We start from the raw sequence: 131,513 nt of genomic DNA on the forward strand, positions 1-131,513 counted from the left end.
GAGCTTTACATTGGAGAAACTAAACAGCTGCTCCATAAGAGGATGTACCAACACCGGCGGGAGAGTTCCTCTGGACCCCAGTCCGCTGTGCATCTCCATCTTAAAGCCACTAACCACTCCTTTGAAGATAGTGAAGTTCAGATCTTAGCCAGAGAAAAGAAATGGTTTGAGAGAGGAGTTAAAGAAGCTATTTTTGTTAGGAAAGAGAATCCTTCCTTAAACAGAAATGGGGGCCTGAGACATAATCTCTCCCCCATCTACAACTCCATCCTCAGACCCAGAACAATGAGAACAATAGCAGGGTCATTAAGGGCTGAATAGGGTAGTTTCAGCTGAAACTTAAGACAATAGCTGTTTACAGTTTCAGTGTAGTTAGCCCCTCCCCTCAGATAGATTTAAAGGCAGTGGCCACCAGCATTCTGACCAGAACTGAAGAAGCGGCTTGGATGAGCAGCGAAACGTCTTCACTCCTACAAGATTTGTCCAGTTGACAGATTTAACTTCGTTGTTTGCGATGGAACAGACCTGGACGACTGAGGGTCTACACAGACATGTTCTACTGGAAGACTTTAACCCCCCTGTGAGCATTTAAGTAACACCTGGAGAGAGGTGATAGGGAAGAATGGCCTCCCTGATCTGGTGTTCTATTAATGGACTTCTGTGCTAGTCATGGTTTGTCTATAATGAACAACTATGTTTGAGCACAAGGGTGTTCATCAGTGCATGGGGCACTAGGACATCCTGGGGCCGAGGTCCACGATCAAATTTGTTGTCATGTCGTCTGACGCTCGGCCAAGTGTCTTGAACTCAGGTGGTTCATGGGAGTTTGCCCAACCAGCAGTGGTAGGTAGAGACATGCACATCCCATAAAAAAGAGTTTGCCCAAGCATGTGCTTTGTGGATCTGGAGAAGGTATTCAACCCTGGCTAAGGGCTGTCCAGTCTCTGTATGACAGGAGCTGTGTTCACACTGCTGGTAGTAAGTCAGACCTGTTGGACTCCTCAAGGGTTGCCTTTTGTCTCTGTTTGTTTTCATTGTTTTTATTTCTAGGCACAGTCAGGGGCCAGAGGGGGTCTGGTTTGGGGACCACAGGAGGAGAAGGAGCAGAGACAAAAGGCAAAAGGCGATTTACCGGTCAAAAGGATTTTTCCTCTGTGGGTGGTGGCTGGACTCTTCCTTAGAGATAGGGTGAGGAGCTCAGTGACACGTGTGGAGCTTCTAGGAGAGCCACTGCTCTGTCACATCAAGAAGAGCCAGTTGAGGTGGCTCATGCATCTGTTCCGGATGTCTCCTAGACAGCTCCCTGCAGAGGTGTTTTGGGCATGTCTCACCAGGAGGGGGCCTTGGGAAAGACCCAGGACATGCTGGAGGGACTATGTCTCTTGGGGTCCTGCCAGAGGAGCTGGAGGAAGTGTCTGGGGTGTGGAAAGTGTGGGAGTCCCTGGTTTGATTGCTGTCCCTACAACCTGGCCTCAGATAAGTGGAAGAAAACGGATGGAAATGGATGAAAAGCCTTTATTAAGTAAGCACAACTTTATCTGCATAGTGAGTGTAAAAGTGTGTCTTTGTGAAAATGAGATCAGCTGCTCTCATTTGAATAATGAATGAGTCATGTGGTTTGTAGTTGCCTTGTGGATACAGCATTGTATTATCACTCACTTTGTTTGCAAACTATCCCAGCTGTCGCACTGTTGGGAAGATTGGACAAGAATGCAATTTACTAAAAAACCCAAATCTTGATGCTGCATGTATTTTCTTCAGCAAAAGCCCTCGTCCAAAATTCCCGGAGGTTCACCACTGGCACCTGGCATCCATAACCAAGTAAAGGTTTTTGTAATCAGTACTGAAATATTATGGCTGTTCATTACTTTTACGTGAGACATCCCTTTCCTATATTACATCATTAAATAATTAGTTACCCTAGTAATATTTTCCCTATGGATTATAATGTCATTGACTTAGTGTTTGATAAAATATCAGCTTGTTTTTCTCTGATGCACATAAAAAGCACAATGCACAAAAAGCTGGTGGGCCTTTGAAGGATGTGTTGATGTCACCTGGGAAATCTAAATTTTACATGCAGTCCACGGGCTCAGCTGGAGCATTCACAAATAAGAGGCCTGATGCTTTGAAGCCCTCACCAGCCTAATTGCCGCCCATGTCACTAACATACCCCAATTAGACTAGAGCCCCTGCACTTGTTAGAGGGTGAATAGTAATAATATACTTATAAACAATTTACTCAGGCACTGTCTAAATGAATGAGTTGCTTTTATATGTACATTTGCTTTTGCACAAATTGTAAACATCTGCAACTTCTGATTATATGTTTTGTTATACGTAAAAAAAAATAGCACTGCCAAATACAAAATATAAAAGGCTACTGGAATCACTACTGTATATGGTTAGGACATAATAACTTACTATGGTCTGAAGAATTATTGATTTGAATGTTGAGATGTTCTGGTTGGTTCTCCCCACTCAGTCTTTAGGCTCTGATGGATTTACTGCTATTTTAAGCCTGTCCTAGACCACACAAACCTAATTACTTATTTTATTAACCCTTGTACAGATAATTAATGCACACAGAAATGTTCCAATGTCAGGCCTATTCTACTGTATATATCTTTATTCACCATGACCACGCTTACATACCCAGTGAGGTCCTGGAAGATGTATTTATATAAAATAAGCTTATGTCAGACCAATTGCAGAATGTTGGCCACTGCTCTGTCAATTTGCTCCAAGTCTGATGGAGGAATGAATTAATAAGTAACAAAAATATAAGGCAGTTTGAGTAACGTTGAAGTGAAACTTATTATTGCTATTGGGAGTTGTAGTACTTCAAGAAGTATAGATGTTTTTGTTATATGTTTTATTCCTGACGACTGTACAACTGTTGTAGTTACTCCATGATTTTAGTATAAACAGAAAGACCATTAATAGCTATTTTCTGCTTAAGTAGACCCTGATTTCTCTATATATTTTTTAATATTTTAAGTGACTTGACTGACTTGAATCTTCTTCTGCTTGAGTAATGCAATGAGAGAGGATAAAAAAAACTATATTCAAAGAGAGAGAGAGAGAGATGTGTGAGGTGAGGGACCAGTGTGCCAAATCCGATTCAAATCACTGCTAAAATGTATTTACACAGTACTTTTCACTTCTGTAGCACTGAAACACGAATATGGTAATCAGAGAAGCCTTTGAAAACACTAGCACTAAATCCACTCTCATCACTGTTCACTTCTGTTACACTTGCTTCATCACAAACCTTGGCCCAGTGCCCTTTTGTCCTGGTCTCACCTCATCTTGCCCTTCTGCCCCTCCCCAGGTGGCCCAACTGCCCCTGTCTGTGAGTGACGGCCGCTGGCACCACATCTGCATCACGTGGACCACCCGGGACGGCTTCTGGGAGGCGTACCAGGACGGGGAGCGCCTGGGTACCGGGGACAACCTGGCCCCCTGGCATCCAATTAAACCAGGAGGGGTCATCATCCTGGGCCAAGAGCAGGTGAGCATGCGTTAAGAGCATGTGACAGGTTTTTAGAGTTTTCTCATTTTATTTGGCTTGGTGGGATAGTTCCGAGGTTAAGTATTTATCATAGTTTGTTCTGTTAAGTAGTGGTTAATGGGAAAAAGGCTGAGAAGAAAAATACAAAAATACAGGAAGTACCAAGGAGTTAACTGAGTACGTCTGTTGTAGAATAAATTGTAGTTGCCCAAGAGTTAAAGAGAGGAGGCATGACATTAAGTTTGTTTGGGATCCAGAACCCAGGACAAGAACCCTCAAGACATTGTGATAGTATTGTCCACTCCAGCCCAATCCAGTCTGGCTTTGCTTCCACTTTGCTTTTATACATCTAATGACATAGGTAAGGCAGTGAATGCTGTTAGTCCAGCACAGCAGCGCAACTTCTCTATGTCATTCATCCAAAATGCTTGGACAATTTATGAACAAGGAAGGCATTTTTTATTTTGTTTAATGATTGTTTAATGTTTGTTTAAACCTTCATTTAACAAAATAAAAAAGTATTATCATCTATTTTCAATTGTCTAAAAAATAGGCAATATATATAAATATAATCATGTTAACTACCAGTCAAATGAGAAGTCTAACCTGTCAGATGCACATCACTTTAACCACAGTTGCTTTCACCCTATTACCTCATTTATCTAGCTCTAAACAGCACCAGAACGCCCTTGGGTGCAGGTTTAGTGGGTCATTTTAGCAATTAGCTCATTGACAGCACCATGTATACACTTATGAAACGTACAGTGAAATATACCCAGAGGTATGCCATCAGTTTGTACCACATCTGCTTCGGAGTTTTATGGGGCTGTCACAAACTCATTTTCACTCAGGTAAAAGTTTGTGCTAATTAATAGTCAGTGTTGTTAGGCAGTTTGATGGGAATGAAATTGATTTATTTTAATTTGCAAACTCCTCCCTGAACAGGGAACAGGTGTTTTTTTGGGGGGAAGTGGGAATTAGACTGACAGGTAGAGGAAGTGTGGAAGTGTGAGGGTGCGAGAGGAGTGAGGGGTAACTGAAAGTGAGCAACTGCCACCTGCAGCGTTTCATGATGAAGTCTCACAGATAGGTACTGAAACAAAGCACTTTACTTTTGATTTTGGCATGATACAAGTAGGGATAGTAGACCAAAGATATGAATTGGAGCATGGGTGGCAGTTTAGTTTGTATGCATTAACCCATGGACTAAAAGGTCACTGGTATAATAATGTGGCTGTTTATAGAACACTTCTTTGATGTAAAGCACTTTAAAAGAAGAAGAAGAAGAATATCTGATTCGGCTCAGAGGAAAAACAGACAGTACTCAACAATAACAACAATACATGTACACAATAGATGTACCATGTATTGTGACAACATTGTGCAAAAAAGTATGTATATTTACAGAGTGCCCTATTCAGTTCGTTTGATAAGCTCTGCTTAAAGAGTTCCACAGTAGGGTCCTCTGTATTAATCCACACCACGCTGAAGTTTATCAGCAGAAGAAATGATACGAGGGAAACGGAGTTTGAGTGTGTGTATACGAGTCCAGACGTGCTGGAGTAGGTGGAGCGAACGTGTGTTGGCTGCAGAGTCTCCTACCACATTAGCAGTATCATTCATGTAGCAGTGGTCCGTTGGACATTGACAATTGAAACCTTGCTGTCCGGTAAAATCCAATCCAAACAACCTGGCCTGTACAAGACATTCCAGTTTTCAGCATTTCATTAACATTATTGCAATGAATACATTCTAGATGTACATCACAATGGTACCATAATGAATTCATAAATGCATAGTATTAATGTCATTAACTACTCAAATAAAGCAAGTGTTTGTAAACGTATAGTCCTTCAATGAATGAATGAAGTTTTCGAGTTGCTATGGTAACGGAGCTTACAGGCAGTATGTTAGAATGTACAGAGAGTGTAAATGTATATAATCATATTTTATTCATAGATTTTATACGCTAGGTTACATATGTACCTTCTTTGGTAGAGGGTCCACCACCTGCTTGTCTCCATAGAAAATGTATTGCTTTGCCGGTAATGTTCCACAGAATGGCATTTAACTTATCAAACTCCATGGAAACAAGCTGGTGATGTTCACAATAAGAATACATGTTGTTCAATGTACTTTTGTGCACCACCTATAAATGATCAGATGTAACATGTAAAAAACATGTGTGGAATATTCTAGGCAAAAGAATTATATTTCCATGTAATTCAGGTGGCGGGTGGCAGACCCTCCACTAAAAAAGTTACACAGTACACACATAGTGTAAAAGTGGGGTATAAATTAAGACCATTATAGACCTATGCCTGTGTAATCCCTCAGTCGTCCAGGTAAGGCCCATAGTCTAAACAAAGAAAAACATAGGAATTGCCACTATGCTAATAGGTGTGAGAGTACTCATTAGGGGCCTGAAGGATTATGACTCAGGCACAGTACATTTAGTGTAGCTCATTAGACCTAGCCTATAAACAGAAACCGTAAGCAGTAGGTGTTAGTGTCAGTGTAGTTAGCTCCTCCCTACAGGTAGATATAAGGCAGTGTCCACTAGTAATCTGACCAGAACTGAAGAAATGGCTTGGGGCTTTGATGAGCAACAAAACGTCTTCACTCCTACAACTTTTGTCCGGTGGACAGATTTGAATTATAGACCTTTTTGCTATGGATCAGACCTGGACAATAGAAGGATTACACAAGAACTATGGGCAACCCCTTATAGACCTATATAGTTATCAATATTATTACACAGTACAGAAAATTATTCATACATAAACTGTACAAAATTGAATCGTGGAATGTTAATATTAAGTTGGCATAAATTCTTTGGTTCAGTTTAAGAGGTTTGTCTATGCCGCTATGTAAGGTAAAGAAATACTACAAACTCTTGTATAAACCTGACATTGAACATGTCCAAAATTATCTTTTCAAAGTTTATTCAAGAAGCTGTGTGAAAATGTGCTTATTGATAGCATGACTCACCAGAACCCTGTCAGAACTGAAGGAGCTACATGGATGAGTGGCAGAACTTATTCCCTCTAATAAAAAAATAAATAAATTTAAAAAAAAACTTTGGTCCAAAATTTTCTTTTGCTATGGAACTTATGGGATGACTGAGGGACAATGCAGCCAGTCTACCTGTAATTATAAATATGAATGTTTTGCTACTGCTAAATGAGCTAAAATGTCTCTTCTTGTCACCACCATCTCTGTAGGACATCGTCGGAGGCCGCTTCGATGCCACCCAGGCGTTTGTGGGTGAGCTCAGTCAGTTCAACATGTGGGACCGGGTGCTGCGGCCGGTGGACATTGTGGGCCTGGCCAACTGCTCTGCGTACATGCCCGGGAAATGTGGTGCCCTGGGTGGATGCCAACGTGGAGGTGTTCGGGGGCGCCAGTAAAGCTCCTCTGGAAATCTGCGAAGACCGGGCATTTGACTCATAGAAAAACACCAATGAGACCAAGAAGCTAGCTTGTGTCGCCAAGTTGGGAATGCAAAACACAGTGATTTTCCTGTTTACTGCTGCTGCTAAACTGAAAAGGGTGCAACATTTGTATTATTTTTACATGGTCCAACAGGCAACGTCTTAAGAGAAAACGCGCAGTTGCATCAGAGTACTGTACATGCTGTCATTTCCTCTTCTCCGGATTTGCTTTCATAGAATCCTTATTTGAAAAAAAAAAGATTCTCTCATTCTTTCTACTGACAACACTGCACTGTATTCAAAGCAGGCACGAGCTGGAGCAAAGGGCTTTGAAGTGCCGTGGATCACTATTCCTGAGTTACATTCTCTGCTAATACATACTGCGAGCTTTGGTCCTGTTTGAAGAAGCTATACACAGCGCCCAGAAAGGAGTTCAGCCTGGACTAGACCTGGTTATTCTGGATTTTGTCTGAAGATAAAATAGAAGTCATCTGAAATATGACAATGCATGGTAGTCTGGCCGGTATAGACGTTATGTAAGATTTCACTGTTTTGCTATGGTGACGTGGTTGGAGAGATTATAAAGCCGTGTGTTATTCTGGAAAATCTACGCTTAATACCTCTCTCTCTCTGCCCCTTGAGCAGCTGCCACGTCAAAAACAGATTTTTTTTTTTTACCCGTTAACAGGTTAACACTGAAATAAATGCCCGGCAATGGTTGTGTAGTAACCACTCAAACTGCAAATAATGGACTAGTAATGGAGCGATGCAATGGTGAGCCGTTTGTGCATTTGAGATGGGATTGATTTAGAAATTATACTTTTATGTTTACAGTATTACTAAGCGATTTTGGAATTATCTTAAAGCTACGCTATGCAACTTTTCAGGTCACCATGGGGATGTTATTGTCTTGCCTGGAAACTTCCATAGAATGAAATTAAACATGCATATATATCTTGCATTAATTTAATTACAGATATGTTTATAGCTCAACAGTCCCTTACGTGAGCAGGGTTGCCTCTCCACAGAGCTTACCTTTAACTTCAACTGTGAAACATTCTAAGCAAAGCAAAGCATCTCCATGGAGACAAGCAAGTGGTGGATCCTCATCCAGAAATGTTACATAGTGTATATTTAAAGGTAAATCATATTGGACAAAACTGCCATGAGGTACTTCTTACATTCATTCTCATTTCAAGCAATCTACCACTGAAGCATTATTGTAAATCTAAATATATATATTTTTTGCTATATAAAAAATGTCAGCAACTAGGCCTAGTAACAACACACATTTTCATATATTTTTATTTTTGCATACAAACATGAAAGCCATTCTAAGGAGCATTTTAAAAAGTGAATTGACCAGGTGGGAGACTGGGCTGAATGTTTTATAAAAGTGCACATCAAAATGATTTGCTGTGTCATCCTGTGTCATGTCTTTTAAATTTACAACTGAGACATTTTCTTTCCTGAGATGACTGTATGTGTTGCTTTCTCTGCTCTATTAATTGGTGGCGCAATATTGTTAAAAAAAAATATAAACAATTATGACAAAATAGTTGCTTTGTCTCACTGGTGAATGGCCTTTTTGTGAGCACCATATGTGCTTTTGCTTGTGGACAATGGGAACATTTGGTGAGCTTTTCGAGCCCTAAAAAGATCACAGACGAAGAGGGACATAATGAAATAATGTGTTTGTGTTTCAAAGCCACCTACATGTGCGCTGACCATTCACAGTATGTTTTGCACCTCTCTGCCATGTGGTTGAATGTCTTTTTGCAGCCTAATAAAAAGTTGTACATAAAAGCAAAAAGTTTACTTATTTAACATTTTAATGCTTTTGTTCAAGGCCATTTTCCCCATCACATTTATATGAAAGAGGAGAGATAACGTGTTTTTAATAGTATTCTGTGTGAGTGTATTTTGTAGCGTTGAAGCATATTGCAGTAGTGCCTGTCTCTCATCTGTGCAGTGCTGTCATCAGTGACCCAATCCTCTGAACTGGCTGAGCTCCAGGTGCAAATGAAAATATCTGAGGATTATCAGGGCCACAGCCACAGGAGGGTGGGAGAATGGCTTCTTCATACTGATTGCATTGTGACACAGCAGAGGGTATTTTTACAATTATACCCGGCTATTGTGTGACTATGACCAAAAGAAATCTGACATTAACATGATTAGTTAAGGCAGTTTTACACTAGAGCTATCATCAATGCCAATGTGCATTTAGGCCAGAGTTTGACTTATTGTTTAGACATCACTCTAAGCGTCCCTGTGTAGCTTTGATTCCCCCAGAGTAAAAATGGGAAAATTATCAGATTACTTTCGCAAAGCATATGAGTTTGCAAACACAAGTCCCTTGAGTGGGGAGTAATGACGGAGAAACAAAAATGTTTTTGATAAATGTTTTTTACAAAATTTCCCCAGGGGGAAAAAATTATCTGTACAAACCTTATATAAATGGTCTAGTTTTATTTGATACAACACAAGCTGGGGAACTGGGGTTGGACTTACAACTCTGTGGAACCATGAGTGAACATTATTCAACACAGTAACACCAGGGCTGATCTATGTGTTTAAGGGTGAAGAGACAATATAACTATCTGTGTTAATGATCTTTTTAAAATGAGTCACTTTTTTGGCTTTGGTTAATTACATGTGTGCTTGTGCTCGTTCCATATGCTCCTCTACAGATGTCAAGATATATATCAGTTGATAACTGTAATTATTCATTTCACAGTATAACAAAATATTGTGAAAATATTAGAAAAGCAAAAAAGTAATTTGTACTCAAGCTATATTCCTAAAAAGTAAAACCATGTAAAGTCCTTACTGTTTATGTCCCATTAACGTGTCACATTTTGAACATTTAGTTTAGTACATCTTCTCACATATAGGATCAATAATCATGAATAACTGTAAATGTGTGATGTTTCTTCTTACATTCATTGTAACACTAAGGGTTGTTACTACATCCATACGCTGTACCCACTGAGCATACACTTTCCCATAAGAGGTCTCTCGTTGGTGCGCTCTGAGATTGACAGTGACGCGCACCTGACTAAAGCCTTGTTCTGGGGCTTATGACAAACTGTCCCACATCCCTCCTGCTTTAATTACACTCCCGGAGGTAGGAGCAGCACTGATGGAAGACAAATTACCTTCAGAAGGTGTAGCGCGGCACTAATGAAATCTAACTGAGAGGGGAATTGAACAGAAAAGCGTCATCCAGGAGTGTTACTGATATCATCCGTCTCTATGACAGCCCTAGGATTCCACACAACACTTTCTGCGGGCTAGAGGAGTACATTTTCCGCAGTTATTGAGTTTTCCTCCTGTCCGTGATGAAGTTTGAAAGGTAGATTTGTGAGAAGTCAAATCCCAGAGGGCTTAGTGAAGACGCAATCTCTGCAGTAATGATAACACTACATCACCACAAACAAATTACAGATGCACCGCTGTTGTCCATGCTTTCTCATTGTCCCTAACAAGACAGAGTGCCTATAACTAATCATTTGTCAGCTAATTGGATTGCGGTCCATATATCTCGTTCTGGTTGAGTTTTTGGAGAGCGCCCGCGGTTGGGGAGAATCCATAATTCAAATGAAATGGTAGAGTGTTTCTGACTGTGATCGGCAGGGGGTGGGAGCGGTTGGATTTGGAAGAATAGAGTAAAAATTAAAGTGTCATTCTGCCCCTAGCACACTCCGAACTGAGTCGCTATGGAGCTTCTATCATCTTTGACACTCAGACAGACAGGGGGTTATGGGAGGGGTGCAGTCTTTCTCAGTAATTAAAGGATGCATAGAAATAGTCTTCACATTAAGGGAACTATCTCGAAGGCGAAGAAGTGTTTTTCTTTTTTTTTTTTTTGGTCACACACTGTTATTCTGAGCCATGAGCCATCACCTCCCTCTTCTCCACATCTCTGCGGTTAGAAAGCCACGCATCAAAGTCTTCCATAGAGCTGCACACTGCTACGAGGTTTTAAATGACAACTTCTTTCCATATCATACAGCGCAGGATTCTTAAGACATTGTTTTGATATACTTTGAAAAGAAAAAGTGAAACAAATATTTTCTGTAAACCAAATAAGATATAGAAATTATACAACACTATGACATAACAACAACAAAGTGTCTTTGTAATTCAAAATTGCCTTTAGTGAATGAATAGCCCTGCAATTACATTAAATATTAAAATTAGGATCCACACATTTTACACCTACAGAAAATAAGCTAAGTTAGAACCCACATTTTGTTAGTTTGTTAAAATTGTAATTTACTTAACAGCTCAGAGCAAAAGTTGTTTCGTTCTGGGTGTGTTTACTATATTAGAGTGAATATATGCAGCAGATCAACATAAGTCTCAAGGTCATACAATTATTCAAATGTTGAGGCCTTAGAAAGAAAATATGATTATTAATGTTTGGCTGTGGAATGTGATCTGTGCCGAAAGGTTACTGGCGAGGACCACTTCCATTTTGTTCTCTTATAAACAAATCAGTGCTTTCTAAATCAAGATTAAGCACAGTTAGGCCACACTTTATTATCTGATGTAACGGGCCTGGCCTCCCAAAGTCACCTCATAATAAACTAGACATGTGACTTCCAATGATGTCTTTATCTTGGTGGAATCTAATCAGATCCGTGGCTCTCCATACACCCAGAGGGACTGTGGATAAGTACATTATCCAGATTGATTCCGACCCAGCCAACATCATCAGCAGCAGTAGCAGTATAGTCCATGCCTCCTCCCATGGGCCCAGGCCACCATCACCAGAGTAACAGTGTGATTAAGGGGCGTCATGTGACTATGCAAACGGGATCAACCCACATCTTTTGTGCATGTTAATCCTCACTATTTATAGATGCACCAATACACTTTCTGTTGACAGAGGGCAAGCAATATGTGCAGTTTTTTTCTTTCTTTTTGCTGATTCAAACATGGTGAAATAAATTACAAATGATTCACCAAGGGTATATATTGTTTTGGTTTTGGTCCCCGTTTGAGCCCAGTTTAATCCTGATGAAGACTGTTTAGTCCTGATGTGGACTTGGTTTAGTCCTGGTCAAGTCCAGGTTTAATCCCAGTGGGGACTAAAACACACACACATCCTGAGTGTGTCCATCCTTCTGGGGGCCACAAATCAGGTCTCCATGACCTGGTAAATGCTTTGTTATGAGATCAACATTAGATAAACAGCATGATTTAAAGTTAAAGGTATGTTCTTCAATTAAGTTAACACTACTTTTAAAAAATCTGAATACAAAAACAATTATTGTTTTCTTACAGCAGTCTTAGTGGATTTAGGAAATATAACGTCTGAACATCTGTAATTTGTTGAAACATTTCAAGGTCACATTTTCAAAGTCTGAATTGGCCACAGGTAAAACATTTTACTGCAGCCAGTCTAATTACCAGAGAATAAATATGATGGTGTTTTAAGTTTAATTTCTAGGAGCAAAAAAACAAACAACAAAAAACCATAAGGCAGAAGGTAGCTTTTCATGGGAGAAATTGGTGCTGTGGATAAATGCTTGTGAAAGACTATTGAATCAATACAATTCCTATGAATGGATTTAGACTGTTGCGGGTGAGTAAACTTTGGCTTGTCGATGTCATTATGAGACTATGCAACTTGTCACTTTCATCACATTGTTTTAATCATTTTGAAATTTAAATTTGTATTCATGTGTAGGTCCCAGTATGAGATATTTATTTCCTGGCACTATAAAAACATGGTAGGTAGTAGAAAACAAATGCTTTGCTGAAGCTAAGAACCGACTGCTGGCTTAAGTTTGTATTTTCACAACGGAATTGTCAAAATACAGCTATTTGTATTTAAGAAAGCACACTCTGAATCCAAAGCACCATGTCTTTTGTTGAGAGATGCGACCTGCAGGTTGAGGAGATAGACAGTGGAGCATGAATGAGCAGCATGATTGGTCCTACACTAGTCTACTGCAGGACTAAGCTTTGTCTCTGATCCTCTGACTCTGAAGACCCCAAAAGATCACCCATGGCAACGAGAAGCTGCAGCAGACAAATAACCAGGTCTGTACGCGGAAACAGTGTCTTGAATGCTTATGAAACGATAAGAGATCAGCAGCCTCACGGCCAAGGTCAGCACTGTAGCCATATCCGCCGGTTCGCTCCCCGTGTGCCCAATTGCATGCTGGGTAAGGCCAAACCAGATGCAAATATGGTCTTGGCATGAGCTTAACTGTTCAAAAGTGGACCGCTTACCATGGAAATGTAAGTGCGCCTGACTGAGCCCATGCAAATCCATGTTCTTGCAGTGGAAAAAGATCTGGTTAGGAATAAGGGGTAGGAGTATATTACTGTGGTATTCAAGGTAACAAAAATAAAGTAAGTAAAGTCGCCTTATGTTTCATTTTTATTTAGTCCAATAATATAGTAAGTCTCCCTCTAAAAACACTTTCATCCTCTGGTGTATGTCAGCACAATGCAATCCACAAAGCTGTGTTTTTTAAGTTCATACACCTCCACTTCATTTCAGTGCTCAAATTTCCTTCACTGTGCAGTTGAGATTATTGCCTTTGTTTTTAGCTTCATACAAACTACCAGCAGATGCAGTCCCAGCAACTCTGGAGTTTTGCATAGATATCTTTCGAGACAATTTAAATACAAAATTACAAAAAGTGAAAAGAAAGGTTGATCCTATTTAAATATGTCACTTTTATCTATTTAATAATTTTATGTTGATCTAAAGCAAAAAAAAAAGACAAAAATGTTACTTTAAAGAGGGGATATTTAGTCTTGAATTGTGTGAAGTGCCTTTGAATGTCACAAAAAGTGCTATACAAGTGTCATGTGTTTTTTTACTATTTCTATAGGGTGGTAACTGCTAACATAACATATTGAGATCACCATGTTACTTTTTATTGTTTTGAAAATTATATTCATTACTCAACATTTCACATTCATCTAAACACTGGACGAAATCTTAAAGCTAATAGTAAGGAGGGTTTGAATCACAGTCTGTATAAATAAATGGATGTAGCAAACCTGCTAGTCGCCGTGTTCCAAATACGAAGTGATCATTGGTGCACTTCCGGCTCCATCGACTTTGGCCCCAATTCACGTTACATAGAAAAAATGTCACCCCTCTCTCTGTAACGGCTGCAGTGAGCCTCGTCATGTTGGTCTTGTTTATATTAACCCGCTCTGCATGATCCTGGTATTTTTATTTTGCTATTGTGCCTGTAAATCAATATATGAACATTAACAGATGAATCAAGCGCCTTCTTTCTCCGTTGTCACCCCTGCAGTGTTGCCAAACGCCTGCTCTATGCTAAACCAGTGGTGCAGGTGGAAAGAGGCATTACCTTCATCAGCCTCTGGATTGGCTCTTCGGTTGCTATGATACTCACAGTCGGAGTTCCAGATATGGAACTCGACTCCAAATTTGCCCCCTATAACTGCTAGCCTCGACAAGTTTCATTTGACTAGAGCTGAACACTGTGGGTGACGTCACACTCCCTTAGTCCACATCTTTATACGGTCTATAGTGCAAGTCATAGACTGTATATATAAATGGACATAGCTAACCTGTCCAAATAGGAAGTGATTATGGGCGCTCTTCTGGCCCACTTTACATTAGAAAACTATCGCCCTTCGCTCTGTAAATGCTGCTGTCCCGCCCTTCATTTTGGTCTTAATTGTTTGCATTAACCTGATCTACATGATCCTGGTATTTTTATTCCACTATTGTACCTTAAATCAAGATATAAACATTAATAAGGGACAAATCAGCTGCCTTCTTTCCCCGAGGCCGCTCCTGCTAGCGTTCGCAACAGAGTAACACCAGTGCAAGTGGAAAGAGGCGTTACCTTCAACAGCCACACTCCTGATTGGCTCTTTGGTTGCTATGTTACTTGTGGCCAGAATTCCAAATGTGGAATTCGGCTCCAAATTTTCCTCTATAACTGAGCTTCATTTGACTGGAGCTAAACACTATGAGTGACATCACACTCACTCAGTCCACTTCTTTATACAGTCTATGGATTGAATAGGGCCTCAGAGAAATCGTAAATATGCATAAATGGCATCTAAAACCCATAAATATGCATAAATGGCATCTAAAACCCATTCAAACATGTTTTAGATGAGAAAACAACATTATAACATGGTAGAAAAACAAACAAACAAACAAACAAAAAACGATCTTGTATAATATCCCACTTTTAAACTTAAAATAGTTCAATGGAAAAGCTGAAAGAGGTGGTGACATATTTTAATAGGGTTGGCATTTCATTTTGGGAGTGTAGTCTTTGAGCTATTACCAAGATACAAATGTTATTTTACTATTGTACTAGAGAAAATACCACAACAAGGTGTTCAAAGTAGTTTAAAAAGCCTTAACAAAAATATAGGCCCTTTCATACAGAATACTCCAGATGCTTTAAAATGCCATGACCAATCAGCAGTGGTTTGTTCCAGGTGGGGGGGCGGTGATGTGCTATTGATATGCACAGTCAGGAGAACAGTGCTTTTCTTGGTGCAGGCTTGTTCAGTGCCAAGAGCCCAGTGCCACCTGAGCTACAGCAGCCATGATTGATCACGAAAAGGAGAGGAGGCAGTATCATGATGCCAAAGTCCCTCATAAGTTTCAAGGTCGATCGCATTAAGCACAATAAATTTAGCATAAGTGAAAACAGGCTTCACAAGACAAGCAATTTCTCACCGAGCAAGGTGCATCATCACAGTGAAGAGAAAGTGGAGTGGACAGGATGGATGATATATACAGAAAAAGGTCCTGCGGAAGATTTTGTCATTTGATTTTTATTTTAACACTGCAGGGTAATAAAACATCTTTTGCAAAACCAATTTCTAAAATGTGTCACAGTCCAATCCAGTACTCATTATATTAAAGAGGCTGTACCCGATTAAAGTCAAATTTGTTTTGGCTCAGTATTGTAAAAGCAGTTCTTGGGTCAAAATGAGACCACTGTGTGCTCTTATCGATTGTGACCCACATCGAAATAACGCAACTCCAGCTACACTTTTGATGAGGAAACAAAATGATAACCTGGCTAAAAATAAAAATAAAACTGATCTTACATATACCCATTTAAGATTTGCAGGTGACTCGAGAACGGCATTCGTGACTTTATGTGTATTTATTCTCCCTACCCAGTTGATCACAGAGGATTTGTTGTCATGGTTATGGATGATTCAATCGCACACAACCATTGTACTTATGGTAGCAGTACAAGGCCATATGTTTTCAAGAATATATTTGAAAGTGTAGCCTCCTGACACATATTACAAAAGGTAAGTCATCAACGACCATCTGCCTCTTATACAACACATATATTGGAAAATGAGTGCAGCATTAAACTGGCCTCAGGTGGAGGGGACATTAAGGGCCACTACCTCGACTTGTCTCATTATGATCAGGCCTGAAGAGATTAAGTAGAACAAAATGCAACAGTCAGACATTCTCCTAAAGGAAGCCCATGTTTGAAAAGATTTCACTGCAGCCAATTAATATTCTAATACAATGTCAGCGACTCAGCAATGCAAATATGGACTGTGTTCAAACTGTCAAAGAAAATGTGGACTCTGTAAGTTTTGTTCAACTCATTCCTAGATTTGTTTCAGTTTAAGCAATCTCCTCTTTTCTTTTAGTCCTGAAGCTCAATAACCAGTAAGATGAATTCTAAGATATTTGTTCACAAACTCCGATGAATCCATCTCAGGAGTTATCTGGTTAAGTGAGCTCCTGCTGTTGCGATTACCAGGTTAACCAGAACACAGGTTTTGGACCAGCAGGGGAGGCCAGAGTAGCCAGAGAGGACTGTGTATTGTTTGCCCAAAGCTCTCCATCACAAATAGGGAATTAATGTGTTATATGAAAGTGGCAATTCATGTGTCAGCAACTACACTAATGGGCATTGTCCAAGGGATAAATACTGCCGCAACAGTCTCTTGCGAAATTAAACTAAGATGGATTTTGCAAGTTTTAGTAAAATGTTGCAAAAATATACAAACCTTGAGAATTTATGAAAGAAATTATGATGACAAAAAGTGCAATTAGTGCATGTGTGACTGTAACAGTGTTTGAGAGAAGCATCAGACACTCAAGTCCCTGAGCACGGAGCGTTGTGGAAGAGAATGACACCTCTTCAAGACAAATACCGTGGGCGAGCGCTCTCAACACCACGTACGAGGTTTTACAGCTTCAGAAATGTTTGGTGTGATCAAAAACATCTGGATTCCAAGAGGAGCGGGTGTAAACACAAGATTAAGGGATCAGCTTTGGAGTTAATGCTGCCACCAGGCATCGAGGTGTGTCTCTAAATAGAAAGTGTTTACTGATTAGCCTGCATGCTCCGGGCGAAAACAGTGTACACGCTGTATGAGCATTATGTTTTAAATTAACTTTGATAAATGAGATGTTTCTTTGTTCTCTTTTGTGAAAGGTTTACAGTCTATGGTGGCCTCTGTCTTCCAAAAGTGTTTCAAAGAAGTAGCAGCATGTTCTTAATATTACAAGTGAGCGATGTAAAGAGAGGCAGGAGACCCTGAATGTCTACCACAGGTGAAATATATTTACCAGCGGTATGGGACATGGAGACATGGACACTCAACACATTGTGATTATGTTGTTAAATCTAATCCTGCCATGCTTCCATTGTAGAAAGCATTATAAATTCTGATGACGCATGTCAGATAGAGCCATCTGTAACATAATGTCAACAAGGACAGAGTTGGTGACCTGGCCATCCAAGACTAGGTGCTTTACATTACTGAACAAAGACTTTGGGTTTGGAACTGTATCCTGTCTCCCTGGTTTCAAATGGCTGATATTGACAGGCAGATTAACAATAAACAAGCAGAGGAAATGCCCTGTAAATCTGAGGTCAAAGGAGTTATAGATTCTGTTCAGAATGTGGGAATATTCAACAGGTGATGTATCTGACATTTGAGAGACACATGCAAGAAATTCTTAGTAAATTATTTTGAAGAGAAAGCAGGAGGGACTGACTCAGCAGGCAACCGAGCTTCAGGTATAGTAGTGTTATTTCCCATCAGTGCAGTTTTCTAGTCTCTAATCTAAACCCAGGCCCGGGTGTACAGGGGTGTATTGAAATTTCATTTGTAAAGGTTTGTACCATCTGCTGAGGAAGGATAAATAATGACACTTAATGGAAAAGGATGAATTTTGCACCCTTTGAAACTGAAATGCAGTTTATCCTCAGTGAGTTTGTTCTGGACCTGCTGCTGTCTAAACCACTTTGACATACATTGTTTTAGGCTTCAGCACCACAGGGGATACACATATTTTCCAAATATATATTACTTCCCAATATTATTCCTCCTAGATTTGACTCCTGAGCTCTGGGGTCCAAAAGCTCAGTGGAGCGTGTGGACCGGCTCCCTGTAGTGGGATCATGATCGCGCTGCCTCCTGTTGGTAAATGTTTGTGGTTTCAGTGAGGCGTGCCGGGCCTTTACATGGCAGAGACCTGTTTCTACCCCCAACAACGCCAATGCTCTGCTGATCCAGGGAGAGGTGCCACTTGACATAGAGAGTGTTATTAAATTTTCACACACTGCTGACCACAATATCAACAGGAGCAAGCATCCAAGTGGAGCACCCTGGGGCACGTGTGTGGAGAGTCTGAATAATTCTGTTTGGGGAAATGCTGTCATCACCACACAAGAGATGATAGGAAAAAGAGAGGTAACATTTATTTTACTATTCAAATAACTCCAATGACAATATCTGGACTTTTTGTGTAGTTGTGTCTTTTGCAATTTAATATAGCTTAATAAAAAGTTCTATATTTTTATTTTACTTCTGTTTTAGTGAAGCATATATAAGACCTTATGTAAACCTGGGGTCGTCTAGTGTGGAGTTTTGCTTGTCTATAAAGGATGTTTTTTGGAGAGCTTAAAATGATTTGTTGATGCGAAAAAAAAAAAAAAAAAACTATGATTACAGCCATTCTTGGTATACACCTGCTCTGCTGAAAAAAATGTGTTAACTCTTTCTGCATTCAACACTGTCCTCAATAACGAATGAGGGGCAGCTATTGAGATAAGCATAGAAAAAAATGCAGTTGCAACACCTGACAGTTTTATCTCTAAATCCATAACATAAACTGAGATTAAATAAAAGTGAATGTTGTTATTGATTTGGTTAGATGTGTCATGTTTATTGGCTTATAACGCGATAGGCTTTTTAATACTTTAATACTATCCCTTCACACCCAGAGAAGCCTTATACAACACCATCACACGGTGTAATTGCTGCTGAATCGATAGAAGTGATTCAACATCAGTGGAAAACAGAATGTGGAGTGTAATGTGGCTATATAAGAACTCATTACTCTACCAAGCATGCTATACATCATATTAGACTGTCTTTCTGGGCTTAATGCTGTGGGCGTGAACAGGTGACTCAGCACTTTTAACAATGAGCCTGCAGTTTCTTCTCTATGCAAAATGCCTGGATTTGCGCGAGGTAAAGATAGACTGTCAATTATGATTTACATTTAATTTGTGTTTGAGTGATCTTTGGACTTTTCAGATAAGTGAGGGGCTCTAGATGATTTCAATGTAAAATCTTAAAACTTTATCATCAGAGCAGTTATAGGGACATAACTTCTCTGTTGGTGGGTAAACTGTACCTGCATTCAAGATGTCAGTACTAATGTTCCAGTAGAGCGATAAACTTACCTATCAAGTGTTCATTCAGGGGTTTTTAATGAATCAAAAACCTTGCTGGCTTTCTTTTCTGTATATCTGACCTGTGTGTTGGCATGGTGATAGATATGTTTTATGCAATGCTGTGGAACATTCCGAGCAGTTTCCATGGAGACAATCAGATTTTGGACCCTCAACCAGCAATGTTACAAAGTGCACCTTTAAAATCTAATGACAATGTAATGTCAAATCCCATAAACATATGTATGTTCTGTTTTGCTCTGCACAGCTGACAGATGCTTTTAATTCATATTTCAACAAGTCAGCTAGTTTGAGCCAGAGTGTTCTTTCAAAACATGCATTTGCTTTTCAGCTTAAGGTCTTCAAAATCACCAGACAAATGTGTTATTCATGTTCTGTTGGAAAATAATGAGCGGCATCCCGGGCTTGAAAAACAGCACAGTGCTAATGGCAAAAATGAATACAAAATGACTTGTAGATTTGTTGCATCCTTGGTGTGTTATTATGGCAGTGATGGAAAACAATGATGGAAGCACAGCCTTACCTGTTTAACCATCATTTTGACTTAGAAAACTTGCAAGATGATATGGTGTGCTGTGTATGCGCACTGCCAGAAAAATGTCTGAAAGGGAGATGGCCTTGCTCGAGTAGCTTAAGGAGGCTCTATTGAATACGTCAGCAGCAGCGCACAAAGCTGTTCACAGGCCGTCCTTGGAGAGTTTGTACATCAGAAACAATGAATGATAGGTCACGTGGAGATGGCCAGCTCTAGCAGCGTCACAGATATACACAGCTATGCACAGCTATACAGAAATACGAACATTGCATTTTGTCTCACAATTGGACCGGTAATGAGTGCTCAAGGATATGTTTTATTATCTGTTTGATTAGCAGACTGATAAAAGTTCAGATTAAATTACTGCAGATGGAACTATCATCAAAACAACAATAATACACTGGATACAAGTCTGACAGTGACCATCTCACTGCAACAGCATATTTTCACTCACTTGGTTAAAAAAAAATGTATCAGCAAATGTTTTATCAATAAAAAAAATAAATATAATGTAATGCAGTGGTGATATAGTGTCCACAATGTACACTTCTTTTAATGTATTTAATTTTAGCTAAGTTTCCTGTGGGTCATTCATGAGGCAGGAGATTGTCATGACAGAAAGATAAAACTATCAGTAAGACTTGGATTTCACACTAATTAGATTGTATGTGCCATTCTATAATACTCTGCCATTTCACAGCCCAAGGCCGACATCATTTTTTATATCAGGCTTCCTTTGTTGCTCTGAGTTACAGCGTGTTGCTATCTACCATCTCAACATCCAATGACATTACAAAGCACATATTTCGCCTGACGGTCGTTAGAGGCACAAACAAAATCATTTTAGACTTTTGAATTAAACTATGACATATGTAGATCATCGTTTTACATTTTGTCCAGTTATCTGAAACAGTTATAGCTTAATGACAGAATCATGTGCATTTCATGTTCAAAACTGTGGAATTTCACTGAAAATTAACTGTGACTTTTTTTGTTTTTGTTTGTTTGTTTAATAATCACAACTACAGGGAAGTGGGCGGACATAGGAGTAGTTGAATTTTTGAATTTTCTAAGCACTCAGTACAGGATTACTCAAACATCAAACATACATGAATCAATTGTGAGTAAACAATTGAAGAGGAACCCTGGTTAAAAGCATGAAAGGTCATAAAGGTTCCATAATACATCCCCTTTAAAGCAATATGCACCAACTGGACTACTTTAAAGATTAAACGTCAAATGATTAGTGAAGAGTAAAATCTGAACAATCCTATTTCTTCCCCCACTGACTACTAACATAAAATAAGCCACCACTTGACAGCTAAATCTGTTTTGGGAAGAAAGGGCGCATTTATTACTTAAACGAGGGGGACATCTAGTGGTCAATTATATATTACCCATTTTATGATTTTGATTTTTGGGTACTGACATGAAACAAAAAAACAAAAAAACACAAACAAAAATAAAACAAACTAATAAAATAAATAAATAAATAAATAAATAAATAAATAAATAAAAATAAACATGCATTGAATATTTTAATATTTTTGAACCGACTAACGTGCATATAAAATTAAACTGGCAGTCCCTTTAACTGCTGTTACAAAAGTTACATTTTTTGGTTCCCACGTATCCACGAACGCTCCTAAAGTACAGTTTACCTGACTGTACCGCGTTGGCCTCCAGGGCGCGCCCGTCTCACTGTTCACTCCATGCGTTCACCTTTCCACCTGGCGCACGTGTTTATGAGTGAAGCAAACATGTCCACAACCGAGTCACGGTATTTCAGACTAAAATTATGCCATACTAACCTTTTGGCATCACTCCCTCTCCTCTGACGTCATGCATTACGTGTTTTAGGATCAACCCGCAACTGAACTGAGTGATTTTGTGCGTTGACTCTAATTATTTACTCAGAGCCGTGGTACGAAACCCTTACCGGAAATATTCTACGTTTATACTGGGTGCAACTTGACGCACCCATCTTTCGCTACGTCCACAGGTCCCTCCTCCCCCGACAAGTTTGACAGCTTCGACGCTCATTTGCCAGGACTGCGCCAACAGGCTGACGCACTCTCACCCGCTTTTACCTGTTATTTATTGGATACATGCGGCTTTTGCGTCTCCGCCTGACTATGGGGAACTATCGGAATCCACTATTGTAATCGCGTTCCTTCTGTTTGAAAATTGGAGTTCCTACTGTTGTCTCTCTTTTTTTTTTTACAACTTTTACCTCTGGAAGTCGCAGATAAAAGCTTCAACATGTCAAAAAGCGCCACGGAGGAGGTGAACAAGCTCACGGAAAGTACATACAAGGTGAGCACATAGGCGCCTGTGGGATATAAGGATATATCATGAAATCCACATGAAACTGAATGAGACCACAGCTTTATCTGGAGTTCACGGGTGTTTTTAATTAGGATAGGAACTGCTAATTAGGCAACCTCTAACCAGAAATGTGCCTTCCCCAAATTAGCCAATTTAACAAAAACTCTATGGGCCCTCTTGGGAACTTTTCACAATAGCCTATTTGTTTTGAAAAAGACATCCAAAAATATTCCTGAAGTCTCCTACCTTTTTATCCATAGAGACTGCCCCTGACATGGAATGACAGTTACAGTGTTGAATCACTGGTTTGAGAAGGATAGCCCCACCCTAGGAGTGCCCTTGCTTTATTTTGAGTTACCAACCTGCCTGACCGCCCTTTGTGTAACACTGTGAGGTGATGGCATGTGTGTCGTTTGACGTGGTGGTTATGCCTCATTTAGATGGAAACCTCTGTGCATTGTGGCTTAGTGTTATACATATTATACAGCTTCAATGGAGCACAAAACCTCTTCATAGCCCTTGTTGATTTTAAAATGTTTTTTCTTAATGTTTCATTTTTGGAAGAATAGTCTATGGCCCTAAAATAATCAATGAGGAAGCAAATGGCATAGGTTGACAAAATATTCCAAACTTATTAGCCTGTAGTTGGTGAAGGTATTAGTACATTAGGTCATAGTACTTGTCCCTGACATATTATATTGATATAAAATGTACTGGTCAACAAAAGAACCCCTGCCTTGTGGCTAGGAGACTTACTTGTCTTCTCTGCTGTCCATAACTTTGTTTCAGATTATTTCAGATGATTACATAATATGTGGCCCGTTCATGTTGAATGTTTGTGCCAGTCAATTCTTTCATTTATTATCTACAAAAAGGGGCAAATGTGCAAAGGGGCACTATGTAACGGATCTATCTGCATCTGCCATCACCTGCTTGTCTCCGTGGGTTGTTATATCTTTGCATAGAATGTTCCACAGTATTGCGTTAAACTTGTAATTCACTAATCCTTATCTCATTGGAGACAAGCAGATGATACTACCAGGCCAATATTAGGCCAAGTTACAGGTCTGACCTTTGGAGAGGCGAGCCCAGTCACAGCAAGACTGAATGTTTTTCAATGTAGTATATACACTCACCTAAAGGATTATTAGGAACACCTGTTCAATTTCTCCTTAATGCAATTATCTAATCAACCAATCACATGGCAGTTGCTTCAATGCATTTAGGGGTGTGGTCCTGGTCAAGACAATCTCCTGAACTCCAAACTGAATGTCAGAATGGGAAAGAAAGGTGATTTAAGCAATTTGGAGCGTGGCATGGTTGTTGGTGTCAGACGGCCGGTCTGAGTATTTCACAATCTGCTCAGTTACTGGGATTTTCACGCACAACCATTTCTAGGGTTTACAAAGAATGGTGTGAAAAAGGAAAAACATCCAGTATGTGGCAGTCCTGTGGGCGAAAATGCCTTGTTGATGCTAGAGGTCAGAGGAGAATGGGCCAAGTGATTCAAGCTGATAGAAGAGAAACGTTGACTGAAATAACCACTCGTTACAACCGAGGAATGCAGCAAAGCATTTGTGAAGCCACAACACGCACAACCTTGAGGTGGATGGGCTACAACAGCAGAAGACCCCACCGGGTACCACTCATCTCCACTACAAATAGGAAAAAGAGGCTACAATTTGCTCACCAAAATTGGACAGTTGAAGACTGGAAAAATGTTGCCTGGTCTGATGAGTCTGGATTTCTGTTGAGACATTCAAATGGTAGAGTCAGAATTTGGCATAAACAGAATGAGAACATGGATCCATCATACCTTGTTACCACTGTGCAGGCTGGTGGTGGTGGTGTAATGGTGTGGGGGATGTTTTCTTGGCACACTTTAGATCCCCTAGTGCCAATTGGGCATTGTTTAAATGCCACGGGCTACCTGAACATTGTTTCTGACCATGTCCATCCCTTCATGACCACCATGTACCCATCCTCTGATGGCTACTTCCAGCAGGATAATGCACCATGTCATAAAGCACGAATCATTTCAAATTCGTTTCTTGAACATGACAATGGGTTCACTGTACTACAATGGCCCCCACAGTCACCAGATCTCAACCCAATAGAGCATCTTTGGGATGTGGTGGAACGGGAGCTTCGTGCCCTGGATGTGCATCCCACAAATCTCCATTAACTGCAAGATGCTCCTATCAATATGGGCCAACATTTCTAAAGAATGAATCAGCACCTTGTTGAATCAGTGCCACGTAGAATTAAGGCAGTTCTGAAGGCGAAAGGGGGTCAAACACCGTATTAGTATGGTGCTCCTAATAATCCTTCAGGTGAGTGTAGTATAACACTTTTAATTGAAATGCTACATCAAAAACTTTAATGCCATACTGCGGAACATTTCAGGTAAAGCAATACCATCTCCATGGAGATGAGCAGGTGGCCAATCCTCTACCAGAAAAGTTACATTGCCTTCAAGTGATTGTGTTTTGGATCATTCATTGTTCAAATCCTGTTCATGATTCATTTTGGCTGTAAATGTATTAACCAACAGGAGCAGGTTAGCCTTCGTGACACACCTAGCCACAATAAATGTAGAACTTTTTCAGTTTTCTCAGCAGCCCTCTGTGAGATGGCGACAGCTCCTTGGTATGATGAAAAGCCACCAAAAGACTCCAGGATTAATAATTTAGCTGCTTGTGTGTGTTGTGTGGTAAGATTATACAGGAAGCTTTCAGTGGCCATCACAAGTCTTTGCCGTACAGTGCTTATGAGCTGTCTGGGAGTCACTTACGACTCAGAACCTAACGTAGATCTATGCTGTGATCTGGGCTGGTCTGGGATTGTTTCATACAATACTCTACATTTATCCAGGCTTAGCAATGTCCAAAAGTCTACACTCAGCAATGGCCAGTTAAAACCAACTTTTAAAACTACTGTAAAATTCCCAGTATTTTTATTCCTTAATGTGTAAGGTAACTTTATGGCATTTTATTTCCTTCAACAGAATGTTATGGAACAGTTCAACCCAGGGCTGAGGAATCTGATCAACCTGGGCAAAAACTATGAAAAAGCTGTGGCTGGTAAGACATTAACCTTTCTATTGGGTGATCTGGATGATGGCAAGTAGGTCTGAACAATATAAAATGATGTTAACACTGCAATGGTTCTCTGCATAGTTATATTAATTATTTTTTCTTATATATACAGCTCTTTTTAGAGATTTAAAATTGAATCAAAATCAAATGTAGATGAAAGAAAAAAGTTCATGGTTCAGCCACAATAAAAAGTTACACATTTTCTAGGGCTCTAATAAAAAATAAATAAATAAATAAATAAAAAAAAAGCAAAATTCAATAATACATTTTTGAATCATTGTTACTAAAAGTAAAGCACTTTTCTTTTCAGCCATGATTCTGGCAGGGAAGCTGTATTTTGATGCTGTGTCAAAGATTGGAGAAAATGCTGCAGCATCCCCAGTCTCCAGAGAATTGGGTAAGTTTTATGCTATTAACTGCTTTTCATCATCTTATTTTTAGTGTGCAGTTTGTGTGGTGGGAAATGCAGTTACTGAAAGGTTTTTCTCACAAGTACCAGTAGTATACATAACATTTGTTTCAGATTTATTTTTAAAAGCTGACTTTTTTATTATTATTATTTGTTTGCTGTGATCAGATTAATTTGTATTTTATTTTCTAAGTAAAACACAGGGAGATGTAGCAGTACACCATAAAAATATGTAAAAAGGACATGGTGGTGGTTGGGGGACCCCCAGCTCTGTTTTTTTTTTTCCAGATTATGTTTATGTTGCCTGGTTTCACATGATGTGTACGCCATAACAACTTGTGGAAACAGTTGTTAAACCATTGAGGTGTACACAGACAGACTAGTTTCTCCTGCTTATGTGGAGCCTTTTTTTCATCATTTCTGTTGTGCTCATTTTGAGTTTTATACAAATATTTTGAGCTCTTCTTTAGTGCTGTACAGTGACTGCATGTATTTGGGTGATACTTACTAAATTGAGTTACTGTCTAAAACAAAAGGGAAATGAGTCTTCTTGGGGACTATCATAGGTTACTGTTTAGGATACACCCTAATCCTAACCCTATTGGCAAATGGTTAAATATGTCTTTAAGCGGCTTGTCCCATGTCTAATTTACAATTCCGTCCTGTTTGGCACATTTAGTCGCTGCCACCGGAGGTCTGTTTGATGTAACCATAGTTTGTGGCTCTACTCTCTTGTTGATGGACAAAAACTGCTAATTAATTTCAGCATCAGTGGGAAGTGCCACCTGCCACTGCAGTGTCTACTTCCTGGCTGTGCAGTTCAGAGAAGGGCATGTTTGTTTTTCAAGACTGTTATGTGGGTAGAATAAATGCATTAATCAAGTATTTCTAAATAAAGATGCCTACGATAAACCTATTGTTCTATAGTATCAAGATCAATCATCTGGTCCCTCAGGTCACATATTGATTAATGCAAAAGCAAAAGCAATGTACTGTGTGGATCAGGAGATAAATAGTGTAGTTTAAGTCTGTAGCAGAATGAGTGTAATTTGGGTGGAAGACTGAGACAGCTCCTGGATGTAGTGAGGCAGATCTGGTGAAACGTGAGCTGTGCTGACGTGTAGCCGGCCCGAAACCAGACCCTCAGAGTCAGTGGAGGATGGTGCTCCTCTCCTCCTCCTTTACCTCTGCCTCCCCTGCTCCTGTGTCCCAGTTCAGATATCAACAGGGTTTTCATTCAAACACCTCAGAATCATGACGCTCTTATACAAAGAGCAGCAAAAAAACTCAGGAATCAGGCCTTATAGTGTCAAAGGAGCAGTTTTCAAAAACACTCTACAACCAAAAGGCCAGGCAGTGAAAATAAAGAATCTATTGGTAATTTGGAGCTCAACTGGCAGCAGAGCCACTTTACATAATTCACATTCATGTTTGCATGTTGTGAAGTGTGCGTGTGTCCCAGACCACAGGGACTATACGCCCACAGAGATCCAACACACCTTTATGTTCAGAGCGGGGAGGAAAACAAATTATTACAAACATTTAGAATAAAACATCTATCTAAAACCAAAGAAGCAGTTTTGTTACACTATCAAAAGTTGTCCACTTCTTTGCTATGATAAAATACAGCTGTGTAGTATGACTTGATGTGAGCAGGGTAAGCCAAACAGATCTGTGGCCAGCCTGCTGCTTTTATCAAGGTTCACTTTGTTGACTATTGGCAGTGGCTTCTGAGGTTGTCCACAATGTGACACACTCTCGCGCCTCCACATTACCTGCCCTAGCACAACTGTTGCTTGGCAACTGCAATCACAATAAACATAATGGAATAAAATTAGCAGATTATAAGATTCGACTCAGTTGGTTTTGGCTGTACAGATTGTATTCAGTTTACTAAAGTATGGGAACTTTCCATAGTTCTTGTTTATAGTTTTTGGAAGAACCTGCTATAATAACACGTTTTAATTCACCTGGATTCTTCTGGTTTGTATCTCTTTCAAATAAAGCTGTTTCCCTGAAGTACCAAGGCTTCAAGATTATTATTAATTGTATTGTGAAACAAAGTTCTTGCTCCTGTTTCTCTATCACAGCTATAATCAGAACATGTTGTACTGTTTTGAAAATGTCCAGATCATGTCATTTGCTTATATGTATGGAAATACAAAAGAGATAAATGACTAGACTGAGAAAATGGTTTAAGAACACAAAAATGAGTGCATCAATATCAGGCAAACTGTGCTTGTCTGTTTACTTACTATCATGTACTGTCTTTGGTTTTGTGTTCAGTCGGATGGATGGTCTGTATGGACCCTGTCCACAAGAATTAGTCATGACATTTAGGTTTATCCAAGTACAGTAGCAGTTCTGACACATAGCAGCAAAATGAAAGCACTTTGATTTCTTTTCTCTTGTCACAGATTAATCTAATCTGTGTTACTGTTTTCTGTGGCAGGTGTGGTTCTGATGGAAATCTCTGAGGTTCATCGTAAAGCTCATTATGAGCTGGAAGAAAATGTAAGTTCAGTCTTTATGCCACATCCCTCTCCCTCCACTAGATTTAGTGCACCTGTTGCTTTATTTTCACTTTCTGGACAGGCCTGAACATGTCTCAGAGCACAGCTGGGGCTCACACAGTGTGCAGAGCTCACTGCAAAACAATGCAGAGAATTGTCTGTGTGTATCTATATTTCTATTGTAATGCTTTTATATTTTAAGTTGCTAGAACAATGTCATTTTGTAGGCTAAATAAGACAAGGTTCCCAGTGCTGCTGTAGGAGGTTGTGGCTTCTTAGTGACTCATTGCACAAATTCAAACAGTGAAATAAACAGTTAGATCCTGATGGTATGTGATGATGTTTGTTGAGACAAAGCATGCCTGTGCTCCACGTGGGTCTAATGTACGGCACCACATCTCGACGTGGTGACGGAGCCTCAGCCCCTCACCACACTCACACTTACAAACAGGACAAGGCTGTGGGCTTTCCCACGCTCCAGCACTGACTCATGCAGACTTTCACCTTGGACTTGGCTCTCACTCCCGCACACACATGCTCCATACTCTCCCAATATCACCCTCCTTCTCACTGTTAAAGTGGTTTTGCTGTGAGCTCCTGGAGACAGCAGACAAACTGTAGCCCATTCTGCCCTCTGTTTTGTGCTCACCTCTGTGTCTTTGTGTCTCCCTCACCTGAAGTTTAAAAGGTTTCATCGGGAGATAGTGTCCGAACTGGAGAAGAAAACTGACATGGATGTCAAATACATGACTGTAAGTAGACATACTATTCCTGAGTCAGCAGTCAAAAATTGTATAGCATTACATTGATTTCTCCATGTTTTATTATATTTTGGGGGTTGAGTTTGTATTGTATACTGTGTATTGTATATACAAATACAATACATGATATACTGTGTTGTGTACTGTGCTGGGAAGAATACATTGAATATTGCGTACCTGAATTCAAATGTTCTTTGTAAGGTAGGCTATTCTGTTACATGGTCCAATTGGTGAACTGTATTTTGAATAGTGTAATACACTCACAATATATTATAAAAACACAACCTCACACCGCCTGCTTTATAATATGTTTGTTTGAGTGTTTGTTGTGGATTTATCACTAATTAGAGAGGGAAAATTTGCATGTGCGCTCACCATAAGATCTATGTTTCTATTTTTCTCTCTAATACTGTGCAGTTTGAAGCCTAAATTGTGTTATCCAGTTCTGCAATGTATTCCTTAGATTTTTGTAAAATAATTGTAACTAACTGTGCCGAAATACAATTACTCTATTAAAATTAGCATTCTGAATATATAATTTTGGTACATGTACTTGGTTACTTCCCAACATGGTATATAAGGAGCACAAAATATTACAGGGTAATTTTTAAGACAGAATCCATCCCTGTGAACTGACATTACAGTTTATTTTTCCAGGCCACCTATAAGAGGTATCAAATGGAGCACAAGATGAAGCAGGATTCTCTGGAGAAGTCACAGTCAGACTTGAAGAAACTAAGAAGAAAAAGCCAAGGCAAGAATGCCAACAAGTACGAAAACAAAGAGAGTGAGGTGAGATGAAGGCATATGTTTATATGCTCATATCTCATAGTTTTATAGATTAGCATTTATAGATTAGCATGATATGGGTGCAGGCTAATCCGGAAAGCGGGCTGTGTTTTGTTGGCCGAGATGGCATCTCTCAATCACGCATCATCTTTGACTTTGGTGTATGTTAATTATAGAGTTAAATGTTGTTCTTGTCAACAGAAAAGTCCCTTGGGTGTGCCTATGAGTCTGTCACTGTATTAACAAGGAATGAACTTTGAAACTGAAGGAAGAGGAAACTGGTTTTAAATTGTTTTTGCTTTGAGATGCTTGAGATTTAAAATGCGCCTTTTTATCAGAACAGCTGAGAAAGTGTAATACTGTGTTTGTTTGAAGTAAAGTAGACACATTCCTTAAATATCTTTTTGCAGTAAATAATTATTTTTTGTTGAGTGAGTTGTCACTGAAACATTGTAAGGTGTGTGCCTGTTGAAGTCAGTGTAAAGGAAGTGAGGTTAGATCACTGGGAAGCATATGTCAAGTTACTTGTGGAAATGAATAAGGAAATTACAGATGCATTCAGATGTGTCTCAGATAAAATAGACATTTGGTTGACATTTGCTGATTTAAAATGACTACTGAACCAATATGTAAAAATTCTTGTTTAGTAACTGCACCCTGTATGAATTGCTGCTCATCTTTTTATTATGTATATACCCTTCAGTTTTAAAAGTGGCTGCTGTGTAAATGGTCCTGACCCAACCTGTCCGAGCTGATAAGGCAGTCTCCCTTTGCTTTAGTGCAAACCTATATTTTATAATGGCTGCACCTTGGTGATTAAGCCTTTTAGAGGGAATTCATCACCTTTGTTTCTTTGCATGCTTTGTGTAGCTTTTGTATTGTCTGTTAAGGAAAACACACTGATGTTAAACATGTGGCTAACAAGATAAGCAAAGTTGATTTAATAAATCAAGCTAAATCATTGCATGTGATATTATCAAAAATATTAACTTGGTTCTTTCCTTGGTACATACTGGCAGTGCCTGGAGACCTTGATGACACGTCAGATGGACATGCAGTTGTTCGTTGCTGATGGCTGCAAAGAAGCGTTACTGGAGGAGAAGAGGCGCTTCTGTTTTCTAGTGGACAAACACTGCATGTTCTCCTACCAAACTGCTGCTTTTCATGACAAGGTGAATACAACCCTCGCATGCACTTCAACCTTTTACCTAATGTGTGCTAAACCTTTGTGTTTTCTAATGTTGCTGAAAGGCCAAGGATATCCTCAAAGCAAAGATCAGCTCGTGGCAGGATCAGTGCAATGATGCGACAGACATGCCGGACAGTGTGCTGACCATGATTGAAGCTCTGCGTGCTCCAGTGTCCATCACGCCAATGCCCTCACCTTCCCCCTCACGCCACAGTGTGGTATGTCTCACTTTTCACATTCAAACTTATGTGAAGGACATGTTTAAACATTCATTTTACACTCTCAGAACATATCAGATCCACCGGCTCCCATCAAAAAGGCCCAAACTAGTCCACTAGCAAATCTGTTTGAACAAGGAAGCCAGGAGCCAGGTAATTTTTCAGTGCTATTTTGTTTTTTCATCCACATTAACTCTGTTTAGCAATTTAAAGGAATGTGTTTCATTTGTTGACAGTTTCAGATTATGGTAATGGTGAGGATGCAGGCCTCTCCCGGTCTGTGTCTGTAGCCACAGGTCTGAACCATGTGGTGAAACGGCCTCGAGTACGGACCATCTTCCCACACAACGCTGGCAACAACAGCACCCTGATCAGCTTTGACGAGGGAGACGTTATAGTTCTGCTGATCCCTGAAGAGAAAGACGGATGGATGTACGGAGAGCTGGAGAAGAATGGAATGTTAGTCAGACACTATCACAGTCCTGATCTTTAACTCACTGTGTGAATTAGAAGTCTTTCCTTGTTTGTCTTCACCACTTTAAACATGCTGTCTGTTTAGGAGCTCCTCTGTGGGTCACTAGGTGATTTTTGTGGTTGGGACTGCATTGTCCTGGGAGTTGTCTAGATGTGTTCTCCAGTCTGATTGTTATGCAAGACTTGTACATAAAGAATACAGCTTTACTGATAAGGCAATCAAAGACAAGTGCCTGAGGCTGCAGTGCAGGGGCCTGGAGTGAGGCACAGAGCACTGCCTGCTCCATATCGCTCATATTTGACTCTTTATTATCTTACTCATTATTACGGTCTTATCTTATTGCTGCAGGTGCCAGTAGACTCTGTTTGGGTGTCTCAGTTGTTGCACATGATTGTTTGTAGTTTGTTTTATAGTTTATTTGTAGTTTGTTTGTAGACATGTCAGTAGTTTACTGTGAGTCTCATCCTAAATCTTATTAGGGCATGTCCAACAGTGTGAAGGTTGTATGGAAGAGAAAGCTTTACTGCATGGTAGTCAAGTTATGCTCAGATTTGATGGAAGCTATTTTTCTCCAAAGCTGTCTGTTGTAACATGGTATTTAACCCTCATTTTACGTTACATTTTTTGTGACATTTTAATTAATATTTTGAGGCATTCTGGAATATAGAAGACAAAGAAAAAAATCCCCAAAACAAAATAAAAAAGTGACATTGTCACATGTGTTTTTTGTTGTTGTTTTTTTTAATGTATATGCAGAAACAAATGGCTGTATTTCCCTTTAGACAAACCACATGTTATGGAGAAACGTGTAATTCAAATCAGCGTAATCTAAAATTTTGTAGAGAATGAATTGATTGCAGATATGAGCAATAATAATTTAGTGATGCAAGAAGGAACTTCTTAACATCACCTGTGAATCTGTGTAATTGTTTGCTTGATGGCCAACTTCAGGACAACTCCTTTGACTACCAGTCACCGTGTCTGTCCTCTGTGTTTCCTCAGGAGGGGCTGGTTCCCTTCATCCTACTGCCGTGCACTCACAGAGCCTCTGGTGAACAACAACAGGTAAAGAAACGTGTCCAGTATCCGGGGCTCATGTTGCACCCGACTGTATTGTTGGCATGACTTCCTCCAGTTACTCCCGTTAGACTGATAACCTTTGTAATCCAGGGCAGGACTCTCCTCATCCTAAACTGCAGATTCCTATTGTTGAGTTTCAGATGACATCACAACATTCTATAGGTCAATAAAATGTAATAAAGGTGGGGGCAGGTAAAATTAATATTTGTTAAAATAAAGCTTTTTTTGTAGGGTCTAATCACTAAAAGAAATGATCAGTTTTTTTTTATTTACCTTTTCACATTTCTGTTATGATAATACAATGTAATCGATAGGGAAAACTGGCTCTTGCCTCCCATCTGGTAGTCTGACATTACCACATTCTACAATCTGAAAACCATCAGTTTATATCTTTTTATGTAATGGTAATGAATGTGTAATATAAAATGAGAGTTTAGACTGATCATGGAGTTAGTCAGTCATATGTCTGTCTTCTCTGTAGTGTCTCAGCAGCCCCATACCGAAGTCGAAGTGTTGTCAACCTGCATCATCAAGACACAGAGACAGACGAGGCGACCATGGTGCTGCCCCCAGCCGACTATTGTAATGTGTCATATCAAAACCCAGTCAAAAACAGCATGATGCCATCGGTTAATGCTGTCCCCAGTGACAACCACCAGCCCTCACCCACGCCCTCTGCCACCTCATCCTCCTCGTCTGACCCAAACACGGTTAGTCCTTTACCTAATTTTGATTGTCAGGGATTTTCTGTTTTATAGAATTAAATCTGTTTATAAATGTTGTGAACCTACTTTCAAAAAAAGACTGACAAAATATCTGACAGTGGGGCCAGGCCAGAATATATATATATATATATATATATATATATATATATATATATATATATATATATATATATATATATATATATATATATATATATATATATATATGTATATGTATCACATTAGAGATTTGGCCTGTAACAAACATGAATATGCAAGGCTCATTGTACAAATTGCTTTCCAAATGCATTAATTAAATTAATACCAGTAATTAATGTATTGATTTTCAGTTAAATGAACACAGCAGAAAAACTTTGAACAAGGTTTACCTCTTACCCATTTTAATATAATTTGGTCACATTCGGTGGGCCGGATTAATAAGCCCAAAGGGCTTTGTGTGGCCCCCGGGCTGTATTTTGCCCATGTCTGGTTTAGTGACACAACATTTGTCCTTCCTGGTGTCTTGTCATATGACCACAGGGACGGGGGCAGGGACGTGTCCCTCAGCTCCTGCTGTTAGTGAAGGCACTTGATTGCAAATTGAGGGTTGTATAAGTTTCAATGTCTTGGAAACTTGAGCCTTCTGATGCGCTCTTGTGTCACCCGTCCCAGTGATGGTACATGTTTGGAAAATGATCTTTTCTTGCTTACTCCACACCCAGAACTTATTATGAGTTGATGAGTCATTTATAAAGAGAACTTTTTTTTTTTTTTTTTTTTTTTTTATATACCTTGTGGAATTAAAACTATTTCTGTATAGATATTTTGTCTGAGATACTGACATGGTAATTACTGTAGCTATGAGGCGTTATTTACATAATATGCAAAGAAGCAGCAAAAGCTGCGGTTTTATTTTCAGATGTTTTAAATAAATGTAAATACTTTGAGGAAAAACACCTTTTATGTTTGCTCCATCAGCGGTGCAGAAAACACTGGCTTCACTTTTATAGAAGTGGTGTGGGTTGTTGGTATTTCTGTTTCTCTGCAACTGTGGGCTGTTTGTGTAATAACAACCTTTATGGTTATGCATGGCCACATTAATGTAGGCATTAGAAGTGCAGAATGAATCACACATGTATGCTTTTGTTCTGTGGAAGGGAGAGCTTTAGCATTAAGCACCAAATATGAACTGACTTTTGATGATGACCTTAGACCTCTGTCTCTGATGCTTCAGCACGTTGTCAAATTTGAATCCACTGAGGACTCATTTCAGCCATGCTAATCCGGTGCTTTTAAGGCTCTCTCAAACAGGGTTCAGGGTGGCTGGGAGTAGCACAGGACTCACCACATTTCACAACACTGGGGGTTAATGATGAGTACATTGTTCTTTTTAATGTATTGCTAAGTTCTACCAAATATGTGGAAATGGTCATTAATGCGTACAAAATGGTACTGGCAAGTTCACCAGAAATTCCCAACTTGAGTTCTATTTTAAGGCTTGGGCTGGTTCTGCTTAAAAAAAACAACATAATAATCACTTTTTCACATTCTATATGATCCCATATCTCCACATCACCACACCTGTTCCTGCATACCTTTCATTTCACCACACATCTCTATATCAAGACTACCAAAGGTTGTTTCCACTTGAGCTTAGCTTTCACTTTGTTTGCAATGACTCAAGAGTTTGTTTTTCTACACAAACAAATCTCAGAATAGAGCTGCCTGTGAGAAAAGGGCTGCTGGGCTTCCTTGCTCTGGCTCATGTTCAGCAGAGTGGACAGCAGAGGGGGCGTGTGCCTGTGGATTTCTTTGGTAGTTGGCAACTTAAATCTGTATATTTCTTTTCCAAAACTGTTTTGGTGTATGCAACTTTGGATAGATTTTACTCTGTGTAGAAAGTGCACAGAAAAGAGTGGCATATTGAACAGAATAAAGTTTAGTTTGACTTTTGAGGAAGTGTGGCATCACTAAACAATGTGGGAGTTAAGCCAATTTCTGCCCCAGCAGGTTGGTCTAGAGAGTGAAAGGTGAGAGGTTGCAGACAGGGGAGGTGGGGTTACCCAAGAATGTACTGTCACTCCAAGGAAAAAATGCTCCCTCGCTGGTTTGACTTTTTGTGCTGATAAAGAAGAGGAAGGAGTATGTTTCAGGGATGGGTTAAAGATGTAGCCCACGATGTAGCCCACGATGTAGCCCACGATGTAGCCCACGATGTAGCCCACGATGTAGCCCACGATGTAGCCCACGATGTAGCCCACGATGTAGCCCACGATGTAGCCCACGATGTAGCCCACGATGTAGCCCACGATGTAGCCCACGATATAGCCCACGATATAGCCCACAACTGACTTAAAGAAATGCAATAAATGAATACTGTCCGTATTCATGAACACATGTAGCTAAACATCCCTGCCCTGTTACATGACCTTTTAGCTATATCTAATGGAAAAAGGTCATGTAGCAGTTAGGAAGCACATTCTCTTCTGGGACATAATGGTCAACAGAGACACTTTGGTGCACACATCCCATCTGCACTCACAGCTGCTGTCGACATCTAGTGGTAGCCATGAGAAATTACAGGTTCGAACAATGAAACTGGCCATTGCATGAATAGGAAAAAAAAACTTGGCATTATGTCAAACACTGGAACAAGTGTCATGCTGATGTATAATGATGTTGAAATATCTTTTTATGTCACTATCACCCACCCCTTAATTGATGTATTTTCTACAGCAAGCACAGCCAAATGGCACCTCCAGACCTGCACCTGCTCCTTATCTAGCGTAAGTCATTAATTAATTTCTGCTAAGTCCCCTTTTCCTCTCTGTTCTCATTGTGATGTCATGTTTTCAGAGGAGGAAACCCTTTCGCCACAGTCCGGCTACGTCCCACTGTCACCAATGACCGCTCTGCACCAGTTATTTGATGAGGCTCCACTTTTGTCTCACACGCTGTTCATCCAAGCTGCTGGAACCAGACTTTGTCGTTCAGAAACCTTTGGTCTGACTTAAACTGAATTTGGCCAGCACTGACTTGAAAAATGCCATTGGATTATGGGATATCCTTCTGACTGCAAACTCTTAAAACAATTTTATTACGATACGCTTATATTTAATATGTATTTTATATGTATGTTTAGTCTTTTGTTTGTGGTGGTGATGACATGGAAGTGACCACATTTGTACCTGCACTTGACAAGTTTAATAAATATGGTCATACAATATTTGTGTTGCATTGCATAGAGAATGTTACAGATTCTTATTGTTGCCATAGGACAGTAGATTAATCTACTGTTGAACACTATATTTTATATTTGGGTCCCTTTATTATGTTGGTCATAACGAACTGTCTACTGCACAATGAACTGTTTTATTCAAAGTGATGCACAGAGGTGATCTCCATCCCTAAGTGTCTTATGACAAAAGCTTGGTTTTTGCCATCTTTTTTATTTTTTTGGAGATTGTTATCACGTCTTTGCCTTAAAAACAAACAATTCTTTAATGTAACCTTCTGTATATTTGAATATGATTGTGGATAAATATAGTGCAATTATTTTAGCTTTAATTATTACACATGGTGTTTTATTACCAGGACATGCACCTTTCAGGTCTAAGCCCAATATTGCATATAAGAATAAAGATTTATTTCTGCATTGTCTCCTCCACTTTCTATACATGTATGAAATTGTGATTGAACTGATGGAATTTCACTGAACACATCAATTGTTTTACTCTAAAGTAAGACAAACAATTTGAACAGCATACTTTAATTACAGTGAGTTGTATATAAAATTTTCAATGGCAAGTGCAGTGCTCTAAGAGTTACAATTCTTGCCCTCCCCATATCTAGACAGCTTCATAATATTTCATAATGATGGAAGACACTGACTACAGAAAAAATGCAAACACAGGGACAGACTCTCTGTTGATTGTCTGATTAGAAAAAATTCCACATAATTCACATGCAGTGATTCTGAACACCTCACATGAGGCTCCACTTAGAAATTGCATTCTTAAGAAAATGTCCAACAGTGATTGGCTGTAGAAGTTGAGAGCTTGTCAGATTGTATGTTCCTGAGGTCTGCATTGGCCCTGGAAAAGCACAATCTAGCAGATTATTTGTCAAATGATCAGTGCAAATATGGCCCCCTAGAACAATAAAAATATACAAATATTTACACAATTTATAAATGGTATTCCTGTAAATCCTATCATTCAGGAAAGTCCCTATACAAAGATAATCTTTTGCTATATATGTTAGCCTTTTGAAAATAATTCAGTGGCAAACTGTAATTAAGACAAAACTCAATACAGTAAAGACAGCACAAAATGAAATAAACATTTACCAAAATAATAGGTATATGATGTACAACAAGTGTAATCTGTTCAACCTAAACTAAACTAAACCGACAAACCAATTGGCAACAAGTGGAATTTCTGATAATGATCTGCAGGACATGAAGGCACTGCTAGATGTAATCTCTAGCAAATGAATATACCATAAAATGCTCAAAATGTTATAATTCATTATGATATGTTGTAAATAACATTGGCAGCTAAGCATGGAGATTACAAAATGAAGACACATTGAACTGTGTGGATTGAAACATGAGCAAAAGCGTGTTAGAAATAATTTGGTCCCCCTAACCAAAAGTGGCCCCACAATTGGGGCACCTTCTCTGGCGTAGTGCAAAGCAGAACAGGATCCCCAGGGGAAAGAAGAAGATGGCACACAGGATGCCCAGGCATGTGAAATCATCTTCCAGTACGCCCACTCTGCAACAAATATGGGCAGGTCATCAGGACAATTACAGATACTGCAATCAGACTATCTGAAACCTAAAATGCTGTCAAAGAGACTTACACTTAAAGTAAAACTATACACATAAACAGATGGTACACAGCACCTAATAGTTTGAGGCTATTGCAGCAGCTTTAATCCTTACTGTAAATAAGCACAAAACATGGTCCCATGACTGCAACAAGCTACAAAATCAGCTGGAGGCATTCAAAAGTGTGTCCCTTTGTAACCAATAACTACTTGAGGACTCAAGAGTGTGGAAAACCAATAGTTCCATGGTTTAGAAATAAGATTACAAACTATCAGGGCAAATTGATACAGGATTGTAGTATTACACACATGTATGAAAAAGAAGATATAACAGGAACAGGTCTGGGATGTAAAGGGTGCACTGCCTGAGAGTGTGAATAATGAAGTAATATTTGAGTTCCTGATGACTTCTGATTCCTGATTCAGGGTTGCATTTCCACAAACCTGAATTGATCTTAATGGACCTAGAGGAGGGACTCCACCTGCTTGAAATGCTGTTCCTTTGACTATTATAGTCCACAGCATGGCATAAAACTTAGAAAGTTAAAACTATACATTCTTCATGGAGATATCCATTTCCATGGAATCATGCAAATGTGACATGCCACCTCCAAAAAAGTTATGCAGTGTTACTAAGCTCTCTGGATCTCCATATTTACAATGCCATCATACTGGTATGGCCTCTATTGAAACAAAAACTTGGACTACATTTTCTCTCATTCATCCTTCTACATTAAGATGACAACTACATTTCATTAAACCAATTTAAAATATTCAGTACAAAAATAACAATACAAATACTTACAGTCTACATTTTGCCTAAATGAGCACGTAAAAAGTCACTAGCTTTAATTTTATGACCTATTGCCACCCCGTCATCACATGTCTGCAGATAATATCAGCTGACTGAAAGTTGACTCATAACTCAAAACTTTCAATGTCCATTTTAAACAAAATTGTACTTTATAATTAGGGGAACCCATTTTTTCCCCTTGGTGAGCCAAAATGAATATGCCAAGGGCCAAACACAATAATAGTGAAATTAATGAAAGATTTTCTACAAAGATATATATACATTTATTTTCAAATTTAACTTTAATTACTGAGCTGCAGAATGAAAGATGTTTGGTCTCCATTCCATCTAAAGACACTCACTATTCAATGCACTATTGAATCAACGTGGAGACTAGGGGCCACATTACTGTGAACATGATTCAAACAGTAGACCGAGTTTAAAGTCAACCCCATCTCTGGAAAACAATCACAAAAACAGTAACAGTACCATATGGCATAAAGACAAAACCTAATCGGAAGGTGAGTGAGTGTGTGTTCACCTGCAGGCCGGACAGCCGCCTACCACCACCACTGAAGGCTGAATAATGGCGTAGGTCCCAGTGTAGGGCTGCTGAGACACAGCAGGGGCTGCCTGGGTCGTGGGGTACCCTGAATGGAAAAAAGGAATTATAATACAATTGATTTGGGTACTTGTCACATATATAGCCTCTATCATTTATGTCTATCTCTAACTTCCTCTAAATGCCTTTAGCATCATGCTAAAGGCCATAGGCCTAAAAAGCTTCAGAAAAATACACAATACAAATGCATGCTGTAATTCTAAACCTTGCACTGATTATACTAACTAATATTTAATTGTGGAGTATGTCACAGTGAACTTTGAACCCCTTATCTGTAAATCTTTGGCCATAGCGCATGTGCTGATAAACAATAACGGAACATAGTTCATTCACATGTAGGCTACAGAAATAGTAGGCCTACTGACGAACAGCAGCAAACAGGAAAAGGCCACAATTATAAGAAAAACCGCAGAACTTCCTGATGCAAACATATGTAGGCCTATCTCTGAGGAGTTACGAGTAAAAAAGTCAATAAAACTGAAGCCTGCCATAGGTCACTACCCCCTGTCACATAAAGGAGCCTACTGATTACTGACACGTAGATATATTTAAACAATCACTGGAAACACATTAATTTGTCGTAAACGAAAGTGAGCTCTGTGTGAACTTGTGCCGCAGACGGGACAGGACCCTGAGGCAGGAGGGCACTTGCCTTGGCCCCCCTCGGGATACTGGTACGGCGGAGGGATGGCGGGAGGAATGGCCCCGTAGCTCTGCTGTGGTGGGGGGCCATACTCGTAGACCCCTGGGACAGCGTTATAGGCGGGGGGTCTGTCTTGGAGCAGAGGTTTACTGTCCACCATCTCAGCTGTGCGATGGAAGTTGTCTCCTGATCCAAACTGCACTTAACTGGAAAAATCAACCAACTGACTAGAACACAATGTGAAATTTGGTCTTTGATGCAACAAGTAACGCAGAGACGACAGGAACAAACAACAAACGCAACGAAAATGGAAAACTTCGTCTCTTTCCATGCGCCAACTTTGTCTGTTGCTGCGACGGAAAAAAAACAACCAATCTTCTCCAAATGTCCACTCTCAAGTCCGGAATGTAATTACTGAGTCTATTGGTTAACTTAGCTCCATTTCGCTCCACACAGTTGGTCCTTTGGCACTAGAAACACAGTTTAGAGGCGTCACAACGCCCAGAAACTACGTTGAACTCTGGCTTTTCCTTTCTGTCTGGTTTGTCACAAGAGAAGAATCATGTGACGCTCTGCTGTTGCGCCTCTGCGCAACTAAATGCCTCTTAAAGCGACAGTCCAGAGAAATGGGGCTGTTGCAGCTGCTTTATGCAGCATAGGTTAGGCTGCTGCAGACACGTGTATGGAGCTTAAAGAATACAACATTCATTGTGTTGATGATAAAATGTAGGAGTATAGGCTGTACACACAGAAACAACACAGGCCTACTGAAGGGCCATGTGTTCTGTCTGTGCTCCACTTATTTATAGCTTACATAAGCCTTCACGTTTCATAATAACAGTTATGGTCTACATTATTCCCTGATTTGGGATAATTAAGGGAGGTGACATGAATCTTAAAGAAACTGAAGGACAGTCGAAAATGATCTCGATCTTTCTAAATAGGCTATTGGCCTATTATCTTGGGTCGGCTGCATATGCAAACTTTATGGTTTCTCTTTAGGTCTTGTGGTTGTAATAGAAGTGCCAGTAAAGAGGTCCTGTGCACTATCCAGGGTGCTGAATGCGTGAGGGACTCTGTACATGTTGTTGTAGCCAAGTTGCTGATTAAAAAGCCCAAACTGTAACGAAACAGGTGAAGACAATCTTGCAGTTCAATAATTAATTTGATACTGAATAAATTATTGAAATATGCACGTCAATCAGCGGAGTCGAACGGAAAATGATTCCGGGAGTCGAGTGTTGGACCAATGGGACCAGTGCGTCTCACGCTCCTGTGCCATCTGGACCAATCACACACACGCGTCCTCCATTTCCTGTTGTGGACTCAGAGTTGAACCGAGCATTCCTCTGCTTCAGAGTTAACATCGTTGTGGTAATGTCTGAGTTCTGGACAGTTTCTCTTAGAGGAGTGTGTCCTCGTGAGTGAGGAGGCGTCTCATGTAAGTTATTTTTCTGCTGCTCTGTTTTCCTTCAATAGGCTTTCCTCCAGTGATGTAAACAGCTTAAAGCTGTCCGTATTTATGCTAGCTGTCAGATCAATCAATACACATGTTGGTGTTTTTTCCGTCCTGTGTGTTTTGAACAGAATGTCTTGCCATGGCCCTCAAAGGTAAAGCACGGAGCCAGTCCACCTGGATCATGTCGCGTCTGCTTCTCCCGTGACAACCGCGGCTCGGATTTCTTCAGCCAGGTACGCTGCTTTTACACAGCTTTTACTCTGTGTGGACTGTGGACATCTTCAGCCAGGTACGCTGCTTTTACACAGCTTTTACTCTGTGTGGACTGTGGATTTAACCTGTTCTGTTTATCAGCGCTTGGGCTACTTCAGCTGTGCATCGCAGCCAAGATGAAGTATGACAAAATCAAAATAGCTCATTGGTGGGAAGACACTATCTTAAAGGCCTGTTGGTTTACTTGGTTTGGCCATAATAATTTTTCAGGTCAAAAAAGATCTCAAGACTGGCCTTGAGATCAATAGTGAAGCGTCTTTGGGACTGTAGAGGATTAGTGCAGTATCAGTTGCTGAGTGGAAAGCTCACTAAGAAAAGGAGGGATTACTGCTTCCGGTCAATTTCAAGTTAAAAGCAGCATAAGTTCATCTTAGGTTCATCTCAGGCCAAATACAAAGGACAGTGTTTCAGACAGTATATTTGTCTGCAGTATGTTGATTTAGTAATATACAGTGAAATTTGGTGGATAGGCTATAAGAAGACTTTTCTCTTTCCAGGGATCATCATGCCTATCACTCTGCTCTGGGCGGTGGATGTGTACGGCAGGGTGTACAGCCTGTCCACAGCCAGCGAACGCTGGGAGCGAGCTGATGATATGCTGCTGGAGCTGAAGAGAGTGTCTGCGGGAAAAGGCCGATGTTGGGGCATAGGCTGTGACCATCATGTTTACCTCAATATAATGCCCAGTGAAACCCCCATTCGCTACAGAGAAGAGACCTACGAAAACCAGGTTTAGAGAATCACCATGAACTTTGCATAAATTGTGCATTAATATCAAAACACTTGACACCCTTGTCTTTTAGAGGTGGAACCCTGTGGATGGCTTCACTGATGTGCTATTGCCAACTGACCGCTGGCCTTGGAGTGACGTAACAGGATTGAACCAGCAACCTCTTCACAGCTTCCAGCTCCCGTCTCGTAGCTGGGAATGGGAGGGGGACTGGTATGTCGATCAAAGCTACAGTGGAGAACCCAGTGAAACAGGGGTAAGAACAGTACAGTAATATATATTTAATTGTAAAGTGTATTCCAACCACATAAATAATTTAATCACACATCTTCCCATGTAGGGCTGGGAGTATGCTGTAGACTTTCCAGCTAACTTTTCCCCAGATAAAAAATGGAATTCTTGTGTCCGCCGTAGGCGCTGGATACGTTACAGAAGATACATTGCACCAGGGAGCTGGGCAAAGGTTGGTCTGTTCTTACCATGGCACTCATTATAAAATAAGACAGTAAAATTAGAATTATATGTTTGTAGATTCGTCTGGAAAACCCTAGAAAAACACCACTGCCACTTTGCGACATCAGCTGTGGTGGCTGGGAGATGAGTGACCAGTCTGGAAGGTACCCATACCTCTGGGGAGTGTCACAGCAGGGCCAGGTCTGTCCTAATTATAATATAATACGCAAACTCAATCAGATTGCATTCCTGTTTATAATTGCACAATCACCAGCGTTGTCTGACCACATGGGGGCAGCAATGTTCCATGTAGTCTCTCTGTAAACTATTTGGTGGACTTTTTGTAAACAACTAACATTGCAAAATAAGAGTACCTGTTGTAAGAACCAATTTTTCAATCTATTGCTCAGGTGTGGTTCAGGGAGGGCATTCAACCTCGGGTCCCAGAGGGCACAAGCTGGGAGGAGGTGGAGGTCCCTAAGGAGGTGGCTCAGTTATCAGCCGGCCCTGGAGACCTGCTCTGGGCTGTGCTTTGGGATGGGAACCTCTTGGTCCGGATTGGCCTCAGCCTGGACAGCCCAACTGGTTTGTTTATCTGTTATTTGTTGTATTTTCTTTATTGGCAACGTTTTCATCTTCGTCCTTTTGTGTATATGTATATATGTATATGTGTATAAGCTTGATGACAATGTTTGCTGCTGGTAATGATGGATGGTAATGGTTGTGAATTTTTATGTGAAAAAATTTGCAGGCACATCATGGACTGAAGTTGAATCACCAGTAAAAGAAGTAGAGGTCTTGCATGTATCTGTGGGGGTCAGTGTGGTGTGGGTGGTTACTAAAGACTATAAGGTAAACTGGCAGTGATTACTGGGTTACTGCTATGTTTTGAAAGTTAAAGTAATGTTACTTTTCTGTTCATGTGCAGGTGTGGTTCAGACGAGGGGTGAACTCCCACAATCCTTGTGGTTCAGGCTGGATCAGTATTGGGGGAGAAATGATGATGGTCGATGTTGGCCTCAATGACCAGGTATAGTCTTTTTCTGCCGAACGTTATACTTTTTACCATTATGCTTGTAAACATGTTTACAGTAAATGCCTATTTACCTACCACATGCTATGTATATAAGTACAAAATCAGCAATATAATTACAATTGTATTGGTCAAAACCATCCAAGCATTTCTCTTTTATTAGATGCTTGTTTATTAGAAGCTTGGCTTATGCAGTCATCCCACCGTATGTAATTTCAAGATGAGCTTGTAGCCAGGGTCAATGGAACTCTCTGTATCTCTTGCTCTCACTGCCTTGGACTTTGCTAGCACTGCACTAGCTCAGCTGACACCTCCTGCTCCTGTGCACCTCACACTCTTCAGACCCTCCTGTTCCAGAGCCCTGTAATCTGAGCACCACAGCGTTCCAGCCAATGTCCCGGCAGTTGCATCTCAGGCCCCAGCCTTATATATCTCAGAGTGTATTCCTACTGGCCTGACATATGGGACACTCCCTAATTAGAAGCTGGCCAAGCCGTCATCTTCATGTCCCATATTTCATATTTCAGGGCCTGTGGTTATGGAGAGGGCTTGTGTGAAGTGGCAGGTGCCACTGTTACAGTATATGACCTTATAAAGTAACAGTTGCTTCTGTCCTGCTGCTATGGGGATAGTGATCAGAAACATGTTCATTGTATAGGATAATGGTGAATATGCTGATCTGAGATTTGTTTGTTTTGTTTTTTTTGGCAGGTGTGGGCTGTGGGTGAAGACAGAGGTCTGTATTTTAGGATGGGTGTGACTCCATTTGAGCCTAGTGGAAATGGCTGGATCCCAATTTCAGCCCAATGGGGAAGTAAAAAAGAAGTTGGTCCACAAAGGTTGGTGCACATTGATTTTTTTTTCTCAGAATACACAGCCCATAAATGTATCACCATAAAATTCCCTGAAATATTGTCTTACATCTGACCTGCTCCTTTAGCTGGAGTAGTGACCAGAGCATCCCACTCACAGTGCCATTTAAATCTGCATTCCTGCTTTCAAGGTTTTAACAGAAATAGCATGACTTTGCCTGACAACTGAGAATGCAACTTGTTAACAGATTCGAATATAGTTTTACAGCTGTACAGGCAATGCATTCCCCTGTCTTTAAGATTGAAATGATTACTCTTGCTGCTAGTAATTATTGGTCAGGCAAATATATAGATAGACTGTTACACTGTTAAGCTTTACGATTTAACCTCTACCGGGGTAAAATAACTGTATATGTGTAAGCATTAATCAAAAGTATTATTATATATTAGGTATGCCCCAAGTTTAAGTTGCAGTATTATGGTTATTGAAATTCACAGTTTTACAATTATTGGCATTACTGACACCATGACCAAACAACAGTGAAACCCTGTGTTTTCATTCACATTGTCTAATAGATGATCTTTCCTCTAGTATGTGACCAGCTTTATAAAATCAAACTTTCTGAATGATTAAGTAAAGTTAAAGTGACGTAAACTGCCAGGAAAGAAGCATTATGCACTTACTTTTCAGTAAAACTGTCATTGTGTCCTTAGGGAAGGCATTTCACCCACATTGTTTAGTATGAAAGTGGTAAGTGTGAGTGGGGTTGGAGAGGCCAATGGCACAGATTGGCAGCCTTGCTTCTGTCAGTATACCCCAGGGCAGCTGTGGCTTAAATAGTAGCTTACCAACACCAAGTATGCAATGAATGAATAATGCACAAAATTGTAAAGTGACTTTGAGCGTCTTGAAAAAGGCTATATAAGACTAATCCATTATTATAATATGCCAACCATTTTTGCAGTTTTAAACAATGAGAGTCCTTGTATTTTTAGTCGCTGAAAAGCCAGTTTGTACAGTGATGAATAAAGTTTGTAATCATTTTTCTGTCTTTACACTAGAGATGATCAGCTGACCGAGGCATCCCAAGGCTCTGTTTTGAGCTGCACAGACTCAGACTCAGAGCTGGGTCCAGTAGAAGCACAGAGCAGCACTGTTGACACGCCTGTCCTTGAAGCAGCTCACCCCTCTGTAGTGCCTTTGGGAGGGGAGAACACAACTGAAGATACCCCTCAAACTGCCCCTAGACCGTTTATCCCTGCCAGTGACAGCTTTATCAACAGCCTGGTTTCTGACCGCGACAAAACTTCTACAGCTCAACCCTCTATTTTAGAAGTTCCCCAAGAGGACACTCCTGACCCCTCCCCTGCCCCTGTACTCCTCACTCCAGATCATGCCTCACGTGACCTGCCCTGGAGCAACGTGGACCTGGAGGGGGCAGAAGCCGTGCGCACTGCCCTGGCAGCAGGTAGCACTTTGATGGACAGTAGCACAGGTGTGTTGGCTTTGGAGAATCCTCAAAGAGTTGGAGAAGAAGATGGACCAGTATGGGCTTGGATCTCTGGTGGAGGCTGTGATGTGGAGGCAGAGTCTAAAGTCAGCTGGCTCAGTCCAACAGGTTAGAGATAAGCTAAATGTATAGTAGTACAATTAGACAGTTTTCTTATGGAATGACTACGAATAAACAAATGTGTGCCAATGTACAATTCAATTCAATTCATTTATTTTTGTAATGCCCAAAATCACAACAACAGTTGTCTCGAAGGGCGTTCATGTTTTGGTTGATGGGGGAAACCGGAGTACCCGGAGGAGACCCATCCAGGCACGGGGAGAAACATGCAAAACTCCACACAGAAAGGCCTGGGCGACCCGGGGATCGAACCAAACCTTCTTGCTGTGAGGCATGAGTGTTGCCACTCAGCCACCGTGCTGCCTACACAAAAACAAACAGGAAAATCAGACAAAACAAGAAAAATCGGCCAGGCGAGGAGGAGGGAGGGGGGCGGAGGAAGACCAGGCGAGGAGGAGGAAGACCAGGCGAGGAGGAGGAAGACCAGGCGAGGAGGAGGAGAGCCAGGCGAGCAGGAGGGCCAGGCGGGGAGGAGGAGAGGGTCCAGCTGTCATCGGGGCATCTGAAAGAGTTACACTCCACAGGGGGAGTGGGACAGGGGACAACATGTGAATAGCATTGCTGATGAGAAAATAGGACAAAGCAGAGGATAGTGCTCAGGTTGCGATACTTCCCCCAGCTAGTTATCTCCTACTGAAGCCTAACTTATCCCGGGTTTTAATGTCACTCCCTAACTCCCTCACTAAGTAACCTGGTCATAAGCTATACCGAAGAGGAAGGTTTTAAGCCTGATCTTAAATACAGAGACTGTACAGAATACTCAAAGTACTTGTACACAAGAAGATATCACATTGTAAGTTTGTGAACCTTTGGATCTTTTGTAAGGATACATTTCTCTTTGATTGACCCACAAAATATTTGTATTACAGTCAAAGTAATCCATAAGTTTGGTTTAGTAAATTTGGAAAGAGCATCTACACACTATCTTTAATTGGTAAAAAATCATTTCAATTCCCCTTAGCAGAAAGCAGGATAACCTTAGAAAGTCTACACATTGGAGACAAAACTGAAGATAAGCAGGTGACGCCACCAGGCTAAGTTACAGGTCAGATGTTTTTCAAGGTATTTTAATTCCAAAAACACCTGTACTTTGTGCATTTGCACAACAGATTTATGCCATACTATGGAACATTCCAGGCAAAACAGTAACATCTTCATGGTGACGAGCAGGTGGCAAACCCCCCTGGAGAAAGTTATTTAGTGCACCTTTAATATTCTTGTAATTTCCTGCAGGTATCCTCACCAGCTCCGTGTCACTCACTCCTGTCCAGTCCGCTGCCTGGAGCGAAGAGCATGAACGCAGAGATGCCACCAGCAGAAAGCCCCTGGAGAGAAGCAATGTAAGATTCACACATTTACTTTGATCTACTGTGGCAGCTATCATTTACTATTGTCTCTGTCATTTGATTTCCGCATCAGTCCATATGGGTACGTAAAGGTACTCTGCGCTGGTGGAGGGACTGGAAGCCTCAGCGCTGGGTGGATGTGAGTGTCGCTTTGGAGCAGTCCACCAAGTCTGATGGCAAGAAAGACAGCATTTTCTTTGTCTACTACACACAGTATGATGAGAAGAAGGTTGGTATTACAGAAATGAAGTGAAATGAGTTTGTGTTTCATAAAATGCCAGAAAAAATATTTAATGTTGTTATCTTTTAATAGTAATTTTTAAGCACATCTTCACATAAAAACAGAAAAATGTAATTTGGTATTTTTTCTGGAATTCAATTTTCAGTTACAACTTGAATGTGTATTCAGACAAAAATCTACCAAAAACTATTATCCATGTGAAATATCTTGTACATTCTTTTTGTTTTCAAGTTGTCTTATACATAATCAAGTGTGTGTGTGTGTGTGTGTGTGTGTATCTGTATTTTAGTACCTACAAGTATTTATAAATGAAATCACAGCATTGGTACCAGTCATCAGGGACTGCTACTATGCCTTTGCTGTGTACACTGCCCAAAGAATCAAGCAGAGGTGGCCTTTGGTTCTCGCTGCACAAACTGAAAAGGACCTGAATGACTGGGTAATACACCTGACAAGAGCTCATTAAAAGGTCTCATATAGAATGTATAATTCACTTTTTCTCTCCTTAGTTGTCCCTGTTGTCTGACTGTTGTTGTGAATGTCGAGGGATCAGCGGTCCTCCATCCAGACACGCCCTTTGGTCCACCACCTCAAAAGGAGACATTATGGTTCATGAGCCTTCATTCACACTGGAATCCCCTGCAACAGCACTCTCCTGTGATCTCATGTAAGACTTTCTGGTAGCACTTTATTCATACTAAATGGCATGAATAAAGACTTGATTCATAATGAGCAAATTGTTTATTAAGAATGATTTAGACTAAGTAGTTACTAAGACTGAATCATTCATAGCAGACTATAATGAACTATTTGTTATTATGAGTTACGGTAGGTCTTTTTCATGCATAAAACTCATTTATTTGCATCTATTATAAAGTGTACCCAACTTCTTTCTTCTGGCTGAATCTTTTTCTACTTGCATAAGCTAACCAAAGCTAACGTACTAACACAGCTAATACCAGTGACTAACACACGTGATGTGGATGTTGCTTGTCTCTTGCTTGTCCTGTGGTGCTGCAGGTTCTGGCGACAGGTCCCAGGACACCTACGCTGTGTAGAGTCTAACAGTCTGGGGCTCGTGTGGGGCGTCGGGTGGGACGGCACAGCCTGGGTCTACATGTTTTCAGGTTGGGCTTAATATTAAATGATTAAGGGATGGCTGATTCCAACTTTATTCTTACCAAGAAAAGTTACATTGTGCATCTTTAGGTGGAGGGTCTGCGCCCCTCACCCTTCCCAGCAGAAAATTGACATATTTTAAGTACATTAAGATCACAAGTGTACACAATCTAAGTGAGCTATGTGCTTTTAGGAGACACAGCTGAGATACAGCAGCAGACTGATGTCAGAAATGTGTATGTGTATGAAAATCAAAGATGGAACCCCATGACAGGATACACAGACAAGTACAAGTCTATATTTACATTTTACTATGTTTCTCTTTGAGTTATAATAATGGCCCTTTTTTTTTTTTTTTAAGGGGACTTCCTACAGATCGCCCGATGTGGAGTGATGAAAGTGGGCTAAAGGAATGCACAAAAAGCACAACACACCCTCCCTCTCCGCAGTGGTCCTGGGTAAGAATCACAAAAGGTGTGCATTTAAAAATATTTCCCCCTACATAAAAATAAAGCTGTTATCATTCTTAGGTTTCGGAATGGGCTGTGGACTACAATGTCCCAGGGGGCACAGACAACGAAGGGTGGCAATATGCAGCAGACTTCCCCGTGTATGTAGCCCCACAAGTTGACACTCTAGAAAAAGAACAAGAAATTAATACACAAATTAACTCAACTGTTTTTAGGACATTCCATGGGCACAAAACTATGAAAGACTTTGTCAGGAGACGACGATGGATAAGGTACCCACTGCTCTCCTGTGATTGTATTTGCATCTTCTGGTCTTGTCTGTTTGAGATGCTTTGATTACAGAAAATGTAAGATCACCCTGCGAGCACCATGGCAGCAGGTCCCGCCCATCCCTCTAAGTGACATCTCTCTGATGTCCTGTCTGGCTCAGAGCAGGATGGAGCATGTGCCTGTGTGGGCCATCAGCGAGAAGGGGGACGTCCTGTGTCGACTGGGAGTGAGCCCTCAAAACCCTGCTGTAAAAAAACAGCCTTACAAAATCTAAGCCTTACAAATGTTTTAGGATACTGGAAATGTTTTGTCTCTTCTCCACAGGGAAGCTCCTGGCTGCATGTGGGCACAGACCAGCCATTTAAGTCTGTTTCTATTGGTGGAGCCAATCAGGTGTGGGCTATAGCCAAGGATGGGTCTGTGTTTTACAGAGGATCAGTGTCACCTCAGAACCCTGCTGGTCAGACTTTAATTATAAACTGCTTCTTATTAAGTGTCCACTCACTTAACAATATCTCTGCACCACCTGCAGGAGAATGTTGGTATCACATTCCTTCTCCTCCTCGACAAACTCTTAAACAACTTTCAGTGGGGCGTACATCAGTGTTTGCTGTGGATGAAAACAGTAGGGAGTTACTCATTCAGAGATATTACAAACACATGGCACTTGGCATTAAATAACATTTTGGTTGTATGTAGGTAACCTGTGGTATAGACAGGGTCTGACCCCAAGTTACCCTCAAGGTTCGGCCTGGGAGCTCATCTCCAATAATGTCACTAAAGTCTCTGTGGGCCCTCTGGACCAGGTCAGTCAAAAGTTTGAAAGACATGGTGATAGTGTGCAACTGGAACATTAAACAAATTATGTCTTTTGAATGTTTTCCCTCAGGTGTGGACCATAGCAGAGGGGGTGCCAGGATTTCCTGTGGAGTCTCCTGGGGCTATATGCCACAGAGTCGGGGTTGGACCAATGCAGCCAAAAGGACATTCATGGGACTTTGGTATTGGGGTATGTCACATTCAAATTAGTAATTTACCATCTTTTCTGGGAGGGCAGTTTGACCCAGTGTTAAGATAGTGCTGATTGCATCGGAGTGTGTGTTCCTTTAGGGCGGATGGGAGCACATCACTGTACGAGGAAATTCAGCAGAAGCACCTCGAACACACCCGCCTCCTTCTGGCTCTCCACGGAGCCCTGTTCCGCAGCGCCTCCCAAGACTGGAGAATGGCAGTGCTGTGGGCGTGTAACCACCTACATCTTCCTCCAAGGAAATGGACCAAGTTTTCACTGAGATTGTTGAATTTAGCTTTGTCAGTGAATGAATGTTGAAACTGTTTCCAAAGGCAGAAATCCTGCAAGTGTGCAGCACAAGAGTAGATAAAGAGTCGAATGCATGTGCAGGCTCTCAATGTCTCAGCTATCAGGTGTGATTGGGTTTTGCAATACTTTAGATTTCTTTATTTAAAATCCTGTGGACAGTGTAAAAAGAGCTGAGGCTTTGGCATCACAAAAACACAGCTAAACATGTTCATCTTGCACTATAGGTTTTTTTTTTGATGTTGTGTTATCTCTGATGTTCTGTTATCTGATGTTGTGTTATCTATCATTATTTATTTATTTTATTTATTTATTAATTTTTCATGTATTTGTTTGGGTTTGTTCGTCCATATGTCTTGCCTGTCAATATTAATCCTACAAATAAAATAATTCTTCCTGTGATACAATTTGTAACAAAAACTTTCAATATAATACAAAATTTTATGTCAAAAAATGTCACCAAGATTACCTTAAGCAATAAGAAAATCTCCCACAAATAACTAGTGATTTCTGCAAAGACTGTTGATCCTCTACAGCCAGCCTGTCACTGCTATGGGCATTCATTTTACAAGGGCATTGAATAGCAAAATAAAGATTCAAATTAACATGCCTAAATGTTTGGGTTGTTTTTGGGGGTTGTATGCATGTATGTATTAAATTAAGAGTTTAAACAGATGCCTGAAAACAACCATCTGAAGTCTAATTAGTGAACAATGAGACGTATGAAAAGTCCTTTAGGCTACATACATATGTATCTTATGTTCATTAATATGCACTGTCCCTTTTATAAATAAATAAATCATTAGAACTGCCTCATCCAGTTTAGTCTCATTTTAGACCAGGCTTAGCCCTAATTTGGACATGATGAAGTCCGAGTTTAGGTGCAGGTGGTTGTGTGAAAAGTTTTAAGAACCACAAATCCAGGACACTCCAGTGCTCCTGACGTGGCATTGAAAGATGAGTAAAATGCAAAAGATCACAATGTACAATGAAAGATATCTTAATGTTGAGTACAATTTTTTACTTTATTTTCATATTAAATGTGTAATTATAAACACTTCATTTAATTACACTAAGCAGGAACAATATGAAGTAAAAATATTACAGTTTTAAAATCTATTTAGGACAATTCACATCTGCATTATGTGTCAATTCAACTGTTTTCAGTCTGTGACTGATATGTTTGAATGAAATCAGTTTAAATTACAAAATGAAACCTCATACCTTAAATCAAATACACTGTTCCCATTTACAAACAGAAAAATCAACATTTATATACATCAGTACAGTTTAACATTAAGTTACATTTTTTCAAATGTGCAAGATTAAGCAAAAATGTATACTGTGATCAAATAAACAAGATTTCCTTAAATAATCTTCAAGTTTAACTGAAACGCAAGCAGCTGATTCAACAGAGTTTTGTTGAAATAGGTACAGTGCCTTCTGTTTGAGGAGAAAGAGCCAAAGACAAACTGTAGGAGCTACAGTTTTGATGAGATCCCAGCGTCCCAGTATCATGCAAAATATTTAACACTTGAATTTTCTTCTTTTTTTTTTCAAATTCATATGTATCATATAGGAGTAAAACAGGAGCCCGACAGTGAAATGAAGGCAGTCTGTTGTTGAAGCAAGATAATAAAGCAGCACTGAGTTTTGTTCTTAGTGTCTCTCCCATGATGCCTGAGTTCTTGCACCAAAGAAATGCTTTGCACAAACCAGCTCCTTTTCTGGACAAATACAACTATGACAAAAGTGATAATCAAGAAGTCCAATGCACAACTGTACACAAACAGCTCAATACATGTCTCATTAAGTTATTAAAAAAATAAAACAACTGGTCAACTAGTTTTCTGTATTGATGTGTAGCCATCTTAAGTGTACACAGGCACTGCAATAAAACCAGTGGTGAACAGCATAAAGCAACATGAAGACAGTTTCCTCTTGAATCTCTCCTTGAAGGGTTAATCAAACAAACATTTGCAGAAATCTCAAAGTCTTAAACTGCACTTCTCAAAACACGAGAAGCGCCAAGATAAGGTAGTGATTCTTCCTAACCGTGGATTTAAACCCATGTAATGCTACAGAGTTTCTCCAAATAGGAGGATATGAAACAATTTACTCTTTCAAAAGGCAACCACTGAAATAATTACACAATATGAAAGACCAATATGAACAATGATGAAGAAAACAGCTTATTTTCATACTGAAATGAAAAAGCTTAATCCTATGAAGCTGCATTAGATTCAGAAAGTTTAGTGTTGTCAAGTAGTGCACATGGAGACAAAAGCCCATAGACCTGGAATGTGCTTGATGAATCCATAAAGAAAACACTGTGCCTATTTTAGTGTTTATTTATTCCATGATAAACTGCATGAAAATGTAATCACAAATGCACACAAGGAAAGGGCGGTGGCACAGATTGCTACTGGGCCTCCTCTCTCTTTGAGTTCATTGCAGCCATTTAATTCATGGTCTTGTCAGTGTAAAGTACAATTCTGCCTGAGAAAAACATCACCTTTGAACCCCCAAATACACCTGTCCTTTTTCAGTCAAAGATTTAGTCAACAGTGCAACTTTCATGTGTCAGTTAAGATAAAGATGAGAGCATTCATCTTCAGACATCAGTCCTTCTCTCCATCTTCCCCACTTCCTAAAAAGGAGAACAAGTTTTCAAAATATGTTAAAAACAAATGCAAATTTCTTAAACAGCATAGAAGTATTTTTTGTTGAACAGTAATGTATGAAATATTAAATCTGCAAACCAACTAACTTAAGATACAGATTTTTTTCAATATTTGTGTTAATACAGTGTTATATCTTATTTAGTAAAAGTAACAAACTACCGTGCATATTGTGAATACTATCTTACAATCACAGGCTTGTAATTGTGGCCATGTTCAGTTATGCAAAATTTTAATTAAGAAAAATATTAAGTATATTTATTTATACTTTTTAAAATGTTGCAAAAATAACTGACTAAAAATGAAAAATAAATAAATAAAATCTAAATAAGGGTATGACGTTTCACTTTCGTTGGTAATTTTACTGTAAAAGACTGGGATTTTTGTCAGTAGTTGGGAAACTAAACTTGCCACACTTGCCTCCTTGTTCGATGTCCGAGTCGGTGAGGTGTGTCAGGGAGAAGCTGGCAATGCTGGCAGGGGAAATGGAGAAACGCGAGTAGCTGGAGGTGGTGGTCCAGCGCGGCTCTCGGACCAGGCTCACTGCAGCAGAGGAGGGCAGAACTTTGGGGCCAGGGGAGGAGAAGTCATCGTCCCACTCAAAACCACCTCCCTCTTCATCTGTGGAGCTCTCAGAGTTGGTGAAGCGGTTCAGGTAGTTGGCAGTGGGACCCGAGCCACCAAACTCTGGGACGTGACTGTTTGAGCTTCCCGAGTGATCACCAAGTTCTTTGGTAGGTGTTTCCTTTAAAAAAAAAAAAAAAAATGGTTATTTGCTTGCTATCTTTTATCTATGTGAGAATTCAAACATATTTGTGTATTACTGTGAGAAAACGCATCACAACAGTGAAATCTATCATTTTAATTTTCTTTAATTACCCTAGTACCCGGTACCATTCCTCACATATGTGACTGGCTTTTTGAAAATCAAGTGAGTAAAGTAACACCAAAAGAAAAAAAAGACTTTGCTTTTTTGGAGTATAGACTAAATTAGTGTTTTTGTTAAGATTCTAAGAGATCTGAATAATTACACAATTTACACAAATCATCTTGAAATCCCTAGAGTGTATCACCTGTTGTAATACATCAGTTATTACTTCAACATCTTTAGCAAGGATTACATACTGGGAACACCTCACAAGAGCTGCAGTTTTGGAGATTGTCACATAACCTTGCCTACGCTTGACTTCGTTGAATGCTTCCTATTGTATTCACAGTCTAAACAGTAATGATATGTCTAGTCACCAAATTCTGATAGTGTTCACATATTATGCCTCTGTACACACTATAATCCTATAACACATTACCTGGTCAAACAAATACACGGTGACATCATCAAAGAAGGACACGGCTCTCCTGCAGTTGTCCGCGTTGCCTGTCGTAGCCAAGCCGGGGGGAGATGCGGCATTGATATTGAGAGAGGTGGGCTTCAGTAGACTCCTCAGGTTCTTGCTGCTGGTGTCAGCCGATATGATGAGCGGGACGGGGTGCGTGGTCTCCTCCTCACTGTCAGAGCTGGAGCTGTGGAGCCTGTACGCACGCATGTCATCGTCTGAATCCTCGCTGTTCTCGTCCTCCTCATCCGCCTCCATGCCGTCCTCGTGACCGTCCAATCTACCGAGGTAACGCCCCTCTATGTCCGGCTCTTTTATTTTGTGACCTTCATTGGCATGGAGTCGGGTTAAGTTGTTGTGACCAGTGTTGTCCAATACAGGTGAAAGGTCATCAACAGTTGGCTCGTGTTCTGACTGTTCGATGGTGGTCAGATTGTTAGAAAACTCTGCATTTTCAGTTGGATTGTTGAGGTTGTCTATAGACTGGATGGGCTCATCCTCATTGTTAACTGGAATATCTATTTCCACATTTACTAAACTGTCAAATTGTGAATCCGATGCAACTCTAACTTCAAATGTAAGGTCACTAGATTTTTCTGATTGAGAAATGTCTAAATGTGTACTTGCGGGTTCCTCTTCATTGATATGTATATCTGTTTTACTCAACCATGTAGCCTCCACACAACCTCCAGCCGCCATCTCCTCTGATTTCTTGTCTGGTTCGGATTCGTTGTCTGAGAAATAGGCGGAGTCTCTATAATGGCTGCTCATGATTGGGGGCTGAGGTGCAATGACATTTTCTGGTTGTTCTGGTGGTTCCTCTGAGCTGGCCTCCTCGAGCCTCTCCACATCTGATATTACTATTTCAGGTGGGGCCAAACTATGCGCAGAGGCCCCTAGTTCTGCTTCACTCTCACTAATGACGCCATTTTGATCCGGATCTTTGACTCCAGGTTGGGAATTCCACTCAGGAGATTCCATGTTTTCTGTTTCATAGCCGCTGTCGGATATTTTATATGGAGGTTGGAGTTTACTTGAAGCTGCCCGAGTAGTCACATCTTCTTGTTTCTCTTCAATTCTGTGGATATCATAGGAGTCTAGAGAATCAGGAGTTTCTGCTGTAGTTTCCATTATTGGTAAAGTTGTAGATATGCTGTCTTCAAGTAAACTATCCTGACTGATTTGGTCTAAAGACGGACCAGAGATCAGTAAATTTGCTCGGTCAATTTGTTCGGGGTTATTTTCTAAAAAAGCTTCCTCATGATCAGAAAGTGTAGTTTCTAGTTCAATGTCTGCATCCTCAATTAATTCACTAAAAAGATCATTGCTAGTCAAATCTTCGCTATGTTCAATATTTTCAGGTATGTTATGGTCAATGGGCTGCACGCTAATGTCTGAAGCAAAGAGTTCACCTTCAGAGTTGGGCGTTTTGGCATCTACGCACAAAGAGTTTATAGTGGCACTGACAGAAATAGTTTGATCAGCTTCGCTTGCCAACACCTCATATCTATCCGAGGTAGAATCAAAACCAGAGTCTAACACTCTGGCAGCAGACTGTGGGGGACTCAAGTCTTCAGAGCCGCTTTGAACTGTGGCTGAGTTGTCCTCTGTTACTACGGTGATAGAAGGCACCAGGGTCTCGCTTCCTAGAGTGGACTGCGCAAACTCCTCCTCCTTCTGCCCTGTGCTACTTAAGTTTGGCTTCAAATATGAATCTGTTAAGCTCGAGCTACCCAAACTGTCAAAGTTGTCCCATGAAGTCATTTTGAACCTTTCTTCTGGTTCATGGGCTAGTCCTGGCAATAGAAAGTTTTGCTGTGGACTTGAAAACCCTTTCAAGAGACTGTGGTCATTTAAAAACATAAAATTGTCTTTCAGGTTTTCAGTGTTGAGAAGCCTTGTAGCATCAGCATCTTCTTTATCCCCTTGTTCCAAATCTGCCTTGCGATTGGCCTCTGAGCTATGCCCTAAAAAAGAAACCCCATACTTTTTATCTGTGTCAACCTGTAGAGCCATGTCTTCATGAAAAGGGTTTCTACTGCGTTCTGGAAACTCCATAAAATTTTGTCTCCAGGAGGGGGAGTCGTCATGCTTGGACTCTTCTTCTGTGAAAATATTAGGGTGATAAGGGCTGTCATTTTCTAGAGATGACCAAATGTGACTATCGGGTAAATAAGAGTCCTTTGAGTCAATACTTTGGTGGAAAAAGTCTGCGTCTGTGCTCGACTCATCCAGACGGACATCTTGAAGAACAATAAAGTCCTGTCTATTGTCCACACTGTGTTTTCTGGAGGCACTGTCTCCACTGTCCCCCTGTTCTTCTAGTTGGATGTAATACTCATTCCCATTGGACGGCTTCTGAGCGTCAAACACTGAGAGGATCCCGGGAATTCCTGAAGGAGTGCTGCTGCTGTCCGCTGCTCTGTTTGATGTTACAGGGAAATGTGCTTGGATATCCTCTGAGGATACGGGGAAGAAGGTGCTGTGGTAGTTTAAAGTGGTGTCCATGCCTGCGTGTCCATGGGTGCCTTCATAGTGGTCGTGCTTAGCGGCCTCCCACACGTATTCAAAGCTCAGACCTTTACTGGTTTCTGTGACAGTGAGCACTTCGTCTATCTCCTGGCGAAGTGCGTCGTCGGCAAACTGGTCCAGAATGGGGAAGGACGAGTGGCTGATGGTGGTCTGGCGTGTGCTGGGGTTTGGCTTGAGAGCGTCCCAGCGCTGCTCAAAGTCTTCCTCCATGTCCTTTTGGCCCTGCATGCGCAGGTAGATGAGCAGGCGATGCACCTCCTCAGCAGTCGCACGCTTATCTGGGGACAGCCAACAGAACTGCAGAACCTCATACCTGCAAATACATACAGACCAGCATGTCAAGCAGGTGAAAAGTTATCCAATATTAATTCTGCAGTATCTTTTAATGGCCAATACTATAATGAATGATACTTTCTTTTTTATTCATATGTCAGAGATTTATTTTAAAAAGGGGAAAACTATTAATTCCCATTAATACAGGAGACGATGATCGCCCTCCAGCCTAAAATTCTCCCCCATAGTCTAAAAACCATCTGGACGATATCGGCATAACAAAATTAGACTTTGTGCTCATTGTATTTTTATAAACTTAAAAGACTACACTGGATCAAAATGACTGATTAAAAATGAAATATCATCCACAAAACATTTATAATCTACAATGATATTAAATAATTCAAAAAAAATTAAAAATTTGTGCCACTACATCAATTAACATTTTTGTTGCATTTTAAACTGTATTGTGGTACACACTGTGGCTACAAAAACTAATCATCTATGATGATCTAAATCACATGTGTCAAACTCAAGGCCTGCAGGCCAAATGTGGCCCTCGACAGGGTAAATAAAAAGGTATGATGGTCTTAAGATGTTGCTTTATCAAGAGATACACCGTTACGCAGCCATATTTTTACATCTATGCAAAAGAATATGCAATATTTGTAACTTGAATAAGTAATAAATACAGAAAAAGTTAATTGAAAAGTAAAAAAAAAGTTACATTTATTTTACATCAGCCATTTTGCTGATGTGGCCCTCAGTGGAAATGTGTTTGAGACCCCTGATCTAAATGAATAATAATTATAATAATAACTGTCTCGAAAATATGCCAAATGCAGGAAACAGGATGAAGCATGACAAATGACGATGATAGATTTTTTTCATATTCTTATCTGGTAAAAACCCTAATCAAATCTTGTCAACACAACACTAGTTCAGTAATTAAAAAAAAAAGGATAGCTACCATCTAGTGGACTACCAAAATCATCATCTCTTCTAGAGCAGGTATTGAGCATTGTATACTGACATGTAGTTTCAGCAGATTGCAGACACATTTACTCACCATCTGTCTGAGTACGGTAGATCCAGCTGAGGCTTAAATAGTTTGACTTGCTGTTCCTTGATCACATGATTGAGAACCTCGCGGTCTGACAGATGTGGGTACGGCTGGTTGGCATTCTCAAAAAGCTCCCACAAAGTCACCCCCAAGGCCCTGCAGAAAGTAGGGCAAAACTGATATGTGGGATACCATGTGGGTATGACAGGACATCATATGCTCTGATAACAGCTCTATCAGTTCATTAGTTTATTTACATTGTTCCCATTTCAACATACAGATTTTGTAATTGCAACATATGCTGCTTTATTGAGATGTGTGACTCTTGTAACTGGACCTTCTTATGCAACCATGCAATTTATGACCGGAAAGCATTCGGGCAATGAGTTGCGAAGTCAAAGGGGGGCTGAAAAGACTTTACAGTGAGATGCTTGAGGCTGGCGTGTCAGTGTCTTTCTTTTTTTGGACCAATGCCAACCTTTACAGTAAGAAGAAAACAGGCAGCAGCCATTCTCCAGGTTGATTAGAGAATACACACATCTAAATTTGTCTGAGTGTAGATCAGATTAGAACTTACCACACATTGCTGGCCTTAGTCTGCTCCAATGTAATGACACCTCCGTGGCGCTCGCACACAAGCTCTGGAGCCAACCAGCGAAGAGGGGCAAACAAATCATCCTCTGTGATGATGTAATCCTCCTATAAAAAAAACAAAAGGTACAGTGTAGTTGTTGTTGATATTGGCATCAGTGATATGCCCATGTTTTTATTGCCTACTGCCCCACAGAACAAAAGTATTTATACATGCCTTATATCTGTAAGGACCAATGCCATAGTCTCCCACTTTTACTGTTAGGTCAGCAGTCAGATAGCAGTTTCTCAGTGCCAGATCACTATAAGACAGATAATAAATTATAACAATAATATTAATTGTAGATAAAACAGTAAAAGACATTATATTATAAAACACTGGGGCCTATTCTCTGCATGCACCATCCTGAGACAGAGGCCAGGTGAGCTTGTGTTTTTCATAAAGACATACAGCTTTGGTCACTGGACAGGCCCATAGTGACTGAGAGACTGATACTGTGTGCAGGCACCGAGAGGGGCTTTGGTTTCCCCAGCCCAGAGGAATTCCCTGCACAAGTTCCAAGTGGCTGTTCCCCAGCTAACGACAAGCAGCGCTGACATGAGTGGGCCAGTCATGCCCACCATGAAACCTCGAGAGATCCATGGATAATTTTTAACTCTTCGGTCTCCCTCTGACTTCTGCTATCAACTGCAGGTTAGGTCAAACAGAGCAATGTGATACCTTAATTTAGTCACATTTAAAACATTCCCCAATGTACTTTTTGACCAATTATATTACCACCAGCTGTCACAAACACTAATCAAACACTGAAATGCATTTAAATAAATATTTCTTAAACAAGAAGAAAATTATTTAATTATGATACAATGTTTTTATTATCCCAACATCACATACATGAGATGATTTAAGTGCAAGTGTGCTCCACACCTGTTGAGTTATGTTTTGTGTTTGCATCTGCCACCTCGTTTCCTTACCCAAACTTAATCAAATTGCAGTCATACCATTTTCTCTGTCAATACTGTATTTATTCAATTTCACTATTGAAGAGAAAGTCTTTATAATGCTGTTGAGTTGTAACACATGGTATAAAACAACCTCAAATATGAGCCTATCCTTTTACACTTAAAGAGCAGAATCATCATATCCCTCTGGCAGCAGACAGCTGACACTGGGGCAGTGCATGGGAGCTGTGCAATCGGAGCTGCCCCAGCTTATTCTGAGCATGCAAAATAGAGCTGATGAGTTGAGCATCGTATGTTACCCTCAATCCACGCACTCCTCACACCCCCTGTAGCTGTGGACTGCTAGCACTCAGACATCCCATACATGCAGGGGTAAAAATGAAAATGAAATGCGGCCTCGCTGCAGCACATCCCTTTTTTGGAGAACACAAGACTGGAGCAGTCTGTGCACCATGACCAACTCCTTACAATATGAGCATAAAAAATCTAATAAAATTGGTGCTAAGGTGCTGTATAGTGTAGTGTTGAATGTCTGCAGTGATTGAGGCAAATCCCAATAGATAATTGGGTAATTCAGGTTTGTGAAATGCTACCTGTGCAGGAAGTTATGTTTGTGGAGGTGAGTGACTCCAGCAGCAATTTCACAGGCCATCCTCTGCAGTTGCAACACTTCAGCACTTCGGTACATCCAGTCTTGGTGAGACAGATAGCCTCGCAAATCACCCTGAAAAAATAAAATAAAAAAACAAAAATAGTCCAGTCAATCATAAATCATAGGACATACAGTAATTGTATGGAGAGGAATAAGCTGTTTGAGCTAATAAAATAAAATTAGATAAAATGCACTCTAAGGAGCTACCACACAGGGGCAGTAGACCCTCCTGTAGCTGCTGAGGAAGAGTACCAAATAAGGACAACCTGTTTAGAGGAGACTGATGTAGTGTCACAGGGATTTATAAATAAGAGCTCATGACCAGCTCATGTTGGTCAAATGCAGTCTGTGCCTATGTCCAGTAGAGATCGCTCACAGAAAATGAGAGACATAACCAATGGTGAGCAGAGGTATTCATCAGAAAGTGAAATTCATTGCATTTGGTTTTGCAATGACTGCTTCATAATGTAAATGAGCATGACGTTCAGCCCTGAGCTACACAGAGAAGAGCTGCTCAGGAATCTGAGCAGACACCTGTGCTTTTCATTCAGCTGGGGCACTGTAAAAATACAGCACACTTTAGACACTCACATTACACAAACATTAGGGGAAATTTGCAGTTTGAACTGCCCTAACTGAACAATCTAGTGTAATAAATGTTTGTCTCTTAAATATCATGATGATGCCCAAAAGACTCATATCAGCATGTAGAGCAATCTGCATTAATGTACCCATAGTCTTAGATGTGTCATACCGAATGCACTAAATGTCTTCTTCTGAATGTGTTTACCAAGTTTCTTTGCTGGAATTATGCCACTACAGGCAGCTTATTAGAAAGGCTTGTGTAATCACTGGAAGTTGGCTCAGCCCTTGCATTATGCACATAGAAAACAAAACAAATATACACACAAACAGTGTGAGTGGAGCACAGCTCTCAGAACAGCTCTTCACAGAAGAGCTATATTAAATGTATGGTAACTGATACCGGGATTTTACTGATACTTCAATGGTGAGGAATCAGCAGCAGGTGAATAGGTCATGTTCCTGAGACTCACTGACTCAATGTTCATTATGAAACAATATTAGGACAAAACAATTAATCATTTTGTGTGGTCATTAATTAGCACAGGCTGGTGCACTTTTAATTCAAAGTTAATTAAAGTTTGGTTCACATGTGTCACATGTGTACATAAAAATCCCATTTCAGTTATTTTAGGCTCGTCAATACTAGGATATACTATAGTGTAATCATTTCACACATGCCAATTTTAATGTGCAGGAGTCAGATGAACTCCTCTAATAAAGTGAATCATTTGGTCAAAGGCCTAGCATAACTAACCTCTCGTCATGAGAAAAAACCATTAAGCTGCAGGGACAGACTTTAATGACCACAATAATTGAGGAAGTCAAAGAGTTTTTCTGAGCCAAACATTTGTTGGTCCTGCACCAAGACTGAGACTGAACATGAGATGGGTCTGACTAATGTCTTGGCCTAGTTCCAAGCAGGAGAGCCACGCATTAGATCCTGTCACTCACATAAGGGTATGTGACATTCTGTGGCCCCTGCACCAGTTGCCTGATGTATTTTGAAGTCTAAAATGCTTTGAGTCAGGGTTACCTGGCACGGGTGATATGGGACAGAAAAAACACCATCAATCAGCAGCCTGTCAGGGGGAACGTTACAGTATATTAGCATTTTGGGATTCACCTTGTCCACTACGCAGCTGCGGTGTCACTTTTCTTGTTTCGACATCAAGGGGGCGATTGACATGGCCCAAAGAAGTGTGAAGCCGCAGACAAATGCTTATATACATCAAGTAAGGAGTAGTAGTAGAAGCACATTTTATTTATATTACATAAAACATTGAATTAAAAAAGAATAGGAGTAGATTGCCAGCTGGTCTGAGGTCTAAAAAGTTTTGATCCCACACTAAATAACAAGCATAGGCATCAGTCAGTTGTGCTTTCCCTCACACATTAACACCTTGGACATACAGTTCCTCATCACGCCGCCTTTTCTAATGACTCCCATACACGTGTGATAAGTCATTCACCTTGACTCATTTCCATGGGCTGTCATTACGTGGGGCACAAAGTGGAGCTGGCCTGAGCACAGCACACAGCACAATGCCAGCCGAACAGCCAGGCCTGGGCAGCTGACAATAGTCTGAGCCCAAAAACCAAGTGCAATGACTGGCTCGACACTCTTAACAAGATGGGTTGGATGTGTTACTATGTCACGCAAATGGCAAGACAAGGTGTTAGTGTAGGGATGAGAGGACTATTAATACGATTCATGATTAGTTTTTAATAATTCAACATGTCAATTTCTCAAAGCTTGAACATTTCTACCGGTGTAAAAATGCACAAACAGAGCAGCTGCTAGATCTGACACCAGAGGAGTGTAAATGAAGCCAGTTACTTTACTGGGCGAGGTGGGAATGTGAGAAGTCCCAGGCTTAGACTAGCACTGTGCTTTAAGGCAGGAGGAGGAGGTGGACATGAGGAGACAAGAGGGAGCTCCCTCCTGTCACGATGACAGCAAGAAGGCCCGAGAATAGAAAAAAAGAGGAAGAGTGAATAAATCAAATGCCACAGTGCAGTCCAAGTCGTATGTTGTGTTACTGAAACGTCAAAATGCAAGAGGCTAATTTAAGGGTTAGAAAGAAAGCTCAAGAAAGTTCTGAAGCACATGTGGGTAGGACAGCTGCTGGTCAGCTCTTTAGAAAGAGTCTTAGCCTATGTATGTGTGGGCTTAACAGGGTGACAGAGGGTAATTGTCAAATATCTCAACTAATGGCCTCAACAATATAATCACCTGTAAATAACCAGACCTCCTTAGAGCACATTCGCACATCTTCCACAACAAAACGACCTGTAAATGAACTGTAAAAACACACAACAGCATAGAACTGTGGACTTACCATCTCACAGTACTCAAACACAAGCAGGAAGGGAATCGCCTCAACACACTGGCCCAGGCATGGCAGGATGTTGGGGTGCTGCAGTACTCTGGAAACATAGATTTACTGACTTTTTAACACAGACTGAAAAGTAGATTAAAACCCACACAGTCAAAGAGTACAACTATTAACTCCATGTAAGTAAAAACAATGGGAAATAGTGAAATGGTTCCCAAACATAGGTGCACGCATCCAAAGATTTGATTCTGTTTTGATTGTTTGAAAGTGGAACGTTGATCTGCAGCCACAGAAACGTTTCTGTATTTAAGGAGAATTTGTATTATTATTTTAACAACAGACAGGGGTATTCTGAAGTTTTCAAAGGACATGAGATGTATGTAACTATGTAAATAGTTTGGGAATCACTGAAATAGTGAATAATAATCAGCCACAGATCGATTGACAAATAACAAACATGTTTTACCTGTATGGGTCTCCCAGTTGCAGAAACTCATTCTGCTCCTTAGAGCCAGCATTAGCTTTTAGTTCTTTCACTACCACTCTGGTACCCCCGGGGTCAGTATAGATTTCACTGAGAAGGACCTAATCAATCAGACACAAAGCAAGTGTTGTTTTGTTTTAGCAAGAAAACAGTAAATTGGACCATCTGCAGATTTAGATGGCACAAACCTGTCCAAACCAGCCATTGCCAATCTCCTGGATGTAACTCAGACTGTGTCGAGCAATCTGAGCCCCAGTCGGCGCTTCTGCAAACCACAGGTACTATTTCAACACTCAACACATTTTTTTCTTAATTAACAGATACAAACAGATCATATCATACTCTCATATAATGCATTACTTTGCTAAAGAAAAAAGAAGAGAAGCCTGTATTTACTACAAACTGAAGATTTGACACTGATCAATGTTTTGTTTTTTTGTTTTTTTGGCCTGACCCGTTATGTGAGAGGGGGGCTGAAGATGTGGGGGTCCTGGCAGAGCCACTGGAGACACTGCCAGCGTGTACACCTCAGCTGGAGACTGTACAGAGGGGGTATCCTCAGCCGGAGGGGTGAAGTCAATTTCATCGTCAAAATGGTCCTCAAACTCCTAAGAAAGCAAAAGACATGAAAGGGCGTTATAATTAGGGCTATGCCAACCATCAAATTAAAAATGCAACAGGATCAAATTGTCTGCAGATTATAATTGCAGACATAATGCAATTATCAGCTTTATGGTATGTCTATAGCCAAGTGTGAGAGTAACAGCAAATTGTTTGGAGAGATGTGAGCCAGGAATTGAGGAAACATTTATAGTAACTTAAAATAAACATGACTCATTTGTTTTGAGGTCTTCTCCATGTTCATAAACCTTAATAGTTAAAAAGTCATGTTAACATGTTTTAATTCACAAGAAATAATATAAAACAAAAATTGAATATGTAGTAGTATCAAGATAATTCTATATTGTCCAGCTCTAGTTATAATGTAATCATGTCTCACCTTAAAGTTGATCTCATTTTCCTTGCAGCAGGTGACACAATTCACCAACACCACCACCAAGGCAATGAGCACTGTCAGCGACACCACCAGAGACAGGCAGAGGGACACAGACAGAGAGTCAGCCGGGACACCACCTATCAAACAACAGAGTCAATGGATTTAAGAGTGGTTTGTTGTTTTTTGTTTGTTTTACAAATCAGGCAGATAACTGTTTAATAATGAGTTAAAACAGCACAGCACAGTGATTATAAAGGTTATTCATAAAAAAAACATACTTTTTCATGTCAGTGTAGTTGTAACTCGTCTGTCTTGTCTCTGGCAGACTGAGGGTAGAGACATTAGGTACAGTTGTGCCCTGCAGAACTAGTATCAGAGCTGACAGCTTATACTACTACAGCTTCTGGTGCTACAGACAATTTTTACAAACACAATTACAGTGCAAAGGCACAGGTGCCTAATGAACTAATCCTAATCATCTAATCTCACATTCCTTCATTTTATAAAAGTAAAACTAGGAGACACAAGGTGAGTGGTGGAGCAGCTCTGTATTCTGCTCTGGTGCATGTTTCCCCTGCTGTGCTCTCAGTCTCTCACTGATCCAAGGCTCAGGTACATTATACTGCTGCAACAAATTCTGTCAAAATACTAACTCAAATACAAAGATCATGAAATGCAGTCAACTTTCCACTAAAGAAAAAGCAACAATGACATATGAGACAATAAGGTACAGAATGCACATATATATGTCCAGAAAATTGGATGAATGTATTTGGTGGTAAATTAAGACATACATTTTTGTTTTTTTCAAGACTGTATTAATTGCTATAACTCAATTAGAAGGGATTCCATTTGATTTGAATGCTGACTGAACTGTTCGGAAAGGTAAATATTTCTTTAAAATTTGCATTTACCATACTGCTGTGGCAGTTTAAAATACAACCTTTCTGTGTCTGCCATTAAGCTGATGACCTAAATGTTTGTTTAGTTTGACTAATAATACTTTCACTCAAGTCTAGGCAGACTCCTTTGAAAGACTCTAGTGGTTTTTGTTTTTTTTGGCCAAAAACTGCCAGGTGTTATTTTGGATCTACTGCATATTGTAGGAACCTTTTAAGCAAAGGAGTTGACCCATTTTTATAGATTTTATCCTCCAAAAACAGGAATGCCCTGCAGTCTGTGGATTCTTACTGAAAAAAAAATACTCTGGATAAGTAGGAACAAGGAACATGAAAGAGACACACAAAATATAATGATCTTACAGTTAGGCCTGTTGCGATCATTGGGGCAATTTTTATTTGCACTAGTGACAAACAATTTTTATAGTTAATATATTTATTGGAAGTTGCAACTCCTGTTTTATTTACAGTAAGAAATGTTTTCCATGAATGCTGTTTTCCTTGCTGTAGGATCGTAACCAGTTAAAAAATTGTTTTTGTGACGGACCTCCTTACATTGCAAGACAAAACTCTTTAATACCGCTGGTGCGTTAAAACATAAACCCATAAACTGACTATGAACAGGTTTCGCTGTACCAGTGACCAAGTAAATCCAGGGCTGAAGGTCAAAGTTAACAGTGGAACCTGTAATTTTTAGTCAGGTGTTGCGGTTAAATCATTTACATTTTTGGGGATTTCTTTTTAATTGTTCTGTATCATAAAAATATTATTTTAAACATTCACTCCTGACATAAGTGGAAAATTAAGGAGAACATGGAACAAATAAAGAGGTTGCTGTGGCATAAAAATATACAGGCAAATTGCTTTGTAAAGTGTTATGATTAAGTAAACAGCACAGTGGCTAATCATTGACTGGTGTTGATAAGGTTGGTATGTCTCATAGTTAAGCATTGTTGATTTACAAAACACATTTGGTTCACTTGTTCCATTCATTAATCAAACACAATAGTATGTTCAGACATAGTGACATTTGCTAGGGGAATGTTGTGGCTTGAAAATAGAACCATTAAATTATGTTCGAGATCTAGTGTTTTAACCATTACAAATACATCTACAAGTAAGAATTTGTTTTTGAACAGGGTGATCCAATGTTTTCCATGCGGGAAGGACAACATCCCTTATGCTACTATAAACTTCAGGGAGAGCATGACCAACCATTCCCCTAAATGTTACACCTTATACAATACGCTTGTTTTTGTTGTTATTTTTTAATAGTGTTATAGTTTATATTTATCACACAATACAAATGCTGGACAATTTAGTGAATAAGCATCAGCGTTGGAATACAATAAACATCGTGGCATGTCACACAAGGAACATGTCCACAAATAGATGAGCGTTACCCAACAGCCACACAGCTAACGCTAGGTAATAAATCGTGTTATCTTTAGCTTGTTAGCAACAGCGCTGAGCACAAACCATTACTACACAACAGTGACTTAGCAAACCAATTTCAACAGCCAATCACACAAACTAACATTATAATAACGCTGCGTACCTGTATGTAGGTAGACCGTTACCAATCAACATACCTGATTTGTGGTGATAGTGAAGAGGTGCACCACTGGACACAGAGAGGAAAATCCCGAAGACCAGCAACAGAGCAAACCCAGTGCGGACCCCCATCCTTTTAGCCAAGCTAACTCAATGTTAGCTACAAAATAAACGCGTCCGAAACCGTTGATGGATGGTTGAAGACTAAATACCGTGTTTTATTCATTTGATCTTCGTATTATACACGCGTATCATACAAGACAAGCATCCCTTTTGCGTTTAGCTTATGGCTACAAACCAGCTAACGACCTAGCTCCCAATGCTAACAGTTTTAGCTGACGACAGCAGTCACCGATGTCAGGTGTGGTGTTACGTCGTCCATACAGATCGACCGTAAATCATCACTTCGTCACCTATCATTGTGAAGGTGGAGACGTGCATTGAATTGATGGTATCTTACAAAAAATATCCAGTATCTAGACTTTCATGAAACGCCTCTCATCCTCAGCGCCATGTTCCCAGACAACGTCACATCAGGACTGAGGCGTACGTCTATGAAAGACTGACAGGACATTACACCAATCCAACCAGCCTGAGCGCCTACTTTTATCAGTCATACAAATCATATCCTTTAATCATTATACAAAGTCACCTGCCAACAATGTGAGGTTGGTTTTGCTGTTGTGATGTAGCTTACTCATATTTTCCTGTAATAGACGGAATGTGGGCTATAGGCTATTTATTACAGGTGAATTATACTGTGACAGGCACTATGCCAGGGGGAAAGTGTACTGTGGTACATCACCTATTCTGTTCAGATTTGATCACAACTAGGTTTAAACTAGTTCATTTTTTTTTTTTTTTTTTTTTTTTTTTTTTACATATTAAGCATTTAAATAAACATATAATTTAGAACAGTCTCAATATGCAATTCAATAATAAAGTAGTCTAGTAGCCTCTTCTAAGAGATTCATGTTTAAGTGTGATAATGCATGGATAATTTACTATATGTTTATTATCCGATCACATAGAAAAAAACAAAACCATAGTTAATAATAAAACTCTTCGCTATAATTATAATTATTATTACAATTAGGCCTATTTGTCTACTAGGCTACATTTTGCAAAAGTAAATGTAACAAAATTAGTAGCCTATATCTTTTTTTTTTTTTTTACCCTTTAAGTACCCTCATCTAAAATATGGGCCAGTGAGCATAATATAGCCGTGATTAAGTGATGAGGGAGGAGCGGGCTTTTGTAGCGGGGGAAATCTCTCTGGGTTTGAGGACAGATACGTCAGGTTGCTTCTTGCTCTGTGGATCACAAAGTAGCAGGCGAGTGTTGGTGGCTCTGGCACAAACCAAAACAGGCAGAGGATACACAGGTTTTGAAGAGCTGAAACATCAACATAGAAGCACGGTGAGTATCAGACTTGTTCTTTGTGTTTTAATTTAATTCAATATGTTACAGTTTGTTGTGCATTTTCATTTGTCACATTTTTATTATCTTTGTATCTTTTTTCCTGGAAACAGAAAGAATTTTTATGAACTTTACTTTTTGCCTTGATGCTGACCATTTATTGAATTTGTTACTTTTTATTGCTGCATTATTTGTGTGCCTGGGATTCCTTCAGGCAGCCACCAAGGACCATGGCATTTGCAGGGATGCTGAGCCAAGAGGACATCAAAGCTGCAGTTCAGGCTTGTCAAGGTGAGTCAGACAACCCATGTTCAAATGAACATCCAAAATTAGCTATAAGTGATTTTATATGCAAAAGTCATTCATACAGCCTGAAAGAGCCTGTTAGTTCCACTCTCATCCCCATTGGGAAAACTTGTATGGCATGTTGTTCACTGTGGGAACATGGTGTATGTAGGTAACCAAGCAGCCATGTGGCAAGAGAGCAGTTACCACCCAGAAACCAGTGTTTATAATGAGCTTTCACATAATAAAACAGGGCAAAAAGCTTTTAATCCAAAAACACTTAATAATTTATCTGTACCAGTTACATCTGCATGGCAAAGCAAATATGGCATGACTGCTCATACTATTATGACCATACCAAAAAGAAAATAAACACAACCCTCTTTAAAATTAGGGACGGTCTAATATGGATTTTTTTTTTTCTTTTTTTTTTTGCTGATATTAATATCCAATATTTGTGTTCCTGTTGCGGCTGATATTTGCCAATACCTATATTAAGATTTTATTTCAATGTCTACAGGCCTGTTAATGGACAGTAAATCTGACAAATTCACTTTTTGTAAAAAAAAGTATTTAACCGGAATATAAACTATTTTTTGTATGATTGTGTTAACATTTAATTGCTCTTCTTTCATTTTACCCATTAGTCTGATCAAAAAGACAGATCTGGGGAATGACACCATCCAAATAGACATGTCTGCTCTCTCTAGCATGCTGAATAAATGTCTCAAAAATTGTATTTAGGCTGTGCACCCACCACCATCCCCATAGCCCAAAAGTGTTTTGGCTGCTTTACAGGCATAATGGCATGGGTTATAATGGTAAAAGACAGAGATGTGCTACAGGGGCATATCAGAAAATGTCATTGCCTGATGAATGAAAGTCATCTGAGCGAAAGAGTACATGTGACAACTCTTTTCATACCCTTTTGCTATTCTGGCTTCTGCATTGACCCACTCACTATATACCCACATCTGTCTGCCTCTCCTCTCTTGGTCTTTTCTGTCCTATCTTTGTGTCTTTGTAGCTCCAGGCACCTTCAACTACAAGACATTCTTTGAACAAATAGGCCTGACTGGCTCAGACCACGCTGCTGGCCAGAAAGTGTTCACAGTCCTAGACCAAGACAAGAGTGGATATATAGAGGAAGAGGAGCTCAAGTAAGTTAATGCTTTGTAGATAATGTGTGTGGTCTTAACGCCCGGGGCAGAGGTCACTGTATGAATGAGGGTGACATTTCACTGTGAATGACACAAAAAATGGATATATAGGGTGAATGCCTGCTACTGACATATTAAAAAGCTTTGAAAAATTAGATATGTTTAAAGATAATGCAATAACTGTTATTTGAATTTCTCACCAGATTGTTGCTGCAGAATTTCTCTCCAGAGGCAAGAGAGCTGACTGTGACTGAGACCCAGACACTGATGGAAGCAGGAGATAAGGACGGCGATGGGAAGATTGGCATGGAAGGTGAATATAAAAATCTCAACTGTTGGTGATCCAAGTTCTTGTATAAATCCTGGTCATAATTTTTCTCTGCAGAGTTCTGTGACCTTCTGAAATAGCAACATCACAACATCATTCCTGTTTTCAACTTTCCAGATGTTTAAGCAATAAGATAAAAGACGATGGAAGATTTGTACCTGCTTGTTCCTTGCCCTATAAATGTAATACAGTAAAAACATGTGACACTGTTTGATTATGGACAGTTAGACAAAGACCACTTGTCTTTGTAATTTTTCCAAATACTTTCCCTGGAATGTAAAAAATAAATGTATAAGGAAAAAACAAAAAGTGCTGTAATCTTATTACTGACCAGATGTGTCCAAAACATATGCCTAATCTTTAGAGGTGAAAATACATACATTTTTGCATTAAATACAATGTGGCTATTAACCATAGGGTTATAGTGTTAGGGTTAGAATTACCCCCTAACACTGTGTGTGTGTGTGTATACTCATATACATACACATGTATACATATATGCACACACGCACGTACACGCACACACACGTATTACATATATATATATATATAGAGAAAGAGAGAGAGAGAGAGATAGAGAGATAGATAGATAGATATTTATAGATAGATAGATAGATATTTATAGATAGATAGATAGATAGATAGATAGATAGATAGATAGATAGATAGATAGATAGATAGATAGATAGATAGATAGATAGATAGATAGATAGATATAGATTTATTTATTTTATTGTTATTAAAGTTATTATATATGTATTTAACTTTAAAGGAATACATCTAAAACTGTTATTTGGCATTAACTATTATGACTGTATATAGGGTGACCTTATTTAGGTTGGAATTCAATACAATGCAAAGACTGTAGCTGCAGATGAGGAAACCCCTCTCAATGGCCACAAGAGTGATATAACTGCTGTGACAGGGTTTCTGATGACTCATTATGATTTAAAGGAAGTCATAAAGTGTGAGACCAAAACTCAATGAAGAGATCATATGTACCCTGGCAAGTCAGAAAAGACAGCCAGAGACATCCTTCCAAAAACGCACGTGGAAAAAATGCAACCCTCAAAGTGCCTGTGTTGCAAACACTGTGCCCATGTGTCCAGTCTTGCAAATAAGCTAATTCATGTTTGCATTGCCTCTTATGGACAAACTGAAAGGCCTCAGCTCAGCTTGAAACTTGAGACACTGGCCTATGTGTATCCATAAGGAGAAATATAGTGTAGCCATGCTTTAGGTAGGCTAGAGACTAGTTAACGTCACAGGACAGCAGGCAGGAGAGGCAGTACATGTCTATCATCTATGACCATCTCAGGGTTCCACTGCAGCTCAAACCCTGCCTTTATACAGGAATAGAAACTCTGAGGTCTGACCCCACATTTCAAAGAGAATAAGCAAGAAAATTCAAACACAAAAAAAAATCACACAAAATCAGTGTTGACAGCAACCACAAAACGTTTTAATAAAGAATGAATTTCGCTTAACTTGTATGCATGTATGTATGTAACTATGTATGTATGTATGTATGTATGTATGTATGTATGTATGTATGTATGTATGTAAGTATGTATGTATGTATGTATGTATGTATGTATGTATGTATGTATGTATGTATGTATGTATGTAAGTATGTATGTATGAATTAGGTTTGCACAGACACGTGATACACTTATTTGATAATACGGGCCTATCACGCAAACTAACAATGTAGGTCAGGACCCCGCTGCGCATCACTGTTTTCACTTCTATTCTATATAGTGACATATTTGCGACATCGAGCATCTTAAATATTGGTCATAAATCACATGTGTGCCAGTGAAGTGAGTGAGCAGAGGGCCTGCTCGGGTTTCCACACGTCTAGCTATAGGCCTCCGCACACATGGTAGCATCCTCATTTGTTCACCTAAAAATAGGCCTAGACTACTAGACACATTTTTTCGAAACCCATGCATCTTGGTACCCGATACTGAGACTCAAAGCTCTGTAAATGGTGTTGCTCAAGGATATATAAGCGAGAGGGTTAAGGGCTCTTGGCATTCACTCGAGTCCGCCTTGGTTTTCACTCGCCTCAACGCAGCGCAAAAGGTGAGTGGACTGAAGGCCACACTTCTAAACTGCTACGAGGAAAGGGATTCAGACACAAGCAACAAGCTTTGGACTGGAGAGAGAAAACATAGCGAACATCTACAAGGAGCACACGGCTGAAAACCCAAGAGATCAGAGGAGCGGAGTCTTTGGATCATAAGCGCTCTTTTACTGTAGATAGGCTCGGCCGTGGATGATACAGATGGACGCATGTGCATCACTGCGTTACTGAGCTGCTTTTTGGAGGCTCTCCAGAGGAACTACCTTCTATTTAGATCTGAAGCTGAATCAACATTTGGGATTAAAATAAAACCTCTAAATTCATCACTAGCTGAAATGCATCCTAACTAAATCATTGCCTGGGATGTTTTTTTATTAGACAGCCAGTAGTGCAAGTTTTTTTGTTTTTTTTTTGTTTTTTGTTTTTTTGTTTTTTTTTTTTTTTTTAGTAGCCTACTAACAGAAAGCTAATTACATTAATATAATGGGCTATTGGTTTTGTTTCACTCACCATTTTAGCAGTTTTTTTGTGTTTTGGGCAAATTCACATATATTATAGAATCTTTATTGTATGTCATTTTCTGAACTAACTTTTGTTGTTTTTGACAGAATAAAAAATGGCCTTCGCTGGTGTCCTCAACGATGCTGAAGTCAAAGCCGCCCTTGATGGCTGCGCAGGTAAGCAGACTTTCTCTTCCCTGGTATGCACATGAGATCACCCCACTGATATCATCAGCATTTCCTAGCAGTTTATTTCTCTCGGTTGATATTAATTAGCTGCATCCACAAAGGCTCAAATTCTCACTTTGGGAATGCGTTTCACAAACTGACAGGCTCAGTTCTCACATTACATCAACACTGTAGTGCAGTGTGAAACTTGTCCAGTCGCCCATGTTTGAACTAAGTCATAAAACAAATGTTGTATTGCAGCTGCTGACTCCTTCGACTACAAGAAGTTCTTCAAGGCATGCGGCCTGGCTGGCAAGTCCTCTGATGAGGTCAAGAAGGCCTTCGCCATCATTGACCAGGACAACAGTGGCTTCATTGAGGAGGAGGAACTGAAGTAAGTACAGGAAATGCACTGATCTTAAGGCCAGGAAAGCCCTATAATGCAAATGTTAGTGGGATTAGCCTTAAAACTGAAATATTTCCCTTAACTTTACATTTGTTAGAATGGCCTTGAAAATTCTTTAAAACAACAATTTTCTATACAGCTAAAAATGTTTTGTTTCTTAGGCTGTTCCTGCAGAACTTCTCTGCCGGTGCCAGAGCACTCACCGACAAGGAGACCAAGACTTTCCTGTCTGCTGGTGACAGCGATGGTGATGGCAAGATCGGAGTTGATGGTAAGTTTACTTTGAACATTATCACATCATTGGATCAACACACTATCTGGCCCGATAAAAACTTTATACACAATACACACTTTCTAACACTTTCTAATAACAATTTCTAATGGGATCTAAATCTTTAGATAAAAGTAATAAAGTAAATATTTAAAAACAAGTAATTCAGATTCTGCACTTCACATTTTAATTGACACAATTCACAGCTTCTTGGTCAAAGAATGGCTTCAATAAGGGCACCTTATTGACTTTACTTTCTAATTGAGCTTTGTTCCTCACTAATAAACATTTTATTCTACTTTTTACAGAGTTTGCCGCCCTTGTAAAGGCATAAATTTCCATTGACCAAGAACTACTTCTTTTCATGGAACTGCGAACTCCTTGCAAGATTCAGTATCATCAGCTGAAAGAATATTTTTTATACCTTATTTATGAGTTGCCTGCGGACTGTTTCTCAACATTCAAACACATATTTACTGCCTATGTAAATATTATTGTGTTAATGTTTTGAAAATGATTTGTGCAAATTGTACAACACCAAATGCACTTTTGAGGAAGAGTGAATAACCAGGAATAAATACTCTTTTGGTGTAAAGTGATTTGAATCTAGGCGGTCATTTTTTGCATGGACACAGTTTACTGTTTAGCTTTATAGTGATGACAAGGCAGCTGGTAGAGGAAGAGGCCTACAGCTGCCTTATCTCATTGCTCTTGTGAATCAGTGGGAACCACTGAAAGATTGATGGGCCGATTTAATAATTGGTTAATGGGACAGGGGAGTAGTCACTGGACTAAAGCCAGGATACCACACACCACATGGAGGGGGCCCTGCTCACTAGCTCACTCATTCAGCCCACGAACAAGCTTTTCACCCGATAGCTGTCACACATCCTGCAATGAGCTGCTCTGGTCCAAGGGCTTTTTCCTCCTACCAACTGCTGTGTAGTCAATTAGGTGATGTGCTGTGGCAACAGGAGGGCTATTCACAGTCACTGTTGCATCAGCAAATCCTTTCAGCAGCAGCACGAATCTGGTGCAGAGTTGCAGATCTTTAGCGAACTCAGGACTTCTTAAATCATCTATTTGACTGTCTCTATCTCCACTCTCAAGACGGTGACATTCATAAAACTCCATGTGAATGAAGGCAGCTTGTCCTTCACACCAGATTTTAGGTGGGGGACTAGAGTTCAGATTTATCACAGTTTTAAAGATGATCAAATGACAGGGTGGTCTTGTTACTGTAAACTAGTGGGCAAAACAAGTGCCTACTATTTATCTTACATAGCAATGCTGCCACCTTCTGGCTTCAACTGTTTTTCCTCAGTTTGAAGACAAGTAGAAACTCAACCATACATTCTGAAGAAAATAATGTGCAATTTTATTTAATTTTGGGAACTTAAGAATACAATAGCTAGAATAAAATGTATTTATGTATTTGTTTCACATTTTTTCTGCAACCTTCTGCATTACTAAAGCAAGGGAGGTTATTTCAAATGACCTGGAAAATAAAAGGGAACCTAACCATTTATATTGAACTAAACAATACTAGTCAATACAAAATAAACAGAACAACCAATACATGTCACTTACACAAAGATCAGTGTCCACTCTCTAGAGCATGGTGTGTGCATTTCCAATTCACCCTCCTCAGCAGTGGCCAGGCCTATTCTTAGCGCAGGGCAGAGGGGGATATCACAGACTTCTTCAAACGCACCTTTTAAGCGTCTTCATTTGTGAAACTTAAAATAGAGCTGGTCTTTTTTCGCCAACCCCCTTCTTCTTCACGCGGTGTCAGTTGTCTTGTGCCCGGTGTTCGGATGGAGAGGAAACTATAAAAGGTCATCAGGAGCAGTGGGTAAATCACTGCAGCCGACTTGAGTCTTGTCCGTGTCATCCGTACCCTACAAACAGAAGACAGGAGGTGAGTGAAAGACAAGAAAGAAAAGAAAAAGGAGGAAAAAAGTGGGATATGCATTTGCCATCCGCTACATCACCTTTGAGGAAACATTTGAACTAAAGGATTTATGAGGGATGCGTGGAGATAAGGATTACACTACTACGAGAGCTGTTTTATAGCAGTCAATGGAACTTATCTTTAAATCTGAGTAACTACTTTTGGATTTTAAATTCTGTTTAATTCAAGCCAAGTTTTCAAAATTCATTGCTGATTCTATCTAGTATTTTTATTTTTTTATTTTTTTTAACACTTGCTCTTGCTTATATTATATTTTTTTTGTCTTTTAGATCACAATGGCCTTCGCAGGTGTACTGAATGATGCTGACGTCGCTGCAGCCCTGGATGGGTGCAAAGGTGGGACAAAAGACTTACTTAGAATTGCTTGTTTATTTTAGTACTGTGAATATATTTTTTGTATTTGTGGAAAGTATTTTACATTGCACCATGTGTTGTGTAGATGCTGACACATTCGACCACAAGAAGTTCTTCAAGGCTTGCGGTCTGGCTGGCAAGTCCGCAGATGATCTCAAGAAGGCCTTCGCCATCATTGACCAGGACAAGAGTGGCTTCATTGAGGAGGATGAACTGAAGTAAGATAGTCGAACATACACATACCTGGAGCAATCACTCCCACAAAGTCATAACAAAAAGCATATTTTAGTTAGTTTGCCCTATAGCCACTTGTATTTATACATTATAGTCAGGGTGCACATTCTAGTGTTGCAATATAAAACTGTGAAGTTGGAGCTGTGTCTTAAAGAAACCAAAGAATGTATAGTTTGCATGCCTTATGGGCCAAGGTCATTTATTCATAGCAAGCCATTCAGGTGCCTGACAGAAGATTCATGCTCTTCCACTTGAAAACAATGCACACATAACTACTGTCTTTACATGTGCACATAAACATATTATGACTAACCACTTTATTTTGTGCATGTCTCCAGACTGTTCCTGCAGAACTTCAAGTCAGGTGCACGCGCCCTGACCGACGGTGAGACCAAGACTTTCCTCAAGGCCGGTGACAGTGACGGAGATGGCAAGATCGGCGCTGATGGTGTGCATCCTGTAAAACACATTCTCCAGATGATTGTCACAAAATAGACTGACCAACTGTGCTGTCTGTCTGTGTCTTTTGCAGAGTTCACTGCCCTGGTTAAGGCATAGAGTGGCAACCGACCAAGACCTGCTCTAATGGAACCACCTCCCCTTTTCATCTGATTATATAAATAATTTTTATACATTTGCTTGAGAGACAATTCCTCCTATGCAACACACTGTCCAAAAATGATTGTGAATGTCGCTCGGTTGTGTTCATGTCTTAAATATGAATTTTGCTTATTGTAAAATTTATGATGCACTTTCCAGGAAAGAACAGTTAAAAGAATAAATATTCTTTTGCTATGGTCCAGAATCTCCTTTAATTGACCTTAAAGTTTCTCTCTGCAATGGTACAATACTAATATACAGCAATAATGCATATTAACAGCTATGTTAAAGCAATTATCTTTTTTTTTTTTTTTTTTAATAAGACACGTTTTGTGTGTTGACAAAGATTATCCCTATATGAAACAATTAAATTACCATGAATAATACAGCACTGTGTCCAGACTCTCCACACACATATAAAAAATATTATTCTAAAATTACTAAAGTTTCATGTTTTGTTATATTTCATTCACTGCCTATACAGGACTTTTGTTGACAGACTGTTTTTTAATGTGTTTTATTCGGACAAAGACTGAAATAGACCTACAAATTCATAAATTATAAATTCAAGTTGTGACGCGAGTACGAGAATGACTCCAGAGATCTGCCACTAGATGGCACTACATCAACTGAAAGAGACGTATGAGCAACGTAGGTTCAGCAGGTTCAGAGAGTTATAAACAGCAGCTTCCTAAATAACACCATGTAGTGAAGATAGATTTTTAACTAATCTACAATATTTACAATAGATATGTTTCCAGAATCTCACTGTAAAATACACACAGTATCATTTAACATTATTCACACATTTTGGATATACAATTGATTGCAGAAATACATCATTTACATGGTGTTTTGGTTCTGGCAGTAATGCTGGTAATCACTGTAGTAGATAGTAACAGTAGAAACAGTGGCCTATTAGAGGCCTATTGTTTGATTCATTCCTAACTTTAAAATTTCACTTGTCTAGTTTTACTTATCTAAAAGAAAATATTGCCATTCAAAAATGCAGACGATACTAGTCAGATGGTGTAAGTTTCCCCATGCTTTTCAACAGGCCTTGTCAACTGTGTAACATCACCTTTACTTAAATGAAGTTATAACACCACACAGAATGGTTGTCTTCCGGTCTATACATCCAGGCTGAAGCTCACAGGACATTAGTAAATGTAAATGAATAAATGATCACTCAGTAACACTATAGGTGCACAAGGTGTCAGGAAACATGCAGGTCCACTGTGAGGATGGGCTTCTGCTCAGTGGTCAGTGACTTATTTACACACAAATCCACAATTTGAACAATATCATTAGAACCTTTTTCATGCTTTTACAGCTTATACAGTAGGCCCCTTCTGGCATATATACAAATGTAAGAAAATGTAAAAAGTTTTGACATTTACCAAAGAGACAGTTTACAGCAAAATAATGCTGTACAAGAACATTATTGTTTGTTTCACAATATGATGAAATCTTACAATACAATATTATTTATAAAACACTACCTGTGTTTTATGTTAGTGTGCAACTTAATGTGTACTGTAAGAAGTGTCCATATGATTCACAAACTAACTGCATATGTGCAAATGTTTTCTAGAGATAAAAACTTTTTTTTTTTTAATCAAACCAAGAATGAAAACATTTCATGAATAATTTATCTCTGAATAAGTTGTTATAGCCTATTAGTGTTTTTATTATTATATTTTCAAGAATCAATCTTCCTAACCTTTTGCTGTTGCAAAAATGTAATATTATCCTATAACAATACTTTATTTAAAATTTCCTTTCTTACATGTTTTAAAGACACTATTGCTTTTAAGGAAGGTGGTCCACCCATGCCACTGTCCCTCCTGTGGATGTAGTTTAGGATATCCCCCAGATCCACTTTCAGGACCTACTTTGGTGACAACTCAAGGCGATACACAGAGGAATGACATGTGGTTCCATGGTGTAATGGTTAGCACTCTGGACTCTGAATCCAGCGATCCGAGTTCAAATCTCGGTGGGACCTGTTTTCCTCTTATGGATAATATTAAAGGGTCTAATGTAGAAATTGTGTATACTGAGTCCCTTTGCCTTTGCATTGCTGCATTTACAAACCTTCAACTCACCTTACATCCCCAACCTTCTGTTTCTGCAGCGTCCACTCTCACAGGACTGTGTTTAATGACCCTTCTGTTTGTTGGTGTGTCTGAGCTGCTGGGGGCTACACATGTCCTCCACTCTGGCTCAATCTGTAACTGGAAAAAACATGCAGTTAACCCCACTGTGAAGTACATCTGGTTTATTTACATAATTTCTATATTATTAAAGCCAAGAGTACATGTTATGCACCATCATTGCTTGCAATGACAAAACAGTTGACAAAGCAGTTCAGTAAGGTAAACACTAGGAAACATCTGACATCATCTTAAATGTGCACTTTTCTGGTGGAAGGTCCACCACCTTCTTGTCTCCATGGGCTTGTTATTGCTTTGCCTTGAATTTTCCACAGTATGGCATTAGGATACATTTTTTAAAGTCATTGGAGGCTTGCATTTTACCTTTTATGTAGTAATGTTTTCAAAAGCCAAATGTAGTTTAATCCCATCAAAATATGATTCCATTCCACCTAAATAAAATCCACTAGAAATAATTTTCATTGGTAATATCTGTAGAAAATTGTAAAAAAATAAATAAAATAAAATAAAATAAAATACAAAAAAAGAAGAAGAAAGACAGACAGACAGAAAGAAAGAAAGAAAAAAAAAACATTTTAACCATTTTTCAAAATGGTCAAAATCTGTTTTTACAATTGAAACCTTCAAAACCTTCAGTTATACAACAGGGGATGTGTAAAAAAAAATGAGAGATAGAGAGAGATGAAGACTGCAGTGGAACTTCCCTGCATTTAGGCTACTTCATGATGTTGGAGGTGGTAGTAGGAGGGGAGCAGAGTTGACAGAAGGGTGCGTGGAAGAATAAGGAGGCAGATGACTATGCGTTTTTTTTACTTAATTTGTGAGTTACCAGGGCTTTACAGATGTCCAGGGTGTGTGTGAGTACCTAGAAGCGTTATAAATAGTAAAGGTTAATTAGTTAGCAGAGAAATTGGATCAGGGGCGGGCTTTTTAGAATTTGATCCACAGACAGGTAACTCAAGCGATCTCCATTGTCACTGTAATCAGACCTATATAAATCCCACGTTGACGGACAGCAGTCACCACATAGCCTTACCACTCTCTGCTGCATCACTTCTCCAGCCGGACGAGAACACGCTCCACACGGTAAGTGGCGGCTGGACCGAGGTGCGGGCATGCGGGGAGCTCTTGTTGTTTCCAGTGCTTTTTGGCGCATTTTTGTAGAAGTTTTTGTGACACCACGAAGTTAAAGGCAACTAAAATCGTGAGTAAAAGTGGAGAAAGCTTAGTAAGAAGATGGGCTGCAAGCTTTGGAAGACAAGAAGTTACATAATTTTGAAGTAACCTGGTCTTGGAATGCTGTGCACCAGTTTAATCGTCAAAACTTCTTAAAGGGCCACTACTCATTTTATACATGTCCTTTTTCTTCATTGAGGCTGTAGTTTGGTGCTGTATTTTCTATGTATACACTGATGCATTGTCTTTGATGTTTCTTTACAGGAAAAATGTCTCTCACATCTGTCCTCTCTGCTGATGCCATTGACAGTGCTATCAAGGACTGCCAAGGTATCAACTTCCACCAACAGGATTATTGCACACTAAGTTCCTATTGTAAATTCTGGCATATACTGGCATTTCTATATACACTGTGTATTTCTGCTCCTTACTCTGTATAGTTCACCAATGAGGGTGTAGAAATGTCATCTGTCTGAGTGATGCTGTAATGCCATAGAATATGATGAAGCTTATAGTGCAGCACAGTTATAATGCAATATTTACCCTCATTTCATGAATACACTTAGCTGACAAAGATTATTACATTCATCCAGTCATACACATCCAACAACCATTTCTTCTTGTTTATTCAGCACCAGACTCCTTCTGCCCCAAGAAGTTTTTCCAGCTGTGTGGCCTCTCCAAGAAGAGCGCAGCTGAGGTGAAGAAAGTCTTCTCCATCCTCGACAATGACAACAGTGGCTTTATTGAGGAGGAAGAGCTCAAGTAAGTTTGTGAACCATGAACTTTGCTGCTCCGCAATATAAAACTAGGTTGACTCAAAAAATGAAATACAACCTTTACTGGTATTATCATTTTAAAAGTGCATTCATGGAACATAAGGCAACATGAATTTGGAAAATTCATGTTTTCTTATGTTCCATTAAAGCACTTTTAAATCTAATCGTTAAATTCAACTTAACCAACCAGAGTTCAAATTCACGTGACTGTTGCTTACTCTGTACTTTGATGATACTGACTTGGTGTCTCTCACTAACCCATAATTGTGTGGTGTTTTGTTCAGGTTCTTCCTGCAGCGGTTCTGTCCAGGTGCTCGTGCCCTCACAGACTCGGAGACTAGAGCCTTCCTGTGCGCCGCCGATGATGACAGCGATGGACGAATTGGAGTAGATGGTGAGGAAATTAAATATTATTATTATTATTATAGAAGATGTGGACAAGAAGTATTTGACAGTACTGCTTGAAGAATATGCATATATATATATATATATATATATATATATATATATATATATATATATATATATATATATATATATAGAGAGAGAGAGAGAGAGAGAGAGAGAGAGAGAGATGTTTTGCTGTAGTAATGCTATATTCTCTCTTTTCCACAGAGTTCCAGGCTATGGTCTTGTCATAAATCATTCTTGATCTGCCCTATCCCCTGCTCTAAGGGCTCTGTAGGTGTAGTGAATCATATCCCATCTGACTAGAAATGATGTTCTTCTTATTCCCTCTGATGTAATGGAAGTCTCTCAGGTCCTCAACCATCAACGATGTCATCGCTTTTCCCTTTTCATTTATGTAGACTCATAACTATATATGCGCGCCCAAAATGAAAAATTACCAAATAAAATAAAACTAAAATCCAACTTTTGTGGCTTTGTGTGTTCACTGATATTAAAAGTGTCTTGTTGAGTAGTTTTAAGAAAAAAATATTAGAGGGATTTATGTTGAAATTGAGGTCATATGCAAATTAAGTTATTCTTTACAGCAGTAGCAGCAGTGTTCAGTGATTAAGACAGGAGTAATTAAGAGAGACTGCTCGTGTCAGGTGTATAGGAAGTGACATGGGTCTGCAAACAGGGCAGGAGTGTATCTTTTTCCCTGAGTGAGTCCAGCAAAGCAGGGCCAGAAGTGCAGGGACTGACCTTGAAGAGCACCTGAGTGACATTACGGCAGGATCGAGTGACGCCTGACCTCAGCTTTGTAAATAAACCCACATGAACCTGGGGAAAGCTGAACGACAGCTATGAAGGCAGCTCAGAATGACTAGTATTGTGAAAACATTCAAAAATCAAATCAACTGATTGATCACCACAAGCACTGTAACAATTAAAACAAACAACAAAAACATTAATTGGCCATACATCCTGAGATCAGACCTGATTTGATCTTAGAAGCTAAGCAAAGTTGGGCCAGGTTAGTACTAGATGGGAGACTGCTGGGAATACCAGGTGTGAGGCAGCAGTGACTCTAATGTGTATTAGGTACAACACTTCACTGTTCTTGTGTGTATGAATGAGAATGTGTTTGTTATAGCAATATGGAAATCAGACCATGGCTACAATCCAGCCTGTTTACAGCATGTCATCTGTGTCCACTATAACTTGCACTGTCCTGACCAAATAAATAAATAAATAATAATAATAATTTGACTACTTGTATTTCTTTCTTTATTTAAAGATAACCATTACTCTTTGCAAGTGCAATTATTACTCTTCCTGGGATCCACTCTCAAAATAAGAGCATTACACAGTTCACTAAGAGTGAAGCACATTGACAAATAATACATAGTAAATGTAAATGAATAATACAGCAAGTTCTATCATAAGGTAACAAGACAGAAAACACACACAGGTGGTTGGTTAACATTAACTATGTAGCATTATTTAATTTTCAAATACAACTGGATATTTGTGCAACATTTTTAATTCAAGGCCATGTCTTGTTTTAGCAGATCACATACATACAACATTGTTCATATTGAAAAACAATGCACATAGTTATGAGCTCAAAATATACACTGCACTGGCTTACATTAACTGTGAGTGTTTGCTGTGTAAACAGGTGTAATAACTACTGTGATCTTTATGACTGCATGGCTGAGAGCAGAAGGTAACTACAAGTGAGAGTGGGCATGAGACCAACAGAACAGTGCTGCTGTCTTCCCTGTTGGAGAGGGACCTTTCAGTTTTGTGTGGTCACTTTTCCTCATCGATCTCATTTATTTTGTATGTAACTCTCTAACCAACTTGTGAGTTGATTTCTTCAGGATTTTTGTTTTACCATCATACACTGAGTCTGAATAGAAAATTTGAGAAGTGTAATAGACACACATGAACTCAGTATTTCCCTTTAAATAGCATGTAGCTCCATTCTCTACACTTACCGGATTAAAATTAACCACCACCTCACTGTCAAACCGCCCACTAGATGCACCAAAATACAGAGTAGAGCAACATATCTTTCACAGAATAGGCCTTCTCATAAGGTCGATGTGATCATGATTATATGTAGAAGCTGACAATTAACAGTCTCCTGATCCTCACCACTACAAGTCAACCTAAGTATTACCTGAAGTCACTGGTACACAGCAGATGCAGTCAGAGAAATGGAGCCTTGATTTGGAGTGTGCACCATGACTTTTGTTTCTTTTGCACCCACACGAGCAGTTACATAAAAATGTAAAAAGTCAGAGTGAGAGGGTAGCCTTTACACAGGAGACATGCTGAGCAGCAGAAGGAGGAATAAGAAATAGTGCAGATACATCTTAATAGAATGTAAAGACAACTCGGAATTTCCCTTCTTGCAGTTTTCCTATTGGCCTAATAGTTGTAAATTGTCTTGGATCACTGTTGAGGACTCATCATAGGCCTCCAAGTTCAAAAAGCAGCCACTTGATTCCTTACAGTGAATGATGCTGCTGCCCTGTAGAGGTGGGAGAAGCCTGCAGGTAAGAGACGCCACTTGCACACAATGGTGCCATGACCCCGGTATGTCAGGAGTTGTTAACAGGAAGGAAATGTGAGCTCTTGACACTAACTGCTGGATGGGCTACAGTGGAGGTACAGCTATACCACATCATGTGATGAGTACATACTGGACCAAAGGCCACAGGTGAGACAGTAGAGTGACATGCCCAAGATTCAAATAGAGATACTGTCTGCTCTTTCCACTAGATAATGTACAGCCCAACATGCAATCCACTCACTGGCTCACCCACAGCTCTTATAGTTATAATGCATCGCCCCACCACCTGAGTCACTCTCACATTTCTATCCACTGTGATTATGATTATAAAATAGTAATAGTCAGGTGAACATAATAACAATCATTTTAGTGAGTGTTCATGATTTTTAGTACATATTTTAATAATGTTGATGATTCAGGAGAAGATTCTTAGAGGAAGTAGGACCAAGACCTTCCCATGCAAAGTTTAAAGCATTTCCATGGGAACAGCATACAAGTGTAGGCTTATATGCAAGGGCAGAATAGGGAGAACAAGAGGCCCGAGGGTCATAATCATGTAGTTTTCTTGTTTAATTTTATAAACATTGCCCACAAAATCAAAATCTGGGTAACTTTTAGTAAACAATATGTTAAAATAAAAGCATGATATTTGTTTTTCTTTGTGGAAACGTGTGTTCTTACTGTGAGAAAGCTAGCATTTTGACAAACCAGTCTTAACCTGGAGGAGGGCTTCCAGCAGCTTGTTTCCATGGAAATGTTATTGCTTTGGTGACAATATTCCACAATATGCCATAAAACGGATCTATGTCCATGGAGAATGCTCCCAAGTATGGTTTTAACTTTCGATTTATATAGAATCATGGAGGGGATGTGCCACAAACAAAAGGAAATCCCCTTCACATCAGCACGTTGTGTAGAAGCTCCCGACAGGGAACCATGTAAAATAAGCAGCTGTCTGTAACGATGCCAGACACTTGTGGCCCTTGTGAGAAAAAGGACTAAGTGGGTGGGGCTAACATGTTCTTCACTCATGGTCAAAACAACACCTTTAAATGATTTTCAATGATTTGGTTTCATTGACCCCAGACCTCAGAGTAGGTGTTTCATCCCTGCCTCAGAGTGCATGCATAGGCTTCTCTCTGCATTATGAACACTGTAGCTCCATAATGTATGCTAAGATATAAGAAATTTGACATGCCATTCTATCAACCTGAAGATGAAATTTGGACCTGGTTTTTTGTTTGTTTGTTTCCCTTTTCCCTGTGAAACACGTGCCATTATGCAGCACGGTTTCTCATTGTATTACATGTTACATTGTTCTAGTTTCTGCATTGCTTTGTACTCCACTGTACAGGATGGACAGAGACCCAGCCTACCTGTCTGCTTGACTACTTCAATAATTAATGCCTTAGCTTCACTGTCACAAAAAAACTCATATCAAGAAAGGAGTGTCTGTCTCACCTTACTGATTAAGTCTATGTGAAACTTTAATGTGCACATAGAGTCTTCAACAAAAACTGTGCTACTTGTGTGAGCACAGGTTACGAGTTACTGTAGTTCCGATGGGACGCAAAGGTGATCACATTTGGAACTGGTCGTAGCATTTGGGATGTTGTGGCTACTGGAGATGTGGCTACCTGATAGTCTGAACGAGGAGGAACATCGTGAAAGATTTAACTAGCGTGTTAGGATGACTGAATGGGCTGAATGAGCTCCGTGGAGGAACTCTATCCATAATGCAGGGGATGACAACACTGGTTCTGTTCACCAACAAGCCTTAGTCCTGAGACTCTACTTATGATGTATGTGCGCATGGGTTCTCTTCATTAACAAATGATAAAAGATCCATGCATATCAGTAGCAATTCCATGCGATTTCAAGGAAAGCACGGTGCAGGATTTGTTGAAGTTGAAGGCTGACACATCTAATTAAGTGATTGTTTTCAACGGTCTGGTCAAATTTAAATAAAATAAGCTACACCCAGTTGGACTGGTGTTGCATAAGAGAGAGAGACAGAGAGAGAGAGAGAGAGAGAGAGACAGAGAGAGACTCTTTAGGCACTCTTTACAGGCTGTTCCAAATGAGAAGCTACAATCAGATAAGATTTTGGCTGGAGGAATGGGGCTGACTGGCTGTCTGGACAATGCTACACAATTGCCAGTGTGGATAATTGCACCACAATCAATTTCACAACCATAACTTTGCAAAATATATAACCTATTAAAAAAATCTGTGGTCACCATTGTACCTATACCAGTCCTTGTGGAATGGGCCACAATCCTGGAATTTTATTCAGTCAGTTTTACTCACATTTGGGTCTTTATACTCTATATTTATACCTAAGCTACAAACATAAATATTTTCAATAAAACATTTTAAATTATTACTCAGTGCTATTTGCATAGAGGTCCCAGGCTGGTTGACAAAACTGATTTACAATAGATATAATTTAAATTCTTGGTAGACAATCCACTAAATCTAACTGATAATAATGATTACATTGCCACTGTCTATAGACTCAAAGCACTTCACCTTGCATTCACCTTTGCAATGCCAAGCCTGGTTTCCCACAGGCCTTTACCTCAGAGACACATAACCCTATGCCGTGTGGGCTTTTGTTTCTAGCAGATTTCAAAGAACATTAAATAATTCAGAGTAACAAGAAAAACTCTGTTGCACTTTTTCATTAGAAAAATGAGTGGCCAAAAAATGTTCAAAATAACATTGCTAAGTACATATAAGTAAATATACAAAGGGATATATTGGGGGGAACTATTTCTAAAGAGTGGTGCAAGTTACAGAAATCATGTAATGACAATGCATGCAAATGAACAAACATGACACAACATGAATATGGACACACCAGACTATAGCCAAGGACTAATTTCATTCCTTTGTCAAGTAAGGGCACTGTTACAAAACTGAACAAAATAATACCCATGAGGAAGTAAAATATGCAGTGAAAACAACTCCAAGAAGTGGACTGTCTTTGAAATGTTCCTCTAGTAATCTAAACTGAGTAAATGTAACTGAGTACTAGCCACCTCTGATAAGGACATGTCAAACTTGAGAAAGAGATCAAGCTAAGTTACGGCCTCTTAAGTTGCTTCCAAGTTGTAGAGGATTGTTTTGCCCTGTGTAATTGAGTCAAACGATCACTTGCCATTCAATGCTACACAATTATGTTTATCAACTGGATGATTAAGTATGATATTATTATTTCTGATGACAATATTGTCCAACACTAACCATTTAAGTTATTATAGTCTAACTCAATTCAATTCATTTTATTTTTGTAACGCCCAAACTCACAACAACAGTTGTCTCGAAGGGCGTTCATGTTTTGGTTGATGGGGGAAACCGGGGAAACCGGAGGAAACCCATCCAGACACGGGGAGAAACGTGCAAAACTCCACACAGAAAAGACTCTGACAGATCTACATATTATGTCTTATTTAATTATTCCAGCTAAGATTTATACTTAGTTCCAGGTTTTTAGTGAGTCTCATCTTACAAATTCTACCACTTTACCATGGCTTGGATTATTTCATTTTATTAAGAATTATTTCTGGGAAGCATAGGAAATACAGTCAATTATCAGCATAGACGCATTTCTTCATAGACGCATTTTGAATTTTACTTGAATCAAATAACCTGGTCACTTCCCACTCAGATCGGTTTTTGTATTCACATGTGTTATCCACCTGAACCAATCATGAGCAATACTGTAAAATAATGTAAATCACCCCCCATACAATACTACACTGTCTCTTTACCTGCTACTTATCCTTGTCCATATGCTGCACTGTACATAACCATAGTCAGAGTGAATAATAATTTGTAGCCTTGTAGTCCTACTCTGCATGCACAGGGCTGTAGTTTATTATTTTACTCCTTTTTGTATCTTAACTCTATTCAAATTACTACATCTAAAAAACATCTAAATGGTTGAATTTAAATATATTTTCATTTCTCATTTCATTCTTTATTACACTTTTATTCTCCTGCTGTTCTTGTAGCCTGCGTTGCAACACTTAAATTTACCCATTGGCACAAATAAAGGTTCTGATTTCTGATCTTATCTTATGATATACAGGCGCCATCTAGTGAAGATAAGTGATAGCTGCATGTAATGTGTGTCTGGAAGTAGAAATGGAATAATAAAAAATATATATTTAAACGAAGAAAAATGTTGTTCCTAACAGTCACATGGTTACAAAGTAAAATGTGAATTTCAAAAATGTTTTTAAGACGTTTATTTGAATGGCGCGTCTTTCTGACAGCGGATGTGACGTCACGCGGCCTTCTGCTCGCGCTACGGGCCGCACTGTTGCTGCTGCCTGTCAACATCAGCCGCTGAGGGCATCTGTGGCCAGGACCTACTTAGAAATTAAAGGGTCGTGCCAGGGTCCAGGCGTCGCCATGCCCATGTACCAGGTAAAGCCAGTGTGTGGCGGTCACATAGAAGTCGATTTACCTACGTGCATGTACAAATTACCAAATATCCACGCGCAGGACGGGAACGGCTCCGTCTCCGACCACGCGCTTCAGGTAACTGCTAATTCCTTTGATTAAAGAGAATACGTTTGAGTCTCATGCTAGTCAGCATAAACGTATTGTTGTACACCGTTGTCTTCTATGACTATTTAATCCGCGATGAAGTTTCACACTTCTTGATCATGCAATGTGGCTCTATGTAGAAGGATCAAGCTGGAAAAATAAGCGTGACTGGATCCAACAAATCCGTCTTCCGGCTCCTTTCCTTCCTTTTCTTCGCTAGTTTTCTGTAGCCTAGCTTCTAAACGTGGCCCTGTCCTTTCTTTTATTGTGTTTTTTAAGTGACAATAGTGATCCAAAATGAACTGATAGAAGCTATCATGATGTGTTTTTTTCTCCATTGCATTTATATTAAAATAATGATTATGTGTCATCAGTATGGGTTGAACACTTTGTCCGTATACATTTTCACTGTGCAGGCTTTAAAGTGTATGTTGTCGTGCTAGTTGCACATACCCATTGTCCATCTATTTGACCACAGAATGGTGAAGTGGACCCCGCAGTTAAAGCCCTGGAGGCTCGTCAGGATGAGATCATGCGAAAACTGTACGAGCTGAAAGCGGCAGTAGAGGGACTGGCCAAGACTGTGACCACTCCAGACGCAGATCTGGACTTGACAGTCAGCAGCAGCTTATGTTCACAGAGCCCCACTAACACAGCCTTCCAAAGCCCGGCTGACCTGGAATCACTATTGGGCAAGGTGAATTCCATTTCTTCTCAGCTTACATCATCTTGTGGACACACCCATTTGAATAATGTTATCAAGGTTACAAACTCACAACATTGTATCAGGCTATTGTCTTTCAGTTGAGCCTTTGTTTTGATGTTTGAGTGAATTGCTAAATATGGCATCTGTTTGCTCTGCTCTTATATCACCAGGACCTTGGTGCCCTTCGTGATATTGTGATCAATGCCAACCCTGCTGAACCACCACTGACTCTGTTTGTGCTCCATGGCCTCCTGTGTCAACGTTACCGTGTTCTGTCATCTGTCCATGTGCACTCTTCCATACCCAGAGTGCCATCACAGCTCCTGTCCTGCCTCGGACCACGCCATGCAGACAGCTATGCCCGGCAGCTATTTCAACTTGGCTTCACACTCATATGGAAAAATGGTAACAATCATTCACTATGGGATTTTACAGAATAGTAAAAAAAAAATTTTAAAAATACATATATATATATATTTTTTTTTACTGAAATTGGTTATTTATATGTGTATGTATATATATGTGTGTGTGTATGTATATGTATATATATATATGTGTGTGTGTGTGTGTGTGTGTGTGTGTGTGTGTGTGTATATATATATATAGGTCTGTGAGCACTTTTAGCTGCTTTTATTGTATTTTTGTAATGTCTATGGTATTTGTTTGTGTACCTGCCTAGGGACAACAGATGGAAATTTGTATTTTTTGCTATAATCTGGCATTTTTACACTTTGTTTACAGATGTTCATTAATATACCCTGTCCCTATCAAATAAATAAATAAATAAAAATTATATATATATATATATATATATATATATATATATATATATATATATATATATATATATATATATATATAAATAAAAATACATTGACCTAATCATGGGCATTCTGGCCTTAAAGCTGTGTCATCCTTTCTGTAGGTACTAGGCACCCAAATCATAATGTATTTGTGTTTTGTAGTACAGATGTATGTAAGAAATTAACATCCCATACAAATCTTTTACTAATTGCTTATTTTCTTTCTTCCTTTTGCACAGTTCCGAAGCTCCAGATGAAGTTCAGCATTCAAAATATGTGCTCCATTGAAGGGGAGGCCAATGTAGCCCGTTTCCTCTTTAAATTGCTCAGCGTTTACCCCTCTGACCCTGCACTGGCAACACTGGTGGATAGTTGGGTGGACACCGCTTTCTTTCAGCTGGCAGAGGGTGGTCCTAAGGAACGAGCCACTGTTCTGCGTGCTCTCAATTCTGCTCTGGGACGTACCCCATGGGTGGCTGGGTCCGACTTTTCTCTGGCAGACATTGCTTGTTTCTGTTGTATGCAAAAATGTATCTCTGCCTCCTCTGCCCCTGCTAATGTCCAGCGTTGGCTTAAGTCTTGTGAGAATCTAGGCCATTTTAGCCCAGCAAAACTCTTTCAGTGACATTAACTTTTCTTAATTTAGACAATATTGAAAAGTGGGGGAAAGGATATTGAGATTGAAACTTAATTTTGCTACAGGTTGCTACAAACATTACCTTACCAAACCAGAAGTAAGCTGGCTAGTGTTATAACATCTAAAATGTGAAGTGAGTACATACCTCCTTTTCAAAATCAAGTCAGATTTATGCATTAGTCCAAGCATGGTATATTTTATAGATGGAGGCTGATTAAAGGGACTGCCCACACACTAAATTATACTGAACATCCACGTTGTGCCTAATACAATTGTGTGTGTGTGTGCGTATGTGTTGACATCAAAAGAAAACTTTGAAAAGTAAAATTTGTATTCTAATATTAATAAATTGTCTCATTTGGTTTTGAGTATTGAATATGTGTATTTCTTCTAATTTTGCCAATTAAATTCATATGTCAGGGCTCCTGCTATTATTTTCTTGCAGAATGTTTATTATCGGTCCATATTTTTTTTATCAAGTTAATGTGTGTCGAGGAATTCCAACATCAAAGTCCTCTAGTTTGAACTTTGAACTCCTTTCTTAGTCAGTACTCCAGTTGATAAATGTTTCAAAAATAACTAAACTAGTATTTATTAAAAACTCAAGGCATATGAGTGTTCAGTCATATTTTATACATAATAAAAAATATAAGTGAAGGTGCATTTGCATACAACAGCTGTAGAAAAAAAATCATCAGACACAATCACTTGAGTAAAACCCTGTGACTACCTCAAATCACAATGACAGAATAATTGTTTTAATGTATGTTTTTTTGTCTTTTTTTTCCTTTTTTGCTTACGATTGTCACGTACCATATTCTATATACAAGAAGGCAATTACTGAACTGAACATATGCAAACAAGCAAAAGTAAAGACAGTTTATAGGGTTTACTTTGGTGATATCTTCATGACACATTTGATCCTGCAAATGAAAAATGGTTATGAATAATAAAAGGTTTTACTTGGTGGTGGCTGTGTACAGATGACCATTGTATTTCAAGAGCTGAATGCGCTCAAAATAGCCATCAGTAAGAACGTTTCTCTGACAGTTAACCAGATTGCCTTTCTGACTGAAGAGGCGCTGCACAGGCGCTGTGGAGGGCAGCATTGTGTTGTACTTGAGAAAGAGCTGCTTGACTCTGGGAAAGTCCTGTAGACACTCCAGGGTCTTCCCTGTTCCTTCAACATACTTCTTAATCTCCTCTGTTACAGTCCGCGACTGCACTTGCACTGGCGGCTTCACAGGCCCATAGTTAAAGAAGTCATCCTCTGACTGAATGGTAGGCAGAGTTTCAGTGCTTGCTCCATCTGTGACCACACTTAGATCCACTTGAGATGCCATTGAAGCGAGCATAGCACACATTTCTTCTCTCTCAGATGCTGCCATCCACCAAAGTCGAAACTGAGGAGTTGTTGCAGTTGCAATCTTTGCCTCTGTGCTGGAAAACAACTCTTGGAAGCGCATATCAATGGCCACAACAATAGCATTTATAACATCACCAAGGTAGTTTGCTGCATCTTTATGCTCATTCAGCTTTGTCTTAAGGCTGAGGACAGTTGGAATGACTAGACCAAAATAACATTTCTGTTCTGCTTGAAAAAGTTCAAGTGCAAAAGCAAGTGGGTGGAATACAGTCACATATTCTTTGAGGAAGGCCATCTCCTCTGGTTGCAATCGTTGGACCTCGAGACGGGCACACAGCTCTGTCAGCTCACGCTCACTGAGTGAGACAATCTTCTGAATAGCACAATACTCCACATTCCAGCGGATGACATTAGGAACAATAAGTGCCATCCTGCTGATCTCCTCTGCACAGCCCATGCCAACTTGTATGTGATGACATTTACTCCATATGCTATACAGCTTGGACATTGCACTGTAATGCAGCTGACACATGGGGCCCTGTGATATAGCCCGCCAAAAGTCCTCTGTGACAATGTGCTCAAGAGTATGAGAGGCACAGCGCTGGACGGGAGGCAGGAACAGCAGCATGTCCTGCTCTGGCTCTCCATCAAGCACAGCACTTACATTCTCAAAGTGTCCAATGTCATCCTTCTCTTGGTTATTCAGACCAAACTCCTTGAAAACGCTGATAAAAGGACTCCCATTGTCAGTAAAGGTTGTCTGTACTTTGCCTTCAATATTATATGCCAGGTGAATGTCATGTATTCGTCCAGCGATGGTCTCATATGTTACTCTACCCTGAAGCCTGGCAAAACCCAATGCAGCAGACTTCCTCTCCAGGGAGTTGGGGTCAATCCAGTGGCAGGTCATTCCCAGAAAGCTCTCACTATTGGCTGTCCAGATGTCTGCAGTGGTGCAAACATACTGGATGGTGGTTAGTTTTGCCATCACCTCCTCGCGCATTTTGGAGAAAGCCAGGTCAACCTTTGTGAATAAAGTAACTCTGTCTGTAACCTTAAGCCCTTCACTTAAGCCAGCAATTAGTTTTTTGAAGCCAGGCTGTTCCAGCAAATAAAAGGACTGACAGTCTTCTACAACAAAGTCAAAGATAAGATCGTCAATCCGTGTTTGAGTCAAACATTTGGAGAGGATTTCTGCTTTTATTTTTTTGAGTTGGCAGTGGGAGCTTTCGTCTCTCCTTGCCCTCTTGGCATCAGGCCTGGCATCACAGCCCAAATGTGTTCTCTGAAAAAAGAAAGAAAGAATGAAACGCTTTGAGTTTTTATTTGTTGTAGATACCAACTTCAGAGCAACAAACTTACACCGACAACACTACAACGTGACAACCAAAGGAACAGTAAAATAAAGCGCACACGGCAGACATCTTGCAGCGCCACGAATAAGTAATAGACAAGCAGACGTGTAACGTAACTGGGGTTTTCAGTGTTTTTACGCATAAACCTACAGGTTTTCTCTGATTAGAGAATGCTATATGACTTACGTCTAAGTGCTTCTTTAGATTTGAAGTGGATGTCTTCGATGTGGACAAGAGGTTAACCTTCGGAAGGCATAGATTACATTGAACGATGATATTTTTTCCTTGGTCTGCCTTGTACGTGAAATGGTGGCGGTAACGCCAAGAATTTATTGCCGTTTTGGTTTCGGTGGTGGTCTCATTTTGAACCACTTCCATTTCGAACACTGTGCCGTTGAAAACAGAGGTCTCGATATTTGATAAAAGTAGCGTAATCCTATTTAGTAATGATTACAGGTAAAGTAACGATGGCGGCGGAGAGATCCTCCTGAAAAGGGGCAGGTCTTTGTTAAATGTGGGCGAGAACATACAGCATGGCCAATGACGTGCCGAGCGTGCACGCCAAAAGACACACTTGAGGAGCGCGTTCAATCTCTGTTCCCTTTCCTCCTCAAAGCTTCAACTCCTTTATTCCTCCGCATTAACCCCCGCCCACAGATGAGAGAGAGCCATACAGGAGAGGGCCACACTGTTACTATTGGTCTTCTCTCCCTAAAGGGTTATACTTACAGCTAAGGAATCGAGGAGTCGAGGCTTTGAGGAGGCGAGTAAACAGAGATGGGACGCGCCCGAAGCCACATCGCGCACACGGCAAAGTTTCGAACTACGCATGCGCAGAAAGGTTTAATGACGACGTGCGACTTTGTTCTTTTTTAGTATCTTGGCGCCATCAACTGGCGTACTGGGGACCATGTGTTGGGGGTCTCCCAAAAATGGTGATAATATTGATCATTAGCTTACTTAAATGGGCCAAGGCTATGTTCTCTGATGATATAGGCTTCAATCATATAACATATAATGTTTTGGTAACTAGCATACACCAATAAATTAAGGGCTATAACAAATTAATCTTTCATGCAAATAGCCTACATGGTTTGAACTTCAGAATTTTATTGTGATATAATTGTGGAGGACAATACGGGGTCCTCGGGATATATTTTCATACCGATGAAGGGTTCTTTAGCTCAAAAAGTTTGGGAACCCATGAAGTAGGTCGTTATGGAGCCCATGCACGAGTCTAAACGTCAGTGACGTCAGCTGTCCTGTGCAAGAAAACAGCACATCTGAACATCTGAGCATCTGAACATGACATATAGAAACCTCAGACCACAGGTCAATAAAATGTTGTTGATAATGGGCTACATTTCAACATTAAAGAAGTTATAAGCTTATATTTTTAATTTAGGTTCAAATAGGCTACAATTAATTTTGATTCGTGAGACCAGAAATGTAAAAATAAATAAATACATTCTTAAGAGAACATTTCTTCGTTTGACACAGCTACAGTCAACAAGTGGCAAAGTTAGTGTGCGTAATGGTTCTCCTGTTCTCCAGTACAACAACCTTCATGTCCTTTGTTCTGAACTGGTTGCAGGTCTACTGGGAACTGAGAACTGAGAAATTCTCACTATTTTTTTTATTTATTTATTTTTTTTCGTAAACTTTCTACACAGGTACCACATGGACTATGGACTAACACAGCCAGGAAAGCATTCTTTATTACCCTTTTAAAAATACTATTAGACAATTGGCCTATAAATTAAACAACTTTTAATGTTTAATTGATCGCTCTGTTTCCACCGGACTTGATTTCCATTGGTTAGATGCGATGTGGGTGTGGTTTGACTTAAGAGTCTTGACGTCGCAAATATAGGCAATAGGTTTTATCTGAGTGGCAGTCTGGAAAAACAGTCAAAAGTGCGCTAGATAAAGATGAAGTCGATGGACTTAAAGAAGAAGTGTCGAGGGGGTTCTTGGTGCGTCCAAAAGACTCAGGGTGCTCTGCGCGCGCTGCTTTGTGCGCTTTGAACATCTGTGGAGCATGTGGAGTGGGAACAGGTGGGGTCCTTGCGCGTCTCTTACCGTCAGTCTGTGGTGAACATCGGTCTCTCTTCTGGTCACCACACTTTGATGGTTGAAGGCTATGTGGCACTATGGCTTGGTGTGACCGCGGGGTTCAGACGTTGCTGGCCACAGTGGGTGCTTTTGCTGCCTTCAGTCTCATGACTATCGCCATCGGCACGGACTACTGGCTCTATTCGCGGGCATATATTTGTAACGGCACCAATTTAACTACAGATGAAAGTCAGCCTCAGCCCAAAAGCAAAAAGGGGGACCTGACCCATTCCGGGCTCTGGAGGATCTGCTGCATAGAAGGTAAACCTCTCTATGTAGTCTTCATGCACTTTGGCTTCACCTGCACAATTACGCACGGACAACGTTATTCGATTTGCTTTGATAGATTAGTGTAGCCTTCTTAAAACTATAATAGACTACTGTCATTTGTATTGCTTTTGGTAATTTTTGGATTCTCATCCTTCAAATGGCTATATTGCCACTGATAGGTGTGTTATGTTTTGAGAAACATGGACTTTACGCACAGCATTTTTTGCTAATCGAAAAAAAGAATAGGATTATGTTTTGTTTTTGTTTGTGTGTGTGTGTGTGTGTTGTTTTGTTTTTTGACTGTTTTAATGGGCTACATATCTGGGACTGTATACTAATTGCATGGGCGCGCAAAGCAGCGGCTCACCCCAGTACAGTTTGGCGTGCACATTATGGTGCCAAGTGGCGCGTCTGAGCCCATTCAGTTGCGCCGGTCCCTGCCAGGAAATGTGCGCGCCGTCGACTATACTTTCATTCATATCTTCTTTGTATCCGATGCTGTTGCTTGGCAACTTCACTGAAATTGCTATGGAAACATGCCCGGCGCTTTAAAAATAGATGACTCTAGGTTCACGTCATGTCCAAAAGAAATTAGCACATTTATTACATCCAAACGGCCTGTGTAGCACAGTACTTTCATTAGGCCTATTTCATTGTTTTCGTATAAAGCGTCTCTTGTCGGAAAGGTGCGCTCACAATGACGTCTTGTTTCAGTGGTAGACACTCATTCATTGAACAATTTTCCTTCCGGAACCTCTTGACACCACGCCTCAACTGTCAATGAGTAAGTGATGTGGCTGGGTGGATTTGTTCAAAGAACTGTCGCTGTTATCAGCTACTGCGAATAAAGAAATATAACTTTCTACAGAAATGGTTTAGGTTCTATCAGATAAATACATTAAAAACAGGCCTATAAAACCTACAGATTCAGTTATTTTTATTGTCACATGTAGCCTAACTGTAATATCTGTCTAGAGTCTAGAAAACAAATCAGGCTACTTTTTATTCACTAACTTGAATGAAGGTGAGCACCTTTCATGCACAAAAGCCAGTGATTTGTACAAACAAAAATGGCCTGTCTTATGATTTGCTGCCGGGCGTGCTCATAGTTTGTGTCTCTTCAAGCTGCTGGACAGTGGCTCTGTTGTCATGGAGACTCATAAGTATAGAGCAGGAAACAAGGCTCATTCCCCCCCCCCCCCCCCCCCCCCCCCCCCTTCCCCCCAGCTCTGCACGGACAGGGGCAGCTTTGCACGGACCATAACAGTAAGCACAGATTGCACTGACATGTTGAGCTTGATCAGCAGCTCACTTAATCTGATCTTACAGTACCTTGCCTCAAAGTCTTAAACAGCCAGCCGGCTGTGGGACCTTTTTGTGGTGAGGCAGCATGAAGGCACTTAGTGAAAGGAACATCTGAAAGTGATGAAGAACGATTCAAAGGTCTGACAAAGTGCATATGAGTAGACAAAAATGCTGCAGGTATATGCTGGCAAATATACACCATTAGTCATTTACCCTGTAAACCACATAAAAAATATTGGAGTAATTCTGTAGCATCTTGACAATTATTTTAATTCATTGCAGGTCACCACAAGTTCACTGATTTGCATTAATATCCATTAAAAAGCTCTAGGTACACAATTATCAGGTATGTATTTACAGTAAACATCTCAGTTGGTGGGAAATTGGTGTGAGCGGTAGGATATTGGCTGTGTTTACATTGGACACAACAAGCTTGAAAGCAAGCTAATACAGACAGGGTTGCATGGAGGTGTGTTTGAGATAGAGCTCGGGACGCTTTGTCATTTGAACTGTGTATTATGCAAGTGTAATTAAAGTCAGGCAGTATAAGGCACAGTAATAAGTATTCCTCTGTTTGTCTTCTCTCATGTTTTGTATCATGATGTTTACGTATTGTAAATATTCCTCACAATGGTGTACATCTTGACCCGTTCTATAGGGGCTATAAAATATTGTAATAAATCCTTTTAATCTAAAATGTGCAATTGTTTTGGAACTGGCCAAACGTTTAATGAGGTCATGCAGGTCACTGCCTGAGCAGGATTTTTCTAAAACTATGGTGATCTTGGTGAATCTGGTGATTTTAAGCTTTTAGGTTAAACTTAGTAAGTAAAGTACAATTGCAGCAATTAAGCAACTGAAAAGCAGGAAATCCTCCTGTTTTGTCATTTAAAACTGTCATGTTCCTGCCCATGACCTCCATGTAACTTTGTGAATGTTTACTTAATTTATACCATTTCACAGCAGATCACATAGCAGTGCAAATACATGAAAATCCTCAGCTGTGGCATGTTTGACAAAATCACAGCCTGCATGGTGACACTGATTTCTACTACAAATGGCTTTTCTTTCATACTTTCTTGGCCAAGAAAAATGTTGGTTGATTTTAAAATTATATGGCTCTTCTCTCCTCCTGAGGGCTACATGAAAAGAAATACAACTTTTACTAAAACAATGATAAAAAAGAAAAAAAAATGCTTTTATTGAATATTTAAAACATATGATTGATTACATCTTTATTCCTGCTCGCATGGCTCTCAGGGTTCTCCACACTCTTCACACAACACTACAAGTTTAATGAATTGTTTCATTTTGTGAGAGGGAATACTTATTTTTTTTATGTCAAAACTGAAAAAAACAGCCTTTATCTGGGGCTTACCTGGAGCCTTACCTTGTGTAGAAGATGATCACTCTGTTGTCACGGAAGATATTGGAGACTAGACATTAAAATACCTCATAAAATATATTAAAACCTGGCTTTTTTTCTCCACCTGGATGTGACATCCTAACATGTGCTGAGGGGTTCTCAAGAGCTAGAAGCAAGTTTAAATTGCACCTCCTTTCTCTATTTTAAATCAGGAAACATTAGTTAGTGTAACTCTAAACAATGGTGTGGTTAAAAATGTCTACTGTGCATGGCGTAACCATGACATTTGGATTTTGACAGTGTAATTTGTCCTCAACACAAGAATGCAATAGTGTTTGTTTGTCTTGTTCAGTGCAGACAAATGTTAAGGAAAGCTTATGTGTCTTTATGAGGAACTGGAGATTGGAGATAGAAGTCTAAGGGGTTATTACAGTGATACGAAAAATGTAAAAATCAAATCAAATCATGCAGACTGAATTTACATTCTTTCCTGTACAAGTTTCCTTTAAATATAATATGAAGGTTTCTATCTCTAGAATGGTCGTATCTTTTCCCACATTGTACAACCATCCTGACCTTTACCTGCAAAACACATGTGGCCTTTTCTGCTGCTCCTGTCTTTGGAGTTTTCTTCTCTCCATTGACTCCTTTAACCTCCCTGTAACAACAGTGTGGATGGGTGTCTTCTTTTCATAAAACAAGCAAAGAGATGCCATCTGCTCCAATATTCTGAATTTAAAGCAACACCTCGTAACTTTGGCTTGTTACCTTCAGGATTCCATGGAAATAGAACCATAAAACCATACTTTGGAACATCCCCCGACATGCGACATGCAGGTGCAAGTCACATGCTTTTATTTTAGTCTTTTTTGGTTACAAAACTACGAGGTGGGGCTTCAGGTGAATTAAGTACAAGTAAAAATATTTTATAAGGAATTAACACAAGGTGCCATTCTTTTGAGATGGGTGATTGTGTTGTGATTTGTGTTGTTTAAACCAAACTAATGGGAAAAAAAATCCAATACAGTTCATACTCGACAGAAAGTTGTGTTTCTCCGTGCATCTTAATACTGTGGACTACAAGCAGCTGTCTCACTTGTAATGTCTGTATGTCTCTTTTTGGGACAGAGTGGTAATATATGCCCATACTTGCACAAAATAAATAAATAAAAAAAAAAAAAAAAAACTTCTCTCTTGACTGCTGGTTACTGGCTTTACTATTTTGACCCTGTTTGACAGTATGGATAACTTTATTGGGAAATGCAATATTTAAATTAAATTCAGTCAATTGTATCATCATGACACATCTGACACCCAAGGGACTGAAGACTTATTAGGACCTCCCACCACTATGTGGCACTCTTGAGAACCACATGTCTCTCAGCACAGTTTAATTAAGAATAGTCAACATATAAAAAATACATGTGCAACATGGAGGTCATATGGATATTCTTCACATAATAATAATAATAATAATAATAATAATAATAATAATAATAATAATAATAATAATAATAATAATAATAATAATAATAATAATAATTAGACAAACGTGGCTTGATTGTTTCAAGTAAATGCCTTGACCTCTTGCTTATGTGCTAATGAAACTCCTGAAAAGTACAAATTGGCCACAAACGCAGCTATGTTGCACAAATTGAATATTAGCTCTAGGAGAACCTGATCTTGTCCCATTTATCGTTTAGTATCGGCTCCACCTGCCTCAGTGATGTCTCGGTTGTATTCTGTCATTAGAGTCATCCCTCCTGACCACTGCACATATCACTAACTCACAGACACCTGCTTGTCACCTATAAATTAACAGCCTTCTAATTACATGGACCATTTATTGGGGCATTACACATCAGTGAAAACAGTTTGTTACAAGGCTTACCCATGGATGGATGGAAAAGAAACGCATACAAAAGTAACATGTTTTGTGAAATAATAAAGAGGGCAAAGAATGTCTGAATATATTAAGAAAAAAGTGTGATTTGGTGTTTACACTGTAATTAACATGGCTGATAAGGTGTTTATATTTTTGTTACCTAGTCTGCTCTTGTTAGCATGTGCCTGAAGCAACATGTGCCTGAAGTGAAATCTCACATCAAAGCTCAAAATAGTCTTCTTCCTGAATCCCTTCAGTTACTAGACACAGAAATGCCTGCTCCATTTCAACACATCTGACTCAAATTAATTTCATGTCCTTTATTAAGCTGCAGACCCAGTTAATAGTGTGGGCTTAAAGCTGTGTAGCAGACAATCACACTGGTGTGCATGGAGCTGGACACCTGGGAAATGGAGTTGACAGGTATCGTGAGAGTGATGTCGATACAACAGCAGCTGACTAGCTACACAAGAATGAACGTACATATTTCTGCACTGGAGGAGATGGGAAACACATATATGCTTTAGTATTAAACACGTATAATTTTTCTGGTTACGTATATAACATAAACCATTTACAGTCCATGACATAAACCTATCTTGTATTTTTTCAAGATTTTGTCTGTTAAAATATTTGGGCTGGTGGCTCTAACCGCTTGTCTCCATAGAGATAGATACATTTACTCCTATATTATAATTCTAAACAAAACAATAACATCTTTCTGTAGACAAGCAGGTGGTGGACCCTCCGAGTTACATAGTGAACCTTTAATGCTAATGGCCGTATGCCATATCATAGTGTGTCAAATAAAATCTTTCTAGAGTTTCAGTATTTAACAAATGTGGAATGCTCACTTTGTGATTTCAGCTTGATCATTGATTCCTTATATCCACATAACACTCACTTTAACTGTAATATTAAAAATATAACATCTTTTGTGTCTGTGTAATTTAAATAATATCTAAACAATATTCAATTTCACCATGGTAATGGTGTGAAAATCTTCTGTGCGCTGTTGACTGACACATGACAGGTTTCTTGGTCCAAGTGGTGAATTAGCTAACGGCACATCTTTGTGCACATCCATTAACCCAGGCCCGCCTCCATTGCTCCATGAGCTGTTGTTTATTCTGCTCACTTACAGCCATCAGCCCCTTTAACCTCCATCCCACCTACTGCATACTCGTCATATCTGTCTATAGGCACTGTGCCCTGTGGTCAGCACATTGTTGTACAAACTGATTTGGTGCCTTTAAGCAAACCCATTCTTTTGGCTTCCAGTGACTCAGAGAAACAGGGCATTTTAGTGTATGCGGTGAGAATGTCCCTTGTAGGGTGAACATGTTCACACTGGACTGTGAGCTGTATTAATAAACCTCCAAGCAGCTCAAATAGTAAATAAATCAAAGATGCATGTATGAACGTGGCATAACACATTTGTATTGTTCTGTTCAAAAATGTAAACTCAATTTAACCTATAAATTAGGTTATATTTAACCAAAGACCACATACATTCATGTGATGTGTTGATAATATCCATGTTATTAAGCTAAAAATATGTTGAACATTTCCTGCTCCAAAGCTTTAATTAATTAGTATTCTCCAGATAGTTGTGCAAGTGGGCTGTGAGTCATTATCTGACCCCAAATGTCTTTTCTTTGTTTTGTAGGGATCAATCAAGGCAGCTGTTACAGAATCAACCACTTTCCTGACGACAATGACTATGACACAGACAGCTCCGAGTACCTACTGCGTGAGTTTTTATTTGAAGTTGGAACTGAGATTAATCTACTCTGCTATTTCGCGATAATGATTTTTTAAAATCCATCTTTGCTCAATAATGAGGTCCCTTTAATTTCCCTGACAAACAATTAAAAATGACTCATGAAGGATTGTGATGAGTTTGGCTTTACCTCGTCTGAAGTCGCAGCCAATTCAGGATCTGCCTATTATGACAGAAAGAACAAAAACTCTTATCAGTGCAGCCCATTAACCAGGCTGCGTAGAGGGCCAGCTTTACAGTTCAATAGACTCCACCATCCTTGGAAAAGTGTCAAATAGCACAGCCTTTTATTTCTGTGGACATCCTACAGCAGATTCAAAGTAGAAACATAAACATTAGGGATCTATATCCTCATGTAAGTTGAACCAACTCTACCGAAGACTGAAGACTTGTATAATTACAATATTTTTGGTATGTCCCAAAAATATTTATAGTAATATAGTCATTCAAATTAAGATGTTTATTAAATATTCAATTATTATTTTGATTTACATTGACATTTATCTGAATAGCATTCTTTTTCTGATCATTGGCTCTGTTAACATAATGTCCATTTGTGTGCAGGTATTGTGCGTGCCTCCAGCATGTTTCCCATCCTGAGCACAGTGCTGCTGATGCTCGGGGGGCTGTGTGTCGGAGTGGGCCGCCTGTATAATAAAACCAACACAGTCCTCCTCAGCGCGGGCATCTTGTTTGTAGCAGCAGGTGAGTGTTACACCAGGCCTCTCACAGTCAGGGCCAATCATCGGTGCATTTAAGCCCATAAAGAAGCAACTGCAGCTATAAGCCACCTGTGGTCACACGTCCAGCCTAATCAATGGAGCAATCATAAAGATGAACTCCACTGGACAATGTGGGCTTTTGTCAGTGATTAGAACAGTGACTGTGTGAGTAATCACTAGTAAAGCCCATTGTGTTAGGTCAACAATAGAATGCAATGTAATGGCATTGTATGGCAGCAGGACATCCAAAACTAATGCATGTTTCAAACTGTCCTTTTCATGCCTTACTGATTGTGACTGCATATTTCTACTAAGGCTAAAGATGTATCCATTACTATAATGTGCACTACTAGATATTATTAATGGTTCATTGGTGTCTTTTTCTTTTTAGGCCTCAGCAACATCATTGGAATTATTGTGTATATCTCCAGCAATGCAGGTGACCCCAGTGACAAACGGGACGATGACAAAAAATACACCTATTCCTATGGCTGGTCCTTCTACTTTGGCGCTCTGTCCTTCATTGTGGCAGAAACTGTGGCAGTGCTGGCTATTAACATTTACATTGAGAAAAACAAAGAGATCCGTTGGAAGGCACGGCGAGAGTTCATTCGGTCTCTCTCCTCCTCCTCTCCTTACTCCAGGATACCCAGTTTTCGCTACCGCCGGCGGACGTCCCACACAAGTTCTCACTCCACTGAAGCTTCACGTGAAAACTCTCCAGTAGTTGGCCTAAAGAGGGCGCCGTCTTCCAGCGGACCTCTAGATGAACTGTCTATGTATGCATTAGCACGCGACAGTGTCACCGAAAACACCTACAGCCCAGAACACGAGGCAGCAGCTGAGTTCTTACAGGTCCATAACTGTTTTCCCAATGATTTAAAAGATGGAGGCAACCGCAGGACAACACCAGTGTGAGCAACTCCATCTTAGAACAAAACCAATATGGCTGACCTGCCTTAGAATAGTCATGAATTGAAAAGGCTTTCTTGAAGAGAATGCCTTGAAGAACATTTCAGACAGTGACCTAGACAGAGTCAACTATGTGTTTTTTCTTTCGTTGCTTAAGACTTTCAAAGTAGATTCTCCATTAAGTGTACCATAGCCAAACCAGTGTTACCTTTCAGCTGTGGCCTTGACCTGTGCAGCTGTTGCCACACACCATTTCCAAGAGTGGTGTCTTCAGCAGACTTGTAAATGATATAACATGGTGCTAAGAAAAGTCAACTCCACATGTCTCTGTAAGTTAAGTCATGCCTTATGCTCTCCCTCTGTAGGCCTTTAGGAGAGAGTTTATCCTCCACCATTTATTGGCTTGAACTAATGCCAGTTTTTGTCCTGTGCGTATCTTCCATATCTTTTAGAATGTCCTCCACCCAGATGTAACACTGTGTACATTATACAATTATAACTAAAGATCTGAGCCAGACACCAAATCGTGAACTCCATGTTTGTCATTCTATCCACATACCTCTCTGGTATCCACTGTTTTACTTGTACAGTCTTTAGTTCTCTCAGGTATAGCCTATGAGATGATTACATATTATCTACAATTGGAGAAAATGCCATTAATGTTTGAGAGGTCCTATGAATGAATGCTTGATCAATGTGTCTTTACAGTCTTAGGGCTATTCAGCTGGTTGTGGATTTTAGCAAGCTCACAAACCTGAAATATAATATTTGATTCTGTTCTGTGTTTTTGGTGTCGTACAAAGAAAGAAGGGACTAAACAAGCCTATGTAAAAGAAAGCCATCTGTACAATTTTCTAGCGTGAAAAAATCTCAATGTGTTTGTACTGTAAAGTAGTCACCTCCCTGTATATAAATGTATGAGAACATGTTAGAACATGTACAGGCAAACCTTTTGTAATCTGGAATCATTCTACAGTGAACATGTACTAATTATATTCTGCTTACAATGGCTTTCAGCCCCAAACTATTGTATTTTGGATATTTGTTTTGTAATGTGAGGTGGCACAGAAGAAAAAATAACTTATGAACATTTTCTACTTTTGTGCAACAGCTGTATTTTGCTGAATGTGCTTATTATTGTTTTGTGAAATGGGTGCATTTTATTTGTCAGAAGCACAAATGGAACTAACGGACAGATAGCTCAGCAAGAAAAACATTGAACAACATTTGTTTTTATCATGTGCTGCTTATCCCATTTGAGCAGGTTATAGGATTTTCATCAGGTTCCTGACAGTCTATTAGATAGGAGGCAACCAGTCCATTCTGCCACACCAAGAGCCATTTCGATTCACAATTCACAGTCTATTTTGAGGTAGCTGTTTAATTTGTTTTTAAAGGCAATTTGGCACTGCTCCTTTTGCAGTTCTTGAACTTCTGTAGCCATAACCACAGTCTGAAAGTGTCTATTATTGACAAGTATAGATGCTTGCTTCTATGCTCAATGGCAAATCCAGATGCATTTCAATATTGGTAACATAACGTTTGAAATACTTCATCAAATTTAAACATCAATCAGTATTAATTTATAGAGCACTTTACAAAACTCAACATGACCAAAGTACTGTCCAGTAGAATACATGCATGTTAAGCAGTTTGACCACTGGGTCATCACACCAAACATGTTAGACCCACATTAAGTTGTACAGAAACGAAATGTAACTCACATTATGGAGTCTTTTGAACATTCCCAGTTGCCAAGAGACCTTAAAGATGATGTACCAAAAGTGATCCTTGTACTTGTTTTCATATATTTTAAGTATCCCATGTTAGAGACTGAAGAGGAGGCCAAGCTCCTGGCCAAGTGTAACTTCTAAATAAACACTTTACTCCAGGCATCTGACATGTAATAATCAAATCAATCTAATCAGTCTTAAAAAGCCAACAGCAGTATAGCCTAGGAAGTAAGAAGAGATTTTCTGGCTATAGTTATGCCCTCTGTGATTAAACAGGTTAATGTGCAGATGTGTTAACGAGATGTTTTTGTTCAAGAAAAATGACCAGAACTATGTGACTGTTTTCTGTCATTGAATAGTAGTGCCTTTGTTACAAACTTCCTGTTTCATGTCTTGTTACTCTGTCATTTTTATTGTATATTTAAAAATAAACTAAATCAGGGTTACATTGTTGTGTCTTTTTGAAAAAGGTTTTGTTTTCCTTAGAAAGTGGTTAATTGTGGAGGACCTTGAATCTTGAACGTTCACCTCTCAGTTGCTCAGAGCTGTGCTGCCAGACCACTTCAGTCTAAAGTTACATTCTTTTGAGGAAAGTCATTCAAACTGGCTCTTGAAACTTTAGGTGCAATTTTTTATCATTTTCAGACGCCATGTAAACAATTTCTTCATCAGAATTTCTCGCTAGCTACCAATCTATTTCTTCATGACTACATTGTTTACCTGGCAGGGAAAATTTTATTTTGGTTGTTATTGCTACATAACAACTACATCAATGCTTTTGCAATTTCAGTCTAATTTTATTTGTGTGCAATTTATGTTCATTAGCTCTCAATTCCACAAATCATGCAGCTCGGAGGCCAGAGACTCCCAGACTATAAGGTCAAATGGGACAGAGAAGCAGGCTGCGCTAACACACTAACACACTCTAACTGCTTCTGTTGTTTTTATAGTGATGGAATATTAACATGACCCTCATAGAAATGGCTTGGGGGCATGGCTAATCTAATTCTGCTTGAGTAATGTTGCCTGTCATTTGCAAATGAATACAGTTGGGTCTCCTCTGAAGGCAAGGCAATCTCTTCTGGTACGGGTAAATTTAGCCTCCAATTAAGCATGTTTTTTTCAGTCAGGAATAAAACCCGGGTAACCGTAATTGAAGCTAATCACTGCTGAGTTCATGTGTCAATCCTCATTTCAGTGTTTTTTGGCACATCTGTGCTACTTACCAAAACTGACTGCTGAACACCAATGACATGTGTTGAATGCAAGACCTTTTTGGCCCCTAGGGTTTTCAGAGATTTATTTTGTCGTGATAAAGGTGATCCCCCTGGTATACGACACCCAATGTGAATGACGCACTGCCCACCATTCGTCCATCGCTTGTTGCTTGGAGACGCAGCAGATGTGGGTGTGTGTTTGGTCCAGTGCTCACTCACACACATAGTCTACTACTCCCCTTGAGGGCTAAAAGTGAATGGGGGGGCACCCAACAAGACATGGATGCTCCCCTAATGCGCTATTATTACACACTTAAGGACAAATCTCCCCAGGGTAAAGCAAGACACGGGCCCAGAGAGAGAATGACAAGGAAGGAAAGAACCCTTCAGAGACCCCTCTGCAGGGTCAGTGTCTTTTAAAAAGTGTCTTTTTTTTGCATTTTGTGTTTAAAAGTGCAATGTGTGTCATTGATAGTTATTGCTGATATAATCCTGTCAATCAGTGGCATCAAAATGTGTATTTAATTTGCTAGTTAAAAGTTATTGTGTTTCTTTACCAAAATTCAACATTTTCGGACTCATTTGCTGTTTTGGCCATTTGCAATTTCACTGCCTCTCACTACTTCTTTGAACTGAAAAAGGTAAAAGCAAAAATGGACCAGCTGAAATGATGGCTCTGACTAATTTTCAATTAATGTATCTGGAAATATTCTGTCATTCAGTATTTTAAGAAGCTAGGGCAATGTGTGTGTAAGTGCTAAAAATGGGCCACAGTCCTGTCTCCAGTGGGGCAGGGCAGTTTATAAAAAGCAACTACTTTCATTTTGACTTTCACAGACTCATACTGATGTTTAAACATTTCAAAAAATGGTAAACAGTCAAGAAAGTGTTTTTTAATTGATCAGTTGAATAGGTAGGTCTTTTTAATTGTGTTGAATCTGGATCATCTGCTGCATCAAGTGGGACCTGTTTCTCAAATCTCAGAAGCTGATTGGCTCAATAAGTAGTCCGGCTCATTCTGAGGTGATTATCTAATAAAGGAAGTGTCCCTCAGGAGTCCCCTGGCACAGTAACTAATGAGCTGCCAGCACATTACAGCCAATTGGAATATTTTAGAATTTGTGAACTCTGGTTGGTAACAGCAGGGGTTTCAATTAGTAGTTGTTGTACTGCACAGACTTTGTAGTTTTAACTACTCTGTACAAGCATAATCAAATTATTGGTTTTGGATTGGCTGCTTTTAGCCCAAACACGGAATAATGAAAGGGGTTTTGCCATGATGCATGGCAGGCAGAGAGAACAAAAATGTCTATAAAAATACAAATTACTGCACACAAAAAAGATTGTCACACTGACGTCGCAGCTGAAAAAGTCCAAGAACACTTCTTAGTATATATTCATTTAAGTGCAAAATGGCTCCAGCTCCACAAGGGCAACTCAGGAGGGAGAGGAGGAGAAAACTAGGCCATGTTATCTGGCCCCTTTTTACAGAGCATAGGCACAAGGCAGAGAAGACGAAGGAGTGAGCGGTGGAGAGCTCACAGGGACACTGTGCTGTAGTGAAAACAACTCTCCTGAAGGACACCTCTGGAGTCCGGTGACCTCAGCCCATCTCACAAACACCAACATGTTTGAGGAGCAGGCTACCAAGGTGAAGATCACGTCAGTGGTGATTGTGGTGGGCATGTCGTCCATGCTGGCTGCTGTAGTGACGGACCACTGGGCAGTGCTCAGCCCTCGTGTAGAGAAGCTCAATGCCACCTGTGAAGCTGCACACTTTGGCCTCTGGAGGCTCTGTAAGAAGAGTATCTACATAGTACAAGAGGACCCGCAGGGCAAAGGCTGTGGCCCCATCAGCTTACCTGGAGGTAAGAAAAAGCTTTTCATTCAAGATCATTCATACAGTTTGTCTTCATTTCAGTGGGCTGTTAGGGCTTTGATACAGATACTAATGCCAGGATCTCAGACATGGGGAAAAAGAGAAAGTGGTAAAAAGAATAAAATACATATATATTAAAGCACTCAAATTTTCCATCCTTCATGGCACCCCTGGAGTCCTCAAGACTTTGGTGCAGGGCTTTTCAAAATTAATTTACTGTGGTACAATTATTTAAACCATTATTTTCCTCCTAAAAAGCCTTTCTGTAGAAATTCAAAAAACAATATGGACACCCTTTGACTGCCTGGTGCTATGCTCTGCTCTCATCTGAACACTTTCAAGGATGTGATGTAGAATGAAAGAATTCTGGAGAGGTTTATGTTGATCCATAAGATGAAATACATACCTCCATTACCATTAATGTCATGGAGTAAGGTTTATAAATACTTATAAGTATGTGATAATAATTACCAAAGCATTACAATTTAGAAGGAAATAGAGAATTGGCCAAGCCAGAAGTGTCGTCTTGCAGCGACAACATTGGCCGGTCTCCTCTTCCCTCATCATCGTTGGTCCGTTGTCCTCCATCTGTGCTGGTCTTCACACACAGAGGCACATGCCAGCACATATGTTGGCATGAGCCCACCCACACTACACAAACCCTGCACAAATGGACAAGTGTACCATCATTATCTTTTCAAAGGAAACACACCATGACAATTAAACTGCCCCAGTCAAGCGCTGTACTCCCTACTACACTGTTATGCGTCATTTGTCGTGTTTGGCCAGCGAAATGAAAAATCAGCACCCAGAGATGGTTGAACTCTCAAATCACTAGAAGAAGTGTTGCAACGGCTGTCAGTATTTGCACCTACACTATAGTGAATGTAGCTTGAATGGATCTCTTCACAGTGTCATGGTAAACTGACATTATCTTTAATCAAACAGCAAAGAAAAGACAGTCAAGAAAGAAATTTCATACTTGAGATGAAACGTGATATGAAATATGTTATCTATTGCATATTACCTGCATTTAAGGATAGTGTTATTGGTCTGTCAGTTATAAACACACAAAGCTGCACTTGGGTTATGCACCTGTCATCCAGTCAAGTGTGTTTAGTCTGCACAGATGACAACAATATTTCTTGTGGGATTGACCGCATAGTACAGTTTATCTTTATCAATTTTGCATGCTCTATAAGAGACCAGAGATGTTAACTCAAACAAACAGACAACCACCTTGCTATAAAGCATACAGTGTCAAATACTTTGCCATTGTCTACTGCAATAAAATTCTTCTTCTTTTTTTTTTTTTTTTTTTTATCTCAAAACAAAGACCTTTGGAGACACTGATCATTTCTATGGAACTTTCATGATACAGTAACATACATAACATGAATAACAAAGGTAGAGTTGGATTAGTCTGTTGACAATCACAAAGACCATTCAAAACAGTATTTCAGTCAACATACATTTAAACTCTCTGCTTGTATAACTGCACAAATTACAACAAAAATTTTAGTAATCTGAGGTGTCTCTCTGAAATGGCCTTGTAGCTGTAACTACCTCCGGTCTGTGAACAGCGTCTGCCCGTAGCTCTCAGCCTCTCTGCCCTGTGGCTGGTGTGTGTGGTTGTGTGTGTGTGCGTGCCCGGCAGCCTAACTCTCCCATTTTGATTCTGACTCTATCATTGACTTGGCCTCGGGCGGCTCTGCTTCAGGATCAGTACAGGCCTTAATGAAGTGTGGCTTCCTGCTTGAGCACAGGAGTTAGGAGTACACCTGGGAGACTCCACAGGGACAGAATAGAACAAGATGGAAAAGATGTATGAGGTGCTGTGAGCCAGGGATGTTCATAGTACTCTTGTTAACTGGTCTGTAGGCAGGATAAGTATAAATATGGTGAGGTTTGGGGTTAGTGACCCCAGGGCAGTTGTGGGTACAGGATTATTCCACCACCATCAAGTGTGTGGAGACTGAAGAGTGAATGAATGATGCAATGTACTTGAAGCATTGAAAGGATGCTTATACGATTTGAGCATGGATTCTCTTTCATTGTAAAAAAAACAAAACAAAAAACAAAACAAAACACAAACACAAATAATTATGAACTGACTGCTTTGATGATTTAAAACTGCATACAAACTCCATTAATACACATTTACCCCTGCACTACAACTGCAGATCTCAGTCAGGCAAAGCAATACTACCATTCACTTTATTACAATATCTGTTTGACAGTACCATTAATGTACGTTTCATAGGAAATTGCTCCTCGAATTCAAGGCATCAGACAAGCCCTTGCATGATGAAGGCCAATGGTGTACAAGCTCAAACCATTGATGACAGATGACAGGGTAGGTTTCAGTCCCCTACAGTCGTCATAATGTTGTGCCTGTTAGTGCGTAGCCTTTTTAGGTCAGAAAAGACTAGAGGTTTGGCATATCTTGTCAATGTAAGACGACAGCTTATTTCTGCAGACTAGTCCCTAGTGTAATGAATACTGCAGTACCAGACAGTTTGACAGGAGCAGTAAAACGGTGTCTTGTATCAGCCAAACTGTCTCTCTAATACGCCTTAACACATGGACCGAAGTGAAAAGGGATGACAGATGCTGCCAGAGGTGTTCAGATGAGTGCTCATGGCTTTATTGAGCTTTTAACTGTCAAGAAATATCTACCTCTTAGTAGCTATTGCTCTATATGGAAAAATGAGTAAAGTGAATACTAATAACACAATAAATCCCCAAGCTGCATTGGAGGTCCCGGCCCTCTCTGGAGACAACAATTCTCAGTGATTTGTGGGTAATTATTGTATAGAAGGAATTACCTGGGAATAGCCTGGGAATCACTAGAGAAATCAAAGCTACCCGGGAATTACTGGCAATTACAATTTATGGTTACACTAGAGGGTGGAGGTCTTTAATATCGCCTGTGGCTTTATATTTTTATTATAATGTAATTTTTTTTTGTATTGTTATTAACTTAGAAACAGATGTAACCATAGTTAATAGAAGTATGCAGGTGAATATGCTGGTAGTGAGGGTGGAATGAATAAGGGTACAACACGAACACATATGAAGAAGAGAGGGCAGAGAAATGAACCATGGGGGACTCTTTGGGGGATGGGAGCAGATTGGTCGTCCAGTTGAACGTGGTTGTTCTGTGAGTACGGCACCAGCCACTGTTTGCCTAGTGGCTCACTGAACATTGAGTTTGGGGCAAGCTTCAGCAACATAAGCAAATCAAGTAAATCAAAGTAAATGCAGTTAATAAATCCATGTTCTGATAATGACTCATAAGCAACACCTTATTAATAATTTATGATGACTCATTATCTCACATAGCACATTGCAGATGTATATCGGATGAATTATATGATAACACAAACCTACTGTACCCAATTTATACATTAGTCCACTTACTACCTTAAAGATCAAATTATGTGAATTGCTAAAAGCACTTTAGCAAACAGTTGTTACTTTTTTCTCTGTAATTTTGCAAGCATCACTGATTCCTAGTTTAAGAAGTTATTGCTGTATTACAATTACTTCAATCATCTTCATCTCAGAATTACAGTTATGTTTGCAGAATTAGTCAAAAGGAAGTGAACTTCCACTGCAGATTTAGGCTACAACTCTAAAAGAAGATGAACTGCTGCAACAAGAATCAGAACCCTATTGAAACCTTTATTTAGTGTCCACAAAATGGTTATGATCCCCCGATATCAGGCACCGTTGTACATAACTCCCAGCTTAATATGGGCCGTAGGTTGCATATTAAACACAGGAGCGCAGCACAGTGGAGTTTTAAAGCTCCCCAAGTTGATTTGCGGTGCGTTGTAGAGATTACCTCCTTGATGAACATTATACCCAGGCAGGCAGCGGTGATTGGAATTAATAACACACATTTGCATTTTTTCTAAACAGAGGGGGAGCAGAGTGCTACACACCTTGTTTCCATGCATGTGATTAGAGTGTGTCTGTGAAGGGCTCGTGAAATGATGGCAAAAATACATCGACTTTTGAAATGAGCCCTGACACATAACAGCATGAGTGCTGTTAAAAGAATCACTACATGGGTTTATGGATTGCACAGAGCTGTCTGTGAAGGAAAATAAACACCCAGAATAGTGCCTTTGAGTGCATATGTTGTTCTGTTTTACTCAGGAGTAACTGGACCCTTCACACTGAAGAAATTAACATGATGACTCTTTTCTGCAATAGCTGCTTGGTCTTTACAGCTTTTATTCATCAAAAATTCCTTGTAAATTGGCGTGCATACGTTTAAAGCTATTCTACTCAAAGCAATAACATCCCCATGGAGACGAGCATCAAAAGTTACATGGTGCACTTTTATAGCATGAGTGACTACATTGCATAAACCATCAGTTTGTGTTTGTCCGCAGCCTTTGTCCTAATTTTTGTCCTATTATTCTTTCACTGACCCACAACGTGGTCTGTGTGTACAAGAACAAAACAGCAAATGCAGCCAGCTAAAAAACAATTATTTCTGAATGCATTTGTTGTAAGTGCTGGCAAGCTTGGTGAGCTTTCTTTATGGCATCTTGTTGAAATTTCACAGGCACTAGATGAAGCAGTCTTGTGTGAAATATGAAAACAGATGCGTTTCCGGCAACAATACTCCACTTTCTATTACATAACATGTCAACAGTATCAAGCCAAGTTGTCTCGCACCTTTTGGCATTTTCATCTGCTGCTGTTAATGTTATAAAACTTTGTGTTGTGTGTGGGTGAGAGGTTTTGCTCAGATTTTTGGTGCAACAGCAACTGACTTAATATTAAGGAAGACAAATTATTGAAAAAATCAAGTCTATTACCAGTCAGATTCTTAGTACACTTGAAGATGTAACTTGAAGATGTAACTTTTCTGATGTGTCTGCCAACTGCTTGCATCCATGGAGATGTTACTGCTTTGCCTGTATTCGCATTAAATTCATCAATCTTGCCTTTATTCTATTACAGGTGATTTTATTGCTCAAAAATACCTCAGATAATGACATTACTTGCTCATCTCCTTGGGTTTAGGCTGAAAACAATCATATCATGAATGTCTTACATCATGATTTCAGTTTTAGTTTTTTTCTGCTTTTTTCTAACAGAGCATTGCTGAGGCTGACCGATAGGAGGAGTGGGTGGGGAAAAGTGTTTGTTTTTGACTATAGAGCTGCAATAAACAGAAAAGCAGAGAATCACAATATGGTGATTTTATCAGATTTGATCAAATCTGATCATCACAAGAATAAGCCATATTGTGCAGCCCTAGTTTGGGATAATGCTATACTGTAGAATATTCTAGGCAAAGCAATAACATCTCTATGGACACAAGCAAGTGGTAGATCCTCTAGAAATGATACATAGTGCACCTTTTATGAGAGAGGACTAGAACATACATCAAGTCGGTAAGTATTTTTCCTAAAGAAAAAAAAAAAATCTTAGTGAGAAATCTTAAACATTGGATTCTATTTTAATGCAGGGTAAGCAGAAGATAAAGACAGAAAAAAAAGTTGACAGATAATGACAATTTAGAGTTTACAGTTTACAGTCACAGTTTTGGTTTAAGTGTCAAAACTTTGTGTTTTCTTCACAACCATTTTTTATTACTACACAACTTTTGACACAACTTTTTTGTGTGTCTGTATTGTCCACAGTTGCAGACCGATACAATTATGCATGCAGCTGGTATGTTATGTCTTTTCCATGGGTAAACACACAGGACCAGCTAGGACCTCCAGCAGCCTGTTGCTAGGTTACCTCTTTAGTGATTCCTTCTCATCCATCCTAACAAATAGCTCCTGTGTGACTCTCGCTCTCCCGAACACACACACACGCACGTACGTACGCACACACACACACACCCCCCCCCACACACACCCCCACACCCCACCCACACACACACACGCACACACACACACACACACACACACACACAACTTAACCTAAATCCATAACTTTAAATTTAAACAATGATGTTGATCCAACTTTGAAGGATCGACCTAATGGCAGCCTGGTTTTTGGTCCCAAGCTCCCAAACAACTTTATACAGTCCTCACAATGTCATGTATACCCACACATACCCACTCTATTTCAACACACTGAGTGTTCCTATGTGGACACTGAGTGCACCTGTCTGCTTTATGGGTTTAATCTCAACCTGAAATGCCAGTGGAAAAGGCGACTGTGGCCTGGCCTTTAATGTCATCCTCAACACTTAGCGGTTGAAACAAATATAGATGGATATATTGATGCTCCAGAAATGACTGCAGAGGGCAATGGTGCTCTTTGACGCTACAGATTGCGGTCAAAGGAGTGACATTTGGGGACAGAAAAACAGGGAAACACAGTGAGGCTATTTTTGCTGTAGCAGGAGGTGTGAAATGGTTTGGGGAAGTAAACATGCAGACGGCAAACAGAGTGCAGCCGATTCAGAAGTGCTCAAGTCTTATGAGTATAACAGTCACACGGGAATGGACGCAGATTAGCCTGTTAGTGCCATATTCTTTTGGGGCCTCAATGTTGTGAAATGTTGTGTTCTTTTAAAGTTGCAAAATGTTACTTTTGTGGTACAGAAGGTCCAAAGCATGGTGTTAAATTTAGGTTGTCCCTGTGCTATTGAAAGATGGTTCAATTGCAGAAGACAAATTTCACCACAGGTAAAACGAAATGTGCCTTATTCTTAAACTTAGCTATCTTCTCAGAGACAAACAACGGTAGCACCACCAGGCAAAGTTACAGATCAGGTCTGTGGATAGGTGACTTTCTCACTGCAAGAATGCATGTTTTTCAAGATTATTCTGAACAACAAAACACCAGCAGCAAATTAATACCAGGTGGATACATTTAATGCCATACTGGAGCATTCCAGACAAAGATAGTGTATTTACTGTGCATGTTGAATCTCCTGTTGTTTTCCAAATAAATCCTTTTTACTCAAAATTAATGAAATTATTTAAATAGATTCTCTAATACTTTAAATGTATTCAGTAGTTATTTGGCAGTGTGTTATTTAACGTGTACTCATTCCAAAACAGGAGACCCAATTACAGCCCTGATGAAACCTGCCAATCAACACCCACTTTATATTAGTCACTAAAATAAAGGCTAACAGAGGGAGCAGCAGAGGCAACATCATTGTGTTAAAAAAATCATAACTGATTATCAAATAATAAATTCACCAATACTGTGCATTTTTGTGACTCTTCTCTCTGTCCCACTTTCAGTAAAAAACTGCTCTTATTTTAAACACTTCACGTCGGGGGAAGAGGCTGAAGTTTTTGAAGTAAAGACGCAGAAAGGTGGGTGCCATCTCACATTTCCCTTGGAACTGTCTGTCTGATAAGGAAATAAACGCAATCATCCCAATGTCCAGTCACATACAAAAACAACATATTTGAAACTCCTACTTCACCATACACTTATCAGACAGAAGGAGGATACAAGGATTTATACACTCAATAGAAAATAATGACAAAATAGCAAATATTTCATTGATCACAGAGGGGCCATAGCACTGCTGTATGTCTGTGAGTGCTGATCCTCCACCTGGCGTTATCCCTCCACCTCAGATATGAAAAGAAACAGAGCCCAGTCAGAGTCATTTCATTCACAGTGTGAGCGTTTGAACACTATGGCAGATCACATCCTCTTAATCTGCTCAGCTCAACAATATGGAGGTGGGCAGACTCAGAGAGATGATGTGAGCTGCAGCATTATTGCCAGTCTGGATAAATGACTGTTGTTTTTTAAGTGAGGCTAATTAAAGGGCTAATTATCTGTGTCATAACTTGCCTGTGTGCAATTTTGAAACAATTATGTGTAAGCGGTAATGCCGCCCTCCATATGTCGCTTCCCACTCACTGTTGTCTCAATACTTTGTCTTGCTCTATCTCTCCCAGAGTATTAGCTTTTTCCAGCAGCCATTTTAGTCTGTTCCATGATGCTCATTTTGGACATCTTCATAGTTTTTAAAATTAATGTATTCTTCAAATAGAATGAGCATCAACACTGATCACTAACACTAACACTGATCATACATCATTTAGTTTGTAAAATACAATATTTTTTAATCACTCATAAAGAGGAAGACATACATTTCAGAGAGCCAGAGAACCACTGCAAATTTAACCGTATCTTTTTCAATTCCAATATCTGTGCCTAGAGACTAGTTTAGTTTAACTTAGTCACAGGTATACTTTTACAAAACATTTTATAGCCTCCTTTTCTCTTTCTTCTCAGAGTACAATATCTCTGCTGCAGCCATTGCCATCTTCAGCCTGTTCTTCATGATCCTGGGCACGCTCTGTGTGGTCTTCTCATTTGGGAAGGGCCGGGACTACCTGCTGAGGCCTGCTGGGATGTTCTTTGCTTTTGCAGGTCAAACTCATGCAGCACAGGGTGTCTCTGGCCTCTCGGTGTAACTAATAGCGTGTGATGGTCATACACACACGGGATGGTACCTGTTCATTTAAGACATGACAAAGATGATTTTTCACTCCTCATTTGAAGGTGGCAAGGGCTGATAGATGATTTCAGGATCTGTAAATGAGATGTGATGGCTGTGACCTCTCTGAAGGAGTTCACAAAGTTTAGTTTGAAGACAGCAAGATTTAAATGTGAAGAAAATAATATATTGACAAAAATATAATGCAGGTATTTGAAGGTATAACATAAAAATAGTATTAGCAATTTCTTTATACGATAATATAAATATGGTCAATGGTCACATTTTCATATTTGCTTTTGCTTTTCCACCTTCAAGGGACTCAAAGCACTTTACAACTAGGAACCACTCATCCATTCAAACACACATTCATACAACAGTGTACACATACACTGGGGCAAAGAGGGTCTTGCCAAGAACACAACAACAGTATTCTTCTATAGCAGCTGGAAACACACTGCCAACCTGTGGGTCAGTGGATTTGACCATTCTACCAATGAAGTTTTATGTTGAGAGCAGGATTCGAACCGCCAACCTTTGTACCAACTGAGCTACAGTCACCCCCACTTAGCCATTGTCGCCCCTGTATGCTTATTTTTCACATTATTAGTTATTATTAGTTTTCCATAGTATTCACTGAAAGTACAAAAATAAAGCAAATAGAAATATTTATTATTATTTTAATCATGTAAAACAGAGATTGACCATTTGCAATGAATTGAAACATCTCTGCCACAACTTGAGTCATTATTCCCATCACCAAAACCAGGAAAGCAAAACACTAGCCCTTGCCAGTTTGGACTACACTTACCTAATAATTAATGAAGTAAATGCAAGACCCGCCAATCAACTCCCACACTTTAATAGTCACTCAAAAACACTAATCACCTACGGAAGTACCTTAGTTTGAGGCAATGTAAAAATATAACCTAGAGCTTTGACATGTCCATCGTGGCGGTATGTGTTTTGAATCAGTTGTGATGGCACCTCTCACCTCACAGCTGTTTTCCTTCACAGGCCTGTGCATCATCATTTCAGTGGAGGTGATGCGCCAGTCTGTCAAGAGAATGATTGCCAGTGACGAGACCATCTGGATTGAATACTACTACTCGTGGTCCTTCACCTGTGCCTGCGCCGCCTTCACGCTCCTCATCCTCAGTGGCGCCACCCTGCTGGTAATCTCTATGCCTCACATGCCCCGCAATCCCTGGGAGACCTGCATGGATGCTGAGCCGGAGGTGCTAGACTGAACAATTACAACTGAAGAGTAAAATACAGCCCTTTAATATTTGATTTTCATACAGAATGTACAGCTGCAAGTTTGAAAATTGAAGAAAGTAGAGGAAAGAAAGTTTTTTTTTTTCTTTTACAATCTAATGCTAGTGTTTCTATCCCTTTAACCATGCTTTACAGTGTAATCAGAAATAATGTATTAGAGGCTTTCTTTTTAGTAAAACAAGAAAAAAGCGGTAAAGTTTGTCCAATTTAGAATATATAGACTACTTTGTGTACACGGTGTATCAGTTAAAGGAAGCATACTACACAAAATCAACTTTTATGAACTCATCACCAGGCTTTAATGTTTTTCCCTCATCATTACTCAAAGCTGTATTTTGATGGGTTCATGCATGTTTGATTGATTGTCCTGCATTTGAAACTTGAGCGCTTAGAAAATCTTTGTTTTCACCTACCCCCTACTCCCACTCACATCCTTGGACTTAGTTATGATTATTAAAACAGGACGTAAACTGTGCCATTTCTATAATTTTTAAAAAAGCAAAATATGTCCCCTTTAAAGGCAATGTGAGTTAAATGCTGTTATGATCGAGTGTCACACTGTTGAGAGGTCACTTATGGGAGAACTCGGAATCAATGGAATGATTTTTAGACACTGACTGACAGAAAGCTTACAGAGCGTCAGGATTTGCATTTTTATTAGAAATATTTTGATTTTTTCTACACAGCTGAAATATATAATGATTGGTAATGCAGTTTTATAAGTGGTTATGTATAAAATCAAACTGGATGTATTTGCGATAAATTAGCTGTTTATTGGTGAGCCTTAGTGTTTATAGAACTGCACTGCCTGTTCTGTTCCATTTAGTGAATGTTTTGCTTAGTAGTAAATGTAAGAGTATGTTTACTTAAGGTAATTTAAGGTTGTAAATGTAGGCAGTTACAACCCCCCTCTGCTAAACCTGCCAGAGGAAAACAGAGCTCTATTAAGTCCTCAGTCAGCTCTGAGTGAAGACATGAATCACGCTAATGCCACTGTCCTCCTGTCCCCCAGGATGCTACAGATCAATGAGAACATTGATCGTCTGGAGAGGCCCAACTGGTCCCATACTCCCTGCTGGTTGGGATCTGCCATTGATTTTAGGTCAGTGTTCAACAGCCAGTGTCCCAGTCCATAATACTATGCATAATGGCCACTGGACCCCGCGACTATACTTCATGCCAGAGTCAGTAAATGTTTAAGATAAGATTCACAAACAGTTGAAGAGCTTTATATAGAATAGTTAAATATTTGCTTAAAACCCAATGCTTTTATTTAATGGCTTTACACCAAACAGGCATAACATTGTGATCATCAACGTAAATAGGAATGTAAACTTTTGTCAGCAGTCCATTTGAGTACCAATTTTATACAATTTTATACTGGAAACAGCAATAGCGGTTTCAACATAGGGTTTTACAGACACATAAATATATTTTCGACATACATCCTATCCCTTTATTAAACAGCAAAGTTTAGTTGTAGTTTTGTATTTTAATGGTTTTAGTTACTATTTACCCATAATGATGCAGCTATATGTATTGGTGCTTTGAGAAGCTGAATGCATAAAGTATTTTCACTGTTTCTTCTTGAAAATAAACAATCAAAAGTCATACTGTGTTGTGATTTTGCCCACGGATGATCTGAAGGTATCACTGAACAAAAATGGAAATTGAACTCCCAGCTTTATCCCTGTGTCATTGCTCACACAAAGTCACCCTGGTGAGATGCTCTCAAGCAGAAAATGTGGTTCAATTGAGAGACAAAGCTATTGGAACACTCTGGAGACCTGACACAAGGAGAAGGCTAGTGTTGTGTGCGAGTGTTTGGGGCGGGAGGGGTCAAAGTGAGTGGAAGAGATGCATGCGGCTCCACAAATTATTCATGGCCAAAGCACACACCTTTTTCTAACTCTTACCAGCCTGTTTGCTATTGTCTAAATAAGTAAATGTAATAACTGATTTACCGTTTGTAAAATGATGACATCCTGACATACACTGCCTGGCCAAAAAAAAGTCAACACCAAAAAAATGTCACACTCTCTAATACTTGGTTGTTCCACCTTTAGCTTTGATTACGGCGCACATTCGCTGTGGCATTGTCTCGATAAACTTCTGCAATGTCACAAGATTTATTTCCATCCAGTGTTGCATACATTTTTCACCAAGATCTTGCATTGATGATGGTCGAGTCTGACGCTGCACAAAGCCTTCTCCAGCACATCCCAAAGATTCTCAATGGGGTTAAGGTCTGGACTCTGTGGTGGACAATCCATGTGTGAAAATGATGTCTCATGCTCCTGAACCACTCTTTCACTATTTGAGCCCGATGAACCCTGGCATTGTCATCTTGGAATATGCCCGTGCCATCAGGGAAGAGAAAATCCATTGATGGAATAACCTGGTCATTCAGTATATTCAGAGGTCAGCTGACCTCATTCTTTAAGCACAGACTGAACCTAGACCTGACCAACTGCAGCAACCACAACTTATTTGCTTAGTTAAATCAAGGTGGCAACTTTTTTTTGGGCCAGGCAGTGTATTTCACAGTTTATATTGTCTGCCCCTCTCCTGTCCTTTTCTGTCTTTTATGTGAACAGGATCCATGAATAGGTCCGTCACCTGCTTGTCGCCATGGAGATACTATTGCTTTACAATATTCCAAATCTTGGCATTATTAAACTTATTTATCACCATGGAGTCAAGGCAGGTCAGATCTGTGGAGAACACTTTTAGCTGAATAAGTGCAAGATACGTTTATGTGGAATATCCCAGTCAAAGCAATAGTATCTCCACAGAGGCAAGGAGGTAGCAGAGCCCCCACTAGCCCATTTTCTTATTTTAGGATTTTTAGGATAGTTTGTATATGTTCCATGAGAAAAAAATAAACTAAACCTTATGTAACACTTGCAAACACCAAGGGTTATATTCAGGTCTGTCAATCTGTAGCTTACAGCATACTTTCTGATGATCCCAAGCCTTGATAAAGTATGTGAGGTGAGAGTGCAGGGTACAGTGGCTCGAGTAGAGCATTGGCCCACCTAAGTTGAGCATGGTTTAACGGGCACACTCCTTCTCACCTCTGCCTTTCCTGTCGGACTATCTCCCCACTCCAGTGCGCTCTTGAGCAGCCACTCTGCCGTCTAATGACTTGGATGGCGGTGAGTGTCGAGAGGAGATAGAGCTGTAATAAAGAGTCCGGCTGTATCTCCCAGTAGGACCTCAAACCGCTGCACTCCTCAGTCAGAAAAAAGGCCATGCCCTGAGAGCGCGCACTAAACGCTGTCAGAAAGACTTCAAGGAGAACTTTCACAGGATTTTACAGAAACATTTACCAAGTGCACGATGTTACCATGTAGAGGTAACTGTAAAATAACGGATTCATAGAAAATGTACTTGATGATGGATGATGGATGATGGAAAGATGATGATGATATTTGATCTTAACCTGAATGACGGTATTTTGAAGCAACAGGAGTCTGGTGGCAGATGGGTTGTATGCAGTGAGATCTTTTATTTATTTATTTTTTTTTTCTTGTTATGAGCAATTAAAATACTTCTGGCATTCCATCCCTTATATTTATCTATATTTATCTCTGGGCACCAGCTTAGGTTAGTAGGATACACTTGAAAATAAATAAATAAAAAAATAACAATGATGTATTACAATTGAATTAATCAAAATAACAGTATTTAGAAGAATTGTATATCTGACAAACAGAAATAACTACTTAAGTGTCACCTGAATTCAATCAGCCTCTCTTTAAAATGTGATCAATATGTTCTAATGCAGTTTCAGCCAACAGACAAAATGACAGCCATCGGATCAAGTCAACAAGTCATTCAGCAAAATCATATCACAGTTTTGCTGGCATATTCCTCAGCTGTTCAATGTGTTTCGACTATTCAAAAAATTTGCTTCTGACAAAAGAACAAAATATGTATTTTGGCAGCGCTGCCAATGGCAACAAGAGCAAAACTCCTACTGTTTAGTGAATTATTCATCCAAGACTGTTTTCACAATCAATAGCAAGTAGAAGTGGGAGAAAAGGTCATGTAATAATTGCAGATACACACATAAGAAACTACTGTTGAGAACACCGAACACCGGAGCATTACTCACAGCAGCACTTGTGGAGAGAGAGATTAGAAGAGTGCCATTATGTTTTTACAAGAGGTAACCACAGCAGGAAGTGTACAAAAATCATGAATGGATCTGGATGACAAAAGAGCACATGCAAAGTATATAGTGTTACTGAGTTTCCTTTTATAAGAGGCTTCACCACTGGTCCAACTGGGCGAAAGAAGGAGCGATTCCAAACTTAAAGCAACATCTGTGCACACTTGTTTGTATCTGTTGTGTAGTTCTGTGAGTAAGTCTGGATACATTTTGCAGAAATAATTAACATGTCCCAGAAAATAGAAGAGAGAGGTCCCACGCAGCTCATTGGCTGATTGTGCTTTTGGATGACGCTGGCAGTCGAAGCTCTCCATCACACAGACCAGTGACTCATTCATGGACCGACGTGGGAGTGAAGTGCAACCAAAGTTTTTAGTTTTTTTTTTGTTTTTAAATTTCAATTTGTTGAGCTCAGTATACTGCTTCCTATTTATGCTTATTTCATAACCATGGCAACAGAGAAGAGAAGTAGGAAGTTATGGCAATGCACATCGTGATTTGAATGACTAAATTCTGATATAATGCCATTTTGTAACGAACAGGGACTGTGGGTGGAAACTTATTGTTCTGCTTAAGCTATCATACAATATATTGATTTTTGGTCAATGTTGTTGTGCAACAAATAAATAAATTCACATTTCAAAAGGAGACAAACACACAAAAAGAATGTTTACCCAGAATCTTGTCTTGAACAAGGTACTATGTTCTTATTATATTTGAGTACATTTCATTTCAGACAAGCATATACAGCTGCATCTGTCTGCATAATAAAGTATTTTACTGACCACAAACCCAGATGAAAGCTGGTCCACTCCTGCTTCACTGTCTGATCCTATCCTTAACCCTGTATCTGTACACACACCCAAAAATACATGCATGTGAATACTAGCAATGTGCCAAAGGATTTCTGAGAACTAAAAACAAGTTATGTTGATTTAGGTTGAGGAATTGAGTAATGTAGCTTTAAGTGTACTTGTAGGCCATATTCACATGTCTAAATTATATTGCTTTTTTCTCAAGTTTCCTCTGCTGGTTGTCCGCCCACTTCTACTCAGTTCTTCTATGACATTTTTATTTTTCACATGAGTGTGTCAGTGAATGGTTCATGATTCTTTTCTAATCTTGTATATCTACTTTACAATTAGTCTTTTACTGTATTCTATTGACTGTTGAAAGCAAGAAAATCCTTGGCATGACAGCAAAGTGACAAAGAAGACAGACATTTCATTCACTCTTTGCAATAAACTATTTTAACAGATAAGACACTGATGGATGTCATAACCCAATTGAAAAAAAAAAATGTTGAAACTTGTATGAACAGTCATACTTGCTGTACCGGAGGTAGTGGTTGGGTCTGTCTGTTTTTCCTGCACTTATCTGACCAATAGAAAACAGAAGGACCATGTAGCTTCTTCTTGCCAACGACATATCGCTCCACATCATCAGAAAACCATTCTTGTAACTGTCTAGTGCAGTCCCCAGATAAAAGGTACATTCTCTCTTTTAGAGACTCTGAGCAGATAACAGCCAGGTGCTGTAATTACTGAGGAGCTAAATACACTCACATCTGCTTTTCTGAGTCCACAAGATTTGTTGTGTGGTCACTGTTAAGGATGGAGAAACAAATGTAAATTGTAGGCCTATATTATTAAAAGGGCACTGTGTAACTGGTTGGGGGTTTGCCACTTGCTTGTCTCCATGGAAAAGCTATTGCTATTAGGCCTGTCAGGATAATTACTCTATCGACTTATCACTCAATACAGTATATGAGAGCTGGAACAATATATTTTGGGGCTCAATATTTATCATGTTTGCAGTTTCTTTGTAAATGTGGGGAGATTTTTTTTTTAAATACAATAACATTTGAGCTGTAAAAGGTTGAACAAATGACTTCAGTAGCTAATTATTGGTGCACTCTGCAATTTATTTGTTGAAGCTTATGTCTTTTAATGATACTGTCTATTTAAAATGGTTTACTGGGATTATCTTGTGTTATTATTGTGGTATCAGTGTCATAAAGTAGTAGTTTTATTATAGTTTATAGCGATATATCTCTGTAGCAATATATCGTGCTTCAAAATGTGTTATTGTGACAGGCCTAATTGCTATGCCAAGCATTTTCCAGTATGGCATTGAACTGAACTGTCTTAAATGTGCATTATTCAAGGTGTTTTTATAGCTGAAACAATATATAAAAACATGTGATTATTGTGTGGTCTCTTCTCCATAGAAATGACCTGTAACTTAGCCTGATCATCATTTGCTTTTCAACATATACACATATAAATTTAATGCTATGCTGTGTAACATTTCAGGCATACCAGTAACATTGCATGGAGAGAAGATGCAATTTTCTGAGCACTCAAGCTTTGAATGCAGGACAATGCAAGATTACTCAAATATGCAGTAAAATAACATTGATTAAATCTAGTTAAAAGCTCATAAAGTCAATTTTCCTTTAACATTTAAACAGGGGGCACTGCATGCATTTTCCCCATCCACACATTGAAATGATCAGAACCAGTGTTCCCTTATGAGATACACATTATGCTACATTTTCACTGCTAATCCTTGCAGTTCTCAGGGCAATAGAGAGAGACAACTTTTAATCCAGTACTTGTGCGGCATGCAGGTGAGTGAGCAATGAATGTGCCACAAGCTCTGTCAACACTGCTGCATACACTCATGTCATTTACAAACTCATTTACAAAACAGTCTAGGATCAGCCATGCAGAGCGCCCAAAACAAAGCCCCGTTTGAAATCTGATTATAGATGTATTCTCTGAGGGCACACATATAAATCATTTGCAAACTTACAGAAAATTAAAGATGCTGTACAGTATGGCATTGTATATTCTGTAGTGGATCACAGTTATTTAATTTGTTTTGTTTCAACAATCATTCAAAATTGTAAAAGCCTAATGTACTAATCTCTGGACTGAAACTGGTGATTTTTATTTATTTTTTTGTTATTCAAGCTGTTTTATAGCTAAAAACATATTTCCACAGACCTGACCTTCAACCTGGGCTGGTTGGGTAATTTCCTTGTCACTATGGAGATAGATAAGTTAAATGCCATACTGGGGAACATTCTAGGCAAAGCAATAACATCTCAACAAGTAAGTGGCAAACAAGAAAAGTTATAGTGCACAATAGTATGCCACTCCCAAGCCTGCATAAATTAAAAATTTTTACATTATTACTGTAGTTTTGTGAGGTTCAAAGACTGGTCATGATTTTCACATTAATCAGATGGACAGGACAAAGTATCTACAAATTGCACAGTGTCTTTGTTCCCACAGTGACGAAAGACCTTAAGATCTTACCTTTGCTCTCCAGAGACCACATCATTAGCCACATCTAAAGGTTCATTAATTTACCATTCTCTGCACCCCCCTCGCAAAGTCCTTTAGTTTGAACTGCACTCGTGTCCGTTGTATTGCAGTGTCTTTTCTTCTGCATGACATATAAATGTTTTCTCTTCAAATGTATATTGGAAATTTTACTTTTATTTACATTTTATTTATTTTTTTGACATATATATGATTGTAATGGTAATGTAAACCTATATTTTTTACAGTAAACAATCTTCCTGCTTGTCAAGAGAAATATGATAAATGGTCACATTTTTATATCGTGTTTTTCCACCTTCAAGGCACTCAAAGGGCTTTACATCAAGGAACCACTCTCCCTTTCACACACACAATCATACACCGGTGTACGCAGACACTGGGGGCAAGGTGAGTTAAATGTCTTGCCCAAGGACACAACTATAGCATTCATCTGTGGGAATTGGAATTGCACCACCAACCTGCAGGCAAGTGGAACAATTGAAACTTTCTTTAAATGTTGGCAGAACTTTGGTCACTCTCTGGTATTTTCCTTACACTGACGCCTTTTAACTTATCCTGCTTGACCGTGATTGGCTGATGTATAGCAACCGGTGTCTCCATAGTGACATGCAGGCAGGCGCTCAGTAGTGAGAGGGGGTAATCAGAGAGCCCAAAATGCACAGCAGCCACTGTGACAAAGCAGAAATATTACATTGACCAAAAGATGCTATTTTAGCTCCAATTGCTGCATACAAAAAGGTCTCATTTACAAACATATATTCATCTGCATATGAAAACAATCTTGTCCCTGCAAACACTGCAAACTGATAGCTGTGATATGGGGCTCTTGTCACAGAAAAGCAAACACAGCCCTAAGATGAGAAGAAGAAGATGCTCTAGCAATGTCTCTCCCCTGGTAATAAGTTCAAATTTCATTATACATTATGCAAAGGACAATTTCATCTCCAAATGGAATGTGTACCTTGATGGCAGTCTGACCCACTCACACAGCAAACGGGTGGTCTGAAATGACAAGAAATGCATATTATAGAGCTTCTTTTAATATATATTTTTGAATTACCAATGCACCAGTAGCATCAAACTACTACTTGGGTTTGAGCTGGAGAATTGGATATGAGCGTAGCCATGGAAACAGTCCTGACATGGAAGCGTCAATCACTGCCTTAAAAGGTTGCATCTGCATGATTGATAAGCCTGGAGTGTGCACGAGGAAACAAAACAACGTAATTATTCAAAAAGTTTATCTGATCAAAATGAACCACCATTGTCCTTGTGTTTCGGTGTTGTGGTTAAATTTAATGCAAATTATTTTCTACTCTCAGGCATGTTGGGTAATTGAAGACCACTTGCCGGCTTGTTTTCACCGTGGGTTGTAACTTGTTTATGTCATAACAACAGGAGTTTTTTTAGACACAGTGTTAAAATTACCATATATCTAAAAAAAAAAATGCACTTGAACAATAAAAGCACTGTAAAATGGATAAAAATGGACTTTGTAAGGAAAGACCAGGAGAAATTTGTGTCAATATGTAACAAAAGTATAAATTTAAAAATGGTGCCTTGAGCATCACTTCTGTATTGTCTTTTTTTCATTTTGTTTTTTGGCTATTAAAAGCAGCACCACATAAGGATATACATGTCTTTCAAGGTATGTTAGTGCAAAAAAAAACAAAAAAACAAACACCCCCCCCCCCCCCCCCATGTGATGATGTCATTAAGTGGTGGGCTATATTATCTCTATGGGAGATTCACTGAGTATGGAAGAAATATTCTAAAGAAGAATCCACAAATGTTGAAACTTTTTTTTTTTTTATGGTATTGGGTCCATGTTGACCTGACTTCAAATGACATCACTGATGCTTTTTGTGATGATTAATGGCATTACCTTTGAACCCATCATGTAAAATAATAACAATTTCACCTTAGTTTATTTGTGCTGATAGAAAATACTTTAAACAATGGTGTAATCAAATCCATTAGTGTTTGTAGTAATATTGAAACCATCTGAAAATGTAACACCGTTGGTTTTGTGAAGCGATTTGGGCTTTATAATGGATGTTCTGTCCAAAAGCAACAACCAAACCCACTGAAAATTAACTTCCTCTCAAAAGAAAATCAAAAGCTTTTCCCTCTTAAGAATTTATGTCCAATTCTCAGCTCCCCTCAGTATTGCGGATTCAGCATGACGGTACAATAAGGAGCAGAAGTCTGTTTTTTAATGTATTTTCACAAGGATTCTGGGCTCTTGTCAGTGTCATATGCTGCTGAGAGGAAAAACTGTGACAAAACCCACAGTATCAGAGCAGCACTCTAATCTTTTTTTTTTTTTTTTTTTTTTTCAGTCCTAATGTGACATAATCACCTCACACTCTCCAGCCATCCCACTCCTTTTTCTTGGCTCTGATAACGAACAGTTTCCTATAGCTGCTATGCTATGCTGCTATGTTGACTGTTTTTACATAGATTGTTCTTCTCTGTCCTACTCTCATGTGTTTAAAGGGGCACTAAATGTTTCTGAAAGGGAGTCAATACCTGCTTTGTGGAGATTGCATTGTTTTGCCTGGAATGCTCCACAGTATGGCATTAAACATATCCATCTCCATGTAGACAAACAGGTGATGCAACTCGGCCAAGTTGTAGGATCTGTGCAGAGGCGACTCTTTTTTCGCAGTAAATCACCTGTAATGAAACAAATGCATGAACAATACGTTTAATGCAATACTTTAGAACATTCAAGGCAAACTAATAACATCGTCATGGAGACAAGCAAGTAACCACGTAATCAAACATTTTTTTAGACTGATGAACTAACAGCTTAACCTCCCTGGCCAAGGTGATGATGGGACATGAAAGGAATTACCCTATAGGTGCCAAAAGGGTATGACCTCAGTGCCATATTGATAAAACAGAACATTATCAAGTATTTAATTTTAATAATAATAATGCAACAAACAGCATTTCTGTACAAACTTGTATATAAAATTGTTACTTCAACTTCCCTTTAATTAGTCTTTTCATGTGTCAGAATATTGGGACACAAAGCCAAACAGCCCACAGAGCAATTCTTGGCAACGGAAATTGGGTTGAGTGAAGATAACCACAATTTTCAGTGTGCAAACTCAAGACAAGATTGAAACGATTTTATTTGAAAAGAATTGTGCTCTCTGCTAAACCACCAAGAAATTCCACAGGGATACAAATGAGGCATATAAACCACTCGCACCCACCCCCCTTACACTCCACCTGTTGTAATGTAATCATGAATCTATCCTGCGACGCCCGTGTAATACCAGTTTCTCTCCTTCCTAGATATATGTCTCCAATAAACCTTTTATTAATTTTGTCTAGAGCACCACCCCCACCAAAGGAGAGGAAAAACACAATGAGACTTCCTACAGACTGGACCGGCTGTGAGCTAAGGTTAACTAAGTGACAGTAAAGGCCAAGTAACGATGCTGAGCAGAGACAGCAGAGGAAGCCATGTCTCTTAGCAACAGTTTATCCAACCGGCTACTCTCAAATAAGTAAATCAAATATATTAGTCCTGCTTGCATAGAGATAGATGAGATTCATGCCATGGATTCTGTGAAACATTTCAGGCAAAACAATAACATCTCCATGGAAACAAGCATGTGCCGGACCCACAACTAGAAAAGTTACATAGTGCACCTTTATAGTTATAAGAGGCTTTTTAGTGAGAGAAGTTAGAGATTACAGGTAATATGAACTCTACTCTATAAATACATGTAAAATTAAGCTGAGTTTGTCTTTTTAAATAAACCATTACTTTTGTATTTTTTGCTGGGCTAAGCCAAGAATACTTACAAATGCAGTGTCTGTGATATTCGTAATAAATATTCAGATAGTATATCTTTATATCACTATAATATCACCTGTCTGTTACCAGAATTATTATTTCTGGTCTTTATATATGTGACATTACTACTCCCTCTAGAGTCAAAACAGATTTTTTTTTCGC

The 131,513-nt window shown here is 39.5% G+C and overlaps 13 protein-coding genes and 1 non-coding gene across 17 annotated transcripts in view; 11 read left to right on the forward strand and 3 right to left on the reverse strand.

Moving 5' to 3' along the window:
* Positions 1 to 6,967, forward strand: part of LOC117375392 (neuronal pentraxin-2-like) — an 11,834-nt gene extending 4,867 nt beyond the window's left edge. The window contains 3 exon segments of the mRNA XM_033971689.2: positions 3,335 to 3,514; positions 6,739 to 6,864; positions 6,866 to 6,967. Coding sequence (XP_033827580.1) covers positions 3,335 to 3,514; positions 6,739 to 6,864; positions 6,866 to 6,967 — 408 coding nt within the window.
* Positions 6,968 to 22,239: 15,272 nt separating this feature from the next.
* baiap2l1b (BAR/IMD domain containing adaptor protein 2 like 1b) lies at positions 22,240 to 37,248 on the forward strand. Its single transcript, XM_033970766.2, has 14 exons — positions 22,240 to 22,521; positions 25,541 to 25,616; positions 25,942 to 26,028; positions 28,493 to 28,554; positions 29,234 to 29,305; positions 29,972 to 30,106; positions 31,123 to 31,275; positions 31,355 to 31,510; positions 31,579 to 31,663; positions 31,747 to 31,969; positions 32,988 to 33,050; positions 33,547 to 33,775; positions 36,506 to 36,555; positions 36,626 to 37,248. Exons 1-14 carry the CDS (start codon positions 22,468 to 22,470, stop codon positions 36,696 to 36,698), a joined length of 1,518 nt encoding a protein of 505 aa, XP_033826657.1. The 5' UTR covers positions 22,240 to 22,467; the 3' UTR covers positions 36,699 to 37,248.
* Positions 37,249 to 37,316: 68 nt separating this feature from the next.
* On the reverse strand, positions 37,317 to 41,280 carry bri3 (brain protein I3). Its single transcript, XM_033970768.2, has 3 exons — positions 40,670 to 41,280; positions 39,937 to 40,045; positions 37,317 to 38,547 (listed from the first exon to the last, which is right to left on the reverse strand). Exons 1-3 carry the CDS (start codon positions 40,818 to 40,820, stop codon positions 38,415 to 38,417), a joined length of 393 nt encoding a protein of 130 aa, XP_033826659.1. The 5' UTR covers positions 40,821 to 41,280; the 3' UTR covers positions 37,317 to 38,414.
* Positions 41,281 to 42,247: 967 nt separating this feature from the next.
* On the forward strand, positions 42,248 to 51,767 carry tecpr1b (tectonin beta-propeller repeat containing 1b). The gene is made up of 25 exons (XM_033971500.2): positions 42,248 to 42,352; positions 42,890 to 43,122; positions 43,196 to 43,378; positions 43,463 to 43,585; positions 43,654 to 43,776; positions 43,986 to 44,160; positions 44,327 to 44,427; positions 44,504 to 44,605; positions 45,320 to 45,447; positions 46,483 to 47,039; positions 48,285 to 48,391; positions 48,471 to 48,626; positions 48,928 to 49,077; positions 49,148 to 49,305; positions 49,659 to 49,765; positions 49,951 to 50,044; positions 50,119 to 50,215; positions 50,288 to 50,367; positions 50,443 to 50,499; positions 50,570 to 50,744; positions 50,822 to 50,957; positions 51,030 to 51,122; positions 51,197 to 51,303; positions 51,387 to 51,506; positions 51,608 to 51,767. Exons 2-25 carry the CDS (start codon positions 42,898 to 42,900, stop codon positions 51,743 to 51,745), a joined length of 3,492 nt encoding a protein of 1,163 aa, XP_033827391.1. The 5' UTR covers positions 42,248 to 42,352; positions 42,890 to 42,897; the 3' UTR covers positions 51,746 to 51,767.
* Positions 51,768 to 54,064: 2,297 nt separating this feature from the next.
* On the reverse strand, positions 54,065 to 69,307 carry lmtk2 (lemur tyrosine kinase 2). 2 transcript variants are annotated; one of them, XM_033971498.2, is made up of 13 exons: positions 68,798 to 69,307; positions 66,310 to 66,443; positions 65,764 to 65,917; positions 65,498 to 65,574; positions 65,292 to 65,410; positions 64,829 to 64,916; positions 61,846 to 61,976; positions 60,507 to 60,591; positions 60,276 to 60,397; positions 59,705 to 59,854; positions 55,804 to 58,675; positions 54,917 to 55,241; positions 54,065 to 54,465 (listed from the first exon to the last, which is right to left on the reverse strand). In XM_033971498.2, exons 1-13 carry the CDS (start codon positions 68,889 to 68,891, stop codon positions 54,437 to 54,439), a joined length of 4,380 nt encoding a protein of 1,459 aa, XP_033827389.1. In that variant the 5' UTR covers positions 68,892 to 69,307; the 3' UTR covers positions 54,065 to 54,436. The 2 variants fall into 2 exon arrangements, with proteins under 2 accessions (XP_033827389.1, XP_055079491.1); XM_055223516.1 differs by having other exon boundaries at positions 54,065 to 54,461; positions 54,913 to 55,241.
* A 632-nt stretch (positions 69,308 to 69,939) lies between these two features.
* pvalb5 (parvalbumin 5) lies at positions 69,940 to 72,129 on the forward strand. The gene is made up of 5 exons (XM_033971691.2): positions 69,940 to 70,178; positions 70,393 to 70,469; positions 71,491 to 71,623; positions 71,827 to 71,936; positions 72,009 to 72,129. The coding sequence occupies exons 2-5, from the start codon at positions 70,409 to 70,411 to the stop codon at positions 72,029 to 72,031; spliced, it is 327 nt and encodes a 108-aa protein (XP_033827582.1). The 5' UTR covers positions 69,940 to 70,178; positions 70,393 to 70,408; the 3' UTR covers positions 72,032 to 72,129.
* Positions 72,130 to 73,931: 1,802 nt separating this feature from the next.
* On the forward strand, positions 73,932 to 75,984 carry LOC117375064 (parvalbumin beta). The gene is made up of 5 exons (XM_033971316.2): positions 73,932 to 74,039; positions 74,649 to 74,717; positions 74,970 to 75,102; positions 75,276 to 75,385; positions 75,694 to 75,984. The coding sequence occupies exons 2-5, from the start codon at positions 74,657 to 74,659 to the stop codon at positions 75,717 to 75,719; spliced, it is 330 nt and encodes a 109-aa protein (XP_033827207.1). The 5' UTR covers positions 73,932 to 74,039; positions 74,649 to 74,656; the 3' UTR covers positions 75,720 to 75,984.
* A 1,174-nt stretch (positions 75,985 to 77,158) lies between these two features.
* On the forward strand, positions 77,159 to 78,753 carry LOC117375063 (parvalbumin beta-like). Its single transcript, XM_033971315.2, has 5 exons — positions 77,159 to 77,306; positions 77,630 to 77,696; positions 77,800 to 77,932; positions 78,287 to 78,396; positions 78,481 to 78,753. The coding sequence occupies exons 2-5, from the start codon at positions 77,636 to 77,638 to the stop codon at positions 78,504 to 78,506; spliced, it is 330 nt and encodes a 109-aa protein (XP_033827206.1). The 5' UTR covers positions 77,159 to 77,306; positions 77,630 to 77,635; the 3' UTR covers positions 78,507 to 78,753.
* Positions 78,754 to 80,484: 1,731 nt separating this feature from the next.
* Positions 80,485 to 80,556, forward strand: trnaq-cug (transfer RNA glutamine (anticodon CUG)). Its single transcript has one exon. It is a non-coding gene; the product is annotated as a tRNA-Gln (tRNA).
* A 915-nt stretch (positions 80,557 to 81,471) lies between these two features.
* Positions 81,472 to 83,553, forward strand: pvalb8 (parvalbumin 8). Its single transcript, XM_033971317.2, has 5 exons — positions 81,472 to 81,811; positions 82,166 to 82,231; positions 82,534 to 82,666; positions 82,965 to 83,074; positions 83,296 to 83,553. The coding sequence occupies exons 2-5, from the start codon at positions 82,171 to 82,173 to the stop codon at positions 83,319 to 83,321; spliced, it is 330 nt and encodes a 109-aa protein (XP_033827208.1). The 5' UTR covers positions 81,472 to 81,811; positions 82,166 to 82,170; the 3' UTR covers positions 83,322 to 83,553.
* Positions 83,554 to 89,966: 6,413 nt separating this feature from the next.
* aimp2 (aminoacyl tRNA synthetase complex interacting multifunctional protein 2) lies at positions 89,967 to 92,386 on the forward strand. Of its 3 annotated transcripts, XM_055223811.1 has the most exons (5): positions 89,967 to 90,091; positions 90,170 to 90,205; positions 90,693 to 90,911; positions 91,091 to 91,325; positions 91,963 to 92,386. In XM_055223811.1, the coding sequence occupies exons 1-5, from the start codon at positions 90,077 to 90,079 to the stop codon at positions 92,346 to 92,348; spliced, it is 891 nt and encodes a 296-aa protein (XP_055079786.1). In that variant the 5' UTR covers positions 89,967 to 90,076; the 3' UTR covers positions 92,349 to 92,386. The 3 variants fall into 3 exon arrangements, with proteins under 3 accessions (XP_055079786.1, XP_033827203.1, XP_033827205.1); XM_033971312.2 differs by having other exon boundaries at positions 89,967 to 90,205; XM_033971314.2 differs by lacking the exon at positions 90,170 to 90,205.
* A 586-nt stretch (positions 92,387 to 92,972) lies between these two features.
* On the reverse strand, positions 92,973 to 95,693 carry zgc:161969 (uncharacterized protein LOC569044 homolog). Its single transcript, XM_033971311.2, has 2 exons — positions 95,268 to 95,693; positions 92,973 to 95,011 (listed from the first exon to the last, which is right to left on the reverse strand). The coding sequence occupies exons 1-2, from the start codon at positions 95,457 to 95,459 to the stop codon at positions 93,320 to 93,322; spliced, it is 1,884 nt and encodes a 627-aa protein (XP_033827202.1). The 5' UTR covers positions 95,460 to 95,693; the 3' UTR covers positions 92,973 to 93,319.
* A 1,284-nt stretch (positions 95,694 to 96,977) lies between these two features.
* On the forward strand, positions 96,978 to 107,617 carry LOC117374930 (voltage-dependent calcium channel gamma-4 subunit-like). The gene is made up of 4 exons (XM_033971167.2): positions 96,978 to 97,457; positions 103,692 to 103,775; positions 104,370 to 104,510; positions 104,919 to 107,617. The coding sequence occupies exons 1-4, from the start codon at positions 97,235 to 97,237 to the stop codon at positions 105,443 to 105,445; spliced, it is 975 nt and encodes a 324-aa protein (XP_033827058.1). The 5' UTR covers positions 96,978 to 97,234; the 3' UTR covers positions 105,446 to 107,617.
* Positions 107,618 to 109,897: 2,280 nt separating this feature from the next.
* On the forward strand, positions 109,898 to 121,614 carry cacng1b (calcium channel, voltage-dependent, gamma subunit 1b). Its single transcript, XM_033971484.2, has 4 exons — positions 109,898 to 110,257; positions 117,507 to 117,581; positions 118,522 to 118,659; positions 119,744 to 121,614. Exons 1-4 carry the CDS (start codon positions 110,017 to 110,019, stop codon positions 119,974 to 119,976), a joined length of 687 nt encoding a protein of 228 aa, XP_033827375.1. The 5' UTR covers positions 109,898 to 110,016; the 3' UTR covers positions 119,977 to 121,614.
* Positions 121,615 to 131,513: the final 9,899 nt, after the last annotated feature.

Source organism: Periophthalmus magnuspinnatus, chromosome 8 (assembly GCF_009829125.3).
Source record: "Periophthalmus magnuspinnatus isolate fPerMag1 chromosome 8, fPerMag1.2.pri, whole genome shotgun sequence".
Lineage (NCBI taxonomy): Eukaryota > Metazoa > Chordata > Actinopteri > Gobiiformes > Gobiidae > Periophthalmus > Periophthalmus magnuspinnatus.

Bases quoted from the DNA above. Each gene is read 5' to 3' on its own strand.
- lmtk2 (XM_033971498.2), bottom strand. From the start codon at position 68,891: ATGGGGGTCCGCACTGGGTTTGCTCTGTTGCTGGTCTTCGGGATTTTC. The intron at 61,977-64,828 runs GTAAGTCCACAG...TTATTTTTTCAG, and splicing joins TGTTTGAGTACTGTGAGATG to GGTGATTTGCGAGGCTATCT. The intron at 54,466-54,916 runs GCAAGTGTGGCA...TCTCCTTTTTAG, and splicing joins CTCGGACATCGAACAAGGAG to GAAGTGGGGAAGATGGAGAG.
- zgc:161969 (XM_033971311.2), bottom strand. From the start codon at position 95,459: ATGGAAGTGGTTCAAAATGAGACCACCACCGAAACCAAAACGGCAATA. The intron at 95,012-95,267 runs GTAAGTCATATA...TTCTTTTTTCAG, and splicing joins ATCTAAAGAAGCACTTAGAC to AGAACACATTTGGGCTGTGA.
- LOC117374930 (XM_033971167.2), top strand. From the start codon at position 97,235: ATGGCTTGGTGTGACCGCGGGGTTCAGACGTTGCTGGCCACAGTGGGT. The intron at 103,776-104,369 runs GTGAGTTTTTAT...ATTTGTGTGCAG, and splicing joins CAGCTCCGAGTACCTACTGC to GTATTGTGCGTGCCTCCAGC. The intron at 104,511-104,918 runs GTGAGTGTTACA...TTTTCTTTTTAG, and splicing joins CATCTTGTTTGTAGCAGCAG to GCCTCAGCAACATCATTGGA.
- cacng1b (XM_033971484.2), top strand. From the start codon at position 110,017: ATGTTTGAGGAGCAGGCTACCAAGGTGAAGATCACGTCAGTGGTGATT. The intron at 110,258-117,506 runs GTAAGAAAAAGC...TCCCACTTTCAG, and splicing joins CCCCATCAGCTTACCTGGAG to TAAAAAACTGCTCTTATTTT. The intron at 117,582-118,521 runs GTGGGTGCCATC...CTTTCTTCTCAG, and splicing joins TGAAGTAAAGACGCAGAAAG to AGTACAATATCTCTGCTGCA.
- pvalb8 (XM_033971317.2), top strand. From the start codon at position 82,171: ATGTCTCTCACATCTGTCCTCTCTGCTGATGCCATTGACAGTGCTATC. The intron at 82,232-82,533 runs GTATCAACTTCC...TTGTTTATTCAG, and splicing joins TGCTATCAAGGACTGCCAAG to CACCAGACTCCTTCTGCCCC. The intron at 82,667-82,964 runs GTAAGTTTGTGA...TGTTTTGTTCAG, and splicing joins ATTGAGGAGGAAGAGCTCAA to GTTCTTCCTGCAGCGGTTCT.
- aimp2 (XM_033971312.2), top strand. From the start codon at position 90,077: ATGCCCATGTACCAGGTAAAGCCAGTGTGTGGCGGTCACATAGAAGTC. The intron at 90,912-91,090 runs GTGAATTCCATT...TTATATCACCAG, and splicing joins TGGAATCACTATTGGGCAAG to GACCTTGGTGCCCTTCGTGA. The intron at 91,326-91,962 runs GTAACAATCATT...CCTTTTGCACAG, and splicing joins CACACTCATATGGAAAAATG to TTCCGAAGCTCCAGATGAAG.
- LOC117375063 (XM_033971315.2), top strand. From the start codon at position 77,636: ATGGCCTTCGCAGGTGTACTGAATGATGCTGACGTCGCTGCAGCCCTG. The intron at 77,697-77,799 runs GTGGGACAAAAG...TGTGTTGTGTAG, and splicing joins AGCCCTGGATGGGTGCAAAG to ATGCTGACACATTCGACCAC. The intron at 77,933-78,286 runs GTAAGATAGTCG...GCATGTCTCCAG, and splicing joins ATTGAGGAGGATGAACTGAA to ACTGTTCCTGCAGAACTTCA.
- tecpr1b (XM_033971500.2), top strand. From the start codon at position 42,898: ATGCCTATCACTCTGCTCTGGGCGGTGGATGTGTACGGCAGGGTGTAC. The intron at 43,777-43,985 runs GTCTGTCCTAAT...TCTATTGCTCAG, and splicing joins GAGTGTCACAGCAGGGCCAG to GTGTGGTTCAGGGAGGGCAT. The intron at 51,123-51,196 runs GTAGGGAGTTAC...GGTTGTATGTAG, and splicing joins GTTTGCTGTGGATGAAAACA to GTAACCTGTGGTATAGACAG.
- bri3 (XM_033970768.2), bottom strand. From the start codon at position 40,820: ATGGTGGACAGTAAACCTCTGCTCCAAGACAGACCCCCCGCCTATAAC. The intron at 40,046-40,669 runs GCAAGTGCCCTC...TTTTCCATTCAG, and splicing joins GTATCCCGAGGGGGGCCAAG to GGTACCCCACGACCCAGGCA. The intron at 38,548-39,936 runs GTGAACACACAC...TATTTGTTGCAG, and splicing joins GGCGGCTGTCCGGCCTGCAG to AGTGGGCGTACTGGAAGATG.
- LOC117375064 (XM_033971316.2), top strand. From the start codon at position 74,657: ATGGCCTTCGCTGGTGTCCTCAACGATGCTGAAGTCAAAGCCGCCCTT. The intron at 75,103-75,275 runs GTAAGTACAGGA...TTTGTTTCTTAG, and splicing joins ATTGAGGAGGAGGAACTGAA to GCTGTTCCTGCAGAACTTCT. The intron at 75,386-75,693 runs GTAAGTTTACTT...TACTTTTTACAG, and splicing joins TGGCAAGATCGGAGTTGATG to AGTTTGCCGCCCTTGTAAAG.
- baiap2l1b (XM_033970766.2), top strand. From the start codon at position 22,468: ATGTCAAAAAGCGCCACGGAGGAGGTGAACAAGCTCACGGAAAGTACA. The intron at 22,522-25,540 runs GTGAGCACATAG...TTCCTTCAACAG, and splicing joins TCACGGAAAGTACATACAAG to AATGTTATGGAACAGTTCAA. The intron at 31,664-31,746 runs GTAATTTTTCAG...ATTTGTTGACAG, and splicing joins ACAAGGAAGCCAGGAGCCAG to TTTCAGATTATGGTAATGGT.
- pvalb5 (XM_033971691.2), top strand. From the start codon at position 70,409: ATGGCATTTGCAGGGATGCTGAGCCAAGAGGACATCAAAGCTGCAGTT. The intron at 71,624-71,826 runs GTAAGTTAATGC...ATTTCTCACCAG, and splicing joins ATAGAGGAAGAGGAGCTCAA to ATTGTTGCTGCAGAATTTCT. The intron at 71,937-72,008 runs GTGAATATAAAA...TTTTCTCTGCAG, and splicing joins TGGGAAGATTGGCATGGAAG to AGTTCTGTGACCTTCTGAAA.